The 144,179-nt window shown below is 39.5% G+C and overlaps 2 protein-coding genes across 4 annotated transcripts; one reads left to right on the forward strand and one right to left on the reverse strand.

The window, feature by feature from the left end:
* The first annotated feature begins 10,171 nt into the window (after positions 1-10,171).
* LOC139745457 (uncharacterized) lies at positions 10,172-19,923 on the forward strand. 3 transcript variants are annotated; one of them, XM_071655847.1, is made up of 5 exons: positions 10,172-10,224; positions 11,021-11,134; positions 13,092-13,300; positions 15,457-15,687; positions 19,580-19,923. In XM_071655847.1, exons 2-4 carry the CDS (start codon positions 11,064-11,066, stop codon positions 15,681-15,683), a joined length of 507 nt encoding a protein of 168 aa, XP_071511948.1. In that variant the 5' UTR covers positions 10,172-10,224; positions 11,021-11,063; the 3' UTR covers positions 15,684-15,687; positions 19,580-19,923. The 3 variants fall into 3 exon arrangements, with proteins under 3 accessions (XP_071511948.1, XP_071511946.1, XP_071511947.1); XM_071655845.1 differs by having other exon boundaries at positions 15,457-15,675; XM_071655846.1 differs by having other exon boundaries at positions 15,460-15,675.
* Positions 19,924-28,638: 8,715 nt separating this feature from the next.
* LOC139745458 (carbonic anhydrase-related protein 10-like) lies at positions 28,639-121,309 on the reverse strand. The gene is made up of 9 exons (XM_071655848.1): positions 120,916-121,309; positions 62,516-62,566; positions 50,206-50,345; positions 46,593-46,781; positions 34,075-34,170; positions 31,718-31,790; positions 30,455-30,609; positions 29,119-29,293; positions 28,639-28,658 (listed from the first exon to the last, which is right to left on the reverse strand). Exons 1-9 carry the CDS (start codon positions 121,082-121,084, stop codon positions 28,639-28,641), a joined length of 1,068 nt encoding a protein of 355 aa, XP_071511949.1. The 5' UTR covers positions 121,085-121,309.
* Positions 121,310-144,179: the final 22,870 nt, after the last annotated feature.

Genomic DNA, 144,179 nt, shown 5'->3' on the forward strand with positions numbered 1-144,179 from the left:
CCTCCTTTGTTTTTAATGGTTATTGAAATTTTGTCTCAAGCATTTTAGGAATCACGATCAGATTAAAGGAATTCATCATGGTAATAAAGAAGTATTAAAGACATTTTATTTTTCAGATGATACTGCTATGTTTTGTTAGAGAAAAACTCATTTAGCAAATTACAGTTTTCAAGCTATCAAAAATGTGTGGATCAAATGTTAATTCACAGATGAATTGTAATGTTTATATGTAAAGATATGACGGTGTCAGACTTTTGGAGTCTGGAAATATTGTGACAGAAATTAAGATATGATAGGAATCTCCTTTTCTTTCGATGTTGAACTTGGAGATGAAATTAATTATAAAGAGATATTGAGTAAAATAATGATATCGTTAAGTTGCTGGAAAACGAGAGATCTAGCTATTACGGGGAAAGTATATATTTATTGAAATTTGTTACACTTTCAAAGTTAAATTATGTGTCTTCTTCATTAATTGTTCCAAAATGAATGGCTTACCAATAACTTGGTGATGGCCTGTTTGGGCCACTAAAATTATGACATTTAAATTTTTGGTGGCCCGGCAATGGAATTTGGTGGCCCGAAAAATAAAGAAAAAACCCAAAAGAAAATTGAAAAAAAAGATAGGATACAATAACCCACAATAAACTTATGTGAAAATTTTGTGAGAATAAATGCTTTAAATTTCACTTACAACTGTGACTAAGATGTATATATATATATATATATATATATATATATATATGTGTATATATGACTCACTAATACATGAAAATTATTGTAAACCATGATATTTATGTAATGAATAGGCAGGTACTGTAATACACGCAGTGTAACTAAGTTCACAAAGTCTTGCAAATTCAAAAGTGCTGAATTGAGGCATAAACATAATTTGCACGACACTACATACTCCTGAAATAATTATAATCAATAATGAATAATAAAATCTCCTACTCTTAAAATACAGGAGAGCCACGAGAATGTCGACCTTAGTGAAGAGGATATTGGAAATATTTTTGTGAAGATCAGCACTGCTACACTCAGCAGAAAACTCAATGATTTTATTTCAACTTATCACTTGAGGCTATACGAAAGGGAGCATCTCCTATACCAAAATTTGATTTTGTTGAGGACAATCTGTGCTCTACTTGTAATCAAAGTACAGAAACATGTCTACACATAATTTTGGAATTGCTCAAAGGTCCATGCATTGTGGCAGGAGGTTCTTGAGAGTATATTGAATTTTAAGGGAAACTAAAAACGCAGATTGGTATACCATTCATTTGGGCATTTAGAAGGGACCTTTTTGTTAAAGAATAAAGTTTCTAGTCTGCAATGCAGTTATGTTTGCAATGAAATATATATACACTGTAATATATATTGCATTTAATAAATGTCATAATGTGAATAGTAAACAGGATGGTTCTAATGTATATTAGATGGTGTCTGAGGTAAGGTGCAAGAGGTACAGTATATCCACGTGTGTGTATTGCAGATAGGGCCTATAGGGTCAGGAGGTATATAGGGAAGGGGCGTGGGTATGTGGGGATATGTGGTACATTATAGGTAAGGCTGAGGAGTGTTTAGTGAAGTGTGTATGTTTGGGTATGTAGGTGTGTGTAGGTAGGTAGGTAGGTAGGCCTATATGTGTTTGTGGATGATTGGGGGAGTATATATTATGTCAAGTAATTGGTGGTTTCCACTTTTTTTATTTTTTCTTTGTAAATCCCAAGTGAGGTATGTTTATTTCTTTAAATGCCATTATGTACTATTTGTGTTATGAATTCATTTTGTAGAAATTTCAATTGTAATAACTGTATTTTTCTATTGTGCTGTTTTGAAATCATTGTGTGTGTGTGTGTGCGTGTGTGTGCGTTAATACAAATGTTATGGGCTGATGTATATTTGTATTTTGTTTTTCTTTTAAGTTTGAATGTAGGCCAAATTTTTGACAATTTTGATAAAAGGAAACTATGTATTCATTAATTAAATGTAAGATATGCCATAAAAATAATATGTAAGATTTTTATCTTTTACTTGCTGGTTTTACTTTGACCCTTTAACATGGGTTGGCATATAGCTTACATTAGGCATCGCTCTTATATGACAACATTTCATACAGTATACTCAGTATATGTGTGTGTGTGTGTGTGTGTGTGTGTGTGTGTGTGTGTGTGTGTGTGTGCGGGGCTATATTCACCATATGTCACATATGGTAGAGTAACAAATGTTGTCGCCTTTTATTTTGTATGAACTCATGGATGCATAATGTCATAAACACTCCATTACAGAAGGGCAAAAGAGGGTGCAAGCGCAGGAGTTGGGAGGGGAAACAGAAAATGCCCTGGCTTTATTTCACTTAAAAAGAAAATAATTTACATGGTTGTGTTTAAAGTGATTATGGCATAGCTATGCGTTTAATGCTGTAGATGTCAATACAGTCAAGTACTACACTGTAATCTGTTATAAGTTGAAATTATCATGAATATCATAATCATCAACTGTATCATTATCATTATTGTTATCAACTGTAAATTGATAAATTATTATTATCATAATTGTATCTGTTTTGTTGTAATTATGTGATTCAAAGTTCCTTAAAATAGTATATACTCATTTAAGCGTTATATTGTTTTGCATTACTTCATATGGAAAAGAAATCATTTGAATTGAATCTATAGCAGTATCGACATTACTTTCAACCCTGTAAACTCTCTTCTTCCAGAAGTCAAGTTCACCCCATGCCATTACATACATGGATCTTCATTTTGAGGGGGAGAAAGCCATGGCGGGGGAGATGCTAATAGGTACTTCCTCTTAATTCCTCTTGGTACATATATAAAGCAGACCTGCAGTCGGGGCCTTCTTAGCCACATGTGACAAGGTTGGACCTGTGCAGGATCAAAGGTGACAGACTTCTAATACGCCAGCTCATACTAGGGATCGATCGCTCGTTAGCTGCGATTTCGTGAGAGAGTAAACCAGGACCTAAGGGGGACCTACTCTAGACTGCTGCACCGGAGAAACCCTTGGTGAGTAACATTAATAAATATCATGGACCTAAAGTAGGTCCATGATAATATTTGTGATTTTCGTACCGAGTTTAACTTATCCAGGAAAAACGATTGGAAGTGTATTGCAGCAGGTGGATTGCTTGCGACGTGACTGTGGTAAAATTAGATATATATATATATATATATATATATATATATATATATATATATATACATATATAAACTATTTTTCAGCCCTGGAATAAAAGAGTTAGATAACAGAAATATAAGAATTTTATGTTGCACCTATTTAGTTACGACGCTCAAGGTGAATTAAGAAATCTAATATGCACAGCTCAATTAAATTAGAAATAAAACACTAGAGAGAGAGCATGTATCGGGGGAAAGCATTCCTTATTGCAGATCTTCAAAAAAAAAAAACCCTCAATGGATGGAGCATTATTCTAAAGGAGAGACCCTTTCTTTCCATTACGCTTTGCTTTTCGGATACCTCAATAAACCAGTGTTCAAGGATAAAAGAGATCTCACTAGGAACGTCGATTCATAGTCAGTTTGACACAACGCTTTTGAAATGTTGCCAATAGTCACAATCTTGACAAAAAAAGAAGAAAATGCATGATACGTATATTACCTCTCCCTCAAGCACACACACCTTGCTCTTTAGTGATGTGCTTCCATGCGATTGGCGATTTTTAAACACGAACCGGCGGCACGATGGGCACCAGCAGCGCGCGAGGGTATAAAACATCTATTCTAGATGTCCAATTATCTAAAGGAAACACAAAAGAACACTAGCCGCTAAGTGCACTTGATTTCCTCTTCTTTTTCTTTTATATGTATACATTATGTTGTGTCTGTCAATCTTTTTGTATGACGTACAGTAATCCGTCTGAGTGAATCATTTGATCCTTTGCTGGAGCAGCCGGAATGCGTGCTTTCTAACACTGTTGTGTGGTATAACATTCTCAAAATGCTCATCTTTAATGTTATGAGTCTAATTGTAAATCACCATTTCAAAAAGGAACGCCTTCATTGTCGGATACAGATAGTGCTTTGCCATCAGGTAAATTTTCGGCCATTAGAATGTTTTCTTGAGACTCGGTAATGTCTTTTATAAAACATGTTAAACGTTATTTATGCTCAGTGTGCAATGGGGTTCACCGCATCACCTGTTACCGCCTGTTACTTAACATCAGAAACTCGTGGTATGGAAGGGTCTAAAAGAAAAAAAAAACAACAACTATTGATAGAAAGAGCGTGGGATGTAGACTCAAATGGTACATGAAATTCATCAAGTCCTTTTCATAAATTCATGCTTCGTTCATTCTGTCTTCGTTCCACTCTAACCCAAATACCGAATTCCGGCAGATGCTTCTGAGACTCCAAGAATGGAGTAGAAGCCATTATCATTACACAAAGAGCACGCTGTTAGAATTAATTGCAGTCAGAGGACTGATTTCTCCACAAAGACAATGCAAAACGAGACATTTACACTGTCTTCCTCCATGACATGATAGCATTTGAGTGTAAACATACACTCTCGCTTCCCCTTCCTCTCTCCCTTCCTTTACATGATATCATATCATATCATATCATATCATATCATATTATATCATATCATATCATATCATATCATATCATATCATATTATATTATATTATATTATATTATATTATATTATATTATATCATATTATATTATATTATATTATATTATATTATATTATATTATATTATTTTATATTATATTATATCATATTATATTTTACTATAATTTATATTTCATATATACATGTATATATATACACACATATACAAGGAATGGGATAGAGATGTCTACATTAAAAAGAAAGTTAGACTCTATTCAATGTTATCGGTTGAATGGGCAATACATTCCCCATACCATCTTCGTTTTTGCCTACCCGATATACCAGAGCCTGGTTTTTGTACCAATAATAGAGACGTCCTGTTTTCCTGTACAAGGGTGATAATAGACTCTTCCCCTCATGGTCCCCACTACCAACATAGAGTGTGGAATAGACTATTATTCTCAATATCCTGTTGTATTAAGCCGGTGTCTGTAGAAACGACGCGCATCGTTTTATATCGTGACCCCCGACACTGGTTAATAGGTAGTATCTATAATGTTTGAAAATGAAATGATTTTTGACATGACGGAAACTGAAAACTTTTTCTTCCGTTGTTTCGTTCAAGATCCGAGTAGCCCATGTCCCCTGTTTCAGTATTTTTTTGAGGTGAAGTCAGCATTTCATAGATTTTAATTCATCGCTCTTGTTACTCTTACTTTTTGTTAGTAGTCTTATCTACAGTATCATACAGGATTACAGTAATGTATATAATGGTGATGGTGATGGTAATGACAGTGATACAATAGTAATGAGAACGATTGCAATGATAAAGATAATAACAATAGAGAAATAATAGCAATGTTCGCATTCATGTTTACTGTGCGTGTTAGTCATCTCACTAGCATCTTATAAGATTGAATTGTAACTTCACATATAGATTTCCATCATAATTTTCATTATTTGAAGTAGTAGTAGTAGTAGAAATAGTGACGGTGGTGGTGGTGGTGGTAGTAGTAGCAGTAGTAGTAGTACCATCATTAGTATGATTATGATTATGAAAGTGATGACGATGTTGATGGTGGTGGCATTGATCATGATAAAAAACAATTATAAAATCATAATAATGATAATAGTGACAACAATATGTATTGCAACTGAGTAGCAAACTGCCCTACATTGTCATGGCTACTACTAAAGCACTGATCATTTCAGTGCCCATTTACGTCGATGTAAGGCAATTTGTAAATCAGTTGCAATAAAAACAATTCGACGAAAGAATTCCATGAATTTGAATATATCGTTTGTTCTTTTGTGATAATGTTGACATACTTGACAGCGATAACAATATCGATTCATCTTTATCATCTTTATTATCATTTTGACTGTTAACCTGTGTCGGAAAGAATCTTAACCATGCATGGCGCACTTGTGTACAGAATCATGAGCCGCAATAAATGACTTCCGGTAGATTAATCATGGTAGTGGATCAGTAAGCGACAAAACCGACAAATTGGCAGGTTGCAGTCGAAAGTCGTGTTACTCAGAGCCGAGGGTATGATGTCACCTCGGCAAATCCCACAATGATATAGCACGAGGGGGGGGGGGTTAAACCGTAAATTTTGTTTTCTTGTGTGTTTGTTTGTTTGCGTGCCTTTCTCTTCCCCCCCCCACCCCCCCCCCCCCCCCCCCCCATCCCTTTGCATTAGGTTGGACTATAGTCTGTTATCGTTTGGTGGGTTTGGTGTATAGTAGGGTGTCTGGGTTGCTGTTCAAATTTAGATCGTATCAATCGCAACCAGTGTACTGAATAAACAGCGATTGATATCATTACTGATGATCGACATTGAGAGTTGCGGTTATTGACCACATAACAGTAACTTCCTTTGACAAAATGAACACACAAGACTATACCCCAGGTGTGTGTCGAACCGTTCCAAAGTTATCAAAAGGAGGGTGATTTATATTGCAAAATCTTGTGTGATGCGTATAATTTTCTTTTCTTCAGTTGAGCCATAGATCATCGTAATTTCATGATGCCACGTTTGTGTGTGTTGTCTGTGATTTTGTCAAACAAATCTTACTATGTTAAAATGTTCACAGTGATCTTACCCCTGGAGTTGATTTGGGGCAATGACAGAAGAAAAGCCTAATCATCAACACATTCTATGAGATGATTATTATTATGAATGGGTTATATAAACTTTGTTATTATTTAAGGTCATAGATTATGTGTAGAGTATATAATTTTGAACTACCTAAGATATCTAATGTATCATTCAAGGTAAAAATCCCTACAATGTTTTCGTGCTACGCTAAGTGTTTTTTTTTTTGTGACTTCTTACTTCTTAATCAATGAGAGCGAGACAATCCTTGAAACATAAATAGGTAGAGATTAAACGCCTTAAACGCCTAAAACTTCTTCGTTCATTCTACAACAGGTAATCGCATTCAGCTGTTTAATTTTTACTTCAAAAGGACAAGAAATGCAAATGATCGCAGTGAAGTGAAATAAAACATAAACTTTTTAGGCAAAAAGGATATTTCGCACTTGTCAATGGTATATTCCACGCGTACGTGTGATCAATTCAGACTTTCTAAAACCCCTTCGTGAGAGTGACTAATAGGCATCTGATACTGAAGACGTGCGCCGAAGCTGCGGGCGGGCACGTCAGCGAGAAGGGTGCCTGCGCTCAGCTTGTTCCAGATCCATGACGTGTCGCTAAGTAGATCCGGGTTCTGAGCTCTCCATTTCCATATATGGTTATGAGTTCCTCTTGGCTGCGCGCCACACTCCCATCTTGCAATTTTTTGGACCCCCCGTTCGCCTTGCATTCACACGATGTCACATCGGAACTCACCCCTTTTCGCCAGCGCTTTATCATAAACGCGTAATAGACGACTTTTCTGTTGTGACTAAACTGTTATGATATGTTTTTTTTTCCACTCAAGTGCAAACGGCTTTGACCTTTACTTATAAAAACATGTCCTTAAAAAGTTTGCCTTTTCTATTAAAGTTTGACTCAACGGGGAAAGAACTGATTATCAAGTTTTCGAAACGTTTATATCTGTGATGGGTGCTGTATATTCAGTTTGGTGACAGAAACTCACCTTTACAATAATCATACGTTCCTTTGGTGATTCTCTGTCCTGATAGGATCCAGACGACTTAAGATGATTCGTGTAAAACTGAAGTTCAATAGTTCTGATAGTATCTATGGCTCACCAGATGTGCGTTACGTCATTCTAAGTAGATGTATTTAAAAAACACTCACTTTCCCTTATAGATGCCCATTTCCAGGGGACATGCCCAATGTCATCAATAAAAAAAAAGAAGTTTAACCTTGAGAAGAAATTAGATCAGCGGAACGACCTTATGCACGGATATCAGTATCCTTGACTTTAAGCATTTACCTGCCAAAAGATTTCAAGGGGTATAAAAAAGTGGAATAATCATAGCTTGAGGACCGAGAGTCCCCCGCTCAGTGGAATTCCGCACCCCTCTTTTTCCCCGTGACCACTGCCCACTCGAAATTTCCCCCTCCTACACCATTTCCTCTCCGCCATCCGATATCTAAGATGATGCATTTCCGTTGCTGTGTGCAATCTGAATAATTAGGCGTGGAGCTTTCTTTCTTTCATGTTTTTTTTTTCTGGTTATACTCAGAGGATATTACTTTGGTTTTGTTTTGTTTTGTTTCTGCTTTTGCTTTGCTTTTTACTCATTACCATTTTCTTGGAGAGTGACACTTATTTACTAAAATCTCATTCTTCGTACCTAACCACACCAACTGATTTGTATCTAAAAAAAATCATCGTAATCATGATCATAATCATATTCATATTCATCATCTTTAGTACTTTCATCATGATCGTCATCTTCACCTAGACCTATACCATTATCAGTTTCATCGTCACTATCATCCTGTATTCCTCCTGTTCTCTGCTTTATCTCCTTTTAACTCATCACATCAGCATCATTGTTAATGACATTTATCGACATGTTTCGTTATCGTAAATTTAGGCACGGTACCAACAACGAAACATTTTATTGAAAAGATCGTGTGTGATCATCAACCTCCCAAGCAACATCCAATTAACAAGCAGTAGACTCGTACCGATATATCACGTACGTTGTGAAAATGAATGACTGCTAAACGTCCGCTCGATCTTTCCCGCTTGAAACGATTAAATCTTTGATAACTTCCCTAATTGCTGCATCCTGCAAACTTTAACTATAATCGATTACCTTTACTGGCTGTACGCTCCATCCAGAGTGGAGCTGGCAGGATGACATCAGAAATATCCTGTTTGTATTCAAAGTACAGACATGATATATACCTAGTGACACAGTTCTAGAAGAAGGGTGAATCGCAGTAAGCGTTTGGTGTGTTTTTTTTTTCTGCCACATTGGTGTGCGACCCGATTACGACTCAACGTGCCGTTTCCTCCACGGTAGTAGACAACAATGGACTGAAACTTAAGGAAGTATTTAAACAAAACAAAATAACGGCAACAACAACAACAACCTGTCGGATGGAAACGAAATCGCATGCAGTGCGCTGAGATCCCTTTAATTCGCTGTTCCTGCCCAGATTATTACACGAGGAAGTCATGAATGTTTCAGTGTTAATATCGCGTTTCCCCATCTTCGAACAAATTGTTCAGATCACGGAAACACTTGATTTAGAGGCGGGGAGTGGTGTCGAAGAAAGCCAGGACACAACAGAGTCACAACTCTTTTGTATGATTACACACACACAGAATATAATTGGAAAATCACGACCGAGCCTTACCATTCGATTTCTATATACACAATCTATCATATCATAATATTCCTGTCACTCACATAAAGTATTTGATGATGTAACTGGTGTGACATGGCATTTTGTGAATCTGAATTTACCACGGGACTTCACTTGCGTATTTTAAGGTGTTGGTGTTAATGATGACAACGAAACAGCAAAATTTATTCTGCACTTAAAATCTTTCCATAACACATCAGTTGTAAATAATCTAATTCTGTGACGACTGCTGACAAATATACTTGATAGTGACAAAGCCGCGTGGTGAATCTCCACTTTTTGTTGAACTTGTTTTTTTTTTCATATTTATTTTCAATTCTTTTGTTTTATGTTTTTCTTACGCGCTTGTAAAGGTCACTGATGCGATCTTGAATACAGGGACTTGTTTGTCATTGAATAAACCCGAGGAGAAATCAGTGTATAATACACTGGCTCTCTGACAGCACTTCCGCTCCGAAAGTTAACGAAACTTTCCACATCCAGATGGGAACCCCACGGTATATCGGATACAGACCTACTTGGCACGAAAGAGTTTGAACGTTATGTGCCTTTATGTGCAAAACAGTATAACTTCCCGGATCCCCAGGCCAGCGTGCGCGGGGAAGGGTGGCGGTGATAACCCGGGCCCAATGAGAACCAAGGGGATTCGGAGTTGACTCATCGACTTTAGACTTCCTGCCCCGAGTTCTCGTCGGGGTTGGAGTATTCCGCGAGCGAGTGCCCCAGGTTTATAGCTCCGCTTCTTGCACGCTACTCCGCAGCCTTGTCATTCTGCGTTTAGAAGCGGTGAGGAATAGTACGGTGGCAACAACGTCTGCAGGTAGATCCACATCGCAAGTTGCGTCTACTTGCTTGCTTTCTTTTTTGTTTGTTTGTTTATTTGTTTATTTGTTTGTTTAAGTGTATCACAGATCGGATCAAAACTTTTTAAGGGGTTTTATTCTAAACGAAAGCGGCAACAATCCATATTTCACGATGATAAAACTGCTGTTGCATTTTTTATTAGTATAGCACGGCAGTTTCCTTACCCGTTGAAGAAGAGGACTGTTCATTAAGTACGTGACGCCGCCCAGTACTTGCTGAAGTGTTGTGTTTATAGCAATACACCAGCATTAAGGTGTGTCTGTCCCCACATTGTGGAAAGTACTGCTCTTCAACACAATTAGCGATTGGAAATATCAGCAAATTTCAGCTTCTTTCCATCGATCACTCGCCTTGAGGAAATTTTGAGGCGTATTTCACACTTCTTCTCAACGAATTGTTTGGATTTGAAGAGTCATAAACGAGATTAGGGCGTGGCCTTGCGCAAGGTTGTGACGTCGCTGTAAAGAAATCGTGTCGCGCGTCTATGTGCTTGTCTTGATTCGTGGTCTTCAAGGATCCTTGCGTCGCGGGGTAGTTCTACGTGAACATTGTGCACATTTGACGTATTGTGCACATTTGACGTATCTGTAATTACAGGAGCTTCTTTACTTCTCTGGGTAATTCTACGTAGTGGGACTTGAACCCCAGAAGGGTGATTTCAAGGACAAGCTTACCGTCCAGTGTTTGTCGGGTTGATGGGCTTGTGACTAAAAACCTAATTGTCTATTGTCTTTTTTGTATTGTCTTTCCAGATTTTCTTAAGAGTCTTTCTCGAATCACCCGACACAAGTCAAGATGACTAAGGAAGAGGCAGCTACGGAGGAGACCAAGCCAGAGACCAAGACCGAGTCTGCACCCGACACGCCGTAAGTCAAATTCTCTTTCACGAACTCTCTTTCACGATTTCACCTTCTCAGTCTTTCGTATTATTGGATACATAGCTTGACAAAGAAGAGACCTCAATCGAATAGAACGCCCTCATAGTGTATTTCATAAAACTATTTTCTCCTCCTTTTATCGCCGTGTCATGCTCTTCCATAAATTTCCCTCATTATTCTACCAAAATACTTTTTAGTCTGCGTTTTCCTAAAAGGACAACAAAATACTTACTATTTCAAACATCTAGCTGTTTCTCAACAGCGCACAATGAAGTTAAATAGATTAAAAAAAGTTTTGTCAAGTGTTTTGTAATTGCCGGTAACAAAAATGCGTTGAACATTCCAGGTTGAGTAATCATCATATTAATGCTATGCATGATATTATCATTGATGAATAAGTTACCGATAAATCAATTCTTTAAAGATTACCATGTTTCATACAATTGGGTGCAAATAATTGTACACTCAAAAAAATTGTAAATGGTATTTCCTTATTGTTCCGACGATTTTGACGAAAACATCAAAGTCGAGGCATATGGAATCATCTTTGTACAGAATATGTGATTTAAAACTGTTAAAAAACACAAAACGGTTAGGGTAAAAATACAGTTTTAAAAGAGTCCTGTTTGGATGCAGGCTTTACAAAAAACCTGTCAATGCAAAGAGATCTTCACATCACGTAGTGATATATTTCCGCAGCAATGTAAAAACATCGCTGCAAGATTTGGCGAGCCGAGAATCCGTAGTTACAGTCCCCCCAATCCCGACCCCCAGGCAATAGGCAAGTCATGGCGAGTCATATCTCATGTAAAGGTACCTCACCCCAGCGCTCTCCATTATTTTGAGAGAGCAGGCCGCCTTCACCATGTTCACAGCATTGGTTTGGAGTGTCGTCCCGTCATCTACAGCACCCAAACATCCGCCCCCCTCCCCCCCCCCCCCCCCCCGTAGTCACTCATCGCACAAACAAGCTTGGGACAAATTCTTCCCCTTCACCATTATGCAAGGTCGCCGAGCTCTTCCGGGGTCCGCTAGACACCTGTGATGTTGCCTCCAACGTCAGGGGCTGCCGCCAGAAGTCGGGCAGATGCATGCGTGTGTGCGTGCGTGCTTGAATCTACATTACGTGCGTGTGTCTAGAATGTGTGTCTACCTTGTGTATTCAAGTATGTGCGTGTGTACATGTGTGTGTGCGCGCTTGCGCACGCTCTTGGTTGTGTTTATGTTTGTGTTTGGGTCCCCACCCCCCCCCCCCCCCCCCCACCCCCATTCTGGAAGGACTTTCGCACTAACTGACCCCGCCCAACCGAATCTTGTTTACGACAGGCTCTGGCAAAATCAAACACGTCATGTTGTTCCTAACCTAGACCCAGATTTTTCAGACAGCTCGCAGCCTTGCGCCAAACACACGTACACACACACACACATGCATACACACACACACACACACACACACACGCACGAAAGAAAAAATCACAGCATCAAGACTTTCAGGAGATAACAGGATATATTCATAAAGCACAATTATCTTTACCCAAGATATATCACTTTGTGCTAGAGTGAGCGATGCCCTTGACAAGTAGTCATGTCACCTCGTAGTCTTGTCAGTGTGTCTACATCTAATATAGATATTTAATGGCTCTTCATCAATAATAACGAAGTTACCGACCGTTATTTTAATATTTTCTTTCTTTCTCCGGGCGGGGAGGGGGAGGGGGTATTACAAAACTCAGGGATATTTTTCTAATTGCTTTGTCTGGTTGGAATAGATAACCTTCATCAAATTCGTATCTGCCAATCTAAGACCTTTACCATCCCTTTGTTTGTGGTGTTTTTGGCAAGTTACCACCCCTCCTCCCTTCTAGGGAACAGGCGTTCGTAATGCTTAGTGCGGTCTATATTTCATTAAAGATGTTCTTCTTCTTTTGCTCGTTTTGCTTTGCAGTCCCAAGGCAGAGGGTGAGACCAAGTCGGATGAAGGCCAGAAGAGCGACGAGGGCACCGCCGAGGACGGAAAGGCTGACGAGTCAAAACCGGAAGGCAAAACCACCACGACGTCGACGAGGAAGAAGAAGTGGCTACCGTGGCAGAGGCGAGACGGCAACAGCGTGAAGGGAGCGAGTAGCCCGACCACCGAACAGCCCAACAGCTCAGGTACGCAGGAGTCATAAACTTGGGCAGAAACTGTCCGCAACGATCGACCGTTCCACAGAGATAAGCTAATGATATTATGTCTCCGAGAAGGGGATCATCCTTTTCTCTTGTCGTAACACTTCACATACATGACACGTACTTCCCTCAAATTAGAGAAAGTCCTTCGTGTTGATGCAAGCACGAGGAGATAAAAAAATGTTTTGATATGGATATCATAGCATTGGAAGGTTTAAGTAGAGTTTCTTCTGAGGAAAACAAACTGTCATTGAGGCCATCAATGCAACAACAACAACAACAACAACAGCAACAACAACAACAAATACAATAACAGCAATGACAATAACAACAAGTCCACCAAACACGTTTTATGGGTAACTCTTGGAGCTACGGAGCAATGTTCTTTTTTTTTCCGGATTGATGCGCTTAGAAACATCAGTATTAAGCGCTTTATGAATGTTATTCATTATCATTATCATTATCATTATCATTATCATTATCATTATGTCCTGGGTCGAAAGTGCGAGTGAAGTCAAGTAGGGGCGAAAAGAAGAAAAAAGAGTGCAAGAGAGGGTATTGGCATTACCCCGGAACCGGAGTGGGGGTTTCGAAGGTTGTCATGTGGCGCGGTCCGTCATTGGCTGTGGCGGGTCCTTGCCCAGTCTCGCAGCCAGGTGCTTCCCATTCGCCAATCCTCCTGGCGACGTTGCCGACTCGAGGTAGGCCCCACCAATTATTATCACAGCCACCCACTATCCTGTGTGAGCAGCTGTCAAACTCAACCCTCGCTCACCCCTCCCCTTATCTATCCACCCTTTCACTCCCCTCTCTTCTTACCCTCTCAGCACTCTGTGTTGCTTTATTTTTTCTCTCCGTCTCTCTCTGTCTCACACACGCACACACACACACACACACACACACTCCTCCCTCAAAAGAAATCGTGAGAGATTAGGGCAGTAGTTATGCATCAACGTTTTGCTTGTCTGGCAAAATGGAAAAAAACACACTTTGAAACCATCTCCTTAACTCCGATATACAAAAAAAGAAGAAAAAAAGAAAACGGAATCTATAACGATATTTTTCATTTATTCTTGCTGGTGATACTACTAAAACTCTATTCGAAACTACGGAATCCTTTCAGAAAAGACTGATCAATTCCAGCTCAAAGAATTCTTACAAAGTTTTGACGTTCAGAGCTGTACTCCATTTCTTATGACTTCTTCTTCTTCTTCTTCTTCTTCTTTTTTTTGTCAGCGCTTTGAGGAATTTTCGCGCTTTCCAAAAACATCATCGCGCTCTCTCGACGGAAAATATTAATCAGTTAATATATACCTCCAGGTTTTTAGTTGGTCAAACAGAGTCTGGTATGATTATCCGAATCTATAATCACTTTTTGACAAGCCAATGATGCACGTATACCATACTCCAGCTTGTATGCCATGTACGTAGCCACACAAAAAAAAAAATGGCCACAATTTGGAATATTGACGTATTGATATTGACCTTTTATCTCGAGTGCTCTGAACATGTTTAAAAATTGTAATATACTATGCCTATTTGGGGAGAAGTTTATTATCACAGCTTCATATACACGCAACAAAATTAAAACTAAATTGAAATGTGCATGCCTGCCTCCTACGTGTGGAACATCGATAAACGGGCTGCCGTTGATTTCTTTACAACGATGAAGAGTTGAAGATATTTTGATAAGCAGCTGATGCTTTTCACTGTTCCTCAAGACTTTAGTGCTATCTGGGTGTGCAGTAAACGCATTCATTGCAGCCCGACCGTCTGGAGCAAAGTCTTCTCATTTTAGTTTGATATGGTGTTATAGTGAATTGCGTTAGAGCCGCTGTAATACAGCGACATGCACACTTCTCTTATAGTTTTGTTTTGCCTATGTATTTTCAATTGTTTTGGTATTTCTGGTCGTCCTACATCCTCAGTCATAGTCAGGTTGAGCAGACTATGAATGATCCACTTTGACACGATATAAATCGAATACCTAGTGACTTTTTTTTTGTTACAAGTCAAGTTGAACAAGCAGGTCAACAGTCCACGAATGTCTGATAATGTAATGTCTGAGTATAAGCATCCGGATGTCGACTTATCTAACCATTTGTCCGGTTGTTGGTGTTTTCTTTTTCTTTTTGCCTCAGAAGACCGGGAGCCGACGGAGGCGGAGGTTGACGCGGAACTGCAAAAGCGAATCCAGGATCTGGAGCAGCAGAAGGTGAAGCTGAATGACCGCCTGACGTTGTATAGGAAGATCTCCGATCTGGAGAAGGAAGTGGGCGAGATGCGGGGCGAGATGGACAAGCTGAAGGCGTCCGTGCAGAGGGGGGACGAGACGGCGGATACCAAGGTGCCGGATGAAGGTCAGTGACATGGTAAATACACACTCGCTCACTCCCTTCTTTGTTTTTTTCTCCATTTTTTGTGTTAATTTGGTTATTGCATATTTATCATTGTTGTGTGTATGTTGTTTTCCCTCCTTTTTTCTCCTCCACGCGAATTGGGTTGGTTTGCACTTGTTGTTTTGGTTTTTGTTACTAGTTAGTCAATGTTTTCGTATGTTACAACTCTGGTTGAGTCTTCATCCCCCCATCCCCCATCTTGCCCCCATTAGCCCCTATCAGGCCCAGTGAATTCTTGCTGATTTTGTTCTTAGATACTGTTGCCTAGATACCCACTTTTCTTGCGCTACTTTCTCAATATTCCACCTTTTTGATAGGATGTAAAACACACACACATACACACACACACACACAAACACACACACACAAGAAACAAATAAACAAGAAATTCTGACGAATCTTTGTAAACAAAGTAGTCAAGGGTATGCGTATGAAAATCGAAATAGATAGACACTTGTAACAGTGTTAGAATCGCTAAATTGAGGATTGTCATTGCTTGGGAAAATGCGGCATAACTCTTCAATTTCTTGTGTCACATCTATGCGAAGTGGATTATGGACGACTTCGACGTCAAGCTTTCCTTGGCTTCAGCAGAGCATAATCTATTAGCCTTATCCTTTATACCTAATCAATTAAAGTCTATTTCAAAGGTCCTTTACAGTGGCGGATCCAGAGGGGGGCGCAACCGGCGCACGCCCCCCCCCCCCTTTATTTTTCGTTAAAAACAAAAGAAATAAAAAGAAAAAAAATGGAAATGAAACCCAGAAGTGACACCAGAAATATTAGTCACCCCCCCCCCCTTTACAGAATTCCTGGATCCGCCCCTGTTTGATATAGAAATTGCCAGGTGTCCCCGCATTCTTTTTTTTTCTTTGACGTAAGTTTAGCCACAACATCTACACAGACGGTGTTTTGCAGTCAAAGTAAATTAATTTGATATTCTAGGGAAACTAATGACATGAAACCAAATCTCTTGTACACATGTATTCCGTGATTCGTTTGATTTATATGATTATTTGATACTTGGTTGTTTTATTCATCAATTTGTTCAAGATGCCCACCAGTTTCCTTGTTTACATGTGTAGTCCTTTTTTTTTCTCTGTAGACCAAAAGCATGACTTCCTTTAGTAGCGAGAGCGAGTTGTATTCATGTTCATATTTTACAATCACTTTCCTCACTTTTTTTTTTCGTTATCCACGTTGAAACGTTGAAACTTACAGCAAAATATCAATTAACGATGTTATATCACTGTGTCGAAATAATACTTCAATAGTTTGAGAATGTTTTCTCATGGACTTGAAACAAGTACTCAATAAATAATTTCATATAATTTTTAGATAATGTAGGTGACTTTCATCTATCAGACAATATTATATGCATATGATAAATTTGGGGGGTTGCTTTTTCTTTGCTTTCACCAAAAAAAGCGGGAGTAAAGAATTATGATTTTAACAAGTTTTCAAGGATAGACACATGACGCAATAAGGTCCTTGTTTTGCATTTTAACCATACATAACATAATGCTCTGGCCATTGTAGTCGCCATTGTGTCACGTATGGAATAGTATACTCAGTATTATTAGCATTACACTAAAATACGATTAAGATTACCTATTTTTATCATCGTTGGATCAAACATGTACCATCTCTGAAAAATATCTTTGCTGATTAATCCTACTATGTCTCCAATAGCGTGTCCATTCGTCTTCTTTTCGCTGTTTTTAAAGGGATCGTTTAGTGTTTGAGACCTAATTTCAAATTTCTAAAATTTTTGGTGAGATAGTGAGAAACATCTTGTGAAATATGAAAGGGCATGTAATTCCAAATGGGATTCAACGTTTATTTGATGAAAATTGGTTTTGAAATGGTTGAGATCGCCAAAACAGCAATCCCAATAAAAGTTGGGACCCACCTTTTATTAGGACCGCTTTGTTTTACTCAATGTCTCAGATATTCCAGAACTGATTTTCATCTCATAAACATTGAATTCCTCGTAGAATGGTGTGCTCTGTTTTATTTCAAATGTGGTATCTCACAAAAAAGTTAAAAGCCCAATCCTCATCTTCACCAATACAATACCATCCCTTTAATATTTGACTGCACATATTTGGGATTTTCCTGCTATGTCAAAACGTACTTGCAGCTCAAAACATTATGTGAGACCCTATATATTCGCTATATGAAATGATTTACGCTAAATTCATGCAACGTGATCCTATCCAGCTAATAAAAATCCTGGTTTCAGTCTAAATTCTATCGGAGCGTTTGCCAAGGATTGAAAAATATTCGTATTTCACGCTAAAATCTATCTATTCATTTAACTATTATTGCTTATTTGTGAAACAATGTTTATTTATTCATATTGATAATGAAATCGCTTCTTCATCCATTGATTCATAAAGATTATGCAGTCAATAAATCTATCAATTCATTCATCCGTGTTACTGGTTACTTCACTGTTAAAAGGGATGGTATAGCTTTGACTAAGATGGGACTTCAGGTCTGTAACTTTTTTGTGAGATAATAAGAAACCTCTTATAAAACATGAAAGAGCATACAATATATTATTCTAAGACGAATTCAAAGTTTACATGAGTAAACATGGTTTTGAATTGGCTGAGACATCCCCCAGTCCAAGAGAGAGAGAGAGAGAGAGAGAGAGAGAGAGAGAGAGAGAGAACCCCGATCCTGATAAAAGGTGGGTTCCAACTTTTATTAGAATCGTTTTGTTTTACTTTGTTTTTGGATAGCATTGCAAAAACGATCTTCATCAAATAAACTTTGAATTTCTTTTGGAATTGTATGCTCTTTCATATTTCATAAGAGATTTCCCAATATGATCGTGAAAAATTAAAAGCTGAATCCCCATCTCAACCAAAACCATGTACCACCCCTTTTAAACCCATGTTTTGTCTTCAGATTATCCTCCCAAAAAGCTCTTACATATAAAAAAAAGATCTTTGTCGAATTTCGACATCCAAGAGGGGAGCATATTGAAGGGAGGAAACTGTCTGTGTATCCACACCCATAATAAGACTTTGAGTCACGTCCGCTCGACACCGCCGTGACCTGGATTTCTCTGGGCCAACTGACAGTACTTTCTGCTACTTCGTAATATGTTATCTCTAGAACCTGTGTCGCTGCAAACGTCCAAAAAAAAAAAACTGCATCACAGAACGCTTTCATAGAAAAAAACAAATAAAAAGCAAGCTTAATTATGCACCAAAATAAAGCCCTACTCTTTGTGTGATTCCCTGCAAAAAGTATCCCCCTTTCCAACAATGATTGGGAATTAATGAACACAGTAAGATATTTCATGTTGAAATAAGTTTTCTCACTATAGAACTCGACCTGGGTAAACAACCTCTTAGAGACTGGTACAGCCTGGGCCGACTATGATGACACTTTTTGCAGTGAAGTAGACCGGTTGATATCATCAATGATTTGTCATTTTTGGAATTTCTACAGCACACAAATCTTAAACTGCGGTATGAAGTCATGTCGCGAACGACTACGGTGGACTCCCGAAATCCGAGGGACCAGCAATTTTCTTTCGTTATAACGTAACAAATAAACAAAAAAGAAAACAGAGAGGATAATGTTGCGACCTGTATTCTTATTTCGATGTAACCGGAATTTCGTTATAACCTTATTCGTTATAACGGGAATGCACTGTATTAGACGCCTTTAGAGGTAAAAGAGGCAAAATATTACGTCAATACCGTATTACTGGGATTGTTGCTTGTATGCATGAACGAGATTCAAAGTTTGTACTTTCCTTCCTCCTGTGGAAATTTCCATAAGAATACCATCTCCTTGCTTTGCATATTTATACATCAGTCTTGCTTTCTTTCATTTCACGAAGGTAATGGAACGACGAAGCCTTTTGCGTTTCAACAGTAACTGATGAGGCGAACGACTCAACAGTAAAAACAGGAAAGGAAAAGAAAGAAAACACATTAAAACAAACACTCTGCATCTGTGCACACAATATGTATGGGACAGTATGGAGGAGAGACTACTGGGCTTGATACTACACTAACAAGATGGTGGTACTGCTGTCGTCATGTGATGAACAAGTAAAAGCTGCCAACATCAACTCTGCAATACATTCTATCGCCGGCGAGATGGGCAAGGATGGTCTACATCCGTTCTCATTGGCAAAACGAGGCTCCCATGGAGTAGGTGCCGGGGATTGGACTTATTGGTTACCAGGGGAAAACAGATTTCGCAACACTCAACGAGTTTCTTCAACTTGGATTCGTCCGTTCTTCATTTTGCAATATTCTGCTGCAGAGGCACGCACGCATCAACCTCCTCTTCGCATGCGTGTGCGCGTCCGTTCACCGAAATCTCTAGCAGACACAGAGCATGCGCCAACGTGTATATTGCATCGAGTTAACTTTTTGCTTTACATTTTCCTGTTTGTCTATCTTTCATCGAATATGGCCCAAGGGCGGGGTAGAACTTAGGTTCCGGATGCCTAAATCGCACGATATTCGCACGATTTTCTTTTGTATGTGCTTGTGTGTGTGTGTGTGCGTGTGTGTGTGCGAGTGTGTGTGTACGAAAACATGACTTTGTTACTCCGACCGTAGACGTCCCCGTTAATATCCAGCCTTCGTGGCGTTGAACAACGATTTGTAGTTTAAAGTGTAGGTCACTTACTTTCGATGAGTAGCTGCTTATTCTCGTATCGATAAGACAATACTGCAAACCTCCCTCGAGCTATAGCGCCACCCCCGCTCGGTCTAGTGCAGGTAATGCCAGTCAACTCAAGAATGGAATCAGCATTCTCATTTTATTATTGCAAATTTCATGTCAATTCAATCGTTCGTAATAATTTCACCATGTGATTTGGTAATGATGGATCTTAATGCTGCCTTCAGCTAGCCATAATCTTCTTTGATCCTCTCCCATTTAGTGAATTAGTGTTAGTTATCATTCTTTAGAACCTATCATATGTTTTCATCTTTCTTTCAGTGGAATATTCTGAGTGCATGTTATCTAATCTACACACACAAACGAAAAGAAAGTTTGGCCAAGTTCACTTATTTTTATAAAGTGATCCCGAGTTATGAACACTGTGGTAATGAAATGATAATTATCTCCTTTCGCGAGATCTATATAGGATGCATAGTATTATGTATGGATATGTTATAAACAAGCTTGAAATCATGTATTCTGTCGGTTGTTTTTTTGAAATCAATAAAAAAAGGTATATAAGTATTCAATTGCTCTGTAGAAATATAGCAATGTTAGCCGGGCAAAAAGTGCAATGTTACGGAATCGAGACATCTAAACCATGCTGAGTATTCACACGATACAATAGATCTAGCGTTAAGAGGTGTAGAGAAAGGCATTTTCTGTGTGCATGTTAAATTTCGATTTTGCACACGATTTATCGAGTATTTGTAATATAATATTTCTCAGATTATAAAGGCACCGATTCTAAAATGTACAGTTCACGAGATGACGGTGGTATTCCCTTGATTTTTCTTCTTTTTTTTTCCAGATTCACTCAAGTAGAACAGTTCTCTCTGTTTTGTTTAATTCATGCTGTTTTTCTCTGTTTTTTGGTATGATTATTTTCAAACATTGTAGTAAAAGATATATATAGTCGTGCATAATGTAATCATTCATTTTTTTATTTCTTGGTAAATATACATATGATTGGTTTATTTCATTAATTAAATACAATGTGTTTGCCTTGTATTCTTTCTACACGAACGTATAGCTATGGTAACTATTATATACTTCATATTTCTCTTTCATTTTGAGATGCATAGAATCATCTCTCATTTCTACAGGAAATGAGGTATTTCTAAAAAAAAAATACAATAATTTCATTATGAGTAAAACTGCTAGTTTTTTCTTGGTAAATTGGAAAGACACAAAGTTTTATCAGCGTTTGGAAAGTTTGGAAAGTTTGGAAAGTTTCAAAATGGCTCTCAACACATAACTACTCGTGAGATGAACGGAAAGAAAAAAAAAACCAATGCAAGTTAAAAAAGGAATATATATATATATATATATATATATATATATATATATATAGTTTACATGGCTGTACGTTGCACTGTGTGTTTGTATGGGTGTGGTGTGTTGTTGCAAAATATACATTATGTCATGCACGATGTATGATGTTATGTGCTGGGAGGAGATGTAAACATAATTATACTATATATATATATATATATATATATATATATATATGAGTAGTTTAAATGCAAAAATAAGTTGATCTATTTTGTAAGCCTATCATATTATTTGTGATTAAATCTGCTAAAAGAACGAAGGAAATAATTTAGATATATGGGAAAATTTTAATGACATCTTCAGAGGTATTTCATGTTATGAGTGCAGTATCATTGCAAAGATTTAATTTTTTTCTCTATTTGATGATGACCCAGCTTTAAAAACCTTAAGGATCACGCTTATCTGTTTACATCTGCTTATCTGTTTATATATATATATATATATATATATATATATATATATATATATACATATATACATACAATGCAATCCCGTCATAACGAGATTCTCCATAGAACGAAGTAAAAATTCAGGTCCTAAAATTGTCATTTATATATCTCTACACTTTACTGTTTAGTTATAACGAAATTTGAATATAACGAAAGAAAACCGCCGGTCCCGACGACTTTGTTATAACAGGAGTGCACTGTATAATCAGGATTTTTGTATATGTATATAAATAGATATATATACACTATTATATATATAGTGTATATATATATATATATATATATATATATATATATATATACTATTATATTAAGAAGACAGAAGGAGAAAGATAGCATCTGTTTTGGTCAACCGTTACCCATGGAGCACTAATCAACGAATGATTATAACAACTGCGGAGTTTTTCTGTGACCTAGCCGTTGTCGATGATATAGCTGTCAAATCAAAGCTCTGATTATTTTATCAATCAGTTGCGTGCCACCACACTAAGACCGTCACCGATAGTCCCAGCCCATCACCTATTCAGTCAAGTGGCAATAAAATGACACCGTCGCGTATCATACATTTCGATTTTTGTCTTTATTTATTTGCATGAAAACAGGTACAAATCACTCAAACTTCGAATCAAAGTAAAACCAATAACTGAATGGATCGCATTGCTCCATTGACTCGAGCAAAGGATCTTTTGGTCGAATGAATACTGCATTACTGTAAATGAAAATTCCGTGATTTACCTTGGTTTGGACAGTAAAGGGGGGGGGGGGGGGGTGGAGGATAGTGTTCCAGCACATACCACTGTCTAGAAGGGGGAAGGGTAAACGGGACTGAGGGGCTGCTACTTCCTTAAACAAAAAAGAAAACGAAAAAAAGGGCAACACACCAGGAATACATAATCATGACAAGACGCAAATGGATAAAGGTAATCTCTTTGTTACACAGACAAAATTCTGTACATGAATGCTGCTTTTTAAGGCGATTGTTCTTCACAATGATTTTAGTTCCATATTCTTCTTTTTTTTCTTCCTCGCAAAAAAACACCGAAGAGAACATCAGGACGAAAATGTTCAGTAGCTGTTAGATCATAAAAAGAAAAAAAAAGAATATGTAGAGGAAGGTATGAAAACAGCTATAAAAAACTAATAAATTGACAAAGAAAATAGAATAATCACTTGATATCCTGACTTGTAGCATTCTACTTGACATCACACCAGAACTACGGCTATGTCTTGAGTGTTATTTTATACTAAGAAGCCATTCACCAATCCGTGTTAACAGTTGCAAACGACCAATACACTGGAATCGGTATGTACAAACCATGTGCGTGTGAAGACAGACTATGGCTATGACGTCACAATGTGTGTCATGGCTATACAACTATGTGGTGTCATTCTAAACACTCATTTACTAGTACTCCTTCCTTTAATATTTCTCTCTTTTTTTTTTCATCCCCTGCCGATACTGTGCAACACATTCAAAATCACGTCAAACCCGATGCAGACTTCCATACCTCACTAATATAAGGCCGTATCACACGAATCGCCATTTTAATGTCCAAATAAACTTTTTTTTTCCCCACGGTAAAGAAGAATTTCATCCTTGACTCTACATAATCACACACCGAGTGCTTCTTCGTTAACGTTTATTGCGGAAATCAACCTGTCAAAAGAAAGTGTACATAGGTGCACTGTAAGTTAGCGAGCAAAGCTATGATTTGCCGACGGGAAAATAAGGACGAACCAGTATCAAAATTATCAAACAAACATGATCAGCTTTGGAGAGCCGGCGTATCTTTTTTTTTCTAAAGCAGGCCGCATTTGTAAAGAAGAAAAAAATATTTAAAAATAAGTTAAGAAATAAATGAATACAAGCTTAGTTCTTACCTAAGAATATCATTGTTTCACAATTGCTTTTGACCCAATGAAAAACTCTTCGTAAACTGTCAAATACATGCGTTTAACAGTGCAGGAATCATGATATCAAACGGCGAAAGTGGTTTGGGAAGTGATTTTGTAATGATACTGCTTTTCTCCTCCATAACGGTGGTTTACAGAGCACGTCTCCTTAAATCCACCACTTCTGACGTAAATTCAAGATAATTATCTGACGACACAACAATTAGATAGTGCTGATCGTAACTTTAAAGGATATAAATGTGCGTGATTAAAGACTCGATACTATCACATCTACACATTTTGGTGCACTGTGTCAATTAAACTGCAAAATCACAGTGATTTGATAAGAGCCATGGATGTGAAATGGATAAAAATAGCCCACTGCTATGCAAAATACAATCCAAAGTCAATCCAATCACACTCAAACTAATAGGAAAATAAAACAACGCTTGACTCAAATGAACATATTAGTTCTCGGAAACATAATCACAGAATCCCTTATTTTTAATATGCTTACATTTTTTTTTCTTAACAAGTTTTATGCCTGTTAAGACCGCAGTTAATGTTAAGAGCGCATTCAAAAATAATTCGCCCTTGAAGCTTAAGTATACTGGAATGGTCGGTACAAAGAAAATATTCTTTAAAAAGAGGAAATACTAGCGAATATCTAATAATTAGTTTTGCATGAATAAATTAACCGTAACGTAATTGTTATTGCTCGATGTGTAATGAATAAATACGTACTATAATATAATGATACAGGATATATTCTAAAATTGCTATTTACAAAATTTACACTGCGCAAAGTACTACAGTAAAACACCGGCAGAGGTGACAAAGGCTGCGGGATTTGAGATACTGAATGTCACAGATTATAAAATCACTGTCTTCATTTATTGTGGGTGTGTATGTGGTGGGGGGACTATAAGAGACAGCGAAATTGTTTCAAAAAATCTTCGACAGCGCACAAAAAAAAAACACACAAACAAACACAAGTTCAAATATCAAAGCGCGGGACACCACTTTAAATGAAGACTTCTGTTACCAAGTCGGTGCAACGCTGCAATCGCTAAATGTGGAACACTGTCATTCACGAAAAAAAAATGATTCTAATGCAATGCTTAATAAAAACAAAAACTCTCATGTCAAGTTACTTTCATAGTTAGATCTTAAAACGTTCACGTTGATCAGTGATAATCTCAACAAATTCGGCAAGGAGTGAGGAAATTACAGTACAAAACAAAATATAGGATCATCAAAGGGTCGTAATCAAACTCGCTACACGTAATGGACCACTCTGAATCCGTCTTGCACATAAATTTGCAGTAAACTTCTCCTAAATCACCTATTTACATGGTCCAACCTCAAAGTTATCATCATGTCAACAAGAATACATTTCCTCGAGTCACAAAGATAATGGTAATCGCAAAAATGTGAAAAAACACAAATTCACAAATAAATCTTTTCGAGGGTTGTCCACAACTTCTCGTGTTTTCTTTTAATTCATTGCAACCCTCTGGTGATTAGCTATAGATTTCAAAACTGCTACGTTTATATTCCTTGCCTGATTTTGTTAAGCTTTTCAACGGATTTAGTTTACTCATTCAAGTTCAAGTTCACGTCAAAAGCAATGCGAGTTTTCCTTTCATGCAGAAAAAAAAAATGGTATACGTTTAGAAGACAAGACATCTGCTTCCTGTGTGAAACATCAAGTCTCCTGACGCTTATAAGAGATACAACGTGGAGAACATTGTCATGGTTCCTGATTCATTTTGTTTCTCTTCCCTTCTGTACACTAAAGACTATTATTCTCTCCCATTCGTATCTCTCTCCTTCTCTCTTCCTCTCACTTCTCTATATTAATTTTAACCCTCCTTTCTACACTTACTACTACACTACAGTGCTGTCTTACTAAAATATACCAGGCCTCATGTTCCTATTAGCATTTATAAGCACCAGTGTATTTCGAAAGGAAAGAGAACGTGATATCTATAATGAAAGAAAAAATACGAGAGCATCAACTGAGTAACAATAAACGTCAAAGGGATGGTATAGTTTTGGTTGAGATGGGGCTTCAGATTTTGATTCATTTTTTTTTTTTTTGGGGGGGGGGTGAGACAATAATCAACTACTTATGAAATATGATACGAGCATACAAATCTAAGAGGAATTTAAAGTTTATTTGATGAAAATCGGTATTGAAATGGCTAAGATATCCCAAAACAAGTGGATCCTAATAAGAGGTGGGACGAATCTTTTATCAAAACCATAACCAAAATTAATCACCCCTTGTGAACATATTTTGCCCTCCATCGAAAGAACATTAACCGCTCTTCTACGAGATTCTGATGTCCTCACGGTATTTTGCATAGGTACCATCAAGTCCATGTAGGAAAAAGAGTAAAGTGAGTGGGGAATTCTAATTTTACACAGATATAATGGGAAAATATATTTCGTAGATGACGTATATAATTGAGTAACAGCAAATAAATTGTTCTGACGTAAGCAAAAATGTCGTATTTCTTCACTTATTTCATCTTCTGCCAGTCGAAGAGATCGAGGTTTTTTGTCTTGTCTTATAACAGCTTCCTGTCGAAGACTTTGAAATCATATCATATGAACTAAATAAAATGTCAGTTAAATCCCAAATAAGAGCAAAATTGTAAACAAGAATCTTTGTTCCATACACGCTCCATCGGCACTTCTCTTGATTAGCTAGCTGTCTACGATTTACAAAAGCAACTCGACAGATAGCAGACACCCGCGAAACATCAAGTGGATTTGACACGAGCAGATTTTATGTTCACATTTTGACTATGATAACAGTCCGAAAAATATAATTATATATATATATATATTTTGCTGTGGCGTCTCGATGATGCGATGATGCCCATGTTGTATCAAACTGGGTAGACTTTCATTTACAGTGACTTCAGTGCGCTTTATAGGCAGGGCTCGACACTAGGCAGCGGGGCTGCAGCATCAGCAGCGGTAGTCTGGTGGCCCAGGGCCACTAAGAATTGATATCGGCCCACCAAATTTTCAAAAAAAAATTATCTCTTCGTTGCCCGATCGGGCAGCTGAAAATCGAATTGATATTTGAAATATATATTTCCTATCATTTCGAAGATTTTAGTGGCCCGAATTGGGCACCAGAGAAAAATAAAATGTTAGTGTCGTATCCTGCCTTAGGCATTGAGGGAACATAATGTGAGATAGAAACAGAAACCATCTGATCTAGTACGTCCTACACTTCTAACTACTTCGAGCTGACACCGTTTTGATATACACAGACATGTGAGCTGGTGGAATTAAAAGAGTGTCAGCAAAAGAGGGCGTCTATCTTTCTTCTCCACCAAATAATAAGAGTTCCGACTACACGGTGGACACCGACCCACGGGCTCTACTGGATCAGAAAGCCGTCACGAGTATCTTTGTACATTCGTTGCCGCGTTCAGACATCACAATTCTGAAGAGGCTGGTCCCACGCACGTCTTTTCTCGGGGAAGGCTGTGTAATTTCCAATACATTTCCCCATATTTTCCCATAGGCCACAACCAGGCGACTTTGGGTGGCGAAGTGGTGGCGGTGGTGGTGATCATGGTGATCATGGGTGCAGGGGGGGGGGGGGGAGTAGATGACGTAAGCGGAGGGGTCAATATTCCATGAACACCAAGTCAGCGGTAGCTTGTTCCAATATCTTCCAACAATCTCTAGCACAGACTTGAACTAGAGCACGTCGATGTTTTATTCACGGCTTCCGGACGTCACAGTGAAGTTTATTGAGAATGTGACGGTCAACAATATGAAGACGACGGATATGTTTGAATAAGCGCTGTGTAGTCATCGCTCTTTCGGTAGGAGAAGAATATTTCAATCGAACATATCATGATGCTCCCATTCATAACACTATTCATCGAGACTGGACGCTCCATGGTTACATTTACGTCGTGCACAATTATATTGTAGTGCGTCAAAAATCTGTCCTAGAAATCCATTAATATAGCAAAGTAACAAAGCTGCAATCTATAGATGGTTACTTTTGGGGAGTAAAGGTGGAATTACTAGGAGGGGATTTTGAAGTTGCTTGATATTTTCTACTTTCAGCTAAAACAACCGGCTTTAGAGAGCTGTGTAACACAATAAGCACTACCTTTTATGCACCTAGAATGCTCATTCACTTCTTGCAGTGTTCCAGAAACGTCGCGTGGCATTTTCTCCTTTAAATGAAAGAGCACTGTTTTTAAGTTTTCACTTCGTCCTTGTTCGAGAACACACACTCAGTGCAACATCCAATTATGGGAGGTGACATACGATTCATTGCCACACTTGAAGATATGTGGACCAACCTCGACTCAGGTTCAGCAGTGTCTCCACAGTGACATTAAGTCGGACATCGTACGATCGATCGCCTTGAAATTAGGGTCGTGCGACGTGCGACGAAGTCGATAACACTGTCTCCGTAAGAGCCAATAGAGGGCGTGTTCTGGACTTTTTAACCTAATGGCGGACGTTGCGTTGCGACTTTTGAAGGGTCCCGGCTTCACCTTCTTGAGATGAGAGCTGGAAAAGAAATGGGAAAGCAACATTAGAGGACTAGATCAATGAGGAAAAGGCTTCTCAATGACAGGAGCAAAGTGTTCAAGCGCAAGCTGATTCAAATGCCTTACAATCACACACAGACATGCACATAGAGACATTTTAGACTTCCATATTAATTTGTACACATACTTCAATGCTTAATAATGTTCATTTTGCCACTTTGAATGTTTAGATAAATCATAAGCTGAAGATACGACGATGTGACTGCATATCAAGAATCAGCGAGAAAACATTACATTGTCTTAGGAGAAGTTCACGTGCACAAAACAGACTCAGTAAATCCATTACGATATTTTAGCTCATGTCAGTTGGCAATGGCACATCCATCTTTCTGTAATTACAATAAACTTTATGTTACATAAAATCATAAATGGTAATCATTTGTTCAAGTTAAAAATGATTAGGCCAAACCACCACTCACTTTTGTACGAGTATTTCCTTCTGTGCAGAGGACAGTCCTTGCCACCCGTGTACTCCAGAGCGATATTTGTCCGTACTGTTCTCGTCCCGATCCTCTGAGGGGGACGATAGTTACGTAATATCCTCTTGACGGGCTCGGATCTTCTCGTCCTGAGCAGTTCTCGTAACGACTCGAGCTGAAAGCGCAGAAAGAACGTTGGGGAGTGAAGGAGATTCTTCCAAATACCACATTATGTTACGTTGGTCAACCCCCCCCCCCCTTACAGGGCTACCCTATTCAACATGATGTAAAACTCCTGTGAGGTTATTTGTGTATTACGCTAGGAAACTGTGCTAGGACATGGCTCTTGAAGGGAAGCGAATGTCGTTGTTGTTGGTGTTGTTTTTTTTTATTGATGATAACGACATTCCACAAAATTATTCTTGCTTACTACTCCTCTGCTAAAGCTGACACAAGGTGTTCCCTCTCTTACAGCGGACCCTCATTATGGACTGTGACGGGGTAACTTCATTTCGATTGTACTGCACAAAGTGTGTAGATGCACAAAAATAATTCATATATTGCCAATCCGACACTTTGTATTTATGTAATCATTGTATTGAAAATGGAAAGCAGAAATAAAACTGAACTGAACTGAACAATTTATCTTCTAGTATTAAATGAGAGGAGCTATGGGCACGCAGGGCCCTGTTTTATGAAGAGTCAAGTCTATGGCAGCCTGTGTAGTAAGGAAATTTAACATCGATTTTATCTTTTGATAAAACGGGGCCCTGCGAAATTTAGGTGTCTTTGATACGGTCTAGCAACCTTGAACTGCCGAGAGGGGGCGAGTGCTAATCTACAATATCCAAGTTTTGCTCCCTCTGCACTTTCCTCACCGATGCCACTCTTCTGCCTTACCGCCATTTCAACTCAATTTCAGATCTACTGCTTAGTTTCATATTTTACATTTAGATAAACAAAACTCAAATAATGAACATATCAGACCAGAATTCGACGAATGTATGGATAAATGCAGACATAAAGCAAACAGCGTACCATTACATTACTATTATTAATACAAACACCTCTCCTTTCTCTCTCTACCGCTCACCCTGCCCCCCCCCCCCCCTCTCTCTCTCTCTCTCTCTCTCTTTCTCTCGCTGTACTTGCGTGTTTGTTTGTTTTTTAAACAAACATTTGAAATGAAAACTTAGGGTCTGGTAAAAGCGAACTTGCATAATACAGTCCCCTCGCTTACTGTAAATTTCCACAATACATTTTTTTTAATACAAAACTTACCGCATTATTGTAGCGGTATCAAGATTTTACAGCCGCTAACCTTTAAGTCTCATACCTGATAGTGTGTGAGATAGACGGGCTTGTTGAAGAGGATCCATGTTACTGTTTCCGCACACATGGGCGTGGTCAGTGACCCTTCATACGTCATGTATTCCTTGGTTTCCGGAAGTAAAAGCGGGACGGACAGACCCGTAACGTTCAGAGCACTTCCTGCGAATTGAATTGAATTGAATGGAATGGAATGGAATGGAATGGAATGGAATGGAATGGAATGGAATGGTATGCAAATAATGAATGCCTATGAGTGCAATGGACAGAATATTTCATGAGGTGAAAGATAAACCAATGATCCATTCAACTCGGCTGCGTCTCGTTGAATGGATCAAAAATTTCATCTTTCACCGAATGAAATATTCTGTCCATTGCACAAATGAAAAACATTCATTATTTGTTTTATATAACACCTAAAATAGATCCTTGTCATTTGATGTTTCATGAATTTAGAAACAAGAGAGAATGTGCGGGATCTGAGATAGAGAGAGTGCTCACTGAGCACTTTACGCTTGCGCGTTGTCTGGCATACACACTGCAAACGCAAGCGTTTTACATGCGTATAACATAACCGGGCTCTCGGCGTGCGTGCAATGGAGCAAATCGTATGGATCCAAAATTGCACGGTAAATGGAGCCACAATTGCACGAATGATGACGTCAGAGTGAATTGGGACGAATGATCAATGTCAAACAACCAATCAAAATGACAAGGATCTCTCCAGGTGTTAAATAATATGGAATGAATTGAATGGAATTGAATTGAATTGAACTGAATTGAATTGAATTGAATCGAACTTAATCGCATTGAAGTGAATCGAATTCAACTCAGTTGAATCAAATTGAATCATAATTAGTTGCATATGGCCTCAATAAGGAGGCAAGTAGTGCTTGTAAGCACACAACCTCATTTTTAGGTCCCCTCCGAGGAACCAGGGGGCTTTTTATGAACCGTTTTGTCTTACAAATTTGTCGGGGAAAAAATTGCTCTCAGCCAATCAGATGCAAGGATTTCAGTAGCTTGTAACAGTTTGGTCAGAAATAAATATTTGAAAAAACGCTTCATGAAATGTCCTTATGTATTGATGACAAAGTGCCATGCTCAAGACGCCTTATTTCTTTAAGACTCTTCACATTTGACATTGATTAAAGCGGTACATTAAAACTGGTGCTTTTATTGAAATACAAATCATAATAATAATTTTGTTTGATAATAACAGTGATGATGATTATTATCAATGAATACAAATCCTCATAAATCAACGCACCTTTAAACACAAGACGCTGAAGTACTCGAATTCCTGTTAATTTCCCCAGCTCACGTCCCGTCATATTCCCTTCCTGTACGAAGGAAAAAAAATCACAATCCCGTATGCCTGCCTAAAGTGCATGTCTTGTGAACACGTATTGCATGACAACAAATATATGACGACTGGTGGCGTTTGAATACCGGATGTCAAAATCTTAAAGTCTCCGCCTTTGGGCATTTAAAAAACAAACAACCAAACAAACAAACAAACAAACACTTGCACGGTCTCTTTGAGTGCTCTCTCATTTTCTTTGCCCAATTAAACGATGCATCTTCTAGCAAAGTTCAAATAAATTTTCCTCTTTTATTACAAAGTAAGCCTTGTGCAATGTTTTGAGCAAAGTTTGAAAATGCCGGTCGATCATCTCTGATCGCGTTGACAATCAGAATTACAACATGTACAAATTGTGAGTATCTAACACACCGAAGACTGTCACTGTGTTTTAACATTCAAACTTTCCTTTCACCTATACCCCACCTCCACCATCCTGCCTATCGACGCTCAGTTCATATCTTCATTCAAATGGTATTATGACGATCTTCATCATTTTAACCTCGAAGATTTATTTTTTTTCTTTCTTCAAGTCAAAGAGTTGCAAAAGTATAGTTTTGTGTAACGAATTAACAACACAAGTGGATCATAGTTTTTATTGTTTAAGTCGTCACCACCTCCAGCAAGGGACTAAGTTCTTGTATTCGTCGGTTAAGGATCTGAGAAATTGTTATTCGAAAAGACACTGTAATTTTGACACACTTGACCTCGTATAAATTAATATGCTCTAAAAGGGAAAAATGGGCACCAGAATATTCTTGTGTGCTGTAAAATTTCCTGTGTTGGATATAATAATATTTTTACAACGGAGACCCGTCCCGGCAGCATTTAGGACGATGCCGACAGACATCGAGAGGCAGGAAGGTGGCTTTACTATCACTAACCGGGTCGGAGTTAATGGGACATGACATCAGCTGTATTTAACTTTATTGGCTGACCTTTGGTTTCAGCAGAGGGGGAAAAAACATACACGTACCGTATCAGCGTCACAGCGATCAATAACAACTTTTAACTCCGAACTGTCTTGTTTGCAGAGCGCAAATCACGTCTTTGCTAATTAAGAATGACACGCTCATTTTACAAGAAAAACTCGCAACCCACTTTCCAAAATCGATAAACCGGGGGCTACTTTTTTCCCTTCTTAATCTCATCATCTGGGATTTAATTAATCATTCACCTGGTGAACAAGGGTATAATAACTGTACCCTGTAATTAAACAATTTCTAGACAACAGACGACCGATACTCATTAGCTGATTGGCGCGATATGAGGAGCGCTGAAGAAGAAAAAAAAAGTCGATCGGCAATACGGCGCCCTCAGCGGGGAGTGCAGCACTTAGGAGCCATGGATGTCTAAAAATCATTACAAGAACAAACTGACAGATTCGGGAATCTATGCGCCCTGAAGTACCATCCGGTCGAGGAGAGAAAAGAAAGTACTTCACAACCAGGTTGCCCCCAGTCCCTTGGGACGTAATGATCGATCGCTGTGATCGAACATCGCTTTAGCGTGGCACGTCTCGAAAGGGAAACGATTACAATAGAATTGACTGAGTCAATATACAATGGAATTAGCTCCGTATTGAATCATGTCCAGCTGTCACCATTAGCGTGTACCCCGTTTCTCATTCTGATGTCGCGGAAGGTATCATAGGCTTAATTGATGGATGAAACAAGGGGGTTTTAGATTCGATTGATCAACGTTTTTGTCAGCGAAGAGCCTCATTAAAACTTCGGACTCGCTGCTACTTTTGTTGAGGGCATGTCAATCTCAAATGCCAAAAAGACGCTTTGATGATGATGATCTAGAAACGGTTTACATTGGAGTGACTCTAGTCTGAAAGTTTTAACAAGAAATTATCGCTGTGACGCTTTAACAAAGCTTTACTGGAAATAAGTTCCACACAAAACAAATCTTTAAGGTGTAAATCTATGCTAGTCAATATTAGCAAGGATTTATTTTTTTCTTTCGAGTCCTCACAAGTGGTATAAAGCAGAGATTTTTAAATTTAGCTGAAGAGACACAAACAAAGAGACATAAATCTTGGCCATATCATGTCATTCTTTATGAGGACTTGTTAAAAATGCATATGCAAATGCATATGCAAATGCATATGCAAAGTAGATGTATTAATACAGAAGAATTTAATTGGACATTGAGTATCATAAAACACAAACTATCAACTACTTCGAATTTCAAAGAGATAATGACAACTGACAAAATGTTGTATACTGGATTATATGGTTTGTTTAAAGTGCTCTCACCTTAATGAATAGTCCAACGATAGCCAGTCCGTTAGGAGATGTTTTGGCCTCTTCAAAGCTTTGATAAAAGTCTTCGTTGTAAAAGATCAGTTGTAACTGTTGAAAGAACAAACAAAGAAAGAAAAGAGATATTCAGTGTTTAAAAAGGGCAGAGAAAACAACAACTATATTTGAAGAGACCGTAAACTCTAAGCTTTGACTTTTTAACATTCCCCTCCACTTTCAACCATTTTGATTCGGTATTTATCATATAAGTCAAAAGATTTAGTGTATTTCAGTCCACAGTATTTTCCTTGATTACAATGTAGTCTACTGATTTTTGTGCTAATTGTGTATATTCAAATGTGTTATTGCAATTGCATTTCTGTTGGAAAAGAAATGAATGAATGAATGAAGGAATGAACAATATTTGAATTTCTCATGATTATCTTTGTTTCAACATCACTGCTGTTCCTATGTATAGCGTAGATGGTAAAACATCTCTTTCTGGCAATTCAAAATAAAGATTATGCATGTAATTCACTCACAAAAATTGTAGTTTACGCAGAACAATTCATACTTTAGTTTACTGTCACTTTCTCTGAGTAATTTTGCGTATTGCATATTGGTGTAATCACCATGACACAATTATGAACGTAATAATCATTCCACCTACCACTCTCCGATTAGGGGAAAAGAAAATGGTATCTGAATATTGACAAATAAAATATTTCAAAACGAACCTGCGTCGACATTCTATACAAGCTTGAGTTGATTTGATCCGTTTGTATAAATGCTCTATTTTGATACATGCTGAATGAGAAAATCAGACACAGGATGGACGAAAAACTTCATCGGGACAAAGTTTGTATATAAAATATTATCTGTTTCGGTCACCCATAGGAAACATGCGTTTGGCGAGCGAACTTACGCAATTGTGCAGGATCGTCCTTGTAAGATTCGAGGGGAGAACTCTTGTTGATCTATAATAAACTATCATAATACTCTTTAACTATGCATACCTCAACATTTCCCTCTAAATATATCTCTCGAAAAATAATGTGAATTCGTTTAGGATCAGATATAGGACTTGGCAGGAATGACGAGGTCCACACGGTTTATGTGTTTACGCCGTGTGGGTCATAACACTTCGTGGACCCGATCCCAAAGCAGCACGAACCGCATCTTACGACTGGAGTGAGGGTTGGGGTTGAAGATGAGCAGGAAGAGGAGGGGAAGAGGTGGAAAAAGAGGAAGAGGAGAAGGAATATCCTGACTCTATCATGAACGCACATTCTCACATGCTGGATCTGTTGTCTGGAATACTCCACCACAACAACTCCACCTATGTGTTTCTAAAGAAATATTTCAAAGGACACTAAGACTAAACTGTTTGAATTTTCATTATGTTGTTTTATATTATAATGTGTTATGTTGTGAATGTTGTATGGTACAGCGCTTTGATCAGGGGGGTGTTTCACAAAGCTGTCCTTAAAGTTAAGAAGGACTTAAGAACGACTGGTGATCAGTTTTTGTGCTAAATTATTGAGATTCTGATAAGTATAGCACACAAGAACTGATCACCAGTCGTTCTTAAGTCCTTCTTAACTTTAAGAACAGCTTTGTGAAACACCCCCCTGGTCTCTGTAAAAGCGCTCATTAAGAAATAGTTAGAATCGTTATTACTATTATTCGAAATCAAAATGTGTGCGGAAGTTACCAAAAAAAAAAAAACGCCTCCTAAGCGCATATAGCAAAGCAAAGTACCTTACGGACCCAAGGTTCCTTTAGCATTCATACTTTTGAAACACTCAAACGTTTCACCAACACACACACACAAAAGAATGGATGTCAGGGTTTTGCCTTCCAATTCTGAAATCGGACTGATATTACAATGTACCTATACTTTACTAGGATTTACATGTTAAAGTAAATAACAACTCATGATTGTGCTACACCACCTGAAGCAAGATGGAATTACCAACTTTAGAAAGTTGTTTGCTTACTTTTTTTTGTTGGTTATATGATATAGACAATCTGTCGAAATTTGGAAACCAAACAAAGTATCAAAGTGTTTTTTTCTTACCAACTAGCTATTAAACGCACATTTGCAAATACATGTACTATCTCGACGAATTTGCTGAAGCCTTTAGCAACAGAAACACAGTCCTCTGGAAAAAAAAAAATCTGCCTATGAAATGATAGAAAATGCACACATTGTCTCTGGTCAATATATCCCAAACTGTAAGAAAAGAAAGCAAAAGAACAAAAAGTAAGAAAATGTGATGTATAATTCATCGAGCTGGAACATTTCCTCGGTCTGGCGCGCAACGATCAGTCGTGCACCATGGCGTGACCCTCGAAAGCAAAACCCTTGCCTCGGCTCGTCAAACATTCAAACAGAGATCCGAAAAAGCACGGTATATAGACGAATGAGAGTGTTGTCGGTCTGCCGATCCCACCGGGGCCCGCGCGGAAATGTTTGCGCCTCGGGTCGATCGTGCAAATACCATTATGGATTGCATTACACATTTTGCGGAAGATCCTTTTTTTTTCTCTTTCTTTTTCCCCTTCAGCAAAAAGATGTTGGTGCTAGATGCCGGTGTTCGACAGGAACTACGAGGGAAGGTGGATAGGTGGATGAATGGATCAATGAAAAGTCGGACGAAAGATAGAATAGTACAGTATATAAGAAAGAAAGAAAAGAGAGAGATAGGTAGGTAGATAAACAAGGTATAGAGGCAGACAGTTACAATTTACTATCAGATTTCATACGTCTTCTTGTTAAGTCGTTTATCAAGGGATAGATTCATTAAGTTTATGCTGAACAAAAGGTGAGGGTACATGAGAAGATCATCACAAAGTATCTATATTTTATTATGTATACAACTATATATGATTATCCAAACATATGATTGTTTATAGGTAGATAATATAGATAGAAAGATTTACTGTTTTCTCGACACTATCATAGTCTGATCAGACCCCCAGAAAGAACAATGAAAACAATGATGTGAAATTGATATTTACAATGCTGTCTCCTGTCTCTTTATACGTTTGCAAACTTAACATTCTATTTGCTAACTCACTTGCAGAAAGAAAAATGAAATAAAGGAATAAAATCAAATAGATCATAGACACCCGTATGCTATCGACGCATGATAGGAAAAGCGGCACTTTCAGTTTGCAGATAGATATTATATCTCATCGCTGCAACCAACCGGCTGCGGCTATTGAAAGTGGGGACCCGCCATCCCCCTCTCAGCTCTTAGGATCTCCACCGGTGTTACGGGAGGGTGTCGCGGTGGCGGCGACAGAACGTCAATTAGTCAAGCCTAGCTTGTGAGGGGGTCGCGGGCCATATGGGAACCTGAAGAGATACAGTACCGAGCATCTGGAGAAAAGATGCTATTGGGGGTGATTTCATCGTGTCTCATCGATTCCGAGAAAAAAAAAGGGGGAAAGTGCATTCAGTGGTTAACATTCACTTTCATAGTAGCCATCGATTTCTTGCTCTTACCGTGAGGCATTTCCCCCATGGCATTTGTCTTCGGATACGGCTACCATGTGGCAACATTAAAACCACTGTTGTCGAACTCGCATCTGCGGGAGAAAAAAAAAAACTGAGGGGGGGGGGGGGGAGTCCATTGAAACTGTCGTGCACACTTCTGCTGTTACTGACACATTGGCTACATCTCCCAAGGTTTCATGACACTGGTTATGATGAACATGGAGAAGAGTCTATCACCATAAGCACGCTGGAGTGTGTTATTCTCGTCACCGTGCTAATGGTGGATGATAACATAGAGCCATTAATGATAAGAAAAGTCTTTTCAACAGGAGGTCGTGCTTCCAACGTCATACAGAAAGGTGAACCGAGAGGGGGTTTGTGATTAGCCGAATAAGAATGATGTAGGATACTTTTACTTCTCCCTTACAGAGTTCCTCACAATATCTGATACAGCGGAACTATGCATGAGAGTCAACAACCACATTAAGGTCACAAATTGGAAGCGATAAGTGTCAACGTCCTTCTATTTTGGCGTAACTAATAGCGATCCTCATTAGGATGCATCATAAGTCAACAGCCATCTCTGCACGTCTCGCAATACGCCGTTTCCTAATCGTAAAGAAAGCTCGTAACGAACTTCTTTTTTTTCTATACGCGCACAGACCAGCCAACACGCAGTCGCTGGAATTTAAAACGGCAACAGCCCAAAAATGTCCATTTTCGGAAAGCGGAGACGCGTCTAGTGAAATGTCAATTGCGCAGTTTGGGATAACGGTTGAAATTGCTAGTCAGAGAAGCGGTTCCGTAATAGGCCTATTTCAACACACCAACTCAACTGATGCGAAATGCTTATAGTATCGTTCATCCCTTTTCCCCTCCCACTTCTCTTTATCTGTATTGCAGAATGAAACATGGTCCTGCTATGGATATACTACTGGGAAGATGTACGATTGGAGATACTTGTCAACGGCAGGACATGACTATTGTCATCTCTCAATCTCTCTCCCAGATGAGTCCCTATATATATATCCGTCTCCGTCTTTCCATCTCTCTCCTTTATCTATGTGCAGCCATCTGTGGAAAGTGTAGTTTGTAAGTCCTCTATACTTTAAAACAAGTACTATCTACAACATGTTTTATCATACAATCTGCATCATACAGTCATATCGGTTAAAATGTTCTAACTGTACATAAATAGATGTAGGATAGATCTGATATTGGATTTACCAGCTCCGTTTTTCAATAGATCACTCTTTCTAATCAATATATTTAGTTTTTGTCACCATTGCAAAGTACGCCTTGTTTCTATCATTACACATTCACTTGCTCGTACAATATTTTGTATTAAATTTTGTATGTATTTCTCACAAATTGTTCACAACATGATTTATCAATATATACTTTGTATTTGAATTTAATTTTGTTGGATGGAAATAAAGTCAAATTGAAGTGAATTGATATTTGAATTGATATTGAAAGGGTGTACAAGAGAGTGAAAAGATTCATATTGACGGCCATAGTTGTCAATTACTTTAGTAACTAATGGGAATGAGAATAAATTATTTCCATCGTCTAGACGGTTAGAAGAAAACAAAAACAAAAATGGTATGAGGAATACGAATCAAAATGCCGTGAGAGATAACTGCTTCTAGACGCGAACTAATGTAGTAGAAGACAGCCGTAAAGTGCATTTTTGAAGCTATTAATGCTGATTAAACAGTCATGAAGGTATACGGCCATATATCGAGTTGATGGGTGGCATAGAAATACCGGCAGTGATATCAATATGACGGATCGGAGTCAGCTCAAGAGTGCACATTGGTACAAATGACCTTTCTCTTTTTCTCAGTTGCCATGGTTACGCACTTTCCTCCTTTCCAAAGTGATATAATGCATAGGCTTGCACGCCCGACGTGAAAATTTACGGAATTCATGTCCAAACGAACATTGAACTTGCATAGACCGGGTGACCAGAATGGTCCCTCAATCGGCACTTCGACAGGCATTCATATTTTCATTGTTTTGTATTGAATGCATTGACAAACTTTTTTTTTATTAACATTGCCAAATACCAGGCTTACTGTTAGGTGGATGTACAATCAGGCACTAATTATAAGGATTAACATGAAAGGTCATGATATCACACATGTTTATTTCAGCAGTGGCAGATCTTTAATGGGAAGAGGTTTAACCCCCCCCCCCCCCTTGCAAAGTGAACATGTGATGTGCATAGAAAAACGCCATCATGTGTCCAGACCCCAAAAGTATGTTCCCAGCACTCCGTCTCAGGCTCGACCTCAGACACTTGCATTTATAATTATAGTGATGATACAACAGCCGTAGTGTCCATGAGTCATACAGCCCTTGAGCTCGACACTAGGCAAATAAGGCCCATGAGTCTGACACCAGCGGCAAACAAGGCTCCCAAGTCCGACACTAGGCAAAAAAGGCCCGCGAGACCGACACAGCGCACATTAAGCCCCGTGATGTATTGAGTGACGGACTCGTGCACGTACTGTTCTTGTCTTTGTGTATACACTGTACTGTTTTAACTCAGAGTCACACCGTGTTGTCATGGAATCCATAATTAACCTTGTGATCATATCTATACTTTCTTCAATTGGTATAAGAGAGAGAGAGAGAGACTCAGTCGTGGACTGATGCAAGCTAAAAGAGTGTTTATATAATTATGTGCCTTGTTGGAAGTAACAACAGTTCACGTATCAAGACAGAAAGAAATAGAGGGATAGATATAGATGGTTATTTGGATAGGCAGAGGTATATGGAGAGAGGGGGAGGGAGAGAGGGAGAGAAAGATAAGTTTCTCCCTTCATCTTATCATATTTTCACACTTCGTGACGGGAAAAAATTGTTGAGATATGATATACGAAGATGATCAATTATTTACATTTGGAAACTTTTGGGGTTTGGAATTCGCTATTACGAGACGGCGCGGGCAATTTAGTCGGCGCGCGAAAATAAAAACACACATAGAGAAAAAGGCCTATGTCTGACATCGGGCGCTTAATTCCCGCTATTTGTCACCGAGTTTGATTTAAAAGCACATCTATTATTCACCAGATACGAGACGAAGACGATTTCTGCTCTGTTCTCTCATCACCTCCCTGTCCCCGCTCTGCTGCCAAAGCCCCCCTCTCCCACTCCAAAAAGGAGAAGAACCTATATCCAAAGTGCTATTAACGCATTCCCCGTTGGTGTTGTTTCAATTCGTCATGGATCGGATCCATTTTCTCAGCTCGGGCCGTGATGAAGGAAGAGAAAGATTTGCCAGAACAACAAAGGGAACGGCATGTCTTTCTCGCTCTCCCCTTTTTCTCTCTTTTTTTTCTATTTTTCTTTCGTTCTTTCTTTTTCATCTCTTTCTTCCCTTGTCAGAGACGTCGCTCTGGTATCGCCAACGCGTAATCGATACCAAAACCAAGATATCCAGAACGGCGCGCTCGAAAGTTTCAGCGCTCGTTTTGATTCGCAAAGAGCAAGTGGACAGATTTCAGTTGGCTGGGCGCGAATTGGAAAATACAATCGCAAGCAATAGGAGAACAAAAAGTTCAAACAAGTCATATTCATTCAAAACACGTACCGGTTGCTATTAAAATCAACTATTTTGAACAAGCATTTTTTCCCCCTAGTCGACCAGCATATAATGTGTATTGCACTATTGTCCTGTGTGACCCAAGCAAGTGCAATGTACAAGTACAATGTACTAATGAAACAACGCTGAATTTACATGAGTTATGTTTTGAGTGATGTTTATACCACACCCAAAATGCTATCGAAATTGAACCTAATATAACAATTTACACGTAACTAAAAATGGATGTGAAATATAATCTATTCTGTGTTGTAGTCATCGACTGTGTGCGATATAGACACAGTGTTTATGGATAAAACATTTCTACATGACTCACGCCATTGCTGACAAAAAAAAAATACACCACACCTTCCAGTCTACAATTGATATCAAATATACTGCAATTAGCCATTTATGAATCACGAATTAATGATTAGGCCGACGCCGTAAAATGGTTTCACAATATAAAGCCATGCTTAAAAAGAGATACAATCACCTGACAATTGTGCTGAATGAACACCACAGACCGGTTCATTAATTCCGCTTTTAATTAACTCAAAACGGATCACGCATAATATGTCTCCAATGTCACGAATAAAACGACCGGCAAGCGACTTCTGGCGGCTCGCTTGTGTTTGAGAGCGGGGTGTGAAACGGCATTTGAAAGCACAATATAGGCTGCAGATTACACAATCCTCATTTTTTCCCTCAAATATTGTTCCGTTTGCCTTTGCACTTTCAAAGTAACTTAATTTGTGTAATATCCTACACTTCTCATTAATTTGATGTACAGCGGCGTGTTGAATTGGAATTAATTAGAAAGTGATTAAAATAAACATCAGTTGTTGTGGTTTTAAGGGTTTTTTTTCCCACAACTCAAATGAAAGGAAACGCAGATATATTTCACTGCACAGATAAGCAACTTTCTCGCCAACAGAAGGTAAAGAAATGGGAAATAGAATACTACCGAAGGAGCTTTGCTTGGCTCTAATGAAACGAGTTAACTTTTTTTTTTGATAGAGTGACAGTTAAGCATGACTCGATATGGCTGTCGCAATTTTTGTAATGGGTTGGATATTTCCGCCATGTTGTACTCACTGTAGCTCTTGTTCTATCCTTTTTATTTTAATCTGTAAAGATATTATTTACACCTCATATCCTAGTCAGTGATGGCGACACTACCCCTACAGCTTTTCCTATTGTACTAATAGCCTAGGGTTGGTGTTTGTTTTCTTCATGTTATTCCGAGCAGTCTAACTACTCTTGTCATTAGCAACACGATTCCCCATCTATGAGGTAAGTTGACTCGTATACCGATAGGCGACCGGTGGTCACGACGAAATGCGCGCAGAAAGTCCTAATTTGGCGACGACTAAGGTATTAATTCCCTCATTACCATCGGGAACTCATAAGTGTGTAATGTTAGCGGCATCTCAGGGCGGAGGGCATTAAAAGAGTTAAATTAAAGCCGCACACAATGTCAACGCCCGAGTATCTGCCACCTACTATAGCTCGTCGTAAACCGAATCATTCGCTACATTTCCCCCGCTCCATTTTGTCGCACTTTTTGGCTGTTCTGACTGAAAGGCGGAAATCATTTGCCACGTTGTCTCTTAAGCTTGTCAACAATTGGCAATCATGTGTCTCTTTACACGCCAAACAGAACTCCAGAAATATGTTGGTCGTTAAAACAACGCACTCCAAACCTTCATTGAGTTTGGGTGTGAATGATGATAAAGGAAAAAGAAATGCAGTCAAACGCTGAAGTGAAACACGTATTGCTTAGGAAAAAAAAATACATGGTTAGAAAGAGCAACTCGAACAGTGTCGAACATCTCTAAATGTCTTTCTGCTTATTGCAGACGCACTTAAACAAGCGATAGTCGTGAAGACGTTTCAGTTTCCAGTGATTATTTTAGCGCCATTGCCTTCTTACAATCCCATTGAATTATAGAGATGGCCGAAGTGATGATGTCACAATAGCTTGGGTTAGAACCAGGCGCGAGCATAGTTAGCAGCAATAGTGTTTACAAATATTCGGACCAAGTGAGATTGTTTAGAACCAGTTTCCATGGTGATGAATGGACACGGTGCTGCCTTGGCCACCAGAGGAATGTAAGCAATGTCTACATTACATTCATTTTCTTACTGAGTAAAGAATTACTAGTGCAGTTCTATTCTCAGACATAATTCCTTAGAGGGAATTCAATTCTGTTGTCTCCCTTTCTCTCATCACATCGTCTTATTTTCGCGCTTTTGGATCTGAGATTTTATGGAAAGAAACAAAACAAAATAAAACAAAGCAAAAAAAATATAAACAAAATAAATAAAACACGAGATGTTTTGAGATTGTCTATAATGAATCTAGCCAGAAACGGGCTAGTGCTCGTCGATGACCATAAGCCGTAAATCAGGAGGGTCCTAATTTTTGAATTCTAGCACGAATTGTTTACGGGGGCGAATAGTAATGACGGGCGGGAGGAGACCCCTTCTGAGAAACACTTTAATGAGGAAGCAGGGCCCCCGTGTCGCAAAGCCCTCGAAAAACGATCAAACGTCACGTGCCACGAGTGTTTTGTTCCCCATGAAATATCACAATGCATTGCCATTTCAGTCGAGTGACTAGAGGGGGAGTGATTAGGGGGACGTCCCTTTGGGTTGCAGAGAGTTCGGCGCTTAGAACGAATCAATTTGTTTTCATTATTTTCCTTCCTGTTTTTATTTCTTGGAATATATTCTTCTTCTTCTTCTTCTTCCATTTCCTCCTCCTCCTCTTCCTCTTCTTCTTCCTTCTTCTTCTACTTCTTCTTTTCATTTTAATTTCTTTTGTTTTAGTGTCAAACCCTGGAATATGAATAAAACACACCCGTCTCGGGATCTCAAGAAGCTATGTTCACCATCATTATATACCAATGTCAAATAATAAAAACGATACGTCCTATCACTACCCACGAAATCTTCTTTAGCACATCAAGCAAGATCAGGCGGAATGATGTGAAATGTTGAGTAGGCTCATTGCTCCCTTTCAAATATCCACATTCTTCACCGCAAAACCTCAATTATGGCAACAACAACAACAACAACAACAATAATAAGGACAACAACAACAACAACAACGAAAGGAAATTGAGCCGTGGTAGTTCATTTCGGGGTGGGAATGCTATTACCTTCTTTGAAAACTCATAGCAACTTTTATATATTTGGAAAACACTTTCTTTGTTGTTTGTGAAAACAATCTTTTCCTCTTTTTGAATGCAGTCATAGATAGACGTCAAGTGGTGATAACGGTTAGTACATCTTTTGGTTTGTTTGTCATTATTCTCGAACCAACAAAAAAGAAAGAAGATGCAGAAATGCCTCCAGCCTCTATACTAAATCCTAGTGATGGACCTTTGAAGATGCAGTCCCGATGGACAAGCTGCCGTCTCGCACAGAAATATCCCTAACTAAGCTAAAGCTAAAGCAAAGGATGTATGATACCTCCTTGGCTAAACTAGATCGCTGCCGCAGCTCCGCAGCTATAAACTATAAGGCTTTTCTTACACAGTCAATGACACCGCATAAGCTCGGAGGAGTAGATGTCTTGTTGAACGAAGGTGGCAGAAAGAGAGAGTAGGAGGAAGAAGGGTAGAGGGGGGGGGGGGCTCAAAGCTGATTCCGTGATGAATCTGAGAGGGATAGAGATAGGTGGATGAGAGAGAGATCCTCCAATTTTGACAAAGCGTCTGCCGAGGATTTGATTTGAACTGGAGTCAAATCCAATGAGTTGCTCTGCCCGTCTTAGCCGAGACTTCATCATTGCTCTTCTTAGCCACGAGAGAGCCGCCGTAATCAGTATGAGGCGTCGATAGCTATCCGCGCTCTTGTCGCCATTCCAATAGAAAGCCACACGACAAGTGTAAAATGAAGAAACTTTCCCTTTCTATCCACATTTTTTTTCTTTTCGTCTTAATCGACCCACTTGGACGCCTGCGTATCAAAAATCATGTACGGTTTGTTTCGACAAAATAATGAGCATTCCCCGCAAAACCCGTAAAATGCGCAAGCGCCTCCGTTGCGTTAGTGCAGGTCACTGAGATACGACTTTTGTACAGTACTCGGTAACAGTTTGAATCTCCGCTGTACATTCATGGCACTGTTGCTCACATACTAAGAGATTACTGTATATCCAGCCTCTGGCATTTGATATTCATAGGGCATCGCAGCCTATGTCGTTATCGACGCCTGAACTTTGTGGTTACACATTGTTTCGTTTGGGCGCGTCGTTTTCTCTATTTTTTTTTCTTAGCTCTTCCTTCGAAGGCGCCATCGAAATCAGGGCCCAGAGAAAGGGTTACCAACAAACAGGATAGCAAAATGTTGTCTGGATTAGACGTGCGTCATAGCGGATTAAACCATGGATGAAAGCATGATATGCTCGTTTTTTCTCTCTCTCAACTGCAAAACGTCACAAATAAGGCATAAGTGTGTGCTTTAATAAGCGATATTCGACATTCCTTGAAGGAAGATTATGCTCACATAATATTATGATTGCACTATTCCTGGCCTAATCCTTTTCTTTAATAATTGCAATACGTTACAATCATGATTTCTTTAAAACAATGGAAATGCATAACGAAATGAGGCAAGCAAAATAACCACAAAACGGGCTGAAATATAACTTATATAGAAAACAATAAACAGAGCATAACTTCCAATAGTGTATAATGGCTCAATCACTGATCAAGAAAAAAAAAAAGGAAAAATTATCCAAAAACGACTGCAAGACGTCTACATGCCTAAAAATACAAAATGTATTTGTTGTCGAGACATGATTAGATGTAATAATGAAAACGTCTGACAGGGAAATGCATCAATCTAGAAAACGAAGAACATAAAATTCATGGATATTTCATCAATATCTTCATCACTAATGTCTATTTTTGTGTGTGTGTCTGTCATTCAGGTTGTGTTTGTATCATTTTATGTTACCTATAGACCCCCCAAAAAATGACAAAGATACAATTCGAAATACACAGAAATAAATGTTGATATGAAATGCAGAAGGACCTCGCTAGCGATAACAGTCTCTCTTTTTTTTTTTTCTGGAAGATAGTTGCGCACAGTAATCCAAATAGCATTGTTTGAATATACATCATTAGGTTCTTAAGGAGTGTTTGAATGATTAATTTACTTACGTGATACGATTGAAAGCTCGGGCTCTAAATAAGAAATAAAAATAGTTTTGCTGGAGGATGACGCAAAAAGTACTCTCTATGTATTCTAGGCACGTTTGCATGCGGTACTAAATAATACATATTTGAAGTTACAAACAGCAGAATTACGCATGCGCAATTAGAGCAACGCCGTGGCGTGATGTTGCAAATAATTGATGGACCACAAATTGCCCGCTACAACAAGTGCATGCAATGAATGCATAATTAACACCGTTCTCACCTCGCCCGGAAACGCCCTCCCTCCGACGGTGTGTTCCGACCCAACGCTGTCTTGTTCGCCAAAGTGCAGGCGGATCTCGGTCAGCCGGTAGCGATAGCTCAGCGGGCCGCGCGATATGTACGTCCCATTCATCAGCGGGTCCGGGAAGAACGAAATCCCGCGGCCTGTGTTGTTCACTATTCCATTTATCTATATAAAAAAAGGGGGAAGGAAGGTAACCGAGAGAAAAGAGAAAAACTAGGGTGAATCAAAAGTCGTGGTGGGTTCATCATTTATTCTGTATTTTTGATTACCTAAGGCAAGGATTTAACAACAAATCAAGGGTAAGACTGCCAGCAACTACCATGCAATGTCACAAATTTACAGTATGACAGAAGTAAGTATCACTGCAGGGCTACCATTACAGAAAATTGCGACTCTAAAGGCAGGACACATTTTTGTTCCTTTTATCGAATCGTTGTGTTAGAATGAAACATATTTCTGAAAATAGATGCGAATAGTTTAGATGTGATTAGTAGGAAAATTCTGATATAATTGAGTTATATAACATAATAGCATTTAAGCATTTATTATATTAGCACGAGAATGAAGTAATTCTAACGGGAAATGACATTCTATTTGAAATCACATTGTACAAAAAAAAGAGACAATGCAGTTTAATAGTACTATATACAGGCATTGCATTTAACAAAGGCCTACTTGAAAATATAATATGGGTAATGAGTAATTTTCCCTTTAGTTCAAACTTTGTAACTCTTTTCCGCTCAAAATGCAACATATATCACGGCTTCTTCCTCTGAATCAAAAGAGATATGTGCTTCTATGACTGCTGTGTGATTTCTGTCACTTAGTATAGTTCATCCATGGAGAAGTTTGTTTTTGTCCGCCATGCGTACTGACAAGATGCCGCCCCAAATAGAAATAAACTGTCTTCTCTCGTTGCAGTGATGTCCATCAACGGGAGCCCGCCATTCCTGTGTGTATGTGTAAATCCACTCATTAATAAGGTAATTGGATACACTCCATACAATCCCCGCTATCGGCTGCTCCACCCCTAAGGCCGGGTTGAGTGATGCTAACTCCACAGTTAAGGGAGGAGCGAAATGGTGCACGGAGCTGTCCAGGGAACAAAAGTTTGTGTTCACACGGCATACTGGAAAAGTCAGCTTAATGCTCGTATGTAGGCACCTGTTATTTGTTTGTATAGGAGTTCTGGTATAATATATAATTTGATATAATACTTGTGCCAATTTTCTTTCATTTTAGTTTAATATTATGAAATCTACCTATAGAACACATCAAATGAAACTGCAGAGTGCAAATCGAATATAACCCTATATTTGTTAACTACTTAATGCAAAGGATGTGAGTTAGATTTCGTACAATCCTCCAACAAAATTGCCATATCATCCAGAAAGTTGCCATTTTGCCTTAGAAATAATCCATGTGTTTTTCCCGAAAAAAGTAATTAAAATATTTTTTTTAGCAACACACACATAAGCAATGTTGCGATCATTGTCCCCCTTTGCCTATTATTGTAACTTTACAGCATGACAAAGTATAAGCCTACATGATACATTAAATGTCAAGATATGTTGTTGCTGTTGTTTATTTTGTTGTTTGTTTGGTTGGTTGTTGTTGTTGTTTTTTTGTTTGTTTGTTTGTTTGTTTGTTTTTTTTTTTTTGGGGGGGGTACATTAGTTAATCCCGTAATCCCGTCACCATCTTAAACATTTCGCATTGCTCTGCTTTATGCCGTATCCGTTCCATTTTAAGAGGATTCGAAAATTCCCCAGAGTGTCACTTCTGACCACAGATACATGTTGCTTTTCTGGTCATTGACCTTTCTGGGATAATGTACAAAACATAATCTCCCTGAAGTTGCTATAGTGGCACTTTCAAAATGTCACATTTCTATTTTTGAATACAACAAAAAGAAAAGAAGAAAAAATACTTGAAAGGAAAGCAAATGTCATATTTTCTTATGGCTAAGCCAGTCTGATCTCATCTTTCTAAAAGTGAACACAATAATACAGAGAGCCGTCTAAACAGACATCTCAGCAGATCTTTGGCATATCATCTCACACGGCCGGATTATAGGAGGCGACGATTTCTCAGTTTGATTTCATTTCATTACGCGCTAACCCGATTAAATAGAGCAAGGCAGGAGTGTATACAACAGAAAGAAAAAAGACGAAGGAAAGAGATAGATAGACAGATAGATAGAGAGAGAGAGAGAGAGAGAGAGAGAGAGAGAGAGAGGAAGAGAGGAGATAATGGCACAAACTGGGAGGACGAAGTCCGAATTACAACATAATCCTCAGTTTGCGAAACAGCTTGTTTTCATTTTTACAACGGCCGATGAGTTACAGCTCGACCGAGAAAATCTCTGTCACATACGTCTTTAGTTTCAGCGCAGCTTCTTTCCCTTATACGAATGGCATAATGCTTTGAAAGATTTAACATCCTAAACATTACTGGGTAAACTATTTCACACTTTAAAATCAACGCGAGATGATTTCTTTTGCCACAAAATGTTGCAACTTTTTTAAGTGGAACACGGAAAGAAAGGTATCGCCATTTTGTTCAGTGTTTTCGAATTTTCGAACATAATTATGTTCTCACTACCGTTGATACGGGCTTAAAAAGCACAGATGGGACTAAGATATATATAGAGAGAGGGAGAGATTAAGGGTACATATATTATGTTGTAGTTCCAAGGGGGGGGGGGGGGGCTGGGAAGGGACATACGCACACCAATCCTCACTCCACTTCCCCGTTACTGTTATGATTGATGTATTGAAATGATCAGGAGGTCGTGGGTTCGAATCCTGCTCGAGTACGTACGCCCATGATTTTTTATCACGGCTACTACTAAAAACACTGATCAATTCAGTGCTTATTTACGTCGATGTAGGGCAATTTGTCAATCAGTTGCAATGTATTGAAATGATTTCTTATTTATTGTTTCAGTTGGTGATTATCAGTTTTATTAGTATGAACATCTTTATCAAGAGGTAGGGAGGGACACTACACTTATAACTGTTATTACTGATTCATTTAAATAATGTCTTATTCATTGTTTTATCAATAATGTTGAATCATTAGTTTCGTTGGTATGAACATCTTTATTATGTGGTAGGGAGTGAAACATAAGGGCTCACCTGTCTTCGGGTAACAGAATAAAGAATGTTACTTTTGTGAGCCCGGGTCCATGTGTCGCTAATATAACATCTTGAACATAATTATGTACATGTATTGATAAATTGTCTGTACGGCTATTGCAATTTTCTATAAATGGTCGATAAACAATGATGATGATGATAATAATAATTATGATAATAATAAAATAATAGAAAATAATAATACTAATAATAACAATTATAATAATAATAATAATAATAATACGTGTATGGACACTCAAAACACTGTGCTCATTTTCACATGACGAAACAGTCAAATCATAAACTCGGAAAAGGAAAATTAGACCGACTGTAATATATGATTAAACACATATTTGTCTAGCAACTCGTATAGTGTTGACAATAGTGTCGGAAAATCCGCGGAGACCATTAATTACAGATTCGCATACATAAAGCAGTTGGATACTCACAGTCAACGGGGAGTCGATCTCTAGTTGCGGAAGATTAGGATCGTAAAGTAGAGAGTCATCTCGGAGATCAATCGGAGATTGCCTTTTCCCTATTGAACAGAGCGCCCACGCGTCCCATAAATCCCCCCAGTACAATGGACCTGTCCAAATGAAAGAAAAAAACAAAACAAAACAAAGAAGAACAAAATCCAAGATTATAGATTCATCAACAATGGGATCATGGGCATCTCAAAAACAGAACAAACCAACCAACCAACAAACAAACAAACAAAATATGATTTTTTGATAGTCATGATAAAATGATAATATGATATGGTACCGGAAAGTGTGTGTTGATAACATCATACTCAGCATTATGATAAGCACGCGAGATACCTTGAACCTTGAACCTTGAAGTAGTAATCCCTTTCAGCAGTTCCTTGAAACTATCCCGGGATGGTAGAAGTGTCGTGCGTCAGTGAGAGGTGACATGGTGAACAGGATGATTTTAAATGTCACTAATGTACAATAAAAGTGACGGTGCATAGTGCTAGTAAAAAAAACATGCATCTTTTCTTAGAGCATGTGTGACCCAACAGGAGGCTGCATCACTCGGATGACTGGGAGAGCAGCCTCTCTGAATGTTAATGGGTTGGTAATTGTGACCACAGGTCCTGGCAGATGGTTCCAGGTTCTAACAGCTCGGGGAAAAAAGGAAAATTTAAACACATCTATGGTCGCGATTGGGATTATGTACTTGAGCTTATGATCATGCCTTCCTATGTAGGTAGCTGGGAAAATCACATGTGGTAAACGTAGAAGTTGACAGTAGTGTATCTTATGAAAGAGGGTGCACTGTGCAAGGAGGCGTCGTGTGTGGAGACTATCCCAACCAAGAGCCGAGACCAGCGTTGAGGAAGATGTTGAATACCTGTAGTCTCCATGTACAAACCGAGCAGCAGTTTTCTGCACCTGCTCAAGAGAGTTTACCATTGTAGCTGTGTGTGGGTTCCAGGCCTCTGATGCATATTCTAGTTGGGGCCGGACAAGTGCGGTATAGGCTCTGGCCTTTACTTCCTTCGTGCATGGGGATAATGTTCTGCGGAGAAGCCCTAATGTCTTGCTTGCTCTGTGTCTGATGTTCTGGCAATGTTTGTTCCAGCTCAAGTCATGAGTGATTGTCACTCCCAGGTACTTGTATTCCTGTGCCTTAGGTATATGGACATTGTGGAGATGATACTGGAAAACGGAGGGATTACGTTTCCGGGTGATAGATAGGACGGCACATTTCTTCACATTGAAGCTCATAAGCCAAGTTGAAGACCACGTGGATAATTGCAGGAGGTCTTGTTGTAGTATGTGATGGTCTGAGATTGCATTTATTTCTCTGTAAATGACACAGTCATCAGCAAAGAGGCGGATATTAGACTGGATATTATCTTGTATGTCATTTATGAAGAGGAGAAAAAGAGTTGGTCCTAGTACTGAGCCTTGGGGCACTCCAGACGTGACATTCTTCCATGTGGACTTGGAACCATCAACAACCACAGCTTGCTGTCTGTTGGTGAGAAATGACATAATCCAGTTTAGTGTGTCCCCCGTTATGCCATAATAGCGAAGCTTGGTACACAGACGTTGATGGGGCACCCGATCGAAGGCCTTCTGGAAATCCAAGAAAACAGCATCAACCTGACTACGCTTCTGGATGGTGGAGGACCAGTCATGTAGTGTAGATGTGAGCTGAGTGGTGGTGGAGAGTCCTCGGCGGAAGCCATGCTGTGCATCTGAGAGGATGTTACAGGATGCAAGATGCTTTGAAACTTGGCTAAGGACAATATGTTCCATTACCTTGCAACAAATGCAGGTTAGTGAGATAGGCCGGTAGTTTGAGGTCTCGCTCTTGTCACCAGACTTGTGTACAGGAGCTACGAGGGCCTGTCTCCATTGTGATGGAACTATACCATCATTGTAGCTCTGTTGGTATAGGAATGACAGAGCTGGGGCTATCTCATGTGCAATAAGCTGCAGGAGTCTGGGTGGGATCTCGTCTGGCCCGCTGGCCTTGGAGGGGTTTAATTGCTTTAGTTGCTTCTCCACTCCAGTCCTGTGAAAGTGCAGGTGACCTATCGATGCATAATCAGAGTGGCCTTTAGATGGGTTCTGTTCAGTATTTTCACTTGAAAACATCTCATGAAAATAATCGTTCAAAGCCTCTGCTTTTTCAGTAGCTGTGGCACACAACTTGGATGTAGTACGAAGAGATGGTATTCCGATGTGCTCAGATCTGCAGCTTTTGACGTATGACCAAAAAGCTTTGGGGTTGTCTGCCAGACTGGTCCCGATTATGTCATTTACATAGTCACGGTGGGCCTTGTGCACAGTTTTTGCCACTTGATTTCTAAACTCTCGGAACTTCCCCCATGTGGCTGTACTATTCTGACGAAGGGCACTCTTGAAGAGGCGGTCCCTCTTTCTCATCTGCCGTTTAATTGCTGGGGTGATCCATGGTAGATGTCGCTTACCTTTGGTCATCTTCGATGGCACGAGTTCCGTCAGACATCTCGTCAGGAAGTTTGCGATGATTGTCCAGTTTGTTTCCACATCTCTGTTTTCAGGGTCAGACTGAAGGAAGTGAGTTGAAAATTCTGCAGCAGCTTGCTTGAGTTCGTCAAGGTCAACTTTGTTGAAAAGGTGGATTTTTCTTGGAGGTTTTGATTGGTACTTTGGCCTAGATGAGATGTTGAATGTCAGGATGTGATGGTCCGAGATGCCAGGGTGTACTTTAACATCATCAATAAGAGCGGGGTTAGACGTGACTATCAGATCGAGGGTGTTCCCTGAAGAAGGGCGAGTAACATCTTTCACCATCTGAAACAAGGAATTACTCAGTAGTACATCCAATAACTTCTGATGCGTAGCAGCAGTAGCAGGATTTGTTGTAGACTGCGTGTCCCAGTTTATGTCTGGATGGTTGAAATCCCCAGCTATGATGACATTTGGGTGTTTACGACAACTGCTCATCAGTAAGGACAGGGACTCAGCAAGGCCATCAACACTAGCCGGACGATTGTTTGGTGGGCAGTAATAGCAACCAAAGATGAGTGGTTTTGAACCTTCCATCTCTATAGAACACCATTGGGATTCACAGTTAGTAGTAAATTGAGGACATCCACTGGCTGTAATTGAGTTTTTGATAGCAATGAAAACACCACCACCATGCTGGTTTCTGTCCTTTCGGAAAACTATGTAGTCATCGGGGAAGATTGAGTAAGAAGAAATATCTTCATTAATCTTAGATTCACATCCCAAGATGATATCAGCTATCATATACACGATCATGAAGACGGGAAGATTAACACAGATTAATAATTCCATCTCCTCTTTGAGCACTATCCATAAATCCATCCTTCTCTTTGTGTTTCTACAAATACAAACATATTAGTACTATATGCGTATATGTACTGATATCATATACAAGAACTATACATTATTATGTTAATGTATACATGCACAACGTACTGTTATATATATATATATATATATATATATATATATATATATATATCATATATATATATATATTATGCTAAGTGTAGTTCGTAGTCCACGTGTGGTTACAATTATATGAAAAGTAGAACAGAACTCAAGAAATCTATCATGCTGTCAATATACCAACAGTTTATTTGTGTTCTTTAAAAAAAAATGGTATTGACAGCATGATACTTTCTTCATCAGTTATCTATGATATTTATTATATACATATACATAATCATATACATTCACACTTAATGTAGTGAGAGAGAGAGAGAAATAGGTATAGAGATGTGAGAGTGTGTTTTTGTTGTTCACAGTAAAACTAGTGTGCTTTTAAAGAAACCATCCAAACGTATTTTGCTCTATAGACATGATAACTGTTAGTGTCTTCAACACGTGGCCTAGAAGTTCATCTGTCCTTGCATGCGCTTAATTTGGACTGTGTATTCTCTTATTTTTTTTTCTGTTCCTCTCTATTTCACTGGGTTCTGTGGGAGATAACGATCGAAAAATCCAGAAAGTCCCTATGGCAGTAAGATGGTTTTCGAAACCGAACACTCAAAAAACAACAAGTATCGATGTATACAATGTTTTTATCACATATTTTTTTTAATGTAAAATAAAGAACGCACAGAAATCAAGCAAAAATGAAAGTACGATAACTTCAATTGTTTTGATGTGCTTTACCTTCTTTAGCATTAATCTGGTTAGGAGTTAATAATAACATTTCTTTTCTTTTATTGACAAATTATTTTCGTTCTTTCTTGCCCGACCTTAAGTGATCAGTATGAGGTGCATGAAGTATTGGTATGTCAAAATTTGAACGTCGATATTGGCATGCACACGATGTAAAGAAAGACGAAAATGTCAATTTTAGCATGCACACAATGTTGAGGGAGATTATAATGAGTCAGGGCTGTATGAGAAGGTCAGAGATTCGGCCATTCATGGCATTCTTCCTTTCATCCGATCCAATCATGCTCTTATTCCTTCACACATCCATTCATTCATCCATCTACGTTGTCTCTATAATATATAATGTATACGGCTTAATCAGTCAGGCTCACAAAATGATGACGAGAACCGTATAATATATAACGGAGCCTGCTCCCCGCTAATGGCGAAAACACAGGCTGAACAAACACTGGGCTACCTCTGCGGCAGGCCACCGCGGGGGGCTTGTCGCATGCGGAAATCGTGCGTGCGCGCCTATATTCTCTCTCTGCAGATATCGCTTTCGCGTTGGCAAAGTGTATATGTGGCGCCAATGCTGGAGTATAGCTCTTTTTTTCGGAACGCGGGAAGTCCAAAGGTGGAATACATACATACATAGTTCCACCTGTCGTATTGTCATCTGCTCAGCCTTTCGCATTGCCCTGTGTCGCGTGTGCGTCATTCATCAGTTATATCGCTTTAAAGATAAAAGAATAACGGCTACTCCTTTTTTTTTTATACTGAATTTCTCACAGATAAGTGGCGTTTGAACGTCAAGACATAGTTTTAGATTCTCATTTTAAGACTCCTTTTATTTGTTCTACAGTTAGGTTCCTGTAATGATCTCCTGGTTACAATCGTTACCATGGTTACAACAACACTATCTGCTATACAATAATGATCTCTCCTCTATCGGGCAATATAAGCCACACTGGTGTCTCTCTCTCTCTCTCTCTCTTTCAAAAGGGTCTGAATCGCGCATGTCCACTTTGGAAGAGGAGACGTTCTGTATTCTCCTAGTTTCGCTGATTTATATCGAGTTTGCTCAGTGATCAACTCGTCATCGGCTCAACTGTCTACGTAACGGTGGCTAAAGCGCTCACTGATCATGACAGACATCTGATAGACTCACAGGACAGGAGTTTCCACGAGAAAAAGGTTACGACATTTACTGTTCTTCTTCGGACTCCGCTTCGCTTGGCTGGTACTATTTGGCGGGAAAATGCTGGCACGTTCTCAACGTACATAGATTCAATTATGAAGAGTCTCGGCTAGCCCGATGTTTACTTTCAAAATATTTTTGATTGTCATGCCAATCATGCAACTCAGCGAGTAACGGCGGTGGTGAAATATTGGCTACGACCGATGTGTGTGCGCGGGGAACGAGGCATGATATACTAGTTAGCTTCTAACGATGCGAGTGCGTATCCCGACAGTGGGGTAGTGACGCGTGTATATACTGGATGGTTCGGAAACTTCGTCGAGGGATCTATGTCACTCCTTTTTTGCCGCTTAAAGATCAGATTGGCATGAAATTGCATTTGAGACGGAAAGTTCAGTGTTCTCAAGAGTATAGAGCGTCAATGCCTTCTGTGTGTATTGGTATACGTGAAAATAAGAGGGAACGGTATGTGTGTTTAAGACGTGCGCGCGCTTTGGTCAAATTGCTGCAGTGGCCGATAGACGATTTTCTCGTGTCAGTATTTAGCATTCAATGCCTTTATGGCTGCTATAATACCGCAACAATATTTTTTTCAAAAGAACAAAAACAAAAACACGATAAACATTCAACGACTGTGATGTTCTACATGTTTTATTTGTTTTTGTATGTCATGTATTCAATGTTAGCCCCTAACTAATGGTCGTATTATTAGGTTATCCACAATAATAATGATGGAAATGTATTGTATCTGAATTTCCCGTTGTACTATTGTACTCAAAATACTATTAGCATTCAGTTTACGAAGTGTTGTCAGTTCCCTTCTTGGGATAGGCCTCATGTGAACATGGCAACGGCTGGAATGAGAACCCCGTCTGCCCCATAAAATGACAGCTATACCAACCCGCACCAACGCTAAAACTAAGTCACTATATTTCCGCCTGTGTGAAGGTGTGATAAGTAGAGACTTAACAGACGGGACGCAAATGAGGGAAAGAGACAGAAAGAGAGAGGGGGAGGAAGGGAGGGGGAGGGGGAGGAAGCGAGCAAGGTAGTGAAAGTCATAAGGACGCTAATCCAGGAAGGATGGTTTCCGGAGACATGTGTGTTATCGCGATTCTGGTATGAGATGGACATTCCCAGCTGATGTTCAAGACTTAAGCAGAGCAAATCACGGGCAGCATAGCTGCATGGAACAGCTGGCTACATTAGTTGGTATTCTTGGTTTCCCTAGAAAGACCAGTGCTCATCTCAGTAAAACGATGTAATTAGGGCGCAAACATTTACGTTATAATTGATAGTGGTTGGTACAATTTTACTACCAGTCATTGAATGCAGTTTATACGTTGCATCATCTGTGCATAATTTCCTCATTGAGTTCCTTTAAGACATGAGCCAAAAGAGCATTTAAGAACGTATTTATTATATTCAGTTCTTGCGTCCCTATACCTAGTTATTTCTTTAGACCCCATTCATCTACTTATCACCATAGTTTTTCTTATTTTTTATTCGCACTAAAATTAATGTATGGCCATTGCAGAATCTGGGAGCATTTTACTTTTAAATTGCATTTTCTTACTTGTATGTCACTATACCCTATTGTTACACTTCGAACTCCCGTTCCACATTTATATTTACTTTTCACATTATTACATGAGATAAACTGAACATAATATTTAAATTTGCATAATATACAACTTATGGGTAATTAGAGTACTAACAGTAAAAGGAGTCGAATACTCGTTTCATTGGTACATGACGTTCAATATAGCCATGCGGAGGAGGAAGAAAAGAGAGATAGAATGTCTTGCAAATCGTTGGAACTTACAATTTTATTTATTAATCTTTTTTTTTTTTGCGGGAGGAACATACTGGAAAGCTAAAAGCTTGTCTAAACTAGGTCCCCTCAAGAGTATACAGAGAAACAAAGAGAGAGAGAGAGAGAGGGGGGGGGGGAGTAAATAGGAGATAGACACAGAGAGACTTCGAAAGGTGGTAATATATAGGTATCAGTACAAAAACGTCACTCACAGAAAGTACACAAATGTAAATCACACATAGATATCACAGTCATATGCATTAGTCACCTACACTTGCACCTTTTTTTTTCAAAGGAAATTGCAGTAGTCTTTCCGCTGAATAAAAGACAATCTTGGCAGATTTGCCATGGCAATGTGCCATCTCTGTTTTCATGACTCAGAGCTAAAAGCCGCGATATCAAGATTTTGCCATTTGTGGTTTGTTAATCTCCTAGTAATGATCGAATCTATGCGCATGCGCGTATTCGATGTGTATTCAATGAGTTAATAAAGCTTAAATATAGTAAAGCTTCAACTCTGGATGTCAATAGAGAAGCCACGTCACATCTATAAACTGCCACAGAGAACATGGTAACTTGTTTTATATGCCCTTTGTAACTTATAGAGTGCGAATACGAGTCATAGCTAACCTGTAATTCCCCACTCCATCAAAAAGTACATGGGGTAATCTGACATGTTTGCGAAAGTGACCATTGAGAGAGTGAAAGTAGTGACAGAAAGGCTAATGACTCCACAGATCAACCCACTTAGTCCCTCTTTCCCGTCCTGTAATTACTATTGGCACGTTTTCTTGCTTTACTATACTGCGCAGTTAGCAAAATCTACGAGAACGTCCTATGGGGGCGAAGTAACGATCTACTGTAGATCGTAAAGTGTTATGCATCTGCGCGGTGAATAAACGCTACTTTCTTCATGAAGGAAGAATAAACAAAAACAAAACAAAAGAATATGAAAGACACTAAACACAGGGGAAATAAAGACAGCATTAAAGATAACAACAACCAATTGGCACCACTTCAACAGTGAGTAGTGGGGGCAACATACGCTTTGTAAGTATCTAGTAGCAGTATGAATATGGAGTATAAATAGTATCAATGGCGAGAAAGGCGTGCTGGGGTACGCGTGATTGTTAAACATGCCCCAGGGTACAGCTGGGATCTCGCTTGGTCTGAACGTCGGGCAAGGGGGTGAAAGCACTCTTTCTCATATTTAGGTTACTTCTGACCGTTGGCCACCACAGGGCAATATATACAAACACACACCACACACAAACACACACACACACACACACACACACACACACACACACACACACACTTACTCACTCCCACACTCTCCAATCCATGTTTTAATCCCGTCAAGATTTAAAAGAGGCACCGGCCTACATTATTAGGGGATGCGGTGGGTGTGATTTGATCGGGCTCTTAATAGATACGGGAAACGCAATATTTTTATTTCCGAATATTGGTTTGAAGTGGCTTTTCTTTCCATTTCATCAGCTGGCGCCGACGGATTTTTTTCTATAATTCGTTATGACGCATCGTTAATGCTCACATCTCAATGCTAAAATTCCTGTTGAAAAAGATCATAAAAAAGTTCTAAATCAAGACAGCAGTCAAAAGAGCAGCATTAGAATAAACATTTTTTTTAGAGGTTGACTAGCATGGCATGGTAGTATGTGCTAAAAGATATCTTGATGATGACAATTCATGATCTTTTTTTAGAGGCTTTATATAGACTTGAATATTTCTTCATCCATTTTGAATGTCATTTTTCAAGCTTAGTGAAAAGAAAGGTGTGACGATTTTTTCTTAAGTGAGCCACCATAATGTTATTCAATTGTCGAAGTAGCCTTGATACTTCAGTGTGGTACATTCGAAACAGAATCGTCCATCACTTCATATCAGTAAGGTCATTCCTCCATTTCCCTTACTTATTGTTAAAGGGCACCATAAACTGCGAAATTTCACACATCTATATGCTAGGAAGGTGTTTGAGTCTACAGTCAATTTAGGTCATCGTGTTGCTACGCACAAATGCATACTTTAATGTGTAACACAGGGTATACTGTAGTGAAATGTCTGAATAATTCATGCTGTAGTCAGTGAAAGCAGTTCATCCGGAGTCGGTCACCCAACATGCTGTAAGTTGTGGAATAACGTCGTTTTGAAAGATTGTTCGTTTTGATAGTATCATCTTCACTAGTGACTAGAGAGAAACAACAATTTTACGAGAGAGTACAGTATGTGTATGATTACAATTCGTGGGGTATATGTCATAAGTCAAAACTAAGCTCCTAAAAGTGACCTCTAACTACCAGCACTTTGCACAATTCCTTCGTCTTTTCAGAGTGCGTCTATTCCTGAGGCCCCGCTTCTTAATTTGGCAAGAACACATGCAAAACTATCAAATGAATGCGGTTTGCCCAAGGGGAACGCCGAGGGCGTGTTATGTGCAACGTTTGGCGGGATTTTTCTTCCACAGGCGCCAAAGCAAGCACCACTTTTCCGGCAGGCGCAAATTGCGTTAACGCCAAAAAATTACGTTGAGGGAAAAGAGGTAACGGTAGGGAAATGGCACGGTGTCTGCGGTGCAGATTTCTCGCCAGGGGCTGTATTTTCTTATCTGCGGGGTGTGGTACGACCGCTTACATTGACACGAAGCTATACTCTTGTCTGCATACGCTAGGCCGCCATTCTGTCCCCGATCTCCGCGATGGAAGGTGGGAGGGGAATTTGGACATTAATCTTGCATGCGTGCCGGTGAGAGGTTCGGTTCGGCCGGCACATCTTGGAGATAGATTCCATTCGAGAGGCTGTGAAAAAATGAAAATTGGCATTCAATCTTATCTGATGTACATTGAAAACGTGACAAGCGCCTTCCGCCACGTCCGGAAGGCGGGTTTGATTTCTCCATAGACGTTTGTTATCGCGTAAATGTCAATTTAGATCACCAGCGAAGTTGCTATACGATTTTAAGATATACTTATTTTATTTTCAAAGCTACAAACACTATCTTGACTCCTCAGAAAAGTAACTTTTCTCGGGGGAAAAATGCTAGCTCGTAGCTCAAGTTAACTCTGAGGAATGAAAATGAGTTCACTCATCTTCCCCCCCATCCGAAAGGTTTAAATATTTGTCCTTGTAAGTATTTTAATGGAATTTTGTTTTGCCAGTGTCATAGCAGAAATGCGGAAGAAAATTTGTGAAGAAGGTCTAAACTTGAAAGTGATAATGGGCAAGATTCTGGTAAGCCCCAAGACAGACTGGAGTTGCGGGCAGAAGATTTGGGGCAAAATACATGTTGCATCCACTATTTTTCTAATAAAGATCCTCTCCGGTGTATAGTCTTGAGCCCATTTTGAAACGTTTATCTTGTCAAGACCACCTCTGTACTACCCAGACAGTTTAGCATTACCTACTTATACCTTTTTGAGTATTCTATGCAGCAGTTTAATCCTTTAAACACTGTTTAAATGATAAAATAGCTCCGCTAGCTGATGTGTTACGAGGCGTCAAAGACGAGATAGTGCGTGCTGCTGCAGTGATAAACGCAGACGTTCAAATATTTTTGGCCAGTACGAAGTGACGACAATATAACGTTGATAGATTGCATGGATGAAGACTGTGTGATATGCAGTTAGAGCAAGAGAGAAAGAGAGATGTAAGTACATACACATGGTGATTCATTAGGTGACTGTGTATCGGACAGTTTACTGTATATCCACGCACCCCTTATTTCACAAGCGATCAACATCAATCTACCGCCTCTCTTATCACGCTATATGCGAGCGAGTTTTCTACACATTAAAGTCGAGGGGCTCCGCTGAGCGGGGGAGTTGTGCGAAGTAAATCAACTCCATTGGAATGGGTGCGTGCCGCGGAATGAAAACGTTATGATAATGGCGGAACGCGTTTTCCAGCTGCAAAACTCAGCTAATTATTTGTTGTTCAAATCGAATCTGATGGCGCCTAAGTCGCACTTGACATTCTGTACAATGTTCATGGGAGTAAGGCCATTAGATGCAGCACCTAACGTGTGATGAACGCATTTGTTTGTGTGTTAGTATGTGAGTGTGTGTGTGTGTGTGTGTGTGTGGTGAGGAAGGGGTGCTGGCACTGGAGAAAGGGGCACTAATGCAATTCTTGGCACATAGTTTCTCTTGATTACAAAAGAGATGGAAGAGCAAAATTAACGACTTATTTTGTTGTTGTTTGTCTGCAGCTGTCTTTTCCTTTCGATCAGTTAATCAGGACAAAAGTCACTATGTACGTGAAATCATAATGACGTCACTGAAAAACGTTTCACACACACACACACACACACACACACGCAAACGATTAAACGATAAGAGCTAATAATCCAAACCCAGCTTAAAACTGTAACTGCTTAGATAATTGAACGCACTCTTTTACACTGGGTCTATTAAGCCCGCCAGAAGATATTAGGGTTTTGTTGTTTGCATCACATCAAACAATATTAACGGGAAGAAGTACACACAGGCACACACACAAATGCACACACATAAAAACTAAATGCACACACAAATTCTCATTATTAAAAGAGCACTGAAGAGAGGGAGAGCCCTTGTCAGTCTTTTTTTTTCTCTGTCAATTTGTCATATGAAAATATTAAAGGCAAATCAGTACGTAATGAATTTTTGATAAATTCATTATCATGATGGTGATACGTTTATACATAATAGTATGAATACTATTAAGCAATATACACAAACATAATCATATTCGCTGCATTATAATGTGTGAGAGTTAGTGATACATGGTATCAGGTGAATATTCGTTCGTTCGTTCGTTCGTATATGTTCTGCTTCTCAAATCAATTCAAGCTACATTATTGTGAATCACATGGGTGTGACAAGTTTACACAAAACATGACCAATTTATGACAAAGGAGCAGTGCAAGTGCAGTTTATACTACATGCATGACAAAATCACTGTAAAACATATTTTGTGGTTGTAATACAGAATATTCTTTATATTTGTGTGCGTGGGTTTGTGTGTGTGTGTGTGTGTGTGTGTGTGTGTGTGTGTGTGTGTGTGTGTGTGAGTGTGTGTGAAAAGTTGTCATTAAATAGTAATCTCACCTTGTAAGCCGTCGTATGACCACACATCCTTCCATGAATCTGCATCGTCGGCTGAAGCGAAGAAAAAAGGAACAAGAAAAGATATTAATCAAGTGACCATAAAGATAAAAATTAGTGGAAAAGTAGTAGTAGCTGCTTGAAATATATATATATATATATATATATATATATATATATATATATACCTTTATCACTTATGTATAATGTCTAAAGACGGAGAGAGGGGATGAGGGCTTTGAAAAGGCAAGCACACACACGCTTGACCAATGTAAGTGAAAATTATGACTTATCCATGATCTTTTGAGCCATCCTGCTGCGTATGATAATACAATCTCAATCTAAACTTGGTTGTTGTTTTTTTTTAATAGATACGAAGCATCATTTAGCGTCAGTTTTTCTTCATCAACACAGAGTAAAAAAAAATCACTTGATAATCACTTGGACTTCCGTTCCCTGCCTGCATGACATGTGTTGTTTGACATGTGTTGTTTGATGTGTGTGTGTGTGTGTATGAGTGTGAGTGTGAATGACAGACTATTTCCTTCAATCCGTCTCACTCATCACCACAACAAAAATGGTCGATAAACATGAAAATATGTTTGTGATGATACTGCACCTCAAGCCATACCATGGGCGGGATTGCTAATGCCAGACATTCCGCAAGGGAAGATCGCACAGATGTTTCTAGATGATGACGATTAGTCTCCTTTCCAGTCGTAAGTCTTGTTATTTAGTTTTTCTACTTATATTATCATTGTCCTTATCTATTTGTGTACACACCATCCTATCTACCATATCTACTAAGACTACAATTATTCATATCATGTTTGCATAATTATATGTACTATATCAATATAATAATTATGTTATATTGATTATGATTCTTGATTTTCCAAAAATCTGCAAACATGTTTCCATATTTTTTGAACTAGTTTATATTATAGGATCATGAGAAAAAAAATGATGGTTAAGTATTGTCAAAAACGTACACAAATTTATTGTGAAAACAGTCAAACAATACACAAAGGTCCCACTTTTCTGAAATTTCCTATTTATGGGGATAAATAGAACTGGGCTTGTATGGCGGATCGCGTGTATAGGCGTTCAACACGAAATGATGCTGCATCTACAAAAGGCGCGAAAGATCTCGCTTTAATTATAGCGAGAGCAATTATCGGCATTCGATAATTTCTGCCTCGATGTCACGGCCGATATCACTCGCGATGATCCGAATCATGATGCTTTTACCCGTCATAAGCAATATCGAAATCAACAATAAAAACGCTTGGGTGTTGGTAACGATCAAATCGTACGTCAGACCCCACTGAAAAAAAAAAGAGCGGCAATGTGGATTCCAGCTGACGCCGTGAGCATCCTCCAGTGCTCTGGTATGTCATCTTCTTTAATCTCAAGCATAAAGTTTAGTCCGCTGGAAGACCAGCGGTACTTGAAAATCGGCCAAGTACAAAGCGAGAGTAGCTCGACTCTAGTCCAACTGGACCACGAAACTCCCAGGCGTCTGCACGCATCAGTCTGGGGTTGACTCTCATCAAGCAAGAGGAGACGGGAGCGGCAGGGAACACCTGCCGCGGATCTCTATCAATTTTCTCGCGACGGGAAGAAGCCCGGAAACTAAATAACGTGGAGAAAAGAAAAACACAACAGAATAATAAGCAACACACCGGACTGCCAATTATGCGAAAGATAAACACCGGCGGGGACATAATGTTAAATGTTACCATGGGTTCTCCAGCACAAAGTGCATTGCTCTGATAATATGAGAGGGAGGGCGGAAAAAAAAAGAAATATGAAATCATATATAACCAAGAGGTGTGTAATTAGATTATTCGGAAAGGGAGGATGAGCATTGGTTATTCATAATCAACGGGACAGGTAATACTGATTTTGTTGAATAAGCGTTCTTTCCTTTCATCGGAGCAGTCTTATCTATTCTCATTGGGCAGCCTATATGAGGTATTGTTATTTCGCGAAATTGATGACGAAAGACATTTTCATAATAATATATTCGCTCCCCAGTGGCTCAAACACAAAAATCAAACACAAAAGCAAAAAGTGCATGACCAGTGACGCTCACCGCCGCGCAGACGACCTATCTCAGCCACGTGATATTAAAGGCGTTAAGTTGTGCCCTGAAACATCCATATAGAGATATTAATTCTGGAGAATTAAGTGAAAACAGCAAGAAATTTGGCGGTCATTTTACAATCATTTATTTCTTTATGGTATTAATGAATTCAGAATTACGAAAAAAAATACACAAAAACATTTTCTAACCCTATGCAAGCAATAGACATGCTAGAACAAAGGCTGCTTAATTTGTCCTTGGAAATTTGTACGTTAAAAACAACAGTAACTACATTTTAACCTATAGCTTCTCTACAAGATGTAGTAGAATACATCTACTATCATTGACCAAAAAAAAATGATTAGCGAGATGATATGGTGGCCCTTATATGAAAGCAATCTTTGTTTTGCTGAGGAACTTATCATGCAAATGCGGACATACAGATATGTGAGTACCCTTTAATGGAGTAATTTTCGAATTCTGAAATGATTTTGAGAATTTAAAGGCTAGCTGCACACCATGCGTTATTTTGATTTTTGTAGTTAAAGACAGACGAACGGAATAGTCGATGTATACCTGAAATTTTCATCTAAGTTTTACATTTTTCACTTTATAGTGAATATCACACAAATAACAAGGGGCAATGTTGAATAATTGTATCTGCGTTAAATGTGCGATGTATTATATACGTATATATACGAATCCCATACAGTTATCATCATCATCATTGTTGTTTTTATCATTGCTTCTTGACTGGTAGTATTATCATCATTGTTATAATTATCACATCTCACGCCTCTCTCAATGGTTTGTACGCAGAAGTGACAGGAAAACCATTTGTTCGTATAATGATATTTTATAGTATATAATAGTATTCATATAATTAACTTTAACCCTTTAACCCCTTTCTTCACATTCATCGTTGTTGATAAGTTATAACGAGACTACATGATTTGATGTCAAAGATGAAACTCATTTATGTATCACACACACACACACACACACACACACACATATATTTATTTATATATATAAATGTTTGTATATATATATATATATATATATATACATATGTATGCTTTAATAATGTTGTGCGTACAGGTGATAATTATCATCAACTCCTCCAATTTCCATATCAAATGCGATTGCTACTCAAACCATCGTTTCCTGACAATACGCGAAACCTTGAATTTCCAGGTCTTACTTATTTTTAGGTCGTATTTTAAAGAGATCTCCACTATTCTGTTTGCGTGACTTTACTATTTTTATATTAAAGCCAACAGGAAATTGATGGCGCCCTTGTAACCTCCCCTAATGGGAATATGTTTTCAGTGTAATCAATGCACAGGGACATTTCTGATAGAACGAACAGGCTAAATGAACTAATGGGGTTTCAGTCGACATTGCAAGCACTCATGAAGAAAAAAATAAGAAGAAAAGCATACCTTTGCCATAGTGGGACGATTCCAAATGAGGTTCATTAACTCACTTTAGAATCAAAGCCGAGGTCAAGGCAAATGTATCAGCTCAAGTGTGACCTTTGATTGAAAGACACATCGAGTAGATCTGATTCAAATACTCCACTAATGTCCTTCGAGACGATCCCTTATGGGCGAGATTTAGCCTCGCCGTCGAGAAAGAGATCAGCATATCATACTAGCCGGAAATCGCACGGATTTTCTGGTAAGGTTATGACAGTATGAGTACATTGACGGCCGTGCCCAAGCCAAACGAATCGACAACGTTTGGTTAGTCTCTTGTTGCTGTATCTAAAGCTATGCAGACGATTCATTCGGAATCGGTGGTGATCGCAAGGACAGTTTGTCTATTCAGTTCGGAGAATGCCCAATACATTCTACCAAATATAAAGGGATATCGCTTCACCAGAGGCGATAGTCATAATTCAAGTAGCAATATCGGTTATTACTCGATATGAAGCGACCGTCCTGCCGCAGGAAAAGAAGAAAGTTTTGTTATTGATCTCTCGCAGAGAGGGAGAGACGGAGAGAGATTGGAGCAAATACAGGAATGCAGCCATATAGGAATAGACAATCTATGGCATGTGAAATGTTTCGGTGCAATAAAGCAAGTTGTTTAATCATTCTCAACGCATACTCATCGCTATTGATGTTCGCGGAGAAATCACAACGGGATAGAACCTCGGAGACGCTTGAAGACGTCTGCCAAGTGTTGCTAAAACGAAATCGACAGGCCAAACGTGACCACTCGATATCATTACGTGCATTCCTCTCTCTCTCTCCCTCTGTCTCTCTCCACACGAATGGAATTTGTGTTTTTATCGATCCCTCCTAACTTGAACTTTCTTGCCATCGATTTTCTTGGGATGAATTACTAACTCAATTGAGTATGATAAGCGAGTCCAGCGCAACATTCCCTTGTGTACACTGCTCAAAAGCGTGATCGTCACTCAAAATTTCCAGTTCTTCTGAGATTTTTATTTGCCTGAGCATATTATTCGTCTCTCTCTAAACGCATGACTGCTTTCCAAGAATCGATAATTCTTCAGCGTAACTTCTATTTCTAAAACCAAGTGCTATTTGGGGTCAGTGGCTGTTGTTGGTCCTTCCGTCAAATAAGAACTTTGTTTTGTTTTTACAAGTTTCCTACCAGATCCGGTATAAAAAATTTAGGACACACTCATGATGTTCTAGGCCCAATCAGCGTGTTTTTTTTTCTTTTTTCCTAAATGACTGCTTTCTTATGTAATCACTTCTGATTAGTTGATTCTTGATGATACAATAAATTATACTTTCATTTCTATGGCGAATACGTCTTTTTCAAAGCTCAATCATATTTCATGTACCCATCATCTTCGGTCATTCAATAATTTGACAGTTTCAAAAGTCACATGAACCCCTCATACTGACTGAAATACACAAGACATGACCAAGCTCTGAGGATTAAAACCGCATCAAAGGTGAACATAATCATGACTTAACATGAATGTATGGGACCACCACTTCGCATTTGAATCTTAAAGATGATAGGGTCTTTGAACAAAATTCGGTATTCTAAACGCATACATATAGCACGAAATGTTTTTCTACTCGAAAGAGATAGGACATGTAGGAGGAAATCAATACATGTATTCATGAAAGACCCAAAATGCTCTTCATAAAGAAGGCATCGATCTATCTTGAACCCGCAATATTTACCATGTATTTCAACATGTTGAAATCTTTCGTGCGACATCTGTAGGATATGCAGCTGTTATGTCTTTCTATGTGTCCTGTTATATGCTTCTGTGTGTAGGATTAGGGTGTATCTGTGTCTACATTAATGTTCTCTCTCTCTCTCTCTCTCTCTCTCTCTCTCTGCGTAGGTGTGAATGCGAATGTGTATAAGACACCCCCCCCCGCATCAACGTTTTCCTAGAAACACAATTTCAGCGGGGAGAAAGACAAAGGGGGGGGGGGGTAGAAAGATGGACATATCTTGGGATTGCTGAGAAAAGACGTTTTACAATAGACAGGCTGAGGGACAGGAAAAGAAAAAAAATCGAGAAAAGGTCCTTATTTATGTCTAAAAAAATGCCGACATAACTCAAAGAGCTGGCAACTTTCTTGTTTTTTCTTTCAGGAGGAAACAAAAAAGTATTTTCTGCACGTTTTCATTACTTTTTTTTCACTGATTATTAGTCAGACAAGACACCATTTAGTGTATCTTACCTAGGAAAGGAGATGCCATTGGCCCTGACATTGAATGAAGTGTTGAACCTGTCGGACGGCAGGCGACCATACCCGAGCCACTCGAACAACCACGCACATGGTCAGAGAGTATCAAAACAACTAGAGTCCACTCGGACAACGCAGCAAGTAGCCGACAGAACACACGAGTGTTTAACATGTTTCGCTGTCTCCGTTTGACGAACACTCGAGCCAACTGCTTGGCGATGATTTTGTACGGCTGTATTGCGTTTCATAATCTATTCAGGGTTTTTTTTTGAGGGCATTAAACTGCAGTCCGCCGATTATATTTACTTTCCGTCCTTTTGTTTCACAGATTAAAGAGCCATTGTTCATCAACTAGTTTATCAACAACTACGCAAACAGTCAATCTACGACTAATTAAAAGTACGCCATAAACTTATTTAGAAAAATAAGGGCGATGTTGATGCACTTTTCAGCGCTTAATCACAGAAGCATATTGTGCGTGATGAGAACAACATGAAGGTTCACGGACTACATATGCCCCTGGTTTGCTCATGAAAGCACAAAGAAGAATTTATGAGGATGTCTAATGAGGAGTTAATTGTTACACGTCACTTTCGTGAATAATGGCGAGAAAGTACGACCCAGTAGCTAGCTGCCACTGTTTTTTATACCGCCGTTAATGGCTCCAACAGGAGCGTCGGAAGCTTGTGAAGTCTTCTGCTGGCGATAAAAGAGTGAATAAAGAAAGTGCGCCTCCACCGGTTGGTGAGGGAATGCTGTCAGTTTAAGATGACGTCCTCAAGAACTTTTTAATTAATTGATCATGAATGAGACGCCAGAATTCCTCGTTTGCCCCTCGCTACAAAAGGTTACACTTTGCTATAAATCTAGCAATACAGGATATGTACTCAATAATGTTGTGAAAATCATGTGAGAAACTGAGAGAAGGTTAAGACGGTAGAGAATTTCCGGTATTAGGAAGCTATCACATTATCTGATTTGATTTATCGTTAATTATAGAATTTTGTACTTTGTAACATACGCCAGGGACAAATTGGAGGAATTTATTGTCGCGGATCATAGAAGGAAAGTGCAATGCATAGCAGCAACAAAAGTAGCACCGATATATCACATAATGACGGATGATGCACTATGACAGCCACGCAACGAAGAAGAAACAGGATAAATCAATCCCAACTTTGTCGGCTCGTTATAGAGAATCCAATTACCCAAGTAAAGAAATATCTTTAATCGGTTATAGTTTTGCTAGTGTGCTCTCAACATTACCAGGGCACACGGATGAACGTCCTGAACTCAACACCCACAAGTCGTACAACCCACGAGTTATACAGCCCACGAGTCACGCGACCCACGAGACAAATAATAACCAACGAGTCATACAGTCCGCGAGGTATAGGCACTTAGTGAACAGGGCTCATTTTTATAAGCTCGACATCAATGAAATAGGCCCACGAGCTACAGTTGCTCTCATGGACCTTTTAACTTAGTGTCGAGCTCGTGGGATGTATCACTCGTGGGCTGTATGACTCGTGGGATGACCCCGAGCACACTGTCTTGTATCCGGTGTATTCATTCACCCTCCCCCTCTCCCTCTCCCTATCTTTATTTATCTTCTCTCTTTCTCTCTCTATCTTTCTCTCTTTCTATTAATTCTTTCTTTCTGAATCTCTTTTAATACTGACAAAGGTCGTGATCAGTACTTGTCGTCTTTTGATAGGCGGCTGACAGATTATGAATCTACCGCGAAGGGAGTCTCTCTAAACTGTTGCTTCATTTAATGAAATGGGCAAACACGATGAAGGCAATTGGCTGGATGAGACGTGACTTGGTTCTGACCAGCGTGTTGGAGACTGGTAAATACCGCGATGATTAAATTTGATGGCATCTCGTACACATGTAAACAGACGAAGGAGGAAGCGGGATGACAAACGAGACACGAGCGATGTCTGCATGCGGCCGGCCTGATGTGAGGAACCGAACATTTTTTTTTTCTTTGAATACCCACGAATCCCGCCCGATAGAGTTTAGTAGCAGACCATACTGGCAAAAAGAAGATCAAGCAATCTTTATCGCTGCTCGCGTGCAGTGGAGAAGGAAAGAGCACCACTAAGAGTGACTGATACACTCAAATGAAGCGCTTCATGATATAACTGCGCCACCATATGGGGTGATTGTACGAAACATAATTAAATGCGTCTAAGTGCAATATCGTGCCTGATCAATCAATTAATAGTGATTACAGAGATGCACGCATCGGCAATGCACAGGATGAATAACTCTAGACATGACATGTCGCCGATAACGTTTGCAATCGCAGTTCTCTTTGGGCATTCCGTGTTTGTAATTTGTGTGAATGTTCGCGTCACAGATATAGCAAAATAACATTTTCATCGCTTGTATAAGCCATCGGTTTGTTTGTTGAGCAGATTCGTCATTAAACACTAATAGCCAAACACTCTCATAATCAGATATATAGGGGCATGGTACATCATATTAATACGGCATACATACACATACATATTTCAATTAACGTACTAGCGGAAACGAAGAAAAAGGAGACCGAAAGACCGTAAAAGACCGAATAAGGTTATAAAAAATTCGAAGCCAACCAGTCTTCCTTTATTGAATGGAAGGGGATGAATGGTCTGATTTTGAAATCGTTTCCTTATTTAGCTAATTTCCAACCAAAAGGTCTCCGAAATTGAAGGAAATTCTCCATAAAGACGAAGGCGGCTGTGTAAATGATATCCTTGTTAAAGCAGCCGATTTGAACGAAGCTTGCTGAGAAAAGTGGATGCATTTGTCATTTTTATGGACTTAGATTGTTGGACCCACAGAGTGAAAGTTAGAGAGGGAGAAACCTATTATCATGCGACAGGAAGTTACAAACAAACAGAAACAAAGAAAAAGATAGATAGATAGATAGATAGATAGATAGATAGATAGATACAGAGAGAGGGAGAGAAAGAAACGAGATGGCGGGGGAGGGAAGAGGAACATGATGATATCCCCGTTTGTGTAAAAATATTCATTGATGCGGAATTACAACATTTTGGAGGAATGGTATTATCAGTGTTAACGGTAATTGAACTGACGCCAAACGCTAATGATATCCATACATGTGGCTTTGCCGAAAGTACAATCTGCAATAGACGCGGTGCTCTATCATGAAAAAAGTGTATTTTTTTCAAAACTTGCTACACTTTAATATCTTTATAAAAAAAAGCAAAACAAAAAAACCGACTGAGTTAAGATCTGATTGTCCCCCCCAAAAAAAAAAAAACACACAACAGTTTTTGCCTTGTTTTTCATCTCGTTTCGAAAGGCTTTCAGTATGTCTGTTGTATCGAAAGATCAAATCATAAATAGCTTAATTATATTTACATCCTATGTGCGATTAAAGATGACTTCGCTCTCAAAATTTTCACATGATGGCTGAGAGTGTCATGATTTGGGTAGACCCTATTTAAGCTACAAAAGCCTCACACGGGTCGAATGAGCAACGTGCCAAACTCTATTACCGTCGCGCCAAAAATATACTCCACGATTATAGACCGTAAACAAAAAACTGACAGAAATCTGTCACGAGAACCCGGCCAAGATCATTCTATCTTTTCATTGTGTTTCTTTCTACCAGGCTCTGTTTATTACGTTTCCGAGGGTTCCTCATGTATATTCATGGCATATCAAATGTATAAGGCCTGCTTAAAGTCGGAAGAAATGAAAACAGGTGTTTTGTAAAGGTGATTTTCTGCTTGACTTTTTCACCTTCCGCTTGACGTAATTTGACGGGGCGTCCAAAAAAGGGCGCTCGGTCACAGGTAAAGTCCTTCAGGTGGAGCAACAATAATAATCACAGTTTCTGTTGATCGAATTCCTGCCAATGAATTTACCAAGCAAGGTTATTTCAATGAGAGATCCGACGGAAAATATCGGGTCAGCGGCGGTGACGAAATCAAACGTATATATAGCAAATGCAACCATAGCAGTCACGTCATTCGATATAACAATCGGGTAATAACAGTCATCGCCCTTCATTCATTCCGATCTGCTTATGATAGACCATCGCGATCAATACTGTGTTGCTACCAACATGAATCTTATAACTTGATTAGTAATGTCTGAATGCATGTGGATTCGATCGAACCGAGTTAACCCATTGGTTCCGTTATATTTGACTGAAGTGTTAGACTGTTCAAATATACATCCAAACTTACACTATAATGCTCTCACTCAATATACATTCACTTTCCTTAGCTCTGCTAGATATTATGTGCCCTATGGGTTCAATGTTCATTGCACGGCCAGGCGAGTTTGTCTTTGATATGTGAACTTCCTTGACCGCAATGGAAGTATTGTACGAAGGTTTATATAGGTTAGGTCTCGTCAGTCTAATTTCTGTCGCTAATAAAGTGAAAGAGCTCTATCCAAAGGTACGAGATCACGTGATATATATATATATATACACACACACACACACACACACATATATATATATATGCAATGTGTGTGTATGTGTGTGTGTGTGTGTGTGTGTGTGTGTGTAGATAGAGAGAGTTTATCATAAGCGCATCTGCATATGAACGGAAGAAACTGCGAACTAAACTAATAAGTGTGTACTCTCAAAACTGATTGTTATCATGGATGCAAGATACAGTCTGTTGATATATTTGTTGTTGTTGTTGTTGTGAAGGAAACAACGTCATAACGTTATAAACCTATTAACTATATTGCTTTCATCATGATTATGTTATAATATTAGGATGGTAGGGCGCTTCTGTTTCAATGATAACCATGGTTATTCATCATCTACCTTTTAAAGAAACCTCACAAGAACGAATTTTCAAATGATCATATTACCGGTGACAAAAATGATGCTTTTGCTCACTATTACAGCTGATGTTATCAATTGGAGTAACGGCTTGTTCTTATGATGGCAATACTGGAAAGATGAATGACAACATGAATGATAGGAGATAAACGCGATCAATCCAGCTCCCTGGGTAACGGAAACAGGTTGTTGTGGATTTTTGAACGGCTTTCAGTTCGGTGTTGTTGGGGATTTTTTCCCCAAGGTCACTAGAGAAGAGCACCTGCAGTTGATGGGCCCTCGGGCTGCCTCCGCCAAGAATTCATATGCATCACGGTGTGACACGTCCCCCACGGGCCTACGCATCTATGTATCGTTATCAACACTCAAGCGCTAAAACTGGGTGGGGGGGGGGGGAGAAGCATGTTTCATTGCAGTGAAATGATATGATTGTCGTCAAACTTAATTTTTTGCCATGCATCGAAGCACAGAAACGCAGCGCACCAAAACCAGAGTGGGACTATCGCACAGTTCTCTGTACGAGCATACACAATTCCAGACTAGGGTATGGCAAGGAGCACCTTAGCAATTAGGGAACGCTGAAATCAAATTTCCCTTTCGGGACACGTGGTAATCTAATAGACATGTCCTACTAATATTGTTTCACTTTGATGTCATTATGTGACTGAGGTTTTATAGATCAGACTGGTGCAAATATGAGCACTACACAAGTAGGCATTCTTTGCCGGAGCAAACACTGTCGTAAAGGTTGAATGCGCTACTAGGAATACATACACGGAAAACTTGGCGGGCGTATACCGCTCATTATATACAGAACGGGTTTTAGCCGGAGTTCAATGCTGGAGCAGCGTATTATTTTGGCCATGTTGAGTCTCTCTGATGTGCGTTTATGAATTGGTGACCTCGCAAAGCCTTCTTGTGCCGGCTAAATCATCGCGAAATGCAAGGCATGATGATGAGATTAATCTATGCAATATCTTTTCAATTGTTGGCGGGAATAGTCAGACGGACCCTGAATGAGATTAAAGTCTGTCCTCAGCCCGCGCGTAGTCGATGCTCGGCACCTATTGGCTTCATGAAAATAAGTGCGCAAGTCGGGTCTTTTTTTTCTGTTTTTTTAATTCACATGGATGTTTTTGTGTTGAGGGCGTGCTGCCCTATCATTATTGCATGCCATTGTTTCATAGGGTAAAATGTGTGTGTGTGTGTTGCTGCTGTTCCTGTTGCGTGCTTAATTGTCAAATGTTCGTGGTGTGGTCACGATTGTTTTATATCTTTAGTGCACACACTAGTATGAGTGAATATTTTGGTCATAATTATAATGAAAAAAGTAAGCATTTTGGTTTGTTCATAGAGGATACAATGCCCAGTTTGAATCCACAGTAAGGTCATGACTTAACGTGAGAACATTATCATCACCAATATCATATTGATGTACAGCTTGAATGACACATTCGGTTGTTGTGTCTAACAACTTATACATAATCATGATATTTATCACTTTCCGTTTTTCTTTTACATCTTTAGAGAATCTTTTGATATGGAAAGCACCGAAATAGAAATCCCACAAGTATACCATACTGAGGCTTCTATTTCGATGCCTGTATGACATGAATTGAGAAATGTAATACATCTCCAAGAGGTAAATTCTATTTTTGTCGGACAGTTGGCTTGCAAATCAGACAGAAGATGTCCAACTCAAAACCAGAGCTCAAATTATCATTATACATTAATGACGAGGAAAACGTAGTCGCCTCATTTCACCGATTATTTTCCTTCCAGCACTATAGTACTTGATGTCTGTTTATTCACTTTACGAAGTAACATGCTGCAATTGATCCCTCTGGATCACATCCCCATACATTTACTCCTACACATCCAATCCAGAAGGAAGCATCAGTGTTATATCGGGGGCGGATTTTTTTTCTCTCTCTCTTTCTCTCTGCCCTCGGCAAACGGGTGCATCAACCAACATATCCATTCCACTTTCCGCAAGGGTCCCAGATAGATAAGTACCCATTATATCCAGTCTCCCCTCAAAAATTATCCAGTCATAAAAAACAAAGCAACCGCGGCCCATAAGGTAAGGCACTTCGATTCATAGCCTTCTCGTGCGCGCGACATAGCAAATTGGGACTTCGGCTCATAGCACCGTGTACAATCCACGGTCGGCTGTGCTGGGGGAATACGCGCACGACTTTTCAGCTTTCTTGTTTAGATATGAAATCACTGTAGATTTGTGGCGATTGAAACAGAAAGCATTCTGAATCGAAGAAGGGTGATGACTCACCGCCATCAGCAAAGATCGGAAACGAAAAATAAGGAGAGAAAGAGGTGATGTAATTAATAGATCTGAACGAAACTGGGACAAAGCACTGTCTTGCTACTGAAGGAATCTAATGACGTCATGAAAAAGAAGGAAGTGTAGGTTTCATGACTCCAACGAACAGCAACAACAACATAACACAGCAAACGAAAAGAATTCGAATAAATTAAAGTGTTCGAACTCTTCGATCGGCAGCATATACCGTCTAAATGGGAACTATTTCGTGTGTTTTTTTTTCTTGAAGTATACTGAATACAATAATCATCATGACATAATAATTATGCGCGCGACAACAAGCAGTGCGTTGTGTTTCAGCATCTCACCTTCGGCAACGCATAGTGCTTTGAAGAGTGCAGACCTGTTGATGGTGCATGAAAGGCGAATACGTAGACCTATCACGTTACGAGTCAGGGTTCACGGCTTGCATTTCATCTCCTGCCTTCCACAGAGCCCCATTCCTCTACCGCGATGTATCATATTTTGAACGGAGGATCACCATACCCGGGAGCTAACGCGGATGTGACCAAAATACACTCATACTGTGCAAAACTATATGTTTCCATATGTGTATGTTTCCATATGTGTACTAGACATTACACACACACACAAGGGCACAAGTATGTATATATATATATATATATATATATATATATATATATATATATTTGTATAATGTTATATATATCATATACATACATATATGGGTATTTTATATATATATTTTATATTCAAACATAGTCATACACATAATTTTCATGTATGTGTATGTGTGTGTGTGTGTGTGTGTAATACCGTCCTTTCCAGTCTTAGTTACCACAGTCCATTCACAGGGGCGGATCCAGGAATTCCGTAAAGAGGGGGCGCGTTTACAAAATTAAAGGGGGGCGCACGCACCTCTCCCCATTTTTTCTTTTTATTTCTTTTGTTTCAACAAAAAATAAAGGGGGGGGCGTGCGCCGGTTGCGGTCCTCCCTGGATCCGCCCCTGTTATATTCTCAGTTAAAATCGCGATCAAAGACCTACTAGTACTTTCTTCAAAATGTAAGCAGGCACCCAAACACAGGCAACAATTAACAGCGTCACAAGTGCCAGTCTGACAATTATGGCGATATAAATAATTTATGTCCTATTCAATCGTTGTTAATCATTATTGCTTTACGTGGTTTAGGTTTATATGCACATATCAGAAGCCCTTTAAACTTGAAGTTGTCAAAGAGGGTTAAAGAGGAACAATGAAGAGAAAATGAATGACTCCTATGGCAAGAGATAGAATGAATCTGAAGACAGATAGATAGATAGATAAGGGAGAGAGAGAGAAAAAAAAAGAAAGAAAATATGATCCAAAGATAATGACGGAATAATATCGTACCAAGTGAATATATTTTGTGGTTCAAAAGCGTACAATGAGACATGCCGCTATTAGAGTCCTTCACATGCTGGAGATTGCCCTACATATTCAAGCGGACTGGAAATTCCTGCGCTGGAGTTTTGGCACACCAAGTATCCGTTTCAGGGATGAAGAATTACTGGTTCCGATACTTTTGAGCTGGATTACACTTTTATCTCCTAGCTCTCTACCAGACTGGAGGGGGAGAGAAAGGGGAAAGGGCCGGAGAAGAGGAGGTGGGGTAGGTGATGGGGGGGGGGGGGGGGAGAGGAGGCTTTATGATATTTGGAGCTGAAATCTGACACCAATCAAGCTAGAGAGAATCTTATCATTATGCATGGATAGCTTAATGCTGTAAGGCGCATATTTGCGCCCCTCCCCCGCCCAAATAAGTGTGATAATGATGATAAAAAGGAGAAAAATATCTTTATGTTTTATTAGTGCCTAATTTTGTTGTTGTTGTTGTTGTTGTTGTTGTTGGGAGTAGACATAACAGTTGAGAGAGAAGAAGAGAGATGGCAAGGTATCGAGGTATCGAGATGATTATACGATAGAGATTCTTTAATAGTGATGAACACACACACACATATACAAATCATTCTTTTTCACTGTTTTGGTGAGACACTAGCAATCATCAATGTGCTCAACAACAACAACAACAACAACAACAACGACAACAGCAACAACAACAAACAACAAACAACAACAACAACAAAAGGAAAGTCGCCCGTGTGGAGCTGGAAACTCTGACGGATATGGATATTCGAAGGTAGAGAGAAAAAGAGAGATGGCAAGAAAAAGGAATGGTGTCGAAAATGATTACACAATAGAAATTCTTTATTGTGATGAACGAAAAAGAAAAGTCATTTGTTTTACTGTTTTTGCGAAACACTAGCAATCATTCTGCGCTAGGAAAAAAAAACCCGAAAATAAATCAACAACAAGAACAACAACAACAGGAAAATCGCCCGTATGAAGCTGGAAACTCTGACGGATATGAATATTCGGCAGCCTTGGACAGGTGTTTTTGTCAAAGCAGCTCCTCGCACAATGCCATCAATCTTGGGCCAAATTAGATAACCGTCCGTCCAGGCCTTGTGACATTGGGTGTCCATGACGTGTCCGACTTCGGCGATCCCAGTTTAATATGCGTCTTCACGGCCTCCACACACAACATACGATCTCGCGCTCGAGACGCGGAAATTAACATTCACCCATCATCCTCGGCTTTAAGTCCTTCAACCTCCCGTGCCCGAGGTAATTGGGTTTACGCCTAGGGCGCAGGCCATCATCGGCATGCTATGAGTTACTTTCACGGATGTTTCTGCCTGGTATTTTTTTCTCTCTTCTTTTTTGCGTTCTGGCGCGACGGAAGTGCGACAAGTTTAAGGTCACCCTGATGAATAGGTATTTGGTATGTGTAGAACACTTGTCAATAGCGCTTTGCCACTTGGCCTTACTGACACGTTGTATATAGCTACACGGTGGCGAAATATTAAAGAGATGCCTACAGGAGCTCTATCTGAATTGTGGCAAAGTTTTTCTTTTTTTTTATAGCAAATCAGAGAAGAATAGGCCTTTAACATGACAATACTGAGAAACTTTGGTCAATGCTTTTTTGAAGCAAGCAACGGTTAAGGACATGGAAACTTTTATACATCAGCTAAAAAGCACGACGTGCTAACCTCGATTTTTATATTGCGTTTAGGCAGAATTTCATTACCCGTCACGAACAATGGATGCATTCCCACGACTTGGCCGACATAACTGGTAGGTGGTTGACATCTCTTGATAAAGGACTCTACCCATAATTATGAAAACCTTGATAACCCCGATGGATGATATTTTTGTTTTGGTTTATTGTTACACTCTAGTATGAACGAATGCACACAGGCGCATTCTTTTGTAAATGATACATGAAAATGACTAAACGTGGTAAAAAACAAAAAACAAAACAAAATGCGATCAAAACATCGGAAAATGATGTAGGGGAATTTTCAGTAAACAAAAGAGTTAGATTAGAATTCCGTAAAGCGTAAGTCTTCATACCAAAACCACTGGTGAAACCATAAATGGCATACAGCCGGTCCCAATAACGTGTGATTCAATACCCCCAGACAAATTACACGACGTTGTCTTCAATTGTTTTCATTACGTGTTGCACTCTTGCATACATTGGCTCTTTAATGCCGTGTTTGTTTGTTTGTTTGTTTGTTTTTTGATGGGTCGCTCTTTATCTTTTCTTTTCTTTTCTTTTTATAGAAAACAATAAGATGATTGGTGTGCTATTTTTGCGAGGTTCCGAGACAAACTGAGAACGGAAAGAATCACTATGGCAACTGAGGCGACCCTTTAAAATCCCCAAAGTCTGATTTATCAGAAAAAAAGAGGGCCGCGACTAGGTACGAATGGGAAGGAAAAGTAACGCGGTCCCATCATCGGCCGCAATCATTTCATTTCCTCTTTCCATCACTTTCGTGGCATGTTCACCCTGTTCCCGCCCGATGCCTCACTGGCAATGACGAATTAGGCGGGAAATGGGTGACGAAAGCGAGCAGGCGACACTGTTGTAACGTTCTATTACGGCATACAGGGAACAAGGGTCCGCCCGGTGTCACTGCTATGCGCGCGCCGTGCCCTCCAGAAATGGGAGCTCTTTGCAGCCCACGTGACTGGTGATTGCCGGTCAATTACAGGGTCAAATGGCATATGCTGGCGTGCAGTAGCGTCATGGTTTGATATTTCCCTACACACCATATCCCTGCAACTGACAAAATGACGGCAAAAGTCACAGCACTGAAACCACTGAAGATAATTTTCTGAAGACACATGCATTATACAATAAATATTTATGGAGAATGATACGTAGGGGTTTCTAACGAATCTGGATAACAACAACAAAATTTATCTTTTCTGTCAAAGGATCATGAATTACACTGCTATGTAGAGTCATTTTCGGAGAAGCTGCGTTAATCACGCGATACACGAGTTATGTCAAGTGCAGAGCAGTCTGACAGTGTCAACATTACTGAAGGTTATTGAATACCGCCACACACCATTCATCGCTACTATGCTCCTGGGAATCCCAAAGAATGCGTTCAGATTCGATATTAATTAATCACTGTGGTTCATCGGATGATCAAAACAATAAAAGACAGTACCAACAGCATGGGAACTCTATGGAATAACACAACATGCTAGGGATAATATTTTATGTAAAACAATGAGGACAGTGGGCCAAATTTCATAAAATGTTATTGGAGCGCTCGTGTGTTATATCTTGGAAACTGCTAAATTTCGATGCTGTGGATTTGATCACGTTTGCACGTAAATCAAAGCCAAACCAGTGCGGTGAATGCCAGCCTGGACGGGGCCTCGCCTGAAAATGAGATGTTGATACACTTAATGCCGTTTGAGGACACTTTGAACGGAATGTACGGACTAGGCGGCGGGTGGGTGGGAGGGATGGGTTTGAAATGAACTACGATTATAGTCTGAAAGGATAGGGGGAAATTATCATAATTGCAAAATTAAATGATTACCCCGCAATTGTGGCAGAGGGGAGGAGGAGGAGGGGAGAGAGAAAAAATTGTCTGTGCTAGATAATGGGAGGGTAACAGCTTGATGGGAATGAAAGGTAAATGGGCAATGTAGGGCGAATCTATCGGACCGATCAAACCTGGCGGGTAATGGACGGCTAGTCAGCCACAGAGGTGGTTTGGATAAAAGGAATGCTAATTAACGATCGATTGATGAATAGTCGCGCGTTGCGTTGTGCGTGATACATCTATAATATCATTTCGATGCCGTTATTCATAGACATCAATAGCGCTCATATCATGCCCTATTACGTGGGTGGAATTATTTAACTACGAACATTACATCCAAATAATGTGTAACGCATTGCTTGTTAGTCACTACCTATCCAGATGGTTAGGTAAATGTTTTAATAAATCAAAGCATTATGTTACCATGCACACATAGACACATAAAATAAAAATTGTACTTGTATCTACGCAATTTATGTTCGTATATGTATAATCTCTATTGCTTTAAGCATAAAGTTACTGCGTATATTACATCTATCTATCTACAATTTCGTATGTATATATCTGTCTGTCTCTGTCTCTGTCTCTGTCTCTGTCTCTCTCTCTCTCTCTCTCTCTCTGTAAAAATGTGTACGTTTATAAAGATAGTATAAAGGTAGTACCTCCTGGGTAGAACATTTTTAGCTGTTGTTATTTGCGTCAAAATAAGGTGTGATTTTTCTGTTTGTACAGCAGCATCAGCTGATAATAGCATATTTGCGTTGATTTGAATGTCAATAAAGATTGTTGAAAAAAAATACATACTCATGTGTTTTCACCAAGCATTTATCACAGGGTTATATGCTTGAAAACATTAGATATATGACAAGAACGAACCTTGCATCGAATGATATCACGACATTACGTTTGTGTTCTGCGTTGTCTACTGAGATTCATACACCTGTAATGTAGACACCATTCTCATGATCAATGTTTACACATTTGCACTCTACCGTTTACTACATTTCATTATTGTTTTTAAAGGAAATTACGAATACAATTGTATATTCTAGCTGCTGAATCTTGATGAACCTTATAATAATATCATTTTTTATTCATGTGACGGTGAGATGCAGAAATATATTTCCACCAAATTTGGCAGTTAACTTCACTTATCCCTCCCCTCTATCAAAATAGGAAATACACAAATGATACAGCAAAAAAATCTGAATAAATGAATATTATATACATATAATTATATATAATGTCTTTTGTAGATATAGTGTATATGATACATGCGTGTATATATATATCTGTGTGTATATATATATATAAATATCTTCTTTCTTTGTTTGTTTGTTTCTTTATTTATCTATCTATTCAGTTATTTATCTACATATCTATGTATATTCCTTTTCAATTTGAAAAATGATTAAACCCATGTCACCCTCATCAATCAACTCCATGCCAACGAATATTCCATTGAAATTAAAGAACAAGACAAAAATGCCAAGATAAAGGGCCTTTGGATGCTATGCAAAGCCATTGTACATTTCAGTCTACATTGACCATAACGATGTAGGCCTTCTGCCGCGATAGCATCCGATCACGGTAACGAAATATCAACAGGAAGTACGATGGCGACCGGACTTCAGGCGTGAAAATACAGAGAGAGACTCCCAAAATTGCCTCTGGCTATGCTACGTGGGGAGGTATCATAGCCGAGTGAGAGAGAAAAATAATAACAAACACAGGGAGCGATAGTGAGAGATATAGACAGACAGATATACAGATAGATAGATCCGAATTGGAGGGAGAGAAACATTAACAGAATAATACCATCAGTTCAACGCTAACAACATCTCCAGAGTATTAGCCACAGATCCGGCTGCTAACTAATGACTCGGCGAATTCCCCGCCTGTATTTCCGCTAGCCGGGGCCTACCGGATTGGCGGGAGCGATGCCGTACAATTAACAGCGAAAGAACCGAGACCATCGGGGCAGCTATGAGGAAGTATTTAAATCAAATGATATTTGATGTGCGGAAATTAATGCATTTCAATTTCAGAGGTCCAAAATGTGTTCAAAATCATTCTCCAAAAATTGCATAGAAGACCCATATCACATACACACATACTCACACACACACACACACACACACACACACACACACACACACACACACACACACACACACACACACACGCACGCACACACACACATGCACACACATATCTGTCTATCTGCCTTTATATCTACCTATCTATCCATCTATCAGTGCAAATATATAAACGTGTGTATATATATTATACATAGGCAGAGAGATAGAGATACAGATAGGTAGATAGATACATAGATAGACAGACAGATAGATAAATAGATAGATAGATAGATAGATAGATAGATAGATAGATAGATAGATAGACAGACAGACAGATGGATAGACGAAGAGGGAAGATATGGAAAAAGGGTGACTGGTTTATCAAAAACAATAATTAATGATACCCAGTACTGTCTGAGAGAAAAAAAAAAGATATCTCGGTGGAATTTGGACACACGATGTGTTCGAGTCCGTTCGATAGACATTTCGTAAATGACATCTACAGTGATTTGCCTAATGAAAACAACCTCATTATACTTAATGTGACAACTGATATGACTAATGCCCATCTTGCGGGATAAATAACAACCAAGGTCGAGTGTGGTACGTGTGGGTAAATGCATTGCATGAGTTTACATCAATAATATCTACCAGAGTCTGGTATTAACGTGTTTCAAAGTTTCAATAAAAAACAAGAAAGCTGCAGTTAAAAAGCTGTGTAGAATTGATGAGGGCAAATCCAAGCCTTCAAAAGGATTAATCGGCGCATACTCCGGACAGGAAATGGTCCATCTTTGCGGGTTAACGATAAACTCAGTGTTTAGTCGTTGACATGCCTAAGATAAAACGGAAGCGAGGGCCCATTAAAAGTAATGATTCACGACAAATTTGTCAATGAAAGATGACGTCTAATTGTCGAGGGGAGATAAAGCCTGCAATGGGGATAATATCACTGCGCCATCCGGTCCTTAAATAGGGCTGGTATATCACTATTGATTATGCATCTGAGAAACTTGAAAATCGTATGTATAATACTCAGAGCTATTTGCAGTACGTCGAAAGATGACGAATAGTCATGGAACGTCTAGGAACATTAGCCGTTTTCTTTCTGTCACATGGGCATACGTAGTCGATCTGTTAAAGATACTCTCAAGATGTGCTCGAGTGGGGGGATAGGAAATATTATTAATAATATTCTTTTGACAAATTATATCATAATTGTATATCACTGAAGTTGAAGTCTTGGCCGCAGGTAACTCCCAGTACAGTGGCGTATATGAGATGACGACTTCACGTCTTGTTGCATATTAAAGCATTAGCGAATGGTAATTAACAATGGCAAACGCTAATCAGCTTTAAGGGTTTTAAGTTGTTGCCATGGTAACAGCAACCGCAGTGACTTGTCGCAAGTATTAAAGGCAAAAAGAACTTCATGCATAGCATAGGAACATGTACCGCATGACGAGAGGAAGTTATCTCTGCAGTGTCGCTGTTCATTTCTCTCTCTCGGTGTGAGACATCGTATTACGTTTGTGGTTTTAACTGTCTCCCTCTCCACGCCATCCTTCCTTTTTTTTTCTAATTTTATTGTCACATATATTATTGATTCCTTTTCTTTTTGGCTGTATGCTGTGATAAATAGCGTGCTTTATATATTTTGCTATAGAATGCTGGCATAAAACTACATCTCTTCAGGCCAACATATTGTAAACAGCAATCCCTAAACATACTGCACTCCGTTAGTGCAGTGTCGACGTCCTTTCCCACCTTGCTACGGTATGAGAACAGCCTACTGCATGCTTAATAAGTGTTAGGACCAGTGTTGCTACGTTTGTTTGTTTGTTTGTTTGTTTGTTTTTCATTTTTCATGGACTTTTCATTTTGGATGCCCACAGAGGTATCTAGGAACATTCACAGTATTTCGTATAGAAGAATTATGGATAGCGACGCCTGCCCGGGAAAAAATGCTCGAAAACATTTTTTTTTCGCTGCGAAATGTACGTGCTATCGCATGGTAGTTTTTTGTTTGTGCTCTGCTGTAGATGTGTTTTTCGAAATCTCTCGTTAATGAAAACGAAGACATTGCTCAACTAGTTACCAGACAGGCGTTCGCTCACAGTATTAATGGACGACCATAAACGATACATTCACGAGTACACACATGGATCTATTAAACTCCTCCACATGTAGCATGCGATCTATACACTCAGACACTCCATTCCTATATGTATTGGTAATGTCCAACGAGCGGGTTGCAGAATTTATAGTGGACTAAACGATCAAGAGTTATGTGTATCCATTCAGAAACTGTATGAAGAGTCTTTATTATTTTGTCGATGTGTTTTGTCCCTTCAAATCTCTCACAAAAAGTGGTCTTGGTTTACATGCAATTCATTCTTTTGTTGAGGGCTAGAAGAACGTGAATTTTCGCCTTCCAGCGCGGTCCAACTGTACGCTTGAGATTAGACGCTCTAACAGGTGAGTTAAGAAAAAAAAAAGGCGAAAGGCCTCTCTCTCTCTTTCTATCTCCCTCTTCCTCACACAGTGTTTACCATAGGGGGCATGTTTGTTGCACCAAACAATATGAGTGGTTCTCCCCCTGTACGCTGTACTATGTTTGCCAACCCTGTGTGGAGGAGTGAAAGGGGAGGTGGGGGGGGGGGGGTGGGTGCAATGTGAACGCAGGAAGGAAGAGGAGGAGGAAACGGGGTGGGGGGTAAGATAGTGTTGCGGCCACGGGGGAGGGCACGCTCGGCTTCGTGCACCATTCTCCGGGACTGCTGACTGGCGAACACCGTGTTGATGCTCGGGCACGTGTTCCTCGAATCCTCAGTAGAGTTTCGCGAACGTGTTCGCGGCGCTTCATCAACTTGCTTTTCACCTGAAAAATATATGCAGGGTCGTGTCCCGCGGCCCCGCTACGGGAGGCCATCGATTATTCAGCCGCTTTTGCGCCGATTAATCCGTCTATCGGGGTACTATATGCCCCAAATTGTGGGGATGTTATGCCCTCCACCCCCAAACACACTTTCGCCAATGCTTGCCAAATAGATTTCCGCCAACTCCCCCACCCCCCTTTAAAGGCGAAAAAGTGGTGTTAAAAGAAGCTGCACAGACTTGTTCCATCTGATGAAAAACGAAAATTTAAATACATTTTTACCAACTGATTATAGAATGACGACGCTGAAATGAATAGAAGTAAAGCAACAGCAAGAACAACGTACTTAGGACCATGATAATGAACTCTTCAAACATATCAAACTATTCTTTATGGAGTCCTTATATAATTGTGAAGATTTTTTTTCTTCCAGTGTTTTCTGCCACACATGTTACTTGATGTGTTCCCTCATGCGATCGTTGAAGATTCGATAATAACGCTAGTAATAAGATGAAGTGGCATATTAAATTGCACTCATAGATTATGAAGTGATAGCAAAGACATTGTGTGCACTGCAACACCGAATCAACAACTTGAAAGCAACACTATACATACTTCTACTTCGTCAATGAGTATTCTATTTTTGTAGTGAAAATAGCGCTGCTAATATCCCTACGTGAACACCAATCTTGGCCCTGTTGCATAGAAACAAGCAATCAAACATGAGTCAGAAAAAACAAACATAAGTCAGGTATCAGCCAATGAGAATTGAGTATTCAGAGACTTATATGTTTGATCTCAACTTTTATGCAACACAGCCCTGTGTGTATTCATTTTGAGCGCTTGATTAATACATTCAATAACAAACAATTGGACACAGTGGCGTGCACACACTCTCGCGCACACGCACATCCGCAAACTAAGCAAAGACGTGGTGAACACTGTCATTCTAACCTACGACTTATTCAACCATGCCTTTCCATAATGTCTTTCTTTTCCGAGAACCCATCCCCCTTTTCCCTGTGTTATAAAATAACCCATGCTCAGGCATTGCGCGAGCACATTATCATCCGCCATCTTGTAAGCGCAGCGAGATCTATTACGATTATAACGGCATCGCTCTTCCATCCCGTAATCTTATGAAGATGTTAATATATGGGTGGTGGTGATGGTGGTGGCGCGGTCTGCGAATCGCATCATCTTTCGGGCTGAAGTTGTTTCTTCCCAGGACGGAGGGCTAGAAACGGAATATAGGCTGAGGAGGGGATGGTTCCTGGCTCCTCATCAAGTCATTATAGAGAGCCGGTTGATCTTTCAAAGTGCACTGTGGGCCATCGTCTATATATCCTTTGGCATCAACTTAGTGATGTGGTTTCGCCGTGATAGATGTGATTATTATATGGCATGCAGACGCTGTTGAATGCGTGCCATCTTTCACTCCTACTACGCATACAAACTATACAGGGGATATGATTAGTTTAAGGTCTACACTGAGGACATTACATTCCAAACAGATCTGTTTGAGCATCATATTTCAGAGAAATCTTTTTCGTTAATATTGTGAGAGTATCAAAAGCTGCTGCAGAAGCATGTTATACGAGTAGTTTTGTGTTTTCGACTATTTTCTAAACTATTTCTATTTTATAAACTACAGATTTTTTTTTTGAGTGACGCGAGTTATCTGAACATTCGCAATTTATCCTTAATATATAGGCACAACAAAATAGCTAACTTAAAAGAGGACAATTACTCTTGTACGACAATATAGTTACACCTCAGTCAAATGCACATTGAACTGATTGATAAAGTCTTCTTGAAAAAAAAAAGAAAACTGTAAGTGCAATCATTCTTCAAATATTTTCAAATTGTTAATTTCTTCTTCCTTTGTATTTATTTCATCGTCGTCAATGTCTTCTTCATGCTCTCATTTTTCTCTTCCGCTCTGAGTCTGTTGGAGAAACCGCCAATAAGCTTGGTTTATAGATATCATGGAAGGGTATAGATTGTTGTTTTGTTTGTTTGTTTGTTTGTTGTTGTTGTTGTTTTATACACGGGTAAAAATATAACATTTTATTTAAATGTTTCTCGAAAATAAAGTCGGAATGATTGCCTATCTGCTGCGGAAGGTTATTGGGGTTTTCTTTTCTTTTGTTGTCTGTGGCATCCCTCTTTTCGGAGAATGGGATGCACTTTGCTACGGCCCTGTGGTCACCATAGCAACACGGAGGGAAAGTGATGTGTCTGCTCATCGATGCTGTTGCCGTTTAAGTGCTTCGGATACGGGCAAAGCTCATCGCTATCATCCTCATGTAACTACCACCCAACTCATGTCCCGTGTTCCCGTCAAGTTTCACTTAGCCCGACGGGTGGTTCGTTCCTTATCTTGCCACCCCCTCCTCTCCCCCCCCCCCCCCCTCTTCCTCCACTCCCGATGTTGAGACATGGCGTCGGCAGCACGGTGCTGTCTGTTATAACCATCCTCGCCACCTCCCTCGGATGCCAGCGATCCGTGACGGGTACTTCTGAGAGTAACAAGCCCCTAATCAGTCCGATCCGTCTCTGTCACATGAATCACTATGCCGAGGCGGAACACGCCCCCCTGTGAGAGGGGTCTCCCCGTCGCTTCTGTTGACCCTGATGAGAAGAGAAATTGCATTAGGAGCCGACCGTAACGCACGTTTAGTAGACGAGGATAAAGCACTTAATGTACCGGCTGAGAGAGAACGTACAAACTCAAAGATCCATTACCTCTACTCCATTTTTTTTAATAAACATAGAAAAAAAATTGTATTATTTCCCATGATCATCGCACGCTGGATCATGTAAACCTCATTGGCTATAACGGTCATTCTGGGTCAGTAAACTAATGCAGACATTCTTCATACTCCGGATATAAGCTTGTCTCTTTCCATCTCGGCATAGCGTAATTCAATATGACTAGACCGTCATAAAGAAAATACGGCAGTCATGATAGCTTCATATTCCCCACTTCATAGCCCTGCTTTCTTTTTAGGGGGTGGTGTTTGTGGCCCTTGCCTGTGTCGTCCCGCAGTGATAAGGAAAACAAACACGCCAGCAACACGCCACCCTTCGACGGAACCCGATCCGCGCCTCACGCCAATTACTTCGCACGACAACAGTTTTATGTACGGTATTAACATCACCATTGCTCAAAGTTTGAGCACTGGTCCAGTCGCATTTCACGCACCATCCATCTTCTATCATGCGGCCACTGTGCCGGCGACACTTTGTGTACAATGCAGGGCCTTGTTGGATATTTATGCGAGTGCGCCAAGAGGCTGTCGAGACACTATGACTTCAGCTAATGTTGAGTAAAAAACCAGTCAAGAACAGGAAAACATCGAACAAACTTTGCAAAGTTTTGTAAATTTGTTTGTTTGTTTGTTTGTTTGTTTGTTTGTTTGTTTGTTTGTTTGTTTGTTTGTTTGTTTGTTTGTTTTTTGATGTTTTGCAGCTGAAGATGATCGTGTTGTCTGTGTATACATGTGACATCATAATAACTCCAAGTAAGGCAATTATTTTGAATGAGCAATTATCTTGATGATTGATCTAAAGATACAGGAGTTGAAGGGGAAAACAATAAGCGAAGAAATCAATGTTTTCCGTGTCGGAGCCATTACACCGTTTGGATGGAAATAGCGCCCGCTGTTACAATTTCATCACTCAATGATTTGAAATGAGAAGAGTACGAACATACTGCGAAAGGTGTCATTGCTGTGCGATATTTTTAACGATATTAAAACCAAAGTATTGGGAAGAGTATAAAGGGTTACACCATCTCATAAGAGTACCAATTCTAAAGTAAGCTAATGGATAACTCAATTAATTGGTACAATCTGATGACGGAGTACAATAGAGAAAGCGTACAACTGGAAGAGTTCATATTTCGTAAAGTTAAGAGTAAAAGTCCCTTTCTTGAAACGAGTGTCCCTATACATGCAAAGTTATGAAAGCAAAAACAAACAAACAAAACAAAACAAAGACAAACAAAAAGAAACAAAACAAACATGAAATCGGTAGTTACAATAGTAGAAGTTGTCACATATAAAATTCGCAAAAAAACAATCACGCTAATTCAAGGAATAAAATGAGAGTGTTACATGAAGACTTTAATCATGAAGACTGAGTCATAAGTTCAAAAGAGGTTCGAGGTGAGACAAATAATTGTCAGTCATCGTCCATTTTAGGATAACAGCCATGACATGACTTTCACCCACATCAGTTATCTCATTTGATTAGTTGCCGACAAAATAGTGATAAACCATGAGAGACATTCACTCTAATATCATTTAATTATAATCCGCCGCAACTTTATTGGGATAATTACTATCGGGTGCTCTCGACAAAATAACCAAGCGCTGTAAGTCCAAATATTCATATACACCCACCAACTTCAAAAAAGGGGAATAGAATGTGAGGAATGTGACTGTCAGAAGAGATCAATAATAATCGGGTGTTGATCGAAGGATTTCCTATTTTTGTTTGAAACAGAAGGAAATTAAGCCGGTCATACCCTTTGCTTTTTCCCTTTGAAGATTCGAAGGACTGCCGTTGCTAATAGACTGGGATTTCTAGGAAACAACAAATGACTGAAAATCTTGCACACATTCAAATCAAAATCGTGAGAATTTTAAAAGCCAGCTATTTTTCTTTTAGTAAGTTCATTTTTCAGCAGGCAATAATCATTCTTGGACCCGTGACAAGCCATATTTTACTGAAGTCATTAGGGACCATCCATGTCGTTTCGTTTAATTTAAACAACGCGTGTGTTACATATTGGTGGACAGTTGATACATCATTAAAGAAAAGTTAAAATGTGTTGGAGTTAGCCGGTAATGCGCCTCCGCTCCCATCCCCCCATGAAAAAAAAAAAAGTCAGCCTATCGTCTATTCTTGTTAAACACATACAAATATGCGCGCGCACACAGACACCGTCACATTGTATGCACGTTCACAAAAAATTGTGCCCCTTTTTACGTCTCCGTTTTTCTCGCCAAGATATCATCAAAAAGGTTCCATACTGCAGACTATATTCTTTGCACTAGCGTCAACGGCTGAAACCAATACCGCCTGTTGATTAAGGTCTTGAGTCGTGTATTTTGCGCGCCGAGGAAAGATTTTCAATCTCCGCCTAATCAGTGTTTGAAATAGGAGATGATCAAACAAATAGAGCGGTGAGTACATGTTTGCAAAGATACGAAAAACCTGCCATTGCTATTTGCAGATCAGAAGCAATGGTGTTCTGGAATAACTGACGTAAATATGGCGCCACGTACGTTCTACATCAATGCAGTCGCAAAATTAGCGTTTGACTCGAGACGAGATGTGTTTGTCGATGTTTGTTACATACATTTGACTGCGCAAACTGTAGAAGGCTGTCTGAGCGATGCACTCAATAGAAACGAAAGCAGTATTTGTTTGATTTTGATAGCAAATGACTGTTAAAACGTACAGTTTCCAACGGCTTTCACATGATGTTCAACTGTCTGTCTGAACACGATGAATAAAGCTTGAACGATTACTTTGTAACGTAAAATTGATGGAGGGTATTTCATACAATCTATTTGATGTATCCCTTGTGTGGAATCCTGTATTCTAAGCCACATTATGCTCATCAATCTTGCATCATCATAGCCACGGTATCAATAAGTTAAATTTTTATGTGCATATCTGCTTTTCTTTCGACTAATACAGCATCCATGACAAACTACGAACACTACGTCACGATTACTAACTCTACGCCTATTTTCATGGCTATACCACATCTTCTCTGACTACTCTTACTTCAATTTGTGATAATTTCCTTGTTATTACTACTGCTGCTGTTGCTACCTTTTCTCCTACTTTGACCACTTCTACTACTACTACTACCACTACTACTACCACCAACACCACCACCAACACCCCCAACACCACCACCAACACCACCAACACCACTCACTACTACGATCGATGACGACGATGACTACTACTAATGATAATTTTCATGTGATTAATACAACTACTACATATATATATATATATTTTTTTTTTATTTACACCACTGCTATACTCCTACAATTGCCGAACAGAGTATAATCTTGTATAATCTTCAGTGAGAGCTCGACTGACGACAAAGGTAATTACTGATCTACCCTTTAAGATTTCCCCGAAAGTGCATGTGAAAAGATTACATAGACTGCAGTTGAAAAAGGAACTGAAGCAAGAAAGAAAAAAGCAAACAAACATACAAACAAGGGCGCGGGCTCCAAGTTCACGCATGGCTGGCCCCACATCCCTCAACATCACTACCATGCCGCCGACTGATCGTCATTAATGTAGGTTTCGCGCTCTTTGATATCTTTCGCAGCCGACAAGGACGCGCTGCTGAAATAATCGTCTCAAACACAGTTTTATCGTTTGTGATTTGCCAAGTTGTCATGCCTTCTGAGCACACACACTCTCTGCTCCCCCTTGAAAGGAGAGCAATATTAGGGCCCAATCTTCTGACAGGTTACGACTCTGGTGAGATGGATTAAAAGAAATGAAAAGACTGGCTTTCCATACCCTTGACACTTAAACGCCTGGAAGCCACAAAACGACGCATTTTGAAGCCCCTTCAGCGTTCGAATTCCTTCGAAATGTCGGGAGACGAGAGTAATGAAACACACACACATATCGTCTTACAACCATCTGTTGTATATGCAGGATCTGTGAGGGGAGAAAACGAAAAAAAAAAAAGGGTTTCACCCTTTTTCGGCGCCTCCGATATTTTCGCGCGGGCTTAAAGCGCCATGACAGAGTGGACGGTTCGCACAAAACTGACACGATCCCTCTACCTCAGGTGCCGTAGTGATTGACTGCCATCGACTCGACAGAAACGTGTGAAATTCTGCAGGTTTCTCTCTGACACACAGAAAGAAAAAAAAAACGAGGACAGGTCCTCGGTAAAGATATGGCAAAACGGAGGTGAGAGAATATGGAAAGAGCTCAGCGAGGTTTATAGAGAAGGGAGATAGAAAAGGAAGAAGAAAGAATAAACGTGGGGAAAAAATCGCATGGCAGATATAAGGCGCACAGATGGCGAGATATCATAAAAGATGTGATAGATATTATGGCGAGCACCATGGGAGTTCATACTTCAAATATCCGACAAACGGTAAGGGACGCAGTAACTTAAGCGCCACGCCACTATCTCGAAATGGAGGATTATACGTCAATATTTTATGTCACTTCTCATCAAATATATACATCTAGGAAGGAACGATTGCTCGTTTTTCAAAGCGACGACATGTTTGCCTGGAGCTGGAGGGAATATAAGAAATATTTCTCTTGTTCTCCATCTATCTCTCTGTCTATCTCTGTCTCCTATCTCTTTCTCTATCTCTCAATTCACAATATATATTCCGATTACTCATCTTGTCTTATTACGATAATGGTATCTATACCTCGGAAAAGCAGTAAGACAGAGAACAGGAACAGACACATTATATCACTCAGGCAGTTAATATAAACATAAATCTTGCATCATTATTCACATTCATGTGCTAGACTGGATGCATGGAGATTATAACCGTCTTCTTTTACAGGCTTGATATAGCCAGAAAGAACAACGGCGAGGAGGTCATTGAGTGCATGGGTCTAGAAGAGAAACGGACTCGTCATAACTTTAGACAATCTGTGATGTGGACGGGTACAGGTCACTAGACAGACACCCATGAGTCATACAGCCCCATCCCACGATTCATTCAGCCCACGAGTCATACATCCCACGAGTCATTCAGCCCACGAGTCATTCAGCTCACGAGTCATACAGCCCACGAGTTCGACACTTACTGCAAACAAGGCACACCAGACTGACACATTGAGCCCCGTGTTGTCGAACTCGTGGGCTGCTTTTACCTAAATAGTGTCGAACTCATGGGCCTTATTTGCCTAATAGTGTCGAACTCCTGGGCTGTATTACTCATGGGTGTAGGTCTCGTGGGATGACCCCGTTGTGGACATGTCAATATAAGATGATGTTCCTGTTTGCCAAGTTTATACATGTATTTACCTGGTGAAGAGGATCTATGGAAATGAGTGAGCATCTTCAGAGCCACACCTCAGTAGGTACTCTCAGAAAGCACACCGAAGTCACCGCAGAATTTAACAATCTCATGAAGCTACATACTTCGTTGAACTAGGATGAAAGTCGACAAAATAATGCTGGTGTGTGTGAGTGTATGTGTGTGTGCGTGTGCTTTGATATCTTCAGCAAGCTTCGATTAAAGTTATGATGGAAACGACTCACAAAGAGAACAGTATTATTCACCTCATGACACCGGCTTATCTTTTTTTTTTTTTTGGTATTTTCAAGGAAAACAATGTTGTGCATTTAAGTCGATCATCTACCTTTTCTGTGTATTTCTTCTGTTCAAATGTTACTCAATAACTTTGTTCAATTGACTTTGTGTTATATTTCTGTATGAAAAGGGAATGCAGAAAATGAAATCAGAATATTTATGAAAGATGCCTGTGAGTGCCCAAGGGTAACAACACCTTCTAGGAACATCGCCTCCTGTTATGGCCACATCTTGATCACGTTTTATGTAGAGACGTATACAAAGACGTTCTAGAAAGAACTCATTATTATCTGAAGTCAGAATAATTGCAATAGCAACCACAAAGCTTAGAAGAAGTATTGTTACCTAGTTATCGCCTGCGTTGAGGCATTTATAAGATGCAGTCCTAGTGAAGCAAAGGATTACTGGTATAATTGGATTTGGCGTGTATGCTATTCTAGAAATATGCTGAGAAAATACGCAACACTATTCATGCAATTTTCATGAATTAATTATCTCACCTACATAAAAAAAAAGGTGACTCATATTAGGAACTTAACTCTATGCTGTAAACACACCACACAAAAAACATACTGTAAGATATGAACGTAAACTAGCGCATCATCGCACACACTAACAGACACAGACATTATATGTATATATGATATGTATACATACATACTACGTGTTTGTATCTGTATGCGTATATCTAACTCGCATATAGGCCTATGAATAAATAAACAAACATGTACCTCTGTGTTTGTGTGTGTGTGTGTATGTGTATATGTGTATATCTAACTCGCATGTATATTGCATTATATAAACAAACATGTACCTCTGTGTTTGTGTGTGTGTTTGTTTGTTTGTGTGTGTGTGTGTGTGTGTGTGTGTGTGTGTGTGGACAAAGCGAAACGGGAGATTTTTCATACATGGTATTCTCGGCGAAGATTTATATACCAGTAGGTCCGAGCTAACATACACAAAATTCTGACTAAAGGGCAAAGACAATGCAATGAGTTGGAATGGTAGAAAATAGACAATGAATGCGTGGGTGGACAATCAAGCGGAGAATGACGTTGACTCAAAGTGAAAGACGAGAGAGAATGGAGAGGAAGAAATTGAGAAATGGGACAAAAGCAGTGTGCGAAATTCGCTCGTGAGTGCATGAGGTCATTGGCGGATTGATATGTGCAGAGACAGAAGTTTGTTTTTGTTTTTGTTTTTTGTTTTTAACATCATTGATACAGATGTAGACGAGAGCAGGCATACTCAAGATGTCAATGTCTGTTTCCGAGGGATGTAATACTGCATGATGCGTGTGTGAAAGGCTGGGCGCCGTTTTCCCCCACGTGTGTAATGTGTTCGCGTGAATTCATGAGAGTGTGTTCCAATGTTGTTGCTTGTATGTTTGTCGATTTGGTTTGTGTGTTTGCATTGAAAGGTACGCGTGTTTGTGCCGTAGATTTCTGGCGTGGTTCGTCAACAGCCAAGACAGTGGCTGCTGTGGACTGTTGTTCTTTTGTGTATGCATGAATTCGCGGCATCGCGGCGCAAAGTAGACGCCAGGGATCGTCTCAGGTAATGTATCTCCCGGCGGGAATCTTCGGCAATACGATGACTTCCACGCAAGACCTCATTCTCTCGGGTTGCACGCTCGTCTGCCGCAACCGCCGTGCTATTCCAGCAGGGGCGCGAATTCCACGCGACTGACTAACGTGCCCTCTCTTCTTCGGGACAGAATATTAGCCGCACGCCGCTTCCCGCTGCTTATTAATATCTTGCATGTAACCATTGGCTCGGCTTTCATGCTTGATGTGTGAAATAGTCAATATCAATTTATGCTTGCTTGCAGCAATGGGACAGCTCGCCACGCCGAAGTGCCGCTTTTCTAGCCTTCGGACATTTTCTCCTCGACCGCATATTTTTATTTCTTTTCTCAGGAATACATCCGCTCGTGCACAGGTTGTCATATTCAAATTGATACGAATCACCTTCCTTTCTCACGATGCTGATTAAACCCCCGTACTGCTGGTTCAGAACTTCAAATGCAAGGTAACTTGCTTTACGCTCTTACAGCGGAGTCGTAGACCCCGAGACAGAATTGTGACGGAAAGCTATTTCCCGGGAAACGTGGGCGTTACTGACTAGCTAACTGCGCAATTAAGACATGAAATGATGTTTTGTGGCCACAAGCCTCACGTAATTGTACCATGCTCTTGCGCCCTCATTTTGTAGTCTCAGTTTTATCTGGAACAGTTCAAACATATAAAAAGTTCTGAAGGAGAAGAAAGAAGTGAAGCATTCGTGCTGCAATCGAGACTACAGAGTAGCGTTCATTTGTTATAAACTCAGTCATCATTCGCGGGCATACTTCGCCGAAACTTGAAGCTTTAGCCCGGTCGAAACTAATTACCTACCGACAACATCTAATCCGACAATACCAGTTTACTCGGGGGCCAGAGATGGTTTTAACCCCCCCCCCCCCCATACACACACGCAAACACGTACACACACACACACACACATGCACATGTATACACATATACAGACATAGGGCCTACACAGAGTGGGAAAGAGAGAGGTAGGGGAGATAAAAAGAGAAATGCTAAAATGCCATCACTTTGAGGTTCATAGTCTGCCGCTCTTGTTTCCCGCGTGTTTTGACAACTCCGTGCCTGTATTCGTGAAATAAATTTCATCTACTTAGATTGCCCGTGTGTTCCCGTCTAAACGATTCTGTCACTTCTCATTACTCCTATTTGTTTGTCAAATTGGCTAATGGTCCGACAAGCGTGGCGAAGGGTGTAGAACAAACAGAAAAGCCGCTGATCAATACTAATGTAGACTTTACAATTTCGGAATTTGCGTCCAGCAGCCGATCTTGTTCATAGTCCCAGCCGCCTCTCTCGATATCGTCGGTGCCTATTTAAGTATGATTAAGTCAATGCTCAATACGCACATTAATACCATTCGTGTGTAAACGGTCCGACAATCAATGCGCATTAAAAAACCTGGCAAAATCCGACGACCATCAAAGGAGAGCGAGATGGAAAAACAAAATGTTCGCAGCATTTGCTTGAATCACGCGATATGATACTTGTATAAAAGCATGCCCAGAGGTTCAGGAAGAACTGCCTATCTACTCTACATCCGCCATTTATACCCAGTTAAGAGGAATCCATCAGAAGTCGGATCGAAAACAATGTATTATTCACACTGAGTCGGCTGGCGAAATCCCAGTACACCAGTATACACTGCGACTATCACTGCTTTAGCATATTTTGCCAACGCGGCCCAGGGGGGCAGACGCGCATTTACAATTTGTGACACAAGCACTCAGTGTGTATCTATATTGGTTACAACGCTACTATCATTAATGCAATACAGAATCTCCAGAGACAGGTATTACAGCTCTCGCCTTTCTGATTTCACACTTGAATTGCTGTGAATAATCACTCTTAATGGGTTTTGTATGTATGACTGAGAGCATAGAGACCTCCTTTATTTTTTTTCTCAAAGTTTTCAATTTACCATTATGAAAGACTTCATTATTTGATGTTTTCACATTACTTCTACAGAGCAATTTATCGAGAAGATGTCAGTGTATTCTTTTCATTTTTAGAATACATTTAAATGTACGGAGTTTATCATATCATTTCTTTCAGTTAATAGCAAAAACATTTTAAGTTTATTACGCTTTTTTTTTTGCTTAATTTTTTTTCTCAACAGTGGGACAAGAATGAAATGGCTCAAAAGGGCGCTTGTCTTTCTGATGAAATTCAAATGAGCTGGTTTTTTAATTATTTCCGTGACTTCTGTGATTATGATCCTTGAGAGGCATGATGGGTCTATTTTATTTCTTTTTAATTTTATTATTATTGTTATTGAAGGTTGCTAAAAGGATTATATCTACAACCCATACAACAATATTTCTGTGATGGGAATACTCAATACTTAAGAATAAAGACTCCACAATTTGAACATGAAATTATTACACTATCCAAGACAGAAACCTTCAAGTAATCTCTTTCAAGCAGAGCAACTCCACAACTCCAGATCTTCGGTTAGAATTATAAAAAGAATATGTCATCATCATCAATCATCCGCGTTCCAGTGATCCCAACAACAGAAATCGAAATAAAGAAATGATAAAGTTATAAGCCACTGCTTATGCGATTTAAATTCCTCCTTAGACTCCTCGCATTACAAAGAAGCAAAGCAAACTAAGACGCGTCATGGAATAATTTGTTTTACAAAACTCATTGAGATTTGAATAGGAACAGTTAAATACCAGCGCCTATATTTAAGTCACTATATATATACTACTCAAAAAAAGTTAAGGACCACTTTTTAAAACGTACACATTTGTACACATTTGTACCACTTCACAATGGGCCCACTTTTCAGGATATGCAATAATGCGAGAGACATCATGCAACAACTGAAACCACCCATGTGTGAAATTGTTACAGGGTGTTTGAGGAGATTCAAGACAGCCATATTCGGGTATTTCTAGAAATACAACACCCGGTTTGAAAATTGTATACACACATTAAAAAGTGGTCCTTAACTTTTTTTGAGTAGTGTATATACAAATATACCCACAACAACAAACAAACAAATAAACAAACGACTGATGATGACGTATGACACAAAGAACTGAACTGAACATTAGTCCCAGGTGTTCCCGATTGTCTGCGTGCCCTACCGGCACTTTCCCGCTGTCCCTTGTCAATGAAAAATAATCCTCCCATGACTGGTCCACGACATGTGCATCATGAAAGATAAGTGTTCCCCGTCCCCAATGAAAAGCTTGAAATGACTCGGTATAGTCTGATGAGATGTACGTGATATGACGACACTCCCTATGAATTTACTATGAAGGCTGCTTTTTGATTGGTCATTGTAATAATCTTGGCATGCTTGGTGCTTAGAAACACCCTTTGCGGATTGCGTTTTCTTAATACCGAAAATTATGGGCGGAAGATGCTTGTGTACGAAGATTGGCTCTGGTAATTTGGTTGTTTTTCATGAGCTAGCAGGATGTTGGCGACTTTGAAACTGATAGATTGAAATCTTGACATTAATCATTGATTGCGATGATGACATGGGCTACGGAGGGGATTTGTAGGTATTAATTGTAGCTTGCTAGAAGTTGTATGTCTATTAAGCAGGTTTTATCTAGACGAAGAACTCGACACAAATTGAAACATATACCCTATGATTTCCCTTAAAACGGCACAGCAGCAATGATAGAAAGAGCCCCAATATACATGTATGGAGTCATGAAACCATCACCTGCTAGTACTCAAATTTGTTGAAGTGGCATAATTTTCTTGATGGTTAAATGACATTGCAGATAAATAGAATTAAGTAATTCATAATCAAATTACATGATTTGGGGGTGTTTGCCGTTGTTGTTCAGTATTGTTACAGGCAGTATAGTTTCATCTTGCAAGATCGCTGCAACTCTTACTGTCCAAAGTGTGTGTAAACTGTGCCATAATATGTCGTTGGGAAAAGTTCAATGCACGACACTTCAACAAACGAGAGTAGTGTTTAGTTTTATTTTAAGAAACACATTTATTTTTAAGTGAAAGTGATATGAAACTTATTACGGAAGGGAGGGAAATACTGATGACACAACAACGTGTCACACATTCTGACAACAAAACAAATCACCACCACCGTGATATCAGACTTAAAGCAACAAGAAAACTTTATTCTTCCCTCGCCTCAAGCGCCACTGTCCCAGTGTCGATCCATCTTCTTCACCAACGTGGGCAGAACAGGTCACACCCACTTTGTACAAATGCATATCCATGACAAACTATTTTTGCATTTCTTGGAAAAGTATCAATCCCTGATGTCTATGTCTATGATGGCTATGTCTATTGTTACAGTGACACGTCGCTTATTACGAACAGGCAATTATTTGGATAAAAATCTAAGCGAGTAGAGTATTACGGACTGCAGGTTAGAAATTCACTCGAACTTTTACGAGTCAAAGATACGTGCTTTCATGAGGAGGACTGCATACATATGAACGCATGCAGTCCTTAAAGTAAGGAATGATTGCTAAAACAAAGAAATATAAAGAGCCCACAGTTAAACAACAACCACATGATCCGCAGATATTTTATATACGCCTGATGTTATCACACCAGAGTAATAATATTGGCGCCAACTACTTCTATAGTCTTTTTGCCCACTCCCCCTTCGCACTTTCTCTCACTTTATATGTTATATATTTCTCTCTCTCCCTCTCTTTCTCTATCTCTTTCTCCCTCTCGATCCCACCACCTTCTTCTATTCATCTCCGTGTATCAGCGTTTGTATATGCACATGAATATACGTCTGGGGTTTTTCTCTTTCTCTCTGCCGATAACCATCCACATATTATTTGTAGACACTCGGCAAATAGTTGGGGAAAGTGGTAGGGCTCTTTCGCATGACCTCGGGTTAGTTTGTCAGCCCCACTCTGGAGTCCACAAGGTTAAAACGTTTTCCCCCTCTCTTCCATTATGTTCTTGTTGTTGTATTTGTTGTTCATTGTTTCATTCGGACGATAACGGGCTTTCGATCCGCGAGAGGGCAGCGTCAACATACATAATGCGTCTGCTGGGGTGTGTAAGGGAATCCACCTGCTCGCCCCCATCGACCGACTTTAAGGTGGTTTCTGCTTCCTCAGCTGGCCCGGCCGCTTAGAGCCTGCCAAATTCGAGACATCTTCGCTTGTCATTTACTTTGACAGATGCAAACTAACTCCAATTTTGCTCGCTCTCGGTTTATACTTCACTATCTTCATGACCCCTCTTTTTTTTCTCTACCCCCTCTTTTTTTCTCTCATTTGAGGATGAAGTTCTTCGCTGCAGTGAGAAGTCATTGAAGAGCATGATGCAGCAGCTAGCTAGTGATGACGATATAGGTGCGATTGTTGTACAAACGGTTACCATTCTGGCCAACATCACCGAATTCGGGTAAACTCCCTAGGAATGATATATTTTTGGTTCATTCATTCATTCATTCATTCATTCATTCAATCAATCAATTCAATTCATTTATTTTCATTCTCATTTTTCTCCCAACAGAACTGAACACAGAATGAATCAGGAATTATATCATAAGCATATATATCTACATTAGAATGTGCGAAACGACAATTAACAAATAATAGAGAAATACATACATACTGGCAAAATACTAAGTTATGCTTAAAGGGGAAAAGAGAACTGAGAGGTCCACTAAAAAAGCAAAAAGGTGGGACCCACCTTTTGTTAGGATCACTTTGTTTTACTTTGTTGTTGGATGTCTCAGCCATTTAAAAACCATTTTTTCCTCAAATAAACTATGAATTCCAATTCAAATGGTATGCTCTTTAACATTTTACAAAGTGGTATCTAAGTAGCTCACAAAAAGTTAAAAGCTGAATCTTCACGTCAACCAGTACTATACCATCCAATGTAACAGCTTCTGTGCCCTCTGAGGTGACAGACGGTGACGACATAGCCAAGGCAATTAACTACATTGTAATGTTGATGGTTGAAGAGAGGCCACTAAGGGTGTCCGAGATGGCTTTCTCTCTTTATGTCATCTCCAGCAACCTAGAATGGAATGGTCGCAACGGGCAATAGACAGATTGATAATTCTTTTATTGGATGTTGTAGTGTACTGTGGACTTTTCTTTGATTCACTGTCTTCATAATAATGCAGGTATTGCAGCGACTGGTTATGGACACAATCAGAGACACCATCGACTTTCCGCGTATTTGCTGAAAATGGTTGTGACACAATCTAATGAGACTGAATTCTAGGACATATCACTTTTGGTACGGAAACCCACTATAGATGATAAAAAGGTGATTGTTGATAAAAAGCGGGCAATGAAGACTGGATGCGTATCATTACCATAGCAGTATTATCAATACAGAGTAAGAGGTAACAAGGGATGCCTCACCATTTGGGTGTTTCTATTATACTTGCTCGTGAGCAGTGTATCTCGGCACATCGAGACAATCAAAAGATACCCACCCTCCCCCTTCCTCCACTCCTTTGATACCCATTTCGATGCAGGCATCAACGTGTTTGTTAAGGTAGGACCCCCTTGAGAAGGTGACTGGATGAATCAAGGGCGCGATCAGCCCTTCAAGCCCAAGCTGGCACACATCCACATGCCCTCTGTGGCAACCAACATCTAAATGGCGGTTTAAATATTTGCATGAGGAATGTCCCTCCAGGATAGGCCGCATGGCGCTGTTTGCCCGCGTCCGATGGGGCCAACGGGGAGGACCGAATGATCATTCCTGGAGGGGTTGCCAGGCAACGGAGGCAATCACAATTAGTCAAGCAAATCCGAAACTTTCGACTGTGACCTTCTGGTGATGCCATAGACAATATTGTTTTAGTCGCAATTGCACGGATGATCTATCGTCATCCTCCTCGCTCGCTTAATGTTTTAAAGTTTCGCGCTTAAAGGTTTGACTCGTAGTAACAATAAGGCCAATCCCCTGTGCGTGCCATCTCGTCCATAGGTTTGTGTGTGGAATTTGTGCACGTTCGACTCATTGCCTCAGAAAAGTTGCAGAAAAAAAAAACTTTTGGATGATATTTAGTTGCGAAATCAAAGTTTTTCACATTGCCTAAAACACACAAGTAGAATTTTGAGACATTCTTCGGGGGATTTTTTTTTTCCAGGGATAGTTCGCTAAGATCAGCGATATGGTCAAATTACTATACATACAGTAATGTGGGTTTGTAAAAATGCAAACCCAAATAGCCAAACGTGAGTGATAGGATGGAGTCATCTTCTATAAAGATACCAAATTTTTGTTCATTTCTATGAGTATTTTCAGCGTCTAAACATTGCCAAGAGAAAAGAAAAGGTTGAGGATAAGGTTTACCGGAAAAAGAAAGCTTATCAGCGCCTCCAAATTTTTGCGTCCTGGTTTTGAGCGAAGCAACGTACCTCCCGGATTGTAGTTTTCCTCTGTCCCTCTGCCTAGATAGGCAACAAATGACGCCCTGATGCTATGCGTCCTGTCCGCTCTTCAACCCCGATAAATGCTATAAGAGGTCTGCTAGGGGCATGCATGAATGGAAACTAAAAATAATAATGCTAATATAACAACAGAACCAATAATAACAACAACAAGTATCTTCCCCGTCAGTCTGCGTGACGTAACTATTTACGGCGGATGATTTGAGCCATTTCAAGCCGCTCCATCTCGGAACAGATTTACATAATTGCCGAGCCGAATCGTCTCCCCCTCGTTACTTCCGACGATCTTTTCCTCTTTCTCCCCCTCCCTCCCGACCCCAATCCCCCGTCTCCCCACCCTCGCCCCTTCATTCTCTCTCGCTGCCATTCTTTCGATATTTGACGTCTAATGAGTAGACCGGTTTACTAACATATTCACATTTATGGACGGTTCTTCCTTCCAGACGCAGTGACGAGCTACAGTATTCTATTGGCCTGTGCCTCAAGAACACTTTTTAATATTTCAAATTCAGTCGCATTCGTTGTTGCTACGTCGGACAAAACTCGGGCAAGCTTTCAGGTTGTCAAGAGGTGTTATTATCAGAAAGGTATGCATAAAATTTGAATATGAAAGCAAATGGGGTCATTGCATGAAAAGTTGTCGCTCAAGCAGACACAGTCGTATGATGATTCGGGAGGGACAGGGTGCATGGAGGGTGGGGTGGGGGTGGGGGTAATTCCTACACAGAGCAAGGTTTATATAGAATGTGGGTCCTATATAGCTATGGGAACTGTATAGGATAATCCATTTCAGCGACAAACCTGGGAGTGGAACACACAATACCGCTCGGATGCCGCGACCGCATTCGCAGACAGGTTTGTATTGATTTGAAAGCGTACCTCAAATTTCAGGTTACAGGTAGATGCGAAGTAGTTTTCCGTTTCATCGGAGGGCAGGTGGAAGGAATGTTTGACCTCTTTGCGAGGTACTCTTGATCTCATTAGATATGCAAATTATCGCAAGCATAAGCTATTGTTGCTCACACAGTCCTTTCGTAAATTTATGCATACCTTCATATCAATAGGAGTTTTGCTATTTCTGGCCTGAAAGCTAACCCGAGCCATGTCCGACAGAGTATACCTGATGCGTGTGCACATGTATATGATTCGAGGTGCCAACACAAGCTCAGGGCAAACAGGGGAATGGAATAACCAGTTTCTTTGTCTTCAGGGCAAAAAATCCATAGATTTTAGTACATTCGTGAATCGTTCTACTTGTATTTAAGTTGAAATAATACCAGCTTGCTTTATCTATTCAAGTCTAACGCTTACCTTTGTAACAAAATACTATCTTCCAGGATCCAAAAGCTTGCCGAGGTTTTCCCGACATAGTAATAAATAATAATGCATGCAGAGTGCGTTCTTATGAAGCACTGAAATGCATTGGGTATGTACGAGTCGATGGAATAGCTTGCTACGAGGTCCTTCCTGGAAATTCAGTCATAACTTTGAGCACACTAGAGTAGACTAGCCAATCGGATATTTGGTTTTGAAAGACCCAGCGATCATTCACGTGAATTTTTGCTACCGTTTTACTGGTAGCCGAATATAATGGCAAGTCGTCCGTAGATCATCTACACAGATCATCTTTGATTATGACATACTTAATCAGACATTGTGTTAACCAATCTTAGATAGAAATGACGTCACTTTGACCTTTGACCTTGAAGATGGCAGGCAGTTTGCAGCCATGCTTTCAATTTGTCGCGAATATCACAACTGTTTTTGAGGACTTCTTTGACATCGTCTTTGCTGTGGCATTTATGGAGTGAAGGACTTTCTCAGCACCATAAGGCGAAGAGGCGAGTTTTTTAAGCTAAAGGAACAAACACTACTGTGGGGCGAATTTCCGAGGCAGCTGTTTTTTGCTGCTGGCTTCCGCCTAAGATCGCTATAATCCTCACTTATGCTTAGCTTCGATGCTTGATTTGGACTAACTGACCAGACCTTTCATTCTGACGTCATGTCTACGCTTCACGAGTTCTATTCAGGGATAAAGCCTAATTCAGAGGAAAATTGGGAATGAACATTCCGACAAAATAGCGATTTCAAAGCCGACGGAGCCAACGAAGCACAGTAAAATTTTTAGAATTTGCTAAGTTTATTGTGCTCAGTCCTACATTCACATCTGAATCAAAAAAAAAAAAAAATCTGAAGTTGAAACTCTGTTTCTTCATATTTCAGCGATGGAATACTGGCTTTTGAATGGGTTATTTTGAACAACAAAAGCATTCATCACACAATAAGCAGGATAAGTGTTTTTTTTTCTGAAACTGCTTATGTTAAATTGATACTCACCCTGCCGAGTACCTTTAATACGCGCTCACTCGCACACGCGTGACAACTCATGCAATCGTAATTGGAAAGTGCAAATTCATAGCTAATGGCATCTTAGCATTTGTAGAAGCATGAAACGCGCTCTCAAATTACTACCAACATTGTAAACATCGTAAGTGTGTGCATGCATTTCGTGTTGTAGCTCTGTAAAGTATACTGCGTTACGGCCATACTCTTCTAGTTCTAGCAGGGCAGCTTAGCTCATTGAGTTGTTTTGCCTGTCATTTTGCATCATAATCATGCCTTTACACTGGATAACAGCGCAATGTCAATATCGGACTCCACTGGAGAGACAAAAAAAAAGACAAAAAATGGTTTGAAGATCTCTGAGCGAGGTATACAATAGAAAGTGAAGTATTTTTCTCCACCGCCCCACAGCTATCAATCAATAAGTCTCATTGAATATGAATCACAATGGCTTCTCTTTGTTACTGTAGTTAACACGGTACGGTACAGCCTTAATAACTAATCGTTATTTTTTGTTTGAAGTTCCCTCTCTGTAAGATTAAACACCTCGAGTGTTAACCAAAAAAAAAAAAAAAAAAAAAAAAGAGTGTTGGTATCTACACAGCGGATCTACAGCATCGTCGCAGCCGCCACTGTCCGCCCAACGCACTGCGCGTGATGTTCGCTTAGGCATAAGTAATTAGATCGAACCCGTTAATACAGGCGAGTGGCGTTGCTGGTCTAATTAATCCTTCCGCAGCGCTCCCCCGGACTCGGGCTCGTATTTATTGGCCATAGCTCCGTGCCCCCGAGACCATGATAGCCACATAATTATCGGTATTGAAGGCAGTGTACGAGGAGCGAGTAAACAGCATGGGTAGAGGAATGTATGGTGTATGCATGTGTGTGGAGAAGGGCGCAGATTTTGCTTCTTCGTAATAATGGTCCCAACGAGACGCCTGAAAAAGTTCGTTTTGTCCACAATTCGCGCGACACTTAGCGCGCGTAATGAGACAGTTATTGGTCTCTCCGGGAAGCAATCTTGGGTCTGAAGATGAATCTGGTTGTGGCACTCGGGGAAAGAAGAAAAAGAGAGAAAAAAGCATGGAAATGACAGGATTATGACCACAATATCGGCTGAGCCCGGGCAGTTTCAAAATTGATCGCGTGGGCGCAGATGTAATTGCCATTTGAGGAACGCGTTCGAAGACTTTCCTTCATTTATTTCTTCTTTCTTTCTTTCTTATCTCTTTTTTTTTGCTGGAAAAGATAAAATCATGAACATCAAACATGGTTTTCAATGTTGATTGCTTGGTAAAACAATAAAACAGCATTCCGAATATCCTATGCCTGTGATTAACTATGTTAAATTTGGTTAAAATTTATCAACAATTAACAGGCATAGCATTCTTCATCAAAATAGCTGCAGAGTAAAAATTGATAGAACTTCAGAAGGTTCACGGAAGTTAGAATTCCATGAAAAACTAATGTACACGATTTTTATACAATCATCGACGAAACAATTTTGACTGCTCGAAAGAAGAAGTTTTCCATTCAAAGTATACATAAGATTTTTTTTTACCAACTTGATGAAGGTTGAAATAAAGCAAAATTGACAGGTACTTTTCTTACAAAAGAAATCCCTAAATTGTTTCACTGAATACCCATGTCTACAATGTGGTGCAAATTACAACGAAAATAGACTCTCAATTTAGAAGATGTTTTCGTTTCGGTTTTTTTTTTCTTTGTGCTTTTCTTTCCTAATTACTTAGGCGACATGCATGAAATCACTCAAGGTGGAAACATAAGATTTTATCTGTTTCCTTACTTATCAAAGAATAATGAAGAAAGAAATGCACTGAATATGCATTGCGACGGGTCTAATCAATTTCCAAGGCCAGCAATGTCACACCGTCCTAACGTAGCTGTAGAAATGCAATACTGTAAGGGAGCGTTACATGTTGCATGGTCGTTTCATCCGCAACGGTTGGATTTAATCCACCGTGACGAGATACATAGCGATAACAATAACGATAATAATGGCGATAGATGTGCTTCCTAGAATACATCGAGACGGCATCTCTGTGGTATTTGTTGCGGCGAAGCCCGTATCACGTGTTCGATAATGAATCGTTCAGCAGAAAGAAACCGATATCATAATGCTAACTAATGACTGTGGCAGGCCATTTCTAAAGCTTCTCCAAAAGCTGCTTCAAATTGGCTGGCCTGATCTCCTTCCTATATACTCAAAAGCGTGAGTGATGAAATGTCGGATTCGAAAGAGAATAGGGAAAAGAGGGGGAAAAAAGATGAAGACAGGAGGGAAAAGAACGGGAAAGGGTCTGAAGTTTCCTGAATGACCTCACTATGCATTGCTAATTCGCCGTCACATGGAGCGGCCATGAATCACATGGCGGTAATACGATCCGCCCAGAGACGAAACGGCAAGGTTCGCAGCGGCGCGGCGGGTCCGTCCAATCCCGGGCGGCCGGCTGCCCCTCCCGGCAACATTGCATGCGTGTTCTCATTTTCGTCGTTCTCGCATCAAAAGAGGACACTTTGGCAAAGATAATGGCCCCCAGTCTAGAAAACTCCTAATTCTGTTATACGAGGGACTACCCCTTATTCGCTATACGTATTCAATCTTGCGCGAGTAGCTTTCCATTTGCATGTTTGCTATTAAGAGAATCTGCTTCCACAATTTGGAAACAATTTTCCCGCCCCTCTACATATTCATGACATATAATCACATTGCATGTTGCTTTCTGCGAATTTGGAAGGGGTAGAACAATAACGTGAGCCTACCCAAGTTTATTAAATCAACTCTCTGATCATGGTCTCATTATGTGGTCCTTTTACCGAATGTTTGTCCTGCTTTTAATTACCCTTACTTTTGTAATTGAGAAGTCAAAGTTTTTGCGTCGAGTGCATGAGTTGTCTATATAGGCCTTTAAAAGCACTCTCTCTCGTGGAACCTTCATTCTTTTTTTTTTTTTTTTGGTCTTAGAACATACTAGTAAATAAAGTAACAAGTTTGGGTTAAAACTATAAAGATATTATGTTCTGTAGAAGAAAAAAATGAAAAAGAAATTGGTACGATCGATCTTAACGATTTCGTTGCGTTCTAGCTTATTGAAACACTTATGCCACTTATCAAACATAATCTACAATTATCATGTTTGTTTCGTTTCCTTTTTATTCTTTGGTAGTCCCTTTGGCCAAGGCCATGAGACTTTTCCGCAGTAAGATCACCGATGAAGGCACAGTACACCCTGATGCTAAACACTAGGGCCAGCGGAAATAGAAGAGCTTTACCACAGTACCATATTATTCTTACACGCGTTCTAAGGCTCATTCCCGTAAAACGCATTTGTGGAGTCAATAACAATCAATAAAAGATTGTGTATCATTCAAAATGATAATCAGATTATGCCGAATTGGAGTTGAAATGCTCTTTTTTTCATAACTAAAATCCAAGCGGATTCAAGCGGATTAGTGTTCAATATTAGACAGTTTCACGGGGATCATTGTCAAGAACATCAAAGACGCTATTATGATTGATATAACAATCCCTCTCCCTTCTCCTAACGCTACCACTGGTCTCAAACGGCCTCAAACAGGGAAACTGTTCCTGCGAAAGATTAAATGATCATCATAATCCTGTTGCCCCGAAGAAACGCAGAAAGAAAACATTAAAATAATCATCACCAACCGTAGGTAGAAAGTGCAAGTTCACTTCTACTTTAAGGCAATTCTATGCGTGTAAGTTTTTCCTCTCTCTCTCTCTCTCTCTCTCTAGCTCTTTCTTTGCTAGTATGATAGATGAATAATAAAAGCCTTTGAATATGTGCACATATTTGTGACGTACATCGGCTTCGATGTCATCATGCCGAATAAAATGGCATCTCCTCTGAAAATTGATGCGATCATTTCTGAATTCGGTTGCCAGGCAGACAGAGAGAGAGAGAAAGAGGAGAAGGAGGATAGAGAACCATGCAGGAGGAGCAATAGAGCTCTTGACATAGTGAGTGATGCGTTCCATCTCGGAAAGAATGATGTGCGCTCGTTTTGTGTAGCGGTTCCCTGCAGATAACCACGTGACAACTGGTCCTCCCGCCATTATTATAGACCATGATGCTAAAATATGCACGACAGAAGGATATATCAGCTTCCCCTTCATTATACATGCTTACAACTTGACTAGTATTACCATTCACATGCAGAATTCATCTTGAGTAGATATGAATTCTCTGTGTTAATGCTCTTTCGCAATTTATCTGCTCTTTTGTCTGGTTGTTGTTGAGTTGCGCGTGAGTTTTTTTATTCTTCTTCTTTGATGCATCGAGGGGAGTATTTTCTGCTCGATTACGCCAGCTCTAGCCAAATTCAATGAGCGTCCCATTTTCCGTTTCTGCCACAAATGAATAATGACTCACTGTGCAAATACATTTCGAAAAGAGAAATACTAATCGATTGCGATCGATCAGGGAAATGGCAATTTTTGCTTCCTTGAATTGCATCACTGCAAGATGGTGATACAATAAACGACGCCACAAGGGAAGATAAGCAAGAAAGATTACTTCTAATGGATCGATGCTTAAAATATGATTAACTTTTCCGGCAATGTTTTTAACTACAAGCGATTTCGTCTGCCTTCTCTCCTTCAACTTCTTTTCTTCTTTTTCTTTCCTGTTTTTCTTTTCTTAGTATCGAACACTGGCAATATTATACGCGGTTGGCTGTAAGGACATTTTAACCCCTGAAGCGCTACTATCCGAGGCTGAATACCTAATTCAGGGTTATCCAAACTTTACACAGTGTGCGACATGCACAACGAAAAAAAAATGGAGAAAAAAAATCCACTGTCACCAAGTAGTTGGTGGTCTGAACGCACAGGGGATTTTTTCATTAATCATCTCTCTGTCTATCTCTCTATATATTTCTTTATAGATAAATCATCCTCTCTCTTTCTCTCTTTCTATCTATCTCATAGTTTTTGAATGCGCCACAATTAAAATTGCATGATTTTTGCAGGTGTTGGCAGCCGTGACAATGTGTATCCGTTTATATCCAATGCCCTCACTGTCACTCCTTTCCGGCTGACATTGTTTACGTCTATACTACCTATGACCTTCCCTTTGTGCCGAGGCTAAGAACGGCCACGTTGCATAAAAGGTTGCAATAGTATGACACGTTCTACAACCATGTATAGGAAACATCAAGGAGAAATCTTTAATAAAGACAGGAATATAAATGGAATAATTTGACTTGGTTAGACAAAGATGCATCCTGAATAATACACACATGGGACTACCAAACTTCCCCATTGCGGAATACAGACACTAATGATAGGACCTACCACACCATACCCGCACAAGGGATTACAATAGCTGCAGGGGGTCGACGGGTTAATGTCTGATGGAATAGGACGTTCATATCTACAGACGATGACTTCTTTGCATGTTAAGGTACATGTACTAAAGATACTGAACACTCTAGAGTCTTGAGAATGGAGAGACTTTTTCTGAGTATTCATTTTGTCAAGGGATGGTCTTATTCTCATCAATAATGTTATCATTATCACTACTTTATCACCCTAGGAAACACACACATAAACACACACACATATCATGTATGTATGTATGTATGTATCTAGGCACACGTACATGTGTTATATATGTATATATATATATATATATATATATATATATATATTTATACAGTATATATGAGTGTTTGTGTGTGTGTGTGTGTGTATCTCAAAGACACTCTTTGTCAATGTATTGGCTGCAGAATGATGCAGAGGCAGACACAGCTTTTGAATCTTTTCATCAATGGCTTCAAGAAACATTCTGTTTAATCTAGTAGTTCTATCATAATTCAATAACACACCGGGTTTTTTTATCATTGTCCATTGTTTCAGCATTGTACTCTCTATCGGGAAAATTTAATGTAGTTAATCCATTATTCACAGATATTTAATTATTTGACAGCATTCAAATATCAAATGCTAACCCTGTTGTTTCTCGATGGCTCCGCTTTGCACTTTAATGTGAGAGAAAGTTGGAGCATGATAGACCAGGCAGTCCCATTTTTTCAGACTAGAGAAACATTGTTTAACATTGGCTTTAAACTTTTATGTATGCATATATATATATATATATATATATATATATATATATATATATGCATTCATGTATGAGTTTAAACGCATTAAGCATTAGAGAGAGCACGGAGCTCTTAACTGTGGGGGATTAAGTGACGATCTCCCTTTTCACTCAGCTCGTATAGCCCGCATCCATCGACGCGAACGTGTGCGAAAAGATGGATGGTACTTCCGAATGTATTTGGACAAGAAATAAACAGGATATGTCAACCACTCATCAAAATTAGCTCGGCGAATAAATAGAGAATATGAAATACTGCGCCCATAATTGATGGGCTATGTATATTATTTCTCTCTCGACTTTTTTTTTTTCTTTTGGTATCTCTTTCTGCCCTGGCTATATCGGAGAAGGGGTTATCCATTTCGACTCTGGCAATGCTCAGTGAATAGGATTGACGTGGAAAATGAATAGCGTGTCTGCTCATACCTACGCCTCAACGATCGTGAAGAGGAGTATGCCATGTTGAATAGTCTGAGTCACAATAGGTCCAGTCGAACAGCAAAGTATTAATATATATACACATATACATGTATACATCAATACAATGTACCACTATATATATATATATATATAATATATGTATATATATATATATATACATATATGTATATATATATATATATATATATATATATATTGTATATGATTTATGTATTTACGTGTAGCAAGTAGATATTCACATAGGTGTTTATGTTTATATTTTGTTTGTTTGTTTTTTTATTGTTCCATATTCCACATGTCAACAAATACATAAAACATAAACATCACGATACAAAAGCCTGGATGAATTGTCACGTACAGCTTATAAGACAATAAAACATGTGAAATATGAGGAATCTACATAGAAGCATTGCTTGTAGGGTGTAGATTCCCAGATGCGGATGTGAGATTATTTCTTACTTGGGTATGTAATTAAAGGAATGACAATTTCTGAATTGGAGAAATATAAACGCCAAAAAGTAAAAAGAAAAAGAAAAAAGAAAACAATGAAAACAATGTCCGCGGCACAGACTTCTTGAGTGTTGCGTGATCACCCGAGCGAGGTACAAGTCAGATGCAGTGTACAATAGCAGAGATACCAAATGTGTACAAAGGAAGTTCAGGAGATAATACAGAAATCACGAGCGAGGCACATGTTACATAATCGATAATGTCAGTAATGTGAAGTATGAACAGAGAATATCGAGGAGGATTGAAGAATAGCTATAGATATGAATTCAGAAAAACTAGTTTAAGTTTATGTTTAAATGAATAAAGAGACTGAGATTGGATTATTTCTCTATCCAACTCATTCCAAAATTTAGGTCCTGTAGTGGTTATTGTTTTTAAAGCAGATACGGTTCGTACAGGAGAAAGATGAAAAGAATCTTTTTGTCTAGTAGGGTAAGAATGAACTTCAGTATTTTTGACAAATATCGAAGAAAACACATCAGGGAGACCACCTGAGTTTAATTGATACATAAATGACCCGATATTAAAATGACATAAATCCTGGATCTTAAGTGTTCTACTGGAAAAGAATAAGACATTAGTGTGTTCGAAAAATGTGGCGAAGTTAATTATCCGTATAGCTCTTTTCTGTATCAATAATAAAGAATTAAGTCTAGTTGTACAGCAGTTTCCCCATGCCAGGATTCCATAACCTATATAAGGCAAAAATAGAGTAGAATACAATGAATGCAGAACATGTTTAGGAAAAAACTGTGTTAACTTATACATAACACCTACATTTTTGATAATAATTTACGCAAAGAATCAACATGAACTTTCCATGTCAACTTACAATCAATATAGAGACCAAGGAATTTTATATGTTCCACCTGGTTCAATTCTACGTCGTTTACAACCAACTTACCCGGTAAAATATTTATTATATTGCTAAAAACCATAAATTTTGTCTTGGTCAAATTCAATGACAATTTATTAGCCTGAATCCACTTAGATACTGATTTTAATTCAGTATTTACGGTATTCAGTAAAACATGAGGGTTTCGATTTGAATAAAAAATACTGGTGTCATCGGCAAAAAGTAGAAAATACAGCAGAGAGGACGAACTGCGAAAGTCATTCATATAAAGAATAAACAATAAAGGACCTAAAAGGGATCCTTGCGGTACCCCACAAGTTATAGGCTGTGAACTGGACACATGGCCATTCAAACTAACAAATTGAGTTATAAAACTATATATAAAACCTTTAAACATATATAAAACCTTTAAAATCAGAGGTACCGTACAGACAAAATACCCAAGAATATACATGAAATAATGTGTCTGTGTGTGTATGTGTGTGTATGTGTTAGTGTAATCTTTGTATGAGCACTGTGTTGTAAATGAGAATATGCTTGACTCGTGTTACTTTATAAACTGCAGATCTCGAGTAATAAGACTCTTGCCCAGCAGTGTTTTTTTTAAGCAGGGATTTTCATATTCTCATCAATAATGTTATCATCATTCCTTCTTGATTACCATAGGAAATTGAAATTTTGTTATACACACGCACAGATGTATCATTGTCGTATGTTCGAGCAAGTCTACTTCCAGCCAACAGCCAACATGCGATGTCTACGCGATGGATTAATATGTCATTTAGCGCAAGTGCCTAGCCGTGTTTTCTCAGGCACAGTGTCTAAGATGTTGCAGCGTTAAGAACAATATTAACCCGTCTGGCAACAACACCCGAGCGAGTGTCGTCTCCGGCTATTTACCCGCGGACGCCTGTCCCAAGAGTCACGGCAACAATGCACGGTCACTGTTGCTCCACTTACACTTCGCCCACTCCACGTCCTCCCCCCCCCCCCCCCCCCCCCGTCCTTCTCCCTTACCTCAGCCCATCTCTACCTGCCCACCCTTAGCCGGATGCAGCGTAAATTCCCTTACGGAATGTAGACACTCGGTCGTTTTATCGTTTCATCTATCTTCGTCACCTCTCCGTATCCCTTGACTTCTAATGCAAGTCACACACACGCAGAGCGACAAAGCTTATTAATGCAACACTACGAGGGTCATGTGCTATGCTAGTGTGTATGTACGCCCCCCAAAAAACTCATGCGAAATATAAATTAACATATTTGTAGAGATTGTGTTCTGTTTTTGTTTTGTTTTCTGTCTCGGCTGCATCATCGCGGGAAAACACTCGAGATGTCATTTGAGCCGCTTGATCTCGACAAAGCGCGTCATATTTCGCTCGCATTTCTCCTACCCAAATGCCAACCGGATGATTATCGCAGTTTATGGTGACTACGAGTCTGCAAAAGAATCACGACCGGCATATGAGCTTTCTCTGCACCCTCCCTCCTTAATGTAATATCTCGACTAATTGCATAACATTACGCTTTTCTGGAAACAATTCACAGCGTGGATGCTGCCAAACCATGATGAGTCACATCAATTTGGGCCTAGGTTACATCAGCAACAACGTAAAATGCACACACACTACACACACACACACACACACACACACAAACAAACGCGCACGCACACACACACATATATACATATATGTATATACATATATATATATATATATATATACATATATACATATATGTATATACATATATATATATATATATATATATGTATATGCACACATACACACATATACACGAAAACAATTTTGCAGGTTGCATTTAAGTGAAAGCGCGCAGTAGGCCTACATTTTGTTCATGGAACAAAAATTAAAGAAATCGGCACTTTATTTTAGGAATAATCAATATGATGATGAACATTCTCGGCAAGTGGATGTGGCACCAGAATCCAAATTATGTGAGTTGGGAGATATTTTGATAACATTGTATTGATGTTTTATGCTAGATGCGTTCTCAAAGAACCATGCATACGTTCCGGCTGAGGACTGACTCTCAAACAGATGCTACGGGGATAAGCCGGTCCAACTCTATGTAAATATACCTCTTTTTCGTGATCTTATCAAAAGTAATATAAATCTTTAACCGTCGCGCATCTTCGCTCTAATCATCATCACGTCCCTGATGACATTAGAAATTCCACTTCCTTGAAATTCTACCCTTTATTGACAATGCTTCATTGTAATTCAGGGTTTGCGCCAAAACATTGTCTCACTATTACAATGAGTGAGCTATATGCAAATTAGTTCGTCTGTATCAAAATGAATTGACACTATTCAGAGAGAAAGAAAGGTGTTTGGAATAGCTTCTCGCAGCAAGAAACCCCTGAATCTGCAGAACACTGGACAGTATATAGGCGGAGGTGGGAGGGGGAGCAGGAGTTGGCAGCAGAGATACATTTGCTATATGTAGCACGGGATAAATCTTTAAACGCCAAGCCTATACGTGGAAGTGTCAATGTATAAGAGCGTGTCTTAAACGACACCATTATCGCGAGCGATTTCACGCCTCTCCCAGGTCCGCGGAGGGATTTGGGTCTGAAATGGCGCCTTTGGAAAGTGGGGAAGAGCAGCGTGGGAGGTGACTACTGTTCAGTTCCGATATCGACATATCTCTTGGTGTTCTACAAATTCGCGACTTCAGTTTAACTCTGCCATTGCAAACACACAGCCCGTCTGAAGGAACTGGTGTGAATGGAATCGGGGTTTTTATAGAGATTCATAGATCAACGGACCGTTTAGGCAATTGTGCGCATAGAATCATGTCCAATTTTTTTGGTTGAAAATTGATTTCATGCGCATTTTCTGTAAATGGTAAATCGCAAATTTGTTACGTATACTTTGGTAGTTCTTCATCTTATTTCCTTTCCTACCCCTTTATTGCCTGTATACCATTTGCACTTTATAAAATGACTTTGTGCACCTATTGTAAGCTGTGACATTGTCCCGTGTTCATCTGAGACCTTTTCCAATCATGCGAGAAAACAGTGTTTTCTTCATGAAATTCGCTTTGATGAATCATTGCTTTGAAAATCTCGAACTCTTTTTCCCCGATGGTATTTCAGATAGCCTATCTATTTCCATAATTGAAGACAGCACTTTCTGAAGAAACGCTGAGCTATGTACCACACTGTGTTCATGCTCTTTCACGGCTCTTTGAACTCGAGTCAAAGGTCTCTGTTTAGAAAGGCCTCTATCATTTCGAACTGTGTGGTAAAGGCCTGTCTGTTTACTTTTAGCGACTCGGATGGAGAACAACAACTCGCATTCACTTGAATTTTTCTCGCTTGCGTCAAGAACCTCGGGTTCAAAGGAAGCAACAGAATAAGGTTCGAGCTTTTTTCCCCTTGATCTCCTCTACAGGTTTCTTTGGAATTTTCCTATCAGATACAAGGTGATGTGAACGTCTCAAGTACTGATAATCGAGAAATCAGAGCTTAGGCACAGTGCTAGGTAGCAACGACGACGAGGAGACTGAACGTAGTGAGCTGTGGTCAGCCGCAACAAATACCAACCAGCTCGTCTTTAGGTTGCGTGAACTTTGCATTGACAGCCTCCACACTCACTACCCCACCCCTTTCTCCCCATCCCTCCCCGCCCCCTCCCTCTCCTCCTATTCAGTACGCAGATACAGAAAATAATCAGTTCCATGTGAATTGTGTACGACGGCAATGCTGGACAGAAAACCAAGATATTTATTTCATCGGCTGGGCTAATAAATCTTTTCATTTTTTTTATGATCTGTCTTTGTTTTTGTTTTTGTTTTTGTTCTTGGTTATACCTGTATATATATGAATCCTGGGTGACCTACCGAATACTATTCGCATCATGTTCGGCGAATGACTGGGGCCTAGTCAAAATTGCAATATGATGACTTCCCCCCGTACCCCTCGATCCAAGACATGGGAGAGATATCAATAGCTGGGTACAGAGACGTGGAGATTTCCCGTTCAGTATACCCTCGCGTTGTGGCTTCAGTCAAACATAGAAATGAATCGGTTGGTACACTTCACTGTGCTGTATAAGATCCGAGGCAGTATAGAGAACGCTCAATCATTCCATCATTTTGGCGGGTTATCTCTTCCTCTCTATCTATCTATCTATCTATCTATCTATCTATATCTCTCTGCCAAATTGCTACATCATTGCAAAGAAAGAAAAAAATGATAATAATGAGCCACGTGTTGATGTTTGTATACCAAATTCCCTCTGACGCAGCAGTGGGGATGGGATTATAGAGGAAGATAATTGAGGAATTGGTTGTTGATGTAGAGAAAGCTGGGAGCTAGGGAGAGAAGGATATAGACAGCGGATATATATAGTGACAGAGCAGAGAGATAGAAGAGAGATAGAGAGAAAGGGTGAGAGAGATAGGAGAGAGAGAGAAAGTTGCTTCCATTTATATATCACGTTATTGTGTTGACATTAAAGGGCAACATTTATTCGAGAGCGCATACGTTTTAAGCAGACTGTGTGAAGCCATTGGTAAAAGCCGATCATATTGAAATACAGACAAGACGACCTTTTTTTTAAGCACATTGAAATATAGACATGTAACAGAGCGATGGAGATGACATGGAGAAATGTTGGTGTGGCATTCTATTTTCGTCACATCAATTCATGCAGGTAATCTGTGCCTTAGGCCGGTAGATAATCCTCATGTTTATTTTTTTCTACCATTTTATCAGCTGCCGCCATCACGGCATTCATCCAAATAAGAATCGTGAGTAGCTTTATGGTAATGGATCACGCCTTGAGAAGGGTATAATCTTTTCCATTCTACATGAGAACAAATTGGATGGTGTGTACTTCGTTAGCACAGAATGTGCTTTACGAAGGGGGAGGGTGGAATTAATCCTTATTGTGCAGATTATGATGATATGAACAGTATTTCCACTGCGATTGAAAAAAAACACACACACACACACTATGCCACGGGCAACACTTCAATCACATCATCATTAAGGTATATGAAGTTAAGGGGATATTGTACTTAGTTGTATTATTTCTAGGTTGCTGCTTTTTTAAGTACTTACAGGCCATCAGAAGAATATGTGACGACAGAGCTCTCTGTATCATTATCATTACATGCAGAGAAAGGGGTAAAAAAAAATCCACATGCCACTGCGATGTGCATGTCAAGTTTTGCGACCTGAAAGTTAATGTTTGCTATGGAGGCAGAGGGAAATCTTTGCCATGTTAGCCTGGTTCGTGACGTGCTCGGTCTGTGTGTATGTGTGCTTGTGTTTTGGCTTCGTTTGATGTTTTTCATTATTTCTATAATATACCTACAGGGATGTCAAGTTCAAAAAAATTTATGAGTGAGATTTCATGACTCGGCATCTCGGCATGCGAATGTGCGCGCGAGCGAGGGTGTGGGAGGGGTTTTTCTCCCCTGTGGCCTCCCACGGTAGGGAGGTTTTTCAATTTTTAGCTCTTAATGGCGCGATCAGGTGCATACTTAAGTGACTATTTGTTACTTATTTGGAAAGACGAAAGGGAAATATACCTTCAATTGCATTTATCACTTTAATATTTTGAGCTATGCTCATTATCATAGGCCCAAGTTGCAGACTTCACCCGATGCGTGAGAAAAATGGGTGTCATGCGTGAGATCGTGAGATGGCCCCTAAATGCTTGAGTCTCACGCAGAATGCGTGAGACTTGGTAGCTCTGTACCTATTCCTTCTCATTGACTCGCCAATCTGAAGCAGTTGTCTATGTAGGCCTACAATGTCCTTACTATTTGCTATTCGAAACTGGGAAGCCTTATCATGCGACGCACAGGTCAGGGAGCAGTGACCGTAACTTCTTCTCTCTATAAGTCATATTAAACTTTTTTCTCCCCTATATACCCCTTCTCCCATCTCTCTTTCTCTCTATCTATCTATCTATCTATCTTCTCCAACGTCATATATTCGTGCAATGGGATTGTATGAGGGTTTTTTCAGCTTTGCCTCCCTCTGAAATACAGTTAGCGCCCACTCTCCCCTCCCTCTCTGTATTGCTGTCGAAGGTGTTTGAAAATATGTATGTGATATCCATCTGTCTGTTCAGTCGTGAACTGTGGGCGCGCGAAAAGGTTTCGCGTTAGTCTGCACTTGCAATCAATCAACGAAAATGCACAAAAAACAGCGCGCATGACGGCACACGGATTCTCTGCCGCAAGACGTTCGCTTCAGCCGGCAAATCCCGGGAACGGAACAAACACGCAAAAGGATGACATCGACAACAACAAGAAGAACAACAGTAATGATCTGGGATTGGGAGACGTTGATTCGAGCGGAAATGCATCCCAGTGATCGATACAGGGGCATGCAATCGGTAAGCGCGGCTCTGTATCCTGAACGCGAATCTTGTCTTTGAATAACTCGAATTCGAACTCGCATCAAAGGTTGCTGTAGCAAAAAAAAAATCTACTATAGTATGTCACACTCCGAGCTGTACACGTAATGATTATGAGTGGAACCGGTAGCCGTGTCCCTACAGCGTTCATCCGTTGTCTTGTTCTACCTTGTACTTATTTAGCATTCATCTGAGCGTTTAAATACGCCTCGCATATACCAATGCATTAGTATTTGCATTTGGGGCTCGGGAAGGTAACAATCGCAGCCAGTTCACGCATTCTGCCATTCATAAAGTCATACGGCATCATTTTCCCCCCGAGATACTAATTTGTGTAGGACGCTTTCATTTAGAACAGAGGTCAATTGTATTGAAAAGGTGCATTAAAATTAATCGACTTTCATTCCAACGCCCACGAGGCGGACATGACTTAAAACATTAAAAAAGAAAAAAAAAACCTGTAGGGATAGCAAAGATGGCTTCATTTACCAATAAATGGAATTTAAATAAACTAAAAAGTCCTTTCCTCAAATTGCGTGACAGGGGTGATTTTGAGGACTAGATGACGTCACAGTCTAAACGCAGATGTCGGGACACGAGTACAGTCTACGAGGAAATCGGAAATGGGATAAACCCGTTGGCTCAGAATAACTCACAAAAATAGAATATGAAAATTTAAAAAGGTGTGTATTTTTGCCTGTCTGTAAGTCTGTGAATGTAAATTATGAGTTGACAGGTTTATCTCGTAGCCTTCACTTTGTTTTGTTGGTTTTTTTAAATACGAAAATAATGTTATTGAATTAGGGGAAATTATAGTGTATCAATTAAACCTCTTGGAAAAAAAATCTTCTTCTCAATTAAGAAGAAAAATGAACCCCTGTTCAATCAATATTTGGCCAAAAGTGACTCGTTTTTATAAAATAATCACACACGATCTCATAAATCTATTTCTCATCCTTGTCTAGTGGTGGATAAAAGATGACGATTTCCGGTTATATTTCGTAATCTTCACACAGTTGAATGAGACGTGTCAACTACACGATAACTCCCTATCATGTAGGAAATGACAATAAGATTTTTAATGATTTCATTAAAGTTACAAAGTCATGATATTGCTATACTGGGTGAAGTTGTAACATACATACATTTACATTTGGATGGACATTCATATTTTTGTTTACTTAAATGACTGATGACTAACCTACTCTCGTCATAGTCTTTTGTTGTTGTTGTTGTCGTTGTTGTTGCTGTTGTTTCAGGGCGAGGACATAATTTGCCCCTTTTAAGAAGCTATTAATTTGATTAAGTTTATCCTCAGAAAAGACAAAAACGTGTTTTTTTTTTCCTTTTAAGACTGATATTCTGCTCATATCCAGTCAGTGAAAAGACCCGGACCAAACGGATAGCCGGGTCAATAGTGTAAGTTCCACGCTGGACATTGATGACGGACAGTGCGATCCTTAATCCAAAACCCTCTTACCCCCTTTAGCGCTCTCAAATCATGAAATGCAACACAAGTGTGAAGAGAAAGAGAAGCCCCACTTACCTTTACAAGTGATGGGCAAAATTACTGTAAACAAGAGTGTCAGCATGGCATAAATAGCCGCCTTCATGTCTCCTTTTTCTTCTTTACGACCTCCGAGACGAAGATAAATCAAATCCTGGAAAACACTTTCCTTGTCTACACAGCTCCTCTTTCTTAAAATGTCGAACATCTGCCGTCAGTAACTCGTGAGAAAAAAAAAAGATGGCAAAGAGTTAGATAACAAGAAAATGCTTCCGCCTAAGATGGTCTAGAATGTCCCCAAATGGCTCCGAGATCAGTGCGGTAGTTTATGAGGCGAGGATGATGCGGAATTGATGCAGGAACCGGGGATGAGATTGGGGGTGCGAGCAAAAGTTGGAGAAGCCCGATGAATTATTTGGGAGCACGCCTCCGAGATGCGATGCGTTCGTGTGTTCTACTATACGAGATGCGTGTGTGTATCATGTGTGTGTGCGCTCCGGCCTGCGTCGCGGAGCTAAATGACTCTGTGATGCGCTGTGCGTACCACCAACCCCTCTTCGCTACTATACCAACCGAATGAAGCCTTCTCGCCAACGCCGCAACACTCGCTCATTGGTTTATTAATGACATAAGGCCGAGGCCTGGGCCCTCGGGGCGTGTTCGAGTGCTTCTGAACAGCGGCGAGTGTGTGGCGCGAGTTCGAAAGTCAAGAATCTGACAACTGTTGGCACAGCGCCGCCCCAAAAAACACTTTTGCGTGTTATCACACGCTGTACCGTCCGGCTGATAATGTAGAAGACTGTTTTAGCGTCACCAAGAGCAGCACCAAACTGAATGTACTTACACGGAATTTTGCTGACACGCTCACCTTACTTTTCTCTCTCAGATTTCAAATTAACTGTACAAGATTGAGCACCAAAAGCTTCACAGTAAAATCAGATGAGATGTTGTTCATATCTAATGAAGATCTCTACTGTTTATTGTCCTATGTTTGAGAATTAACAGCTGCATGCTTGTCTGGTGATGGTAATTACAAATGTGTCAAGAACAGCTGGTGTAATTAGGTCTGCTTATCCCAGAAATGTTCATTCAAATTGATGTCAGAGTTAAGTCGTGGAATCCCAATGGCTAACTACTCTCCTCTTTGACTATTGTACAAATGAGAAGTCGTCAGCAACTCCTACCACCGATGCACTTCTCATTTCGGCGGGAAGGTGCGTCGCAGCCGTCGGTAGTATAATGTACAATTCAACCTGTATCGCTTACATGTACCACTCGAAATGACGAAATTGCAAGAAACAAAAGCGCATGGGCAGGAAACTCGTAACCTAAATCACGATTACATTATGGCTCTTATAATTTGAAGTCAATATCTGCCACATGAAGTCAGATCGACCGCCAACAGACCAAACGAATTGTCTAAAAATTATCATCTCTAAAACAAATTCTAATCAAACACATTTGAAATTTTGCAGCATCACTTGTTTGCAAGTTTATTTTTTCGATATAACTATGGTTGCACATTAAGCGTGAGCACACACACACACACACAAATGACATATATATATATATATATATATATATATAATTAAGTATAAATATATATGTATACAAACATATGTACAATAATATATATATATAATTAAGTATAAATATATATGTATACAAACATATATACAATAATATATATATATATATATATATAAATTCATTTGTAAATACACATAGATAAGAAATCAGTTGATATATAAATATGTATGTGTGTGTGTATGTGTGTGTGTGATTTATTTTATACACATTCTCAAGAGTTCAAGCTTTCGAATAGTATACATTTATTTATTCCATAAACTTTATTTTCAAAAAGCTGCCACAAAAGCGGTAGTGAAAGCCGTCCACCAGATTTCACGATTTAAGGCTTCGTCAAAAATAAACTTATTTGAGGTTTAGGTATTATTTTCAAATGCAGGGGGATAATGTGCTTATAAACAAAAGGTATTTTCAATATACCATAGTAATATGTTTCCGATTAAAAAGAAAGAATGCAAAAATAATCGAAATTCCTATGTTCTGGATTTTGTAGGCTTTTAATCCTATAAACGTTAAGACTTTGAATGAATGCTGGCCAGTAGCTGTTTTGTGTTATTGGGTGAAATCACCTTATTTGCAGGTTTGTTTAGGACCTTTTTCATCGAGTGTCAGCTGGTCGCATAAATTTCATGAAAGAGAATGAATGTTAAGAGTGGGCGGGGGACGAGGGGAAAGAAAGAGTGTAGGAGGATATTCGGAGGTTGCGAATTCATGATTCTTTAGTGTCATAGTAAATAAAGATCCTGTAAGCTGTGTAACACACATTGCAACTTGTTTCTGAAAACGCGCATCTCCGAACCATTACGGGCTTGCCCGGGGGCATCTCCCCCCCCCCCATAAACAATGATTGATGAGTACGATGGTGCAGTGCATCGCTTTAGTTACAAAAATGACTCTTGATATATTAACTACTCTCAAAGACTGACAATACCCAGCGGTTAAGGAGTCATCATATTTGAGACTCTTGTGTTACGTCGGTGCGTTTTCATGAAGATGATGGACATCCACATAATCATTTAGCAATGAGTTGCCAAAAGGGGAAAAATACGCAGGAAATGCGAACACAATGATACTTTGCAAAATTTAAAAAACAAATAATATTAAAACCTGGATTCTTGACGACGACTCAATCTGAATATACACATGAATAAAAATAGTTGTGTTTTGAATATTCAATAGGGCTACTTCTTTCTCTTCTACTCTTCTGAAAGAAGATAAAAAACTAGAAAAGTTTCATAAAACCTTTTGCATTGGAAGCATACGAATGAAACAATGATGCATCTTATAGTAGAGGAATAAATGACAAAATGAACAAAGAAAAGCCGAATGTACAGGTGGATAACCTATTATGTGAAGGATAAAAACAGACTCGTGAAAGCAAAGTACGGTCTCTAAATCGAACCTTAACCACACTTCATCTTTCACTACCGTCAGTGTGGGCAAAATGAGGGATGCGGTTTATCTCCGCCCCATGAAATACCATGAGTAAACAGAGTGGGCTGTATATCCATCACCTGTGTAAATTGGTTTCTGGAAACGCCTCAGCTAATTCGGCTCCCCGTCGGTCAATTTGTACACAGCATGCCATGGTGGGCGGGTACTCTCGGGTAACATTGAATCCCCATCTCACAGGATTCCTTCCTCAATAACTACATGTATCAAGATATTCATTACTCTATTTTTAGTCAGTCAGTCAGTCAGTCAGTCAGAGATTGATTGCCAAACTATCCGAAAGTATTGGAATTCGATTGTTGGTGGTTTTTTTTTCCTTTCAAGAACATTCAGGATCGTTCATGTATTAATCGTGAATAGAACAAGACTGCTTCATATAAGCGACGTCACTTTGAAACGATTTCATGTGATAGACGTAGCAGGACAATAAGATCTTGCACGAACACTAACATGGGGTACAAGGGAGCATTGACCGTTTTTATTGAAAAGCATTGTGACAAACCGTGGGTATATGACAACGTTATGACATCACTTTATCTGAAGCAGAATTGTGAACACTGATCATGATATCAAATATATATTTGAGACTGTTTTGTCCAAATTGTATTGAGGAAATTAAGTCAAACGATTTTACCAGCATAAACAGACAAGAGTCTCTAAACGTGCGCCTATGGTGCAATGACGGTTAATCTACCGACATTCAAGCGATGAATAATTTTCTAACGCGTATTCGTCTTCAGTGAAATTTTCTCTGTTTTGTTTTTGTTTTTGTTTTTTACATGTAAAGTATTTTCTGTCTAAGGTAAATTCATCTCTTAATGCTGACGGAACACTGCACGCTGTCTTCAAAGCAGACGATTACTTCTTTTGTTACGCTTTTCTAGACAGCAATATTGATTTAAGCGCTGGCATGAAGTCGTCGAATTTCTATCATACTTGGTAACCATTTCGAGAATGGAACATTAAACTGCCACACTTCCCGAAGAAAGAGCATCTTTACATCATATTGATATTGGTTGATATCGTCACTAATATCCCCCATGCCTCTGGAAAGAACCGTACCAATGTGATAACTGCTTTGTAATGAGCAATGTGGAGTAAAAGCTTAAAAAAATTCTGGTCGTGTTCATCTCTTCAATCGGGAAATCCTTTGAACTCGTTTAATGCCGGCTGTATGCAGGGCAGCTGGTTTTCGCATCGGCCCACTCTTTCGCGCCGACATGACAGAGCGCACGGCAAATGGAGAACTTTGACAAAATGGCGCCGCACCAACGGATTTGGTGCATTTCGTGTGTCAAGGACGCAGATCAAGCTAATCGAGGGATCAGGATAATACGAAGGACAAGGATTTTAGGTCGATTAGAATACTCGATAGTGGCCCTTTTCCCCCAGGCTAACTTCCTCCGCTCGAGCTTGCTCAGACAGCCACGAGGACTATATTTGGGTGATCACTATCGGTATGAGACATGGATAATTACCACTGTCAGTTTAGATGACAAGAAATGGAATGATTTCATCTTGGGGCGACCTTCCGCAAAACATCGAATGAGACAGCGTTCGCCTGTTAGATATGTAAGAAGATGTCAGTTGGGAAAATGAAGTTGATAGTGGTTGTTCTTTTGGAATAAAGCTTGTATAAAGGAGAGAAACAGTAAGAATACCAACACTGCCGGAATAACACGAGAAATGATAGGAAATGAGAAATTACAGGGGCGGATCCAGGAATTCCATATTGGGGAGGCGCCTTTACAAAATTAAATTGGGCGCAACCACCCCCCTTTTTTTCCTTTTTTTAATTCTTTTGCTTTAAAAAAAAAATGAATAGATAAAGAGGGGGCGCGTGCCCGGTGCGCCCCCTCTGGATCAACCACTGGATTATCATTCCATTACGTAGACGTTAGCTCTTGTATGAAGGAATAATACAAGAAAACACAACATGAGTACATGTATAAAGTACAGGTTATAGCTCAAGCTGACAGTGAATTTCGGCACATAGTTCTGTAAGCCATGTCTATAAATCAAACATATCCGCCTTTTGTCCTTAACAAATATGCCACGGACTCTCTTTCTGGGGAAAAATGTTTGAAGTCTGTACATCATAAGGGAATGCAGAATACTAAGAACATATTTTATGCTGTCCTGAGGCTGAAAAATGTATTCTTTTTTGTTGAGATTTATTGTTTAGATTTTCTCCACTTCTTATTTCATTCAGTACGCATTTTAAGAGAGCAGGGACATGACTTAGTGATTAATTTGCTCATCTGTGGGTTTTCCTGTACCATTCTGACTTATGATATCTCTTCTTTGTCGTCAGTATTCAGTTCTAGACTTTGCGAAGGAATACGGCATGCAGAGCAAGTCCCTGAATTGCAGCGCGTTTTGCGACGTGCCTTTTAAGAGGCCAACTTTAATCGCCGGCATTAACAAAGACGGAAATTTCCCATGGAATAAAGCGCTTCGTTTGAATTCAAGGAGAGCGTGAAATCAAAAGGGATACCGGCAAAGAAAGAATATGAGAAAACAAAAGAATAAAGAGAGACGCGGAGAAGCAGTCGTCGCGGATCGATATCATTTGTCTCTGTTCTTCGGCTTCATACCGCCCCATGCGCAGCATGAAAAAAAAAAAGGCGTGAAAGAAATGGCAAGGCAGAAACGATATAGATTAGCTCTACTCATTAAATCATAGCGTGCTCGGACTGGCATAAGATGATGGCATTCAACAGTGCCTGATTATCTTTTTCTTCAATTCTCATGATTAAGAATTTCCTTCTTTTTGTCATGTAGTCAAAAAAAAGAAGGTTTGTCAGATTATCTGTATTTTCAACTACTAGTATTCATTTAATTCTTCTTCTTTTTTGGGTGGGGGAGGGAGCTTTGTTGAGGCCATTAGAGTTTTGTTTGCACCTATTATTTCATTAATTTTCTGCTATTTTTCTTCATCTTTGACGCACGCTCAGAGTGAAAGAGATATGTCCCCAAAATCTGTGCAGACTTGCTTGAAGTTATATTTCTAACATACCGCTCTTTGCCTCATGTTTTCTCTATAATCAATATGAGCTGAATCTTCCATCGCCCAGACGTCACGAATGACGTCATAGACGTTACAACAGCCACCAGTCACGACATTTTCAATCAGTTACCGTGTTTAATATATCGAAGGCAATCGCGCGTGCGCAAGGGTTCCGTGGAGTGTATGTATCTCGTGCCTAAAACACTTCATAACTTCAAACGAAAAAACGAATATAGGGAGATGCTATTTCAGTCTTCATCGTTATAATCATCGCATAAACTGATCAGGTAAGACGATATATTCAGTAACATGTGCATGACTGGGGCTTCTCTGTGAAGCTGTATTCCCTTACAAGAATAATAATGGGTAACAAGCTTAAAGACGTCACAGCAACGTGTTGGTATACTTATAGTTCGTTTGTATATACAACGCCTCCCCAACCCCATGCTCCCCCCCCCGTTTCTTTCCTATATAGTTTATAGTATATGTCACCGCATACAGAATAAAGGTTCATTTATGTGGTTGTATCCACTTTAAATACACACTGCACAGAGTGACGGTGTTAGAATACTCATTTTCGTGAACGACGAGATTTATGAAAGCTTGTGTAATTATAATCTATCCAATACCACCAAAAAGTAACAAAAGAGGCATTGCTCACTATAGAAGGGTGCATCGGTAGATCAGAAGATAGCCATTATCATTACCAGCATACTCTTGATAAAAAGATAATGCGTTGCACATTTCTTTCTTGTTCGACAAATTGATTTCCTTGCTAAATAGTAGTTTCGATAAATATAAGTACACTTTTTCGTTGCAGTAATCGTACTGAGAGAATCACGAGGAGATATCGCGTAGTGTTGATAACACTACCAATGCTAATTTTGCGTTTTTGTATACAGTATATGAATAAATGTATATTCTTGATCATTTTTTTTTTCATTTTTATGTTACCTAAACGTCCCTGTCAAAAGTTGAATTTAACGAAGACTTGTGGGGCACTGTGGCATAGTGGACACGACTCTTGATTTTTAGTCGGAGGTCCCGAGTTCCAAAAACATACATACACAAAAAAAAGAGCAGTAGGATTATTACATTATCGCGGTCTTCGATTGTCTGACCAAAATGATGTTCCACTTCTGCGGTACACACGTTACTCACACATACACACACACACACACACACACACACACATACACGAAAAAAGCAAGATATTAACTGAAGGGTCACTGAGGTCCACCTTTTGGCTGTACCCCTAAAATTAGGCGAGCATTTTGAGCACCCACCAAGTCAGTCATCCCCAGGCCTCCGCGGTAGATGAAACACCCCGTCCCAGATGATGGATTTGCGCGTGCAGTCGTCTCTATGTTTCTAGGCCATGCATCGATTCGACCACTCCATTTCGTTGGCGGGACTGGGATATTTCCAGACCGAACTCTTTGCGTATGCTCTTTTTTTTCCTCCTTCTTCTTTTTTGTTTCGTCAGATGTTTTATGACGTCATGCTCGACAGCAAAGAAAATTGCTGGCGAAGTGCTGAGGAAGATTCCATGAAGTCGCGGTGTATTTATACTTCAACTTTCAATCTTCATCCTGAAAAACAACAGATGGCGCTCATATCATATAATCATCACTGTTTGTTTATAAGAACCCTCTTGTAGATGGAAAATTCCTTAGTGATGGTTAGGCGGGGTGCTCCATATTTTTCCCGCAATAAATGATTACCGAACGTGAAGGTTGAGACATGTCGCGGCACTGGGAAAACGATCGCGTTTGTCTAAAACAATTTACCCGTTCTTTTCATTGCTGACACCCAATAAAGCTATACGATGACTTATTAACCACTTGATACGTCTAAGTGTAAATCTCACTCAAGTTCAGAGCGATCAGCATCATCTTCTCTTCGGAAGAATAGCTAAATCGATGGACTGCTTAAACTGTTATGACGACTGGAATGTATTTTCTTCAGTTAATTATCTGTAGAGGTAAAGAGACGACCGAATTCATGTAATGCAATATATAGAGGCCTAATTATGTTATGTGGAAAGGAGATGCAATGGGAAAGAAAACAGAAATTCGAGACGGAATGAAATCACCAGGTGATATCGCATTCTTAATAGTACATGTAGGACAATTTTGTCGCGCAATTCAATTTTGTGTATATCTTCAGACGTCGTATCAATCATTATTACACTGCATTGTACATATAATATCTGATAAAATGGACTGGAACTGTTCTTTTGTTACATGGGTGGTTGCGAAGCCTAACAGATTGAAGGTAGTCACACACACACACACATACACACACACACACACACACACACACACACACACACACACACACACACACAAAATCCATTGCCCGACCCCATCACATAACACTTTACTTTTTCAACTAGACAGTTTGTTTACGATAATTGACGTTCGGCCGGTTGAGGGTGAGTCCGAGTCTACTCAGGTAGGTGTCTATGGGAAATGCGTGTTGTAGCAAAATCAGTCCGTCCTCAACGGGTTAAAGCTGTGTTAAAGCTCGAAATCAATTTATGCTAGATTTAAATCATTAGTGGTTACGTTCAGACGGTGATCCCTAACTTCGAGGGTATAAGCTATCTTCGAGATTGAGCTTCTAGTTAAGTATGGAGCGCTAAGTGTCACATGGTCTCTTTCGTGACGAAATTGTTATTTCTTTGACAAGTGGCAACGTCAATTTCGTGACAAAATTTTTATTTTGTCGACGAAATTGCTCTTTTGTAGACGAAATTGTCATTTTGTCAACGAAAAAATTCCATCACTAAATTGTCATTTCGTGACGGAAGAGACCATGCGAATCTTGGCGCCCCATACTTAAATACGAGTTTATCCTCGAAGTTAAGGATCACCGTTTGAACGTAACTAATTGGAAATATGCAAATTTCAGATGAACTGTTACGCAAGACATTACGTCATCGCAATACTGCGGGTGCATGTTACAAAGACGTTTGGAATGTAATAATCTTACATTGTCTGCGGTCTAACCCATACCATGTCGTTGAACTGTTTTGCAGGTGAATCGTAGAACGGATGAAACTACGATGTTAAGCGGGGTTCCCACTATCACGATTGGCGCCACGATTGAAATCGTGGTCTTAATCGTGCAGCAAGCGTGATGGTCTTATCAGATTGTATCAGATCTTAAGGTCAATCGTGGCAATCGCGTTAATCGTAGGAAAATTTTGGAAGGTTCAAAAATTTTCTACGATTAACACGATTAGTTTTTGATCGTGATCATAGCATCAGATCGTCTAGGATCGTATCCAAACGCAGCAAATCTCTTCTAATCGTGCTTCTTAATCGTGTTGATCGGGATCGACTTTTTCACTTCACTTCCGCTTAATTATTTTTTGCCCATTTGCCCTTATTTTACTCATAAATTGATTTATTTTGTATTCTGATAGGTGGTAGCCTGCATCTTTAGATTATTATTTAAAAACGGTAAATTGTATGACGGTGTGGGGTTTAATTGTCGTAATTTTTAAGGTACATTATCAAAATCATTTTTTTAATGATTTCATAAAATGAAAGCTGTATTACAGATTTTTAGATGTTTTCATACGTTATGTTAATTATGTTTTCATTAATGAGTTGCTATAATCATTATACAGACACACAAAACAGGATATGGGATAACTTTTGTAACGAAAACAAAAAATGAGCAAAAATAAAATGGCAGTTGTATGTCTGCACGTATTGACTAACGTCAGTACAAAGATGAAAATAATTTAATGAATCGTGCTTGAATGGGTACATATCAAAGGCGAATGGTTAATTTTTAAAAGTATATTACAGAATATTTTTTTTGGGGGGTGCAGTATCCTGATATTTGTGTATTGTTCATAGTAATTAAGAGTTGTTGTTTCATCAGCCATCGTTTGACCCCTTTACATCTATTTTGACACTTTTCAATGTCTTTTTTTGTATGTTTGGTAGAGCACAGTTTTAGAGGAAAATGATTATTTTCAACCCTCATTATTACTGTAAATGTAAAAGTGACCATTGTCGTGGATGTGAGATCACTCGTATGATTATGACAATGAAGATCACTCTTATTATTTTCACAGTTAGTTATTCAATAAGCGTAGCAATATACCCCTGCGAAATAATTTTGCGTCAAAACCTCCTTTTTTGTTAAAAAGTGACATCATTTTGATTAGGGAGTCACTTTTCTGTTATGTGTGTGTATCAGTTATGTTAAACATTGTTAAGTAAAACACTAACTCAAGCCGGATAAACCAAACTTTTAATAACCCATGAGATAAGGACATTTTGAAATAAAAAGGCATATGATACATACACTTTGCGAATATGAAATCGAACACATAAGCAACACTATCCATTCGGCCAACTTTGTTATATCGAGCGTATATAACACATAATACTATGTTACATAACATTCAAAATGATCCCATCCTCTTTCTTAGCTTCCATTTCATCATATAATTATTTTCTTCATGTATTGGAGAGAAAGGTCATTTTGTCTTGCTGGGTTTTTTTTTTCTGGGGAAGAGGGGCAATCATCTGATCTTATGTATTTGGGTTCGTTATTTCATTTTTTTTTGTGAGGGGGAAGGGTGAGCATATCGTTTTAATAATCTATTAATTTCTTTACGTTTAATATTAGAAAAGGGAATATCTGAGGTTATGGCTGGCCTGGGTGCTGCTTTCTTTCTGATAACATAATCGTCATTAGCAATACTGCAAAGGTTACGTTGTCATCATCGTCAACCTGTCAAGCCTTGCCATCATCAATGGTTGTGGATAAAATTAATAGGCCTAATCACTCTGCATAATTTAAGGGAAACAATGAAGTCCATCGTCAGCTGGACTATAATATTCCCATTCGGGTCCAATCGCGCCTTAAATGGGGGTCGCTTCTGATCCCGATCGTAAAAGATATCGTATCTTATCTCAGCAGCCCGCATTGGTTCGCGGTATTCGTATTGGAACGTATCAGTACGTTGCTGCACGTACCAGATCGGGGATCCTGATCGTAATGGTCATGTTAAATCGGTACCAATCGTGAACTCAATCAGGACAATCCTGTCGGATCGTATTTGAACGGCAGACCAGATCGTGACAGATCGTATCGCTTGAAATAGACCAATCGTGACCATATCGCATCCAAGCGTACCAACACGTATTGACTCGCATAACCTCGTATCCAAACGTGAAATTTCAGACGAGTTCAACAAATTTTCCACGATCAGTTACGAATGTCCAATCGTGGCGTTCGCAATGGATCGCACGATAGTGGGAACCCCGCTTTAGACAACATCCGGCTCATTTCGCTTGAACATTGGAAGTTTATTATTCCTGTCCCATTGTGTTTAGTCATGCTTAGGTGTATGGCCTATGCGGATATAATCGTCCCATCTGCAACACATGTTGAAAGAAGAATCAATCTTGACATGAACGCATGCAATGTACAGCTCGTCTGCTTTTCACTGTTGCGTGGAAGCCCAGAGAACTGTCGAAATGTTTGTGTCATCCAGGAGAGGAAAAATAAACCGTGAAAATGCCGGAGCTCTGTTTGAGATCAAGTCCGGTTTATCATAGTGTTGGACCGTCTGTGTAGAAACAATGATATCATGACGAATGGGCAACATCAAACCTGCCTACCTTAAATGTATTCCCGCTCCATGGAGAGCTTGAACATTCCAACAATCATTCCTATGTGCGTTCCGAGCATAATCGAACGTTACGTATATAGGACTGGCTTTGTGATGCATTCATTATGAAAAGTGAACAGTGTTAACTTATGCATTAATGATTAGACCCGCCTATAACGGGTCCATGCGTAATCGAAATTTATCTTCGAGGCGAGTACGATTCGGAAAAGAAAACCATGTTGCTAACCCACTTTTACAAATACACATCAGTTATAGATATCAGCTGTGGCTTACACTTGTTTACTCAATGTCCTAAACAAAAATATTAGATAAGAGTGGGACTATCTTTCTCAGTCATATGAGTTTTGCAATATTTATTTGGTTTTGGATCTTTGTCACACACAAAAAAGACGAGATGAAAGAAGATCTGTTGAGAAAAACTTTCACGTATTTTGGTAGTACCTCGGTGATCGAAAGTGTAATCTTGCCGATTGCGTGGGTGATCAGTTAACATCGACGGTCGCTTTATCATGTTACTCATACCCAAACAGCTAAGCACATAGTGGAATCAAAGGTTTCATCCTTTTCTTTTTACTAGTATTGCAAGAAGCTCGATAAACACACGTTTCTCCTGATTGAACCTTAACAAACATTGCAGCCGAGTTTCTATTTTGTTTTGGGCTTCTTCGTCTTCTTCTTTTTTCTGAAGGCAGAAATAAGAACCTTGGTCGTCGCTAGCCCACGAGGAGCTGTCGACAGAGCCAACAACCAACCCTCGAATATGCCAAGGAAGAGTAATTACAAAAAGTGTGGACCCGGTACATGGTGAGCCCTTGAGATTGCAGGGGGAGGGGGGGGGGGGGGCAATCCCGTACGAGAACACACACAAGCACACACACACACACACACACACACACGCTCACGCAGTCACATTGACGCACGCACTCTGCTGGGGCTGCTCTTTCAAAAATGCTCTGTTGATTCACTCGGTGTCGAGGTGTTAGGTCGTTGACGTATGGCCGAAGTCCTGTGGCTCCCCAAACTCGAAAATTTCCCCTCCAAGCGAGTCGCCACTTCGAAAGGACACATTTCTTGTCGCCGCTTTATGCGATTCCCTGTTTTCATCATTCCCCCTTCCGTGATACCCCAACCCGCCCCAATATCCCGAGTCGATACGGCGGGATATTGAACCTTATACTGTCTCGCTGAAGTCATGCGAATGTCGGCTATAAGTAAATGTACCAACATTCCGAGGAATCTTTTTAGTGTCTTTCTGAGGAGCTCCTCCCTCATAATTTCCAATTCAACTCGCAACTATCTTCCCTCATCAAAGAATTTCAGGAAACATGTTCAAGGTATTCTTAGATGTGCCTATGACGTCACAGACCAATTTAACACAAAGAAATGCAAAAATATATTCAGACTGGCGTCATCAGAGGTTATGAAGTCTTCAAATAATGTGATCATTTACTGTTGCCATATTCGCACAGAGAGCGCGATGACAAAATCAGCTCACCTCTAAACACCTCCATCCCCACTGTTTCAAGACTAGATAACATGGCAAGCCACAGGCGTCTAATGTTCCCTTTTCGTCACTTTTCGTCCGCCTCTAGACGACGTTTTGGGATATGAATTTATGCATTCATGAATGCCAAACTGTCCTGATAAATACAGACAGACGAGGGAAAAAATGCTGCTATTCATTTCGTTGATCATGCATGTGGTTTTGATCACGCAAGTAACTGGTGAAATGTAGAATATGCTTAGAAACATCGGTTCAAACCGTACAAGTATGCTTTATATAGGATGTAACACTATTGTTGTATGATTATCACCATAATCATCATTATCGTCATCAGCCTCTTCACATCGAGCTCTCCAGCTAGAATCCTTTTTCTTTTTTTTTATTGTCATTTCTATTCCACTGAAAACATCATCCCGATCATCATAAGTTACATCTCTGGAAAAAAAAAAGCCGGTCAAACAAAAAGTAGATGGAACAAACTGAAGCCATAATTATTTTGGCAACAATCAAAAGATTATGGTGCAGACTTGCACTTCAGGAAGATCACACGTATTCGATTCGATCCAATGCTAATTTAGAAAACGAGGCCGGTTTATCGTGGCGGTTTCGTCGTTGACTTGTGGTGTATCCTTCCGATCCTGAAGAGCCGAGTTGCGCGTCAAGAAGAGTCTATTTATTCATTTGCCGGCGAGGTGTTTGGCTGTTGACGAGTGGAGTGCCTTGAGGTGACGGGGCAAGAAACACTGTCCTCTCTACGGAAAAAAGAAAGGAAAAAAAAAGGTAGTTTCTTGGGGTCTAGCTGAACTCTATAACTCATGATTTCTGCTTTCCACCATCTTTAAAAGTTATACCTTAGGCAGGTTGACACTATCAGAATTCCCTACATAAACTCTGCGTAGGCATGACACTGTATCATGCATTTGTGCTTTAAAACGCACACACATATACATAAACATAGCTACATGTATCGTGAAACTATGGTACCATAAAACGGAATGGTTGTCCTTGAATTGTTTTAAAGTGCATTCGTTGATTTTGGATACTTTAAAATGAAATAATTATTTAGCCTATGTAAATACAAACCGTAAGTTGACCAATAGCAGGTTAATATTGATTTTCCTAATTTGATCGGAAGAAAATTAAACACGCAGAGAAATGGGAGCTCCCCAAAAATACGTGTGTGCGATTATGATGAAGACTTGTTATACTGGACACTTGAATATGATATTCCCCCAAACACACTTTGTCCGTACAAAGTCTCTCTCTTTGTAACAAACGAACCCTATACAATTCCAACATATTTCATCATGTGGATGAGAATGTCTGTGATGTAAAATGAACCACTCCTATCCGATAAAACGCTTCGATCGGGGCATGCACTCTGAAGAGTCCGACCCAAAATTTATTCCACTCAGCAAGATCAAACGTCGTAAAGTCCATTTTGAGAAATGCAATACACATAAGAGCATTCTATGTTTATAACGAACCTGCTGTAGGGGGAAAAAAAAATGTGTTTGACATTGAGCCTGATTTGTAACAAGCGCCAAAAAGCTTCAACGGCAAGTGACAAGGAACGAAGCGAAGCTTTTCTCAAAGGTAAAAGAGCGTTAACCCTTTGCATGCTCTGGGTGCTGATTGGCGCAGAAAATCCCATGGCATTGTACACACTGTTCAAAGTCCCTGGCACTGGAAGGGTTATTTTCGTGGGGATTGTCGGAGTAAAGTGTCTAACAGATGGTGTCTTTCGTATACGGATATAACTGGCGACTTTGATGCGACGTAAACACGTCAAAACAACTTTTTTTTTGTTACGCTTCTAATGGCACTATTAATCAAGAAATTGAATAGGCTCTATAAAACTCAAGTCCTCAAGGCGGTTTTGGTTTTAAAAAGGGGTATTTCAAAAGACACTGTATCAAATCTCGAAGAAGTCGAAGAATTTATTATCGAGGCATAGATTTAGTTTTGGATATGATAAGTCATGATTAAAATCAATGAGCTATAAATTCAAGAACGTTTTAACGGTGCGGAATATTACATCACAAAGGACTCCAAAATAGTTGCACATTAATTTTTCTGTCATCCACACGTAAAATCCTTCATTCTAACAGAGTATCTATCTAAAATTTTAAGGCATTTACGGTCAAGTATATAAAGATTACACCAGCACTTGCACCAGCACTCGCACCTCACTCACCTCATTCTCTGTATATATATTGTCTATTGTATTACAATTTTTGTTGTTGCAATGTGATGCCAGAATGTTCGATAAGTATACAAGATGCATGTTTTGCCCATTTTTGTTCTGCCTTCTCTTTCAAGGCTGTTGTATCTTCAAGCTATATGCTTATTTGACGACAGTCTTCTGCATTTACACTCCCAATACATGTGCCATAATTCAGTCTGATCATTTGATTTTCCTTATCCCGAGTGGTTCCCGATTGACGTGTTCTCTTACTCTTTTCTTTAATCTGTACACGTATATTTCAGTTTTATATTCGGATGTACACACTGTATGTTCCATTGTCTTGTAAACAAAAAGAAATTACTGTATTTCATTTTTGTAATATATATTCGATGCAGAAAATTCCTAATAAATTCATTTGAATTTGAATGTGAAAGTCATAAAAATTACAAGAATTAACAAACATTACAAAAATATATTAATAAGTAATAATTATATCTAGAGCTGGCTTAAAAAAGAAAGAAAGAAAGAAAGAAGAAGAAACAAAGCGTTTCAAACCTGACCGGATGACACCCATTGCGTTGCCACCTAAAAATGTATATGGATGGGAAATATGTCGAGTTCTGAAAACTCTGAAAACAGTTTTACTGGGTGGCAGATGTCTCATAGATGATAATGGGGCACGCCACTTCAATGTTGACTGGTAAAGGTGCAAATGTATGTGATAGAAAATGGGAAGAGAGTGATAAATAAGGCACTATCTCCGAGATTGCAGTTTATCTTCCCACGCGTCCCTTTGAGTGATCAGATCTCACTTTTGGGAAGAGACAGAATCTGTAGTGTCACTGTGAAAAAAAAAAAACCGAAAGGTAATTTGGGGATGTGTGCGAAAGTGAGGTGGGGGTAGGAAGGAGGATGAAAGGTTTACGTGTTTTTCCGAAGTCGTAAATGTTTACGAATTGCGCCCTCGGGGAAAACAAAAACACAAAAACAAAAAACACAGCAAAAACAAAGATATCAGGCTCCAAGGAAGGTGCCAGTAGGAGGTCCATGTTCTGTTTTTCTCTGCGACCGAATATTCATCAGCATTTGATGTCGTCTCTCTCGCAGGGACAGCCGTGGTCCTCCATGGGAAAATCAACACGTGAAATCAATGGCTGCCGGACTTAAAGAGTGCAGTGTGGAGGCGGCAAAATTACCCTACATTGTCGAGCGCCAAGAAGGAGTTTTCCCAAAACGACACCATCTTTGAATTATGCGAAAGGGAAAGAGAGATAGACAGACAAATAGATAGATAGATAGATAGATAGATAGATAGAGAGGGAGAGGGAGAGGGAGGGAGTGCAACATAGACACCGTAGATACAGCCACGAACTATTACATACATATCCACAGGCGTGTACACGCTCACACATACACACACACTCACGCACACACACATATACTGTATTATGTATTCAACAACAAAAAAAAAAAAACGAAGCGAAGAATGACGAAAACGTGAGTGTCTTTCCAACATTGTCATCTTCGAAACCATGTTATAAATTGCTATTTTACATACTTATTTCAAGAAGAGTAGAGCAACAAGATAAAACGAACGTGTTTATTGCTACATGAGATTCTGCGAAGCTACACTTTGTGTGATTGATATATTGTAAGCCCATCACAAAAAAGAAATACTTACTTAACTTTATATCTCTTACATGCAAACTTATGAAGTTACCCTCCACACTGTGTCTAGGACACTGTTTATTTAATGATCTTCTTGATACAATGATAATCCTGAAATTGAATATCAAACCCACTGTATTGTCCCTTTGTAAAAAGATCGGAAGGTTTTGTTTCCTCTGACAACCATCTTTTTATCCCCGTAAGGAGCGCATCATTGATATCTGACATATCCTCTTAAGAGAGATCTTGTCCTCTTCTCGATTTGCAAAACAATTTTCTTCCACGTCTAGCCTTTAAGATTAAAAAAAAATGAAGCTAACAGAACCTCGCCATCCTTCCAAATAAAAAAGAAACACATCAACGACAATAACCAGAAAAAACATTGAAAAGGGGGAGGAGTAATCTCCCGTATAGAACTCAGATTAGGGGAGCGTGCGCGGTAAACCTGTAAAGAAAGCAACCAATGCTCATCGGCCACGTAACCCGCTGCACGCTATCCCCGTCCTTCTTACAATATAATGCAGCATCAAAAGGTCCTAACCTATCCCCGTCCTTTAATCAAGTTCACCGTCCTTCGTTTCCCATCCTCTTTCAAGTTCATTCACATATCCATGAATGAATATCATGTTGCGATGAAACGCGAACCTGTGATGCAATATTTTGGATACAGACAAATTCATTCGGAGGTTGAGTCCAGGGTGGCATTTCGTCAGTGATTTTCTCTGACAAATTTGTTCTCATCCAATCAGATGCAAGGATTTAGAACAGTAAACGCTGCCCAAAATGCTCATGGCAGTCGGTTTCATTCGAAACGCTTTTGGCGGAGGACTAGGGGAGAGCATTGTACATGGAAAGCCTCAAAATTTGACATGATTATACCGATTTTTTTTTTGTGTGTGTGTGTGTGTGTGTGTGTCCAGTTTCCCTCATACAAGGCACAATAATATGTTGTTATTCACTAGGGGACCGAAAGAATACACACCGCACACGAGACACAGATTTTATGTCCTGTGTACATAGCATGAAAATTAGCATAAAAATATCGGAGGCGTCGGGATCCAATAACCCACGCCATCTCCAACACCCCTATTCCTTCTCCAGATATTTCTTCAAGGTTTTCACCATTGCCCTCATATGGAAATGAACCATTTTTTTTATACTTAGAACCTAAAAGGAAATAGTTGATCGCAGAGATTCAAACAAGGGGGGGGGGAGGGTACTGAGGGAAAATGGACAAGACGCTTGACTTTGAAATGTAGGTCCCTACTTCAAGTCCTGCCAAGTGCTTGCATTCTTGGACAAAGTGTCCCTTTCGACACACCTATAGGTGTAAAATTGAGTACGGAGCAATTCTGGGGATAGGGATAATGACAGGACCCTCTGGAAGAACAGTGCTTACACTGAAGAGGACTTATATTCTGGGCAATATTGTTATCATTAAACGATTGTCCTTCTCTATATCTTCTGATATATTTTTTTTAGTAATGCCCACACGGCTATTTCGAGAGAACTTCTGTTGTGGATATACTGACTTGAATGTCTCACAAAACTCTGGATGGTAAGGGTCAACAAAATCTTCTTTTCATATAACATTCTTCAAGAGAATGTCAAAGTTGAACTTCATACCAGCTGCGTATCTGACGTTGAGGGTTGGTGCTAACTTTTTTTTCCCCTGATGAACCGTGCCTGTCCTAAGAGTGGTTGTACTGTGGATAGTTTTCTGTATCAACATGTCTCTATATGCGTGGGGATATAATAAGGTCTTCACTATTGTTTATGACATATCCCTTACCCCCCCCCCCCAAAAAAAAAACCCAAACTAACAAACTATATATATATATATATATATATATATATATATATATATATATATATATATATATATATATATATATAATGATCAATGGAACCTTCTTTCCATATAATATTGTTAAAAGAATAACAACATCAAACTTACCAGCTGCGTATCTTACGTTGAGGGTTGGTTGGTGTTAGTATAATACATGTACTAGCTTTTCTCAGTCTTGTCCGTCATAGGAGTGGTATTACTGAGTGCATAATTTTGTTTTTCTGTATCAATAACAGTCGGTGATATACTTTGTATTACACAAAGAAAGTCTTAACTATTGTTTTGAATAGATCCCCCCCCAAAAAAAGAAGAAGTTATAAGTGGCCTTTAATCCTATTAATGTTTCCCTAGCGTGCCAAGTAGAGATGAGATGACGTTCGTTTGGGAGGAAAAGGAATCGACAGGGCGGTTCACGCTTTGGTGGAGATTGCCCGTCGCTTCGCCGAGTTCACGCCACTTCGAATCTCGCTCCGATTTGAGGACGGCTCACCTTTTTCGTGTATCGTCGTCTCTATAATCCATCAAACTCCAAAGTTCACCAGTCCTGGCTAAGAACTTAAGTACGGAATCCATATGCCTTCAGGCGAATTTTACAGTAAGGCAAAATCCTGAGCGGAAAGAAGAAGAAAAGAAAAAAACAGATTAAGATGAACATACCCGCTGGGTGGAATAACCGATAGAGTTCTACTTCTTGAGAGCTGTAGTAATCTTTACCGGCTGACACAACATTATAATTAAAACAGAAAACAGAAGTTGTTGTTGTTGTTGTTGGTTTTTTTTTTGGGGGGGGGAGGGGTATGAATCGTTGTATTGTGTTATAAAGTCATATATAATTAATGTATTGTAGTAATGTAACGTAAGTGAGGAGACTGCAATCTACAAGTTCGCTTTTTAGCAGCCCCTCAATTTCCATTTCCATGAAGTTCTTTTAAGAACCAATATGTATTATTATGTTCCAATATATGTAATCATGTCAAAGTGTATTACCTGTGTTTGATTGGAAATGAAAATAAAAAAACATGCATGTGAACATGCATGTGTGAAATGAAATGAAATGTCAGTTGCTGACCGAAGGTGTGACGTGGAAAGAAAGTGTCATGATTAAGCAAAAAGAAAGAAAAGGAAAAGGAAAGTGAATAAATATTCAAAGACCGGTGACGTAGAGTTTCATTGGTGGCCCGATTCATTTGCTGCCCAGCGGCGTACATTAAAAAAAAAAAACCACGAATAGCAATAGGAAATTGTGCATCGAAGCGTACGCCCATCGGTAACAGTCGACCCCAGTCGAGATTCTTCGGCTGTGTGTGTATCTTACATAATAGAGATCAGTGATAAAGCTGTACACAATTCGTTACGAGGATTTCCGACTATATCCGAATCGGGCCAAGTTGCCATTGCATGGTTTCCCCAGGGATTTTTAAAAGTCAATGATTTGTATAATACGTACACTTTAATACAATTCCTATGCCCAACTGTTTTGCCTGCTCTTGTCTTTTCTGGTTAGTTTAGAATTCTAAATGCAAGGGAATGTTTCTTCATTTCAGAAATTCACATACATCACAAACTTCGAAAGTCTCATGCATTATGTACATAGTATCCGCTCCGTGAGATATATTGATCGAGAGAATGCTGAGTATACTCCTTTTGTTTTAGTCTTCCCCTCGTCACGTCACAATGAATCTCATTTGCATTTCGTTGCAAGCCAACGCGATATCGGGCTTTCTATTTCTTTTCTCTCCCCCCCCCCCCCCCCCCCCCCAAGGCTGTACGGATCATCCTACGTATCGTGTATATAGTCTACTCTGCCAGTCCCTCGCCACTTTGCTATCTGTTGAAGATAGGTACTTCTCCTCGGCAGTAAATCCTTCGCGGTTTTAATTAGTCTGGGCGAGCTCAGAAGCGCCGTACCCTGACTCTTCTTGACGTATCTTATCGACGCAATGCTTACATCCGGGAAGGCGTAGAGATAGAGGGGAGGAAGGGGGGGGGGGGGCAAAGGAGGAAAGGAGGGAAACGAGACAGACAGACAGACAGACATGCAGATAATACAAAGACAAAGAGAGAGAGAGGGGGGGGGGAGAGAGGAAGGGAGATAGAGAAAGAGAAAGTGGAAGGAAGACAAACGATGTACGAGTTGTCTCCAGGCCAAAGAACTGGATATTTTTGGAGGGCCATATATACATCAGCGCTCGTGCCTAATTACCGGCGGGAGGGTGGGCTTTATGATGGATTGCCGGACGATTGTTATCTAAGTGGATCCCCAGCGCATTTCATTTTTCCTCAGACCTTTATCCGGTAATTGAGGAAAAACACTCGCATTCCCTCGCGTGGGGATATATTTTACGGTCCTTTGCACGCCTCTCCTATGAGTTTATGATATGTTTCCACCATGCGCCTTACCACCCTCAACATAAAATGATATAAACAAAACTGAGGAACGAACATTGGACTCAAGCGGAGAATCCTAAAACTCTGAAATCGTATTGTAGCTTGGTACCATGGCATCTTTCGAGTTCTCTGTTTTTACTTAAAATTAAAAAAATGCGACTAAGAAATAGACCAAAGCAACAAGGGAGGATAGAATATGAATGTGTGAATCTGCGTGGTGTGTGTGTGTGTGTGTGTGTGTGCGTGTGTGTGTGTGTGTGTGTGTGTTTGTGTGTGTTTGTGTATTAGTCAAAAAAAAAGAAGAAAAAAATAGAGGGAATGAGGATTCGAAAATCTGGTCTCGCGGTTGAGCACACCTACAGAAGGGGGAACTTTCTCCACTGACATTTCGACTCACGTCGTTATCGGAACCTGAGCAAATGACACACTGTGAAATGATCTTCGAATACGATACAAGACGGTTGCGTGTCATTTCTTTCTTCTTCTTTTTTTGACAGATGATATTATGTCAAGTGTAAATGATGGAGGCCATCTATGGCATACAGCAGTCCTGTATTGTTTATTCCTACACATTTTAGATACAATCAAAACTTAGCTGTAATAGGTATCGAGGGGAAGGCACTTACGTCTTGGTTCGCTGTCGGTCTCACTAGACATTATATGTGTTGTTGTTGTTGTTTTTTCCGTGTAGTGTAAATTCAGTGCCTGGTCGCATTGATGTATTCATTACCTTACGTTACAATGTGACTATTTTAATTTTGAGTCAATACGTAACTTTTTCTCCTTTTTTGCATTTAAGGCCTACTATAATGTTTAAATAATGGAGTGAACATTCATCATTGGTACGACTATTATTATCCTTATTTCACATATTCTTCGACCATATGCATATTTCTCACGTCATAATTTGGTTTCTTTTTCTTCAGCTGTTTATATAGTTACAGTTCATATAAGAATTAACTTATGGGAATCTACGACTTAAAGACAGTGCTTCAACGTAAAGATTCCCCATATTACGCATGTATTAATTCTCTTTTTTTATTCGAAAATTTTACATGTTCAATTTCCTTATGTTTATGATTATTCGATTGTAAAATGTGGGATATGAAACAAACATAAAACACATGGTTGATGACGACAAGTACCAGAAGGCTACCAGTCTTTAAAGGGACTGTACAGTACTGGTTGAGGTGAAGATTCATGTTTTGAACATTCCTAAGTGAGTTAATGAGAAACCTCTTATAAAATATGAAAGAGCATATAATGTTAAGAGGATGTTTATTTGATGAAAATTGGTTTTCAAATGGCTGAGATATCCAAAAAAGCGATAATAATTAGAGACGACAGGCCACGCCTTTTATTAGGATCTCTTTGTTTCACCTTGTTTTTGGATATCTCAGCCATTTCAAAACCGATTTTCATCAAATAAACTTTTGATACCCCTTAGAATTGCATGCTCTTTGACTTCTCACAGAGTGGTTTCTGAATATCTCGCAAAACGTTAAAAGCTAAATCTTTACCTCAACCAGAACTGTACACACCCTTTAAACAAATAATTATGATGATTTTTATACCGTCACCTCTTTTGTGACGTATTAATTGATTGATGGCGATTAATAATAGTCCTCCATAATCTGCGAAGTACTTCCTTTTCAACCATAACACTATAGGTTACACAATCTTCAGTAGATTAATAAATGCACCACCGCACTGTGTATTTTATAACGTCGCAATTACGAATGTAGACCGCCGAGAAAAACCCCAATGCAGAGATAATGTTGTTTGAAAACGAAATGTGTTTATCAATTTTCTTTTTCTCCACGATTCAAATCCTTTCGTGGCATTTGAAAAAGAATAATAAAGAGGGATGATTCTTTAATGTTCTCATTTCCTTTTTATAGACATGTTGATCTATTTTTGAAAACACACATTCACGTCGTATCTGGGACATAAAATACCTAAACCGCTAACATCGTCTGTTTTGGAAAGCAC

Source organism: Diadema antillarum, unplaced genomic scaffold, assembly GCF_040938485.1.
Source record: "Diadema antillarum isolate AM-2024a unplaced genomic scaffold, OU_Dant_1.0 seq00001268_RagTag, whole genome shotgun sequence".
Classification (NCBI taxonomy): domain Eukaryota; kingdom Metazoa; phylum Echinodermata; class Echinoidea; order Diadematoida; family Diadematidae; genus Diadema; species Diadema antillarum.

Coding starts and splice junctions, on each gene's coding strand:
- LOC139745457 (XM_071655845.1), top strand. CDS start 11,064: ATGACTAAGGAAGAGGCAGCTACGGAGGAGACCAAGCCAGAGACCAAG. Junction 11,135..13,091: donor GAGTCTGCACCCGACACGCC/GTAAGTCAAATT, acceptor TTTGCTTTGCAG/TCCCAAGGCAGAGGGTGAGA. Junction 15,676..19,579: donor TACCAAGGTGCCGGATGAAG/GTCAGTGACATG, acceptor CATTTCACGAAG/GTAATGGAACGACGAAGCCT.
- LOC139745458 (XM_071655848.1), bottom strand. CDS start 121,084: ATGTTCGACATTTTAAGAAAGAGGAGCTGTGTAGACAAGGAAAGTGTT. Junction 62,567..120,915: donor TTTGCCCATCACTTGTAAAG/GTAAGTGGGGCT, acceptor TCTTCGCTTCAG/CCGACGATGCAGATTCATGG. Junction 50,346..62,515: donor GTCATACGACGGCTTACAAG/GTGAGATTACTA, acceptor TCATTTGGACAG/GTCCATTGTACTGGGGGGAT.